The 120,252-nt window shown below is 34.5% G+C and overlaps 8 protein-coding genes, 3 long non-coding RNA genes and 4 other non-coding genes across 19 annotated transcripts; 12 read left to right on the top strand and 3 right to left on the bottom strand.

Moving 5' to 3' along the window:
- Positions 1-39,168: 39,168 nt before the first annotated feature.
- Positions 39,169-43,825, bottom strand: LOC146923111 (laccase-4-like). Its single transcript, XM_085715839.1, has 6 exons — positions 43,627-43,825; positions 42,438-42,589; positions 41,916-42,160; positions 41,653-41,781; positions 40,073-40,996; positions 39,169-39,597 (listed from the first exon to the last, which is right to left on the bottom strand). Exons 1-6 carry the CDS (start codon positions 43,720-43,722, stop codon positions 39,467-39,469), a joined length of 1,677 nt encoding a protein of 558 aa, XP_085571965.1. The 5' UTR covers positions 43,723-43,825; the 3' UTR covers positions 39,169-39,466.
- Positions 43,826-47,232: 3,407 nt separating this feature from the next.
- LOC146923110 (uncharacterized) lies at positions 47,233-51,397 on the bottom strand. 4 transcript variants are annotated; one of them, XR_015012718.1, is made up of 6 exons: positions 50,923-51,397; positions 50,669-50,841; positions 50,152-50,252; positions 49,553-49,752; positions 48,830-49,291; positions 47,233-48,333 (listed from the first exon to the last, which is right to left on the bottom strand). It is a non-coding gene; the product is annotated as an uncharacterized LOC146923110 (long non-coding RNA). The 4 variants fall into 4 exon arrangements; XR_015012717.1 differs by having other exon boundaries at positions 47,233-48,972; positions 49,186-49,291; XR_015012719.1 differs by having other exon boundaries at positions 49,186-49,291.
- A 6,190-nt stretch (positions 51,398-57,587) lies between these two features.
- Positions 57,588-58,529, top strand: LOC146923109 (uncharacterized). Its single transcript, XR_015012715.1, has 3 exons — positions 57,588-58,024; positions 58,116-58,220; positions 58,466-58,529. It is a non-coding gene; the product is annotated as an uncharacterized LOC146923109 (long non-coding RNA).
- A 3-nt stretch (positions 58,530-58,532) lies between these two features.
- LOC146923108 (uncharacterized) lies at positions 58,533-60,713 on the top strand. 2 transcript variants are annotated; one of them, XR_015012713.1, is made up of 3 exons: positions 58,533-58,914; positions 59,001-59,511; positions 60,676-60,713. It is a non-coding gene; the product is annotated as an uncharacterized LOC146923108 (long non-coding RNA). The 2 variants fall into 2 exon arrangements; XR_015012714.1 differs by lacking the exon at positions 60,676-60,713 and adding an exon at positions 60,008-60,076.
- Positions 60,714-64,646: 3,933 nt separating this feature from the next.
- On the top strand, positions 64,647-65,745 carry LOC146923107 (homeobox prospero protein). The gene is made up of 3 exons (XM_085715837.1): positions 64,647-64,775; positions 64,908-64,998; positions 65,109-65,745. The coding sequence occupies exons 2-3, from the start codon at positions 64,956-64,958 to the stop codon at positions 65,549-65,551; spliced, it is 486 nt and encodes a 161-aa protein (XP_085571963.1). The 5' UTR covers positions 64,647-64,775; positions 64,908-64,955; the 3' UTR covers positions 65,552-65,745.
- Positions 65,746-69,924: 4,179 nt separating this feature from the next.
- LOC146923106 (small nucleolar RNA SNORD25) lies at positions 69,925-70,010 on the top strand. Its single transcript, XR_015013120.1, has one exon. It is a non-coding gene; the product is annotated as a small nucleolar RNA SNORD25 (small nucleolar RNA).
- An 84-nt stretch (positions 70,011-70,094) lies between these two features.
- LOC146923105 (small nucleolar RNA snoR31) lies at positions 70,095-70,178 on the top strand. Its single transcript, XR_015013099.1, has one exon. It is a non-coding gene; the product is annotated as a small nucleolar RNA snoR31 (small nucleolar RNA).
- Positions 70,179-70,309: 131 nt separating this feature from the next.
- LOC146923104 (small nucleolar RNA snoR31/Z110/Z27) lies at positions 70,310-70,401 on the top strand. Its single transcript, XR_015013078.1, has one exon. It is a non-coding gene; the product is annotated as a small nucleolar RNA snoR31/Z110/Z27 (small nucleolar RNA).
- Positions 70,402-70,491: 90 nt separating this feature from the next.
- LOC146923103 (small nucleolar RNA snoR83) lies at positions 70,492-70,627 on the top strand. The gene has a single exon (XR_015012902.1). It is a non-coding gene; the product is annotated as a small nucleolar RNA snoR83 (small nucleolar RNA).
- Positions 70,628-73,125: 2,498 nt separating this feature from the next.
- LOC146923102 (Thioesterase superfamily protein) lies at positions 73,126-75,636 on the bottom strand. Its single transcript, XM_085715836.1, has 3 exons — positions 75,364-75,636; positions 74,910-75,050; positions 73,126-73,511 (listed from the first exon to the last, which is right to left on the bottom strand). Exons 1-3 carry the CDS (start codon positions 75,562-75,564, stop codon positions 73,368-73,370), a joined length of 486 nt encoding a protein of 161 aa, XP_085571962.1. The 5' UTR covers positions 75,565-75,636; the 3' UTR covers positions 73,126-73,367.
- Positions 75,637-77,678: 2,042 nt separating this feature from the next.
- On the top strand, positions 77,679-78,185 carry LOC146923101 (uncharacterized protein At4g02000-like). Its single transcript, XM_085711659.1, has 2 exons — positions 77,679-77,737; positions 77,837-78,185. Exons 1-2 carry the CDS (start codon positions 77,679-77,681, stop codon positions 78,183-78,185), a joined length of 408 nt encoding a protein of 135 aa, XP_085567785.1.
- Positions 78,186-78,321: 136 nt separating this feature from the next.
- On the top strand, positions 78,322-79,705 carry LOC146923100 (uncharacterized). The gene is made up of 3 exons (XM_085711658.1): positions 78,322-78,387; positions 79,046-79,372; positions 79,460-79,705. The coding sequence occupies exons 1-3, from the start codon at positions 78,322-78,324 to the stop codon at positions 79,703-79,705; spliced, it is 639 nt and encodes a 212-aa protein (XP_085567784.1).
- Positions 79,706-82,624: 2,919 nt separating this feature from the next.
- Positions 82,625-85,974, top strand: LOC146923099 (replication protein A 70 kDa DNA-binding subunit C-like). The gene is made up of 10 exons (XM_085715835.1): positions 82,625-83,011; positions 83,264-83,531; positions 83,631-83,727; positions 83,863-83,984; positions 84,082-84,166; positions 84,298-84,582; positions 84,730-84,847; positions 84,996-85,184; positions 85,280-85,414; positions 85,540-85,974. Exons 1-10 carry the CDS (start codon positions 82,862-82,864, stop codon positions 85,777-85,779), a joined length of 1,689 nt encoding a protein of 562 aa, XP_085571961.1. The 5' UTR covers positions 82,625-82,861; the 3' UTR covers positions 85,780-85,974.
- A 2,364-nt stretch (positions 85,975-88,338) lies between these two features.
- Positions 88,339-100,830, top strand: LOC146923098 (uncharacterized). Its single transcript, XM_085715834.1, has 9 exons — positions 88,339-88,520; positions 88,643-88,754; positions 88,845-89,025; positions 91,690-91,719; positions 95,618-96,047; positions 96,206-97,134; positions 97,265-98,467; positions 98,578-100,261; positions 100,363-100,830. The coding sequence occupies exons 1-8, from the start codon at positions 88,339-88,341 to the stop codon at positions 100,236-100,238; spliced, it is 4,728 nt and encodes a 1,575-aa protein (XP_085571960.1). The 3' UTR covers positions 100,239-100,261; positions 100,363-100,830.
- Positions 100,831-110,701: 9,871 nt separating this feature from the next.
- PHT4;3 (phosphate transporter 4;3) lies at positions 110,702-116,095 on the top strand. The gene is made up of 9 exons (XM_085715833.1): positions 110,702-111,195; positions 112,229-112,455; positions 113,161-113,521; positions 113,813-113,857; positions 113,957-114,103; positions 114,741-114,878; positions 114,970-115,003; positions 115,496-115,675; positions 115,832-116,095. The coding sequence occupies exons 1-9, from the start codon at positions 110,776-110,778 to the stop codon at positions 115,837-115,839; spliced, it is 1,560 nt and encodes a 519-aa protein (XP_085571959.1). The 5' UTR covers positions 110,702-110,775; the 3' UTR covers positions 115,840-116,095.
- The last annotated feature ends 4,157 nt before the right edge of the window (positions 116,096-120,252 follow it).

The raw sequence follows: 120,252 nt of genomic DNA, 5'->3' as shown, positions 1-120,252 counted from the left end.
ACAATTTCTGCGGTACACTCGAAAATTCAAAACAAGTGCATATGTACGTTCGTAAGTTTTAATTTAGGAGACTGTGGCTTATGTGTACATGATGTGTCACCTTGTAACATTTAAAGTTGGGATTTAAATCACTTTGAAACGGTTGTAAAATAACTAATTTTGTTTTCTTTGTGATGAGGATCATAGTGTCATTTTAATTAGTTATGATCAAGTGTCTTTATTCTACTTAAGATGGAATGGATTGAACCTCTTCTTGATGTTGATACCGGAGAGGCGTTAGGATTACTCGCAACTTTGGAATGGGTTTAGGAGCTGCAACTTAATAATGCCGACTTTGAGCTAGACTTCACACGTGTTGTGGATCAGTTTAACAGCAAGCATAGTATTGTCTCAAATTTCGGTTCTATTGTTAGTAAATTATAGATGTCCTTTCTCTAATTTGAGTAAAAAATCTCGTGTCAAGTACATGACAAGTCAATGAGATTGTTCATGTTCCAACAAGGATGACTCTATCTCTAGTCAGATCCATATTTTTTCTTGAAGTTCCAACATGTATCGGCAACATGTTACTTAATGAATCTAAAAAACAAATTGTTTCTTCTAAAAGGAAACATATGAAGCAATTATTATGTTATTATTTTCTCTTTATCAAGATTTGAACTCTGGATTTTTAATTCTTTGACTCTTTTAATTCCTTAATTTCACAATCATTTTAAATAGAATACTAAGTATTTCTCCACAAAATTCCAGTAACATTGATTTCCTCGTAAACAACTTGCCAGCTGACACTGTTAATCAAATTCTTGCGCTTCCGATCCCTAATGATGATGATGGTCCAGACACTATTGGGTGGGGTGGAACCAATACCCACCATTTCACAGTTCAAAGTGTTTATTCTTTGCAGCATCAGGATTGCCCGACTTTGGAGGGTGACTGGAAAAGTATTTGGAAGTGGCATGGCCCACATCGCATCCAAACCTTTATTTGGTTGGCTACGCATGGGCGCAATCTTACAAATTTCCGAAGGAGTAAATGGGGTGGTGGAATCTCTCCTACTTGCCCGTGTTGTGGAAATGAAGATGAAACTATTCTTCATGTGCTTCGCGATTGCATCTACGCTATTCAGGTATGGCTTTACATCGTTCCATCTGATTTTATAACTAATTTCTTTTCTTTCGATTGCAGGGATTGGTTCTTCAATAACCTCAACAAGAAAGACATTGGGACAAACACTTTAAGTTGGAAAACAACTTTCATGACGACATGTTGGTACTTGTGAAAGTGGAGGAATAAAACTATTTTTGAAGCTGATTTTATTAGGCCGAACAACCCAATTTCTTTAATTTGGAGATTTGTCCAAGATATTGAAGATTGTAACCTGGAGCTTGTTCGTAAAGGTCCAAAGTTGAATGAAATCATCTATATAGGTTGGAAGCGGCCTCAAGAAGGTTGGATCAAGCTTAATAGTGATGGTGCTTGCAAGGATATGGGGGTTATTGCTGGATGTGGCGGCCTTTTTCGTGATTCAGACGGTAGATGGATCAAAGGCTACATTAAGAAGGTTGGAGCTTGTGATGCCTTGCATGCTGAGATGTGGGGGCTATATTTGGGTTTGGACATGGCTTGGAGGGAACATTACTCTCATCTTATAGTGGAAAGTGATTCAAAGATTTTGATCGACATGATTTCTGATAATTTCAAGTTCAATGGGAATATTCCTGTTTTAGTTCACCGGATCCGGAAGCTGCTGAAGATGAGTTGGAATGTTCAACTCAACCATACTTGGCGTGAAGGAAATAGGAGTGCTGATTGGCTCGCTAATTTAAGCAATTCTACATATCACTTTAATTTTCTAGTGTTGGAGTCTCCTCCTTGTGAGGTCAAAAGAATCATTTTTGATGATTTATCCGGGGCTTGCATGCCTAGGAATGTTCGATTAGCTTCTTAGTTTTGTTTTTTTTCTTTTTTTGGGCTTTGCCCTCTCTTGTACCAAAAAAAAAAAAATACTACTAAGTAAATATGTTTAAGATATGGGATATAATATAAGGAAGATTTTTTTTTTTTTTTTTACTTCTTAGACTCTATGATGGCTTGTTAATCTTCAAATTTGCTGTTAATATCATATAAAATAATTTGAGTATTACATATAATTAATTTATACTCCTATTATTCCATATTATAAGTCATTTTAACAACAACAACAAAATCTGATTGTGTACGTTGTATAATGAATCGTTATTTTTATCATCTTGTTTTTTTTCTTTTTCAATGTAAAATTATTATAAAAGATAAAAAGATCATATTAGTAAAATTTATAATTTTTTTAAAAAATCAACAATATTAAATTACTGTCCTTCTAAACAAATATATCTATTTTAAACTGCTGCGAAGGTGGACATGTTGGTACGTTTGCCATGAACGACTTGCACAAATGACAAATTTTCTCAACAACTCTCAACTTCTGTTCCTTTCATTCTCCAGTTTATTTTATTTAAATTTTTTGTTTTTTCATTATATGGGTGAGGTTATTTAATTTCAATGCAAACAATGTTCAGAATAAGTTATTAAATTTTAAGATTTTAAAAAACATATTTTAATTGTCGTTTGAATACAAATACATTTAAAGTTGTCAAGAGAAAATTCAAATAATTTATTTATTTGAGAGAAAAATTCAAATAATTTTGTTGACTTTATGGAATCAAATAAAAAAAAGAACAAAATATTTGGGGCATGCATGAAATGGAAAGGCCGCAATAAAATTATCTATTTTATGTGAGTACTCATTAAGCTAAAGAAGGAAGGGAAAGAAGATGTTTATAGTTTATAAACCATATACATTATTTATTCAATAAATCTAAAATGTTGGTTATATTTGAGATTGAAGGATGTCACGTTTACCCATCTTTTATTTTCTTTAAGGGATTTACCCTTCCTTTTTTATATATAAGGGAGGGCCAAAGCCTAGAGAGATTACAACTTAACCAAACTAAGGAATGAGACCCCCGTTTAATCAACGATTAGAAAATGACTAATTTGAGTCAGACAAGCCTCATAAATCATCAAACCATACCCCATGTAACTTACACCCAATGTTTACCAAAGCATCAACACAACTTTTAGCCGCACAGTACGAATGTTGAATCTTCTCTTCCTACTCCATTTGTAAAAACCTTTTAATCCTTTGAACATAAAACTTCTACCGACTGGATTGGTCTCTTTTACTGTAGTTTTGCAACAATCATCGAACATTCGAACCCAAGGTAGCCGCCAAAGGAACGGTTGAAAATTGAAATGCAGCAGTTCCATATGGGTGGTAAATGGCACAGACCAGCAAGTTGATGCGGTGGGTCCCACTCACGGTTACAACATAACTATTGTCGTTTTCTGATTGGGTAGCTCCTTTATAAATGTAGTATTTTCAGAATCTCTAGGTACATGTCCCTACCCTATTTAGAATGTGCACGTGTCTTTCTTCTGCTGGCTTTAATCACTTGACCACCATACTCACAACCACCCAATAACCCTCTAGTCTTTATATGGCAAAGTTAACATGAAATTTGGTCTAAAATTTTGGGTACGATCATACAAATCATAAATAAAAGAAGCTTATATTTTTTGGTCTAAAAGATAACTAAAAGAAGCTTATATTTTTTTGTCTAAAATTCTCTGAAGGACCTTTGTAAATTAAATTTTGATTGTAAAATAAAAGTCAACATAAACCATAAATAAATTTTTAGAATCATGCTCCAAGTGAGTAGGGGTTAAAGAGCTTGTGAATTTATTATCAGTGGCGTTGCCAGAATCTTGGATCTAGGGGTTCGATTTTTTTTGTTTGTTGAGCAAGGACAATATTAATCATTTCATTTATAAGCAAAGAGTACAATATTAAATTTACGTATTGGATCCTTATAATAATATTATATTCAAAGAATTACATTTTATTCAATTTACATTGTACTAAAAAAATTCCAAACATACTCTACGAATGTCTCCTACGGGGTTTAATGTTCTAAAATTGTTGAATAATTAACTCATCATCAATGTTGCTGAACACATATCTCTCGGTATAAATTCATGAGACAATTGTTCGTTAATTCTTTTTAAAAAAAAATGGTCATTAATTCATCTAAATTTTATTATTCAATTTAGTTTTCACAATCTTCATAGCAAAAGTGATCCCTATCGAGTTTCATGTTAATTGAAGGAAATACCAAACTCCAGGTTTCCAACACATATCATACAAACAAAACTAATCTTTTATGAATCACTCCAAGAATCAAATAAAGATTGCAGTGCATAATTTCATATACTTGCTACAAACAAGGACTTCTTTTTTAAGTTCCCTACGATACATTCTTGATACTTAGTGGCATTTTCACACATAAACATCATAAGATCAGTCCATAGAATTCATTAGTGTAATCAGCAAAACAACCACTCAATTTTGACTATATAAAACAACCATTGCATATCCACAAAAATCAACATATTGATAATTTATTACAACTCTAATCAATTTCACAACACAAACATATCATTAGGACTCCAAATTGCATATAGGTGAGAGAGAAGTTAACATGTGTAAATGAATGAAGAGAAAGTTGTTTGGGTTTTTGGCTAGCTGGTGCAAAAAAAATAAAATGAGGAGGTTCAAAATGGAAAAACAATGGGGATACATGTGAAAAAAATTAATTTGAGGGTTGGCAAGTGCATCCCCTCACCACAATGTGGCTCCGCCACTGCTTATTATATATCTTTTACTCTAGTTGACAAAAGGAAACTATTTTTTCAATACACTAAAAAGTCTTACATTATTTGAGAAGCAAGGCCAAGAGAAATTTACAAACAACACTCACATTATTCTATCCACCAAGACGTTATTTATAAAAGATAAAATTGTAAGGATTTACGCAAAAACCAAAGGAGATCTTAGCTCATAAATGTAGCGTAGCGAGCTTGAACTTAGAAAATGGTGTGCTAGGTAGAAATCAAACCTACTTCCTGCGTTTCAAAGCTTACAAATACTTTAGTCCCTTAGACTCGACAAAAGGTTATTGTTCTGCTACATCGAAAATTTAAATCTCATATTGTTTGGAAATCAAAAATATAAAAAATAGTTTATAAACAACGTTCAAACTTCTCTAACATACTGAGCTCATTTTACAGAAGACAAAAAGTAAAGGCATACACAATGGAGCACATATATACTCGAGGTCCGAAGATCTCGAGTATCATTGCTAGTTGCTCATGAAATCTGACTTATGTGTGTCTATTGTACACAGGCTTGAGGATGTTTATAGTGAATAGTTCTGCATAAAAAAAAGGGAGAAATGATATTTGTACAACCATTTTATGACAATTTTTGTACAATTTTCTTTCTCATACTCTCATGACATACTTATCCTCTCTCTTCATTTTTCTCTCTCCATTGTTTTTGACTAATAAGAAGAGAGAAAAGCAGAGTTGTCAATAAAGTTGTCATCATTTGAATGTACAAATATCATATTACTCAAAAAAAAGGCTTGTTATTTTAGCATGTTAGTGTATTAAAGTTGTATAATGGAGTAAATTATTTGGTGTCAGTACATGTCCCTTTGGGGCATGAATAGTTGTTGTAACGCGGGAAAGAAAACGACCCATAGAAACAAAGAATAGACCAAAAAATACAGAAAGGGAAAAGAAAAGGAATCATAAATAAGTTAAAAAAATTCAGTAAATGCGATTTCTCATAACTCTCCACCAAAAGATTTCCAATAATGGAAAGATTCTCTGCATAATAAAGGGAAATAAATAAAAGTCAGAAAATGTGAACTGGGTTTTTGGTTGAAAACTTTTGCTTACGTGCCAGCGTGCAAATCCAGCCAAGATGGACCCATATGCTTGCTGAGCTACATGTCTTTGTCTACTACACTACTCTACCAATGCAATGTTTATCTTTTATGCAAATGCTATTTTTTATTTCTTATATCAAATGATTGAAAATAATGACAAAGAAAAATTCCCTTTTTTCATACTTTCTTTCTACTTTTTTTTTTAATAGGATTTCACTTTTTCTATTGTTTTTCGATTCTTTTGGAAGAAGTTATGTGTATACAGTTTATAGTGCAATTGTGAGGTAAATGAATGATATTATTCACACCTAATATTAAAGTACAATAAATTTTTAAATTTAGTTAATTATATTTTTTGAAAGATAGCTATCAGTTATTTGTTTGATTTTAGTGAGGTGTGGTATTGGTAGCTTTTTTTGAAAGATAGCTATCAGTTATTTGTTAGATTTTAATTAGTGAGGTGTGGTATTCATAGCATGAGAAAATGATCTGACAATTCAAAATAGATCTCATATATAGTGATGTGATTAATATGAATTTTATTTAATGGAAGAATGACTATTAAAGTGTTGACATAAAGTGTTCTTTGCATTTTTTTAAAACTTTTCCTCTTTACGATTTTCAACTCTTAAGGGTATGTTTGGTTGGAGAGTGAAATTGTAAGGAAAGAAAGATAAAGGAAAGATTGTATGAGAAAAGAAAGAGAGAGGAAAGTGAGAGGATTGTTTTGGTTGTTTGGTATAAAAGAAAGTGGAGTAGAAAGTTGAAGGAAAGAAAGATCTATATTTATTAATTGACATAAATATCCTTGAATAAAAATAGTGTATATTACAAACATTTTCAAGATGAATATACATATAAACATGTATACATTTTGAATGAAAGAAAAATTTGGCTAGGTGTAAGTATTAGTCCAATTGTATGAATTGTAAGCCGTGCACATAAAATGAAGCGGTGAAATAAAAAAAATAAGAAGCAAGATGCAATGCGTAAATAGTAGTAAAATAAATATTGACCAACAAAAACAAGGATATTTTGGGCTTTTCATTAAAAAAATAGTGCCTCTCAACCTTTCCTTCCATATTTGTGCAGAAAGGTTTTCTAGTTGGGTCCCACAGAAATCTTTCTTTCCTTTACCTTTTTAGACAGTTCCAAACAATGGAAAGTACTTCTGTCCCTCAACTTTCTATCCTCTTCACTTTCTTTCCTTTAAAACAATCAATTGTTTTGAACAGTTATGGCTAGGGATGAGGATGAGCGGCAGCGGGTTATTAGAGAGGATAGGATGCGCAAAGGTAAAGCGGCGAGTACCGCTAGCGCTCGGAAGGAGAAGGAGGATCAAAACCTGTATGTCCTTAAGACTCGGAGGCGTAAGGACGCGAGGCCAGGTGTAAAGAGCTCACATGCACATGTGGATTACTCCTCCCAGGTGCTTGATCCGACACCAGCACATGATAATGTTGTGTATGAGGAGGGTTTTGTTGGATATGATCGGATGGAGGAGGATATGATGTTTTATCAGCCGCAGGACGAAGCTGAGGATGAGGAGGTGGCAGATGATGAGGGGGTGCCAGAGGATGTTGTGGCGGATTATCTTGAGGCAGATAATCCAGTTCCTGAGGGTGAGCCTGAGCCTCAGACTCAACGACGACGTCGTCGTGTTCCGTTGATGCCGCCATATCCTGTTGGAGGGCCTCCCTTTCCTGGAAGACATGCGTGAGGCACGTGGCGAACCCTCTTTGGGTGAACCATCATAATGTAAGTGTTTAAATTGTTTAAAATTCTTTAAATGCTTTAAAGTGATTATTTAAAAGAATGTAGCGTAAATGTTTTAATTATTTAAAAGAATGTAGAGTAAATGTTTTAATTATTTAAAAGAATGTAGCGTAAGTGTTTTAATTATTTAATATTATGTAGCGTAAGTGTTTTAATTATTTAAAAGAATGTAGCGTAAGTGTTTTAATTATTTAATATTATGTAGCGTAAGTATTTTATTTATTTAAAAGAATGTAGCGTAAATGTTTTAATTATTTAAAAGAATGTAGCGTAAGTGTTTTAATTATTTAAAATAATGTAGCGTAAGTGTTTTAATTATTTAAAATAGTGGCAATGTCTTATGGTAACAGAACGATGGCTGGAAGTACGACTCTTCTTATGGTAATAATTTAATATTTATCTTCATTTCTTTATGAATTTATTTTATAATTTTTATTATCATGTTAGATTATTTTTTCCTAAGTTAGACTACATTTATTTAAGATTTAATTTAAATATTTCCGTGAAGCTTTTATAATGTATTTTATTTATTTGTTGCAGGGATGGATTTTGGAGCATTTGCCAGGTCCATACCCAAGGAAGAAAAACAGGAGTTGGACGTCGGATAGACCATGTGCTGCGAGATGGCTTACTGTTATACCCTAATTTTGGACCTAAAAATACTTATTCAATTCTTCTTTTCTTGCACTATAAGTCATTTGAACTGTCTCTGATCAATTGCATATTTCTTTGCATTTTATTTCAACATTATTTGCAAAATTTACATGAAAGGGTATTTTAGTCATTTCCTGCATTCAACTCATTTTAATCCTTGAAAATTGTTTGAGTCTTTTAAATTGGTTTGTATAAGTCCTTGTTTCAATCTCATATCAAAATTCATTTCAAAAAATATCAGTTGAGTCATTTTCTAGTCAGTTTAGCCCCTAGGGGCATTTTAGTCATTTCTCATGTTAAAATTTCTTTCAATCTTTGAAAAATTGTTTGAGTCCTTTCAAATAGTCTGGATAAGTTTCTATTTCAATTCCATGTCAAAATCCATTTTAAAAATTGCGTTTGAAGTCATTTTGAGTCAGTATTGCCCCTAGGGGCATTTTAGTCTTTTCATGTGTTAAAACCCTGTTTAAATTCTAAAAATTGTCTCTGAGTCTTTTAATTCGCTTGTATGAACTCTTGCTTTAATCCCTTGTTAAAAAATCATTTTAAAATTGCATTTGAGTCGTTTCGAGTCGTTTTAGTCCCTAGGGGCGTTTTGGTCATTTCACATAATATTTCTAATTCATTTTAATCTGCTTTGTTGTTTTTAATCGTCTCGCTTTATGTTAATTTTCAATTTGCTTTTTCAATTCAATTTTAGTTTTAATTTTCATTTTGGTCCTCGTACTTTTGTTATTTACATTTTAATCCTTTTTAAGTGGGTTAAGTCCAAGTGCCACGTGTCCAAATGCTATTAGTCCACAAAAGTTTGTTAGAGTCCAAGTGCCACATGTCTCTATCCTATTGGTCCAAAGCCAATGAGCTCACCTATAAATGAGTCAAAGTCAAGGTCAAAGTCCACATTCAATTTTTTTACACAAAAATCATAAAAAATCAATTTCTTCCTTTTCCCTCTTCTCCCTAACCGTACCAACCTTCTTCTTCCTCCACCATAACAAACTTTCTCATCATCCATAACCACCACTCTCACCACCCTAACAAACTTCCAACCACCACTCAAACCACCCTAACTAACCCCCCTAACCTCCATAACCACCATAAACCTCCCAATTTTTCACAAATTAACAACACTCATCACATACAAACTCGAATTCATCATCCTCAAGCCACAATCATCATTCATTCACGGTTCGTAATCATCATCCTCACAAACACAAACACGCTGCCAGCAAACTCATCACAATATCAGTCACGCTACACCTTTCACGGCGAACACTTCACCACCAATACCGAACCGAATTCGCAGTTATCGTCAACAATTATACACAATTGTCCTTGTTCGTCCAATCCTCAATTCACCTTCCAAATCCGAAGCCAAACCGGTCAGAATCGCAAGAAAAGCAAGGGGCAGAAGGTAGGAGCAGAGAGGAAGAAGATTCGTCCAGCAACAAAGAAGAGCAAGAAGTGAATCGAACCTCGTCACGACCAGATTTAAACTAGATCAGAAACGGATTCGAGTGATTTCGGGAGTTTTACCGTTGTTTCGCTTCCTCGTTCCACAAATCGAAGGTAATCGCACTAAATCCTTTTCTTGTTGTTGTGATTTTCGTTCATAAGTTTTTCCTCAAAAAGTGTCGAATCTGAATAGGTAGATCTAAGACTGTCATGGCTTATTCTTGAATTTGTGAGTTCGGATTTGGATAGAGAAGAGAAAGACGAGTTCGGGGATGTAAAATGTTTTTAAAAATTCAAAGAAAAGTACTCCGGTGCGGCGGCGCTCCGGCCAACCACTGTAACACCCCGTTTTCCCAACTTAAAAATTTCATTAAAATTATCAGAGTTCATCAACGTAACGGAGCATCACATACATCAATACATCATTTAACAACAATATAATGATGGGAAAATACTATTTATTTAAGCAACCTGTCTTTATAAAATTCAATAATCAAATGCAGCGGAAATTTAGTTCGCAACGTCACATAAAATCTTGGCATAAAAGGCCACAACTTAACATCTCAAATAGTCTTCAAAATATTCAACATTTATTAAATAAAATACGTAACAAGGAAAACAATCATCAGACAACCCCATCCCGTTACGTATCAGAGCATCCTAGGCGACACGAAGTGAGGAGTCTACTCACGAACACAGCTAGTCTTTAATACCTGCACATTACCCACGGTCGAGGCAACATATACGCAGAAGGGGTGAGATTTCACAGTCATTAAAAACAAATAACAATTCATAAAAATAACCAACAGCATATATCTAACATTAGTAGCATCATTTTATCATCATTCAACAAGGTTAAACAATCAACAACTTCATAGTTATTCAAAGGTAACATATTCATCATAATTCACTTCATTTACATCATTATAATTAATGGGACAGCAACAACATTTATCACTTAGCATCATATCCATTCATAATTAATTATTATCATCAATATCATCATTAGTTCATAAACAAATATCATTCTCAATTCATAAGCAACATCATCTTTAAATCCTAACCAAGTATCCTCATATATTTAACAACTCAAGATATCATAAACATCAGCTTTAATAATTATTTAGTTGCATATTATTATCCTCATCAATCATAAACAGGCATCATCATCAAAACATCATAAACAAACATCATCGTCAAAACATAACCAGAACATAAGCAACCATCATCATCGAATCATAATCAAAACATCATCATCAAACATCATTAAATATAGGTTATGACGACTCTGCGACGCAACAACAACTTCAACGACAACTTAGACAACATCAACATGCATGTGGTACCACCAGGGCATTAAGCCCCCATCGCTAAGGTCATAATTGGACCGTCGGGCATTAAGCCCCCATCGCTAAGGTCATAAGAACCTGTCAGGCATTAAGCCCCCATCGCTAAGGTCACAAGAACCTGTCAGGCATTAAGCCCCCATCGCTGAATATGCAACAACTCGACTCTATATGCAACGACAATAACTTAATGTTACAACACAACTTATTGCAACGTCAACAACTTAATACGGCGACAACAATCAACAACTTCACATCGTAATTATACAATTCTTCATCATGCATAATTTCACATAAACGTCATATTCAACAACATAAATTTCATCATACATCTTTGTAAATTTTCATTAATTCACCCACAAGGTATTTTACATCAAACCAAGACCACTGGAGGGACAACATAATTATCAACATATACATTCATATCAATATTAACTCACAGACAACGTCATATAGCATCATAATCAATAACATATATCCACAAGAAAACATCATATCCAAACAGCACTTACTGGAATAACAATTAAATCAACAACATCTTTTATTTATTCATCAGAACCTATCCTATTAGAGAAACAAGTCAACACTGCAACAATCTTCATTTTCAATGTTAAATTAATTAACAAATAATTCACAGACACTCATTACATCAAAACAGCACCACTGGAACATCATATTTAGCAGTATCATCATTATTATAAACATCAGCAACCAATACATCGAAGGAACAGGAGAAAAGACACAATTTCGCACAACATCAGGTCTGAACAGCTCAAGCTCGCAACGGCGAGACATTCTACTCGCAACGGCGAGCTGTACGGGGTAGCTCGCAACGGCGAGACATTCTACTCGCAACGGCGAGCTGTACGGGGTAGCTCGCAACGGCGAGCTGAATTACTCGCAATTGCGAGTTGGGGTTTTCTCGCAACGGCGAGCTGAATCGCTCGCAACGGCGAGCGATGACAGAACTGGGTTCTGTCGCAGCTCTTCTCTCATCTCAGTCACTCGAAATTTCATTCCCAGCCCTCTAATTCATCACTAATCAACATCTAAACGTGTTCTAAGGCTAATTAACATCTGTCTACATCAAACTACATCAAATTACATCAAAATTCACTTAATTCTTCCATTTTTAATGATTTTTGACCTAATCCCAATCCCTTAAACCTACAACAATTGATCACTTCTATGAATCAAAACTTGTTAATAATGAGAGTTAGTCCCACCCTTACCTTAGATTATGATTCTGAAATCCAACAGCCGCGTTCTTCGTTCCTTAGGGTTCTCTCTGACTTCTCCTCTTTCTTTCCTCTTTTCTCTGTTGTACGCGTTCTCCTTTTCTCTCCCAGCTACAGACTTTTATTCTTTCCCTAATTGCTCTTCTCACCACCACTTACTCTTTCCCCTAATAATTAATTATTTCTACTACATACAATATTTCTCCCCACTTAAGAAAATACTTATATTATTATTATTATATCCTCTGCATATATAAATAATAATCCACATAATATTCTAATAAAAGCCATAAATCACTTAAATATTAATTATGAAAAAGTGGGCGTTACAACTCTCCCCCACTTAGAATATTTACGTCCTCGTAAATGTACCTTGTCCCAACAACTCTGGGTAAGATTCTCGCATCTTACTCTCCAATTCCCACGTCAAACTTTCACCAGCTGCTCTTTCTTGAAACTCAAGATCCTTTCTGCGATTGTCATGATAACTTTTCTGCCTATCCTGTGACTCTTTAACTTTACCTTCTCGGTAGTCTGTTGGGCAATTTCTGGTCCCAATACCACACTCTCACTTGTTTCACACCAACTCAACGGAGCCCTACACCTCCGACCATACAAAGCCTCGAAGAGTGCCATATCGCGCTTCCGCTGCGCCACTCTGATACTATCCAGAAATTCATTGTTGATCTTCAACATTCCCAATTTCACACTCTGTGGCGACACCTCACAAACCAAACTCAAGTCTCTGAACTGTTCAAGCAATTCCATCTCTTTAACCATCATCGCCGGCAAGTGTAAAGCCTTCCTACTCAATGCATCTGCAACAACATTAGCTTTTCCTGGATGATAATTCAACCCAAAATCACAGTCTTTTAGTAACTCGAGCCATCTCCTCTGCCTCATGTTCAACTCCTTTTGATCAAATAAATATTTCAGACTTTTATGATCACTAAACACCTCAAATCTGGAACCGTACAAATAGTGTCTCCAAATCTTCAACACAAAACCACAGCAGCCAACTCTAAATCATGTGTAGGATAGTTCTTCTCATGTATCCTCAACTGTCTCGAAGCATAAGCCACTACCTTATCATCTTGCATAAGCACACCACCTAAGCCCAACTTGGACGCATCACAATACACCACAAAAGGTTCATCAGGTTTTGACAAAATTAAAACTGGAGCTGTCGTCAACGCTTCTTCAACTCATTAAAATTGTTCTCACACTGAACATCCAACACAAAGGTTTTGCCTTTACACGTCAACTGTGTTAACGGAAGTGCTAACTTAGAAATCCTTTTATAAATCTTCGGTAATAACCTGCTAGTCCCAAAAAGCTTCTAACTTCGGTAACTGACTTTGGAGTCTCCCATCTTGATACTGCATCAACTTGGATGGATCTATTGCAATACCACTACTAGAGATAATATGGCCAAGAAAACTTACTTCTTTCAACTAGAATTCACATTTAGACAACTTGGCATATAACTTCTTTTCTTTCAACACTTGCAGAACGATCTTCAAATGCTTAGCATGCTCTTCTTCAGACTTCTAATATATCAAAATATCATCTATGAATACAACCACGAAACGATCTAAATAGTCATGAAAATGCGAGTCATGTACTCCATAAACACGCCATGTGCATTACTAACACCAAAAGGCATCACCTTATACTCATAATGTCCATAACGCGTCCTAAAAGACGTCTTCTGCATATCTTCATCTTTTATTTTAATCTGGTGATAACCCAACCTCAAGCCAATCTTGCTGAACACTTGTGCACCCACTAACTGATTCCGTTAAATCATCAATTCTTGGAAGTGGACACCTATTCTTTATGGTTACTTATTCAACTGTCGGTAATCATTGCACAACCTCATACTACCATCTTCCTCCTTTACCAGCAACACTGGCGCTCCCCAAGGTGAAACACTTGGTCTTATAAACTTCTTATCCATTAAATCTTCCGACTGTTTCTTCAATTCATCCAACTCAGAAGCTAACATACGATAAGGTGTCATAGACACAGGCTTTGTCTCCGGAACCAGATCAATAGAAAATTCAACCTCTCTCTCCGGCGGCAGACACTTCCTGATGTGCCGGTAAGATCAATCAACAATCTCTTCGGGAAAACTTCGAAAAATCCTCACGCAATTTGCAACTTATCACTCACTGCTTGATTTTCAATAAACTGTGACGCCATCAACGAACCATCAAAACTCCATCACGTGCTAACTGCTTCAGCTGCTTAGTAGTCAAAACTCTGCTCCACTTTCTTCTTCGGCGGAAGAAAATACACTAACTTACTAAAACAATTAATGTGATCATGGTTGTACTCCAACCAGTTCATACTAGGGATTGCGCAACAAACAACAAACAACAATTAGGACAACATAATGACAGTACAAAACTGTCACCTGACACAACGCGACTCAACTACTTGGCCGGACGGACCGACCTGCTCTGATACCAATTGTAACACCCCGTTTTCCCAACTTAAAAATTTCATTAAAATTATCAGAGTTCATCAACGTAACGGAGCATCACATACATCAATACATCATTTAACAACAATATAATGATGGGAAAATACTATTTATTTAAGCAACCTGTCTTTATAAAATTCAATAATCAAATGCAGCGGAAATTTAGTTCGCAACGTCACATAAAATCTTGGCATAAAAGGCCACAACTTAACATCTCAAATAGTCTTCAAAATATTCAACATTTATTAAATAAAATACGTAACAAGGAAAACAATCATCAGACAACCCCATCCCGTTACGTATCAGAGCATCCTAGACGACACGAAGTGAGGAGTCTACTCACGAACACAGCTAGTCTTTAATACCTGCACATTACCCACGGTCGAGGCAACATATACGCAGAAGGGGTGAGATTTCACAGTCATTAAAAACAAATAACAATTCATAAAAATAACCAACAGCATATATCTAACATTAGTAGCATCATTTTATCATCATTCAACAAGGTTAAACAATCAACAACTTCATAGTTATTCAAAGGTAACATATTCATCATAATTCACTTCATTTACATCATTATAATTAATGGGACAGCAACAACATTTATCACTTAGCATCATATCCATTCATAATTAATTATTATCATCAATATCATCATTAGTTCATAAACAAATATCATTCTCAATTCATAAGCAACATCATCTTTAAATCCTAACCAAGTATCCTCATATATTTAACAACTCAAGATATCATAAACATCAGCTTTAATAATTATTTAGTTGCATATTATTATCCTCATCAATCATAAACAGGCATCATCATCAAAACATCATAAACAAACATCATCGTCAAAACATAACCAGAACATAAGCAACCATCATCATCGAATCATAATCAAAACATCATCATCAAACATCATTAAATATAGGTTATGACGACTCTGCGACGCAACAACAACTTCAACGACAACTTAGACAACATCAACATGCATGTGGTACCACCAGGGCATTAAGCCCCCATCGCTAAGGTCATAATTGGACCGTCGGGCATTAAGCCCCCATCGCTAAGGTCATAAGAACCTGTCAGGCATTAAGCCCCCATCGCTAAGGTCACAAGAACCTGTCAGGCATTAAGCCCCCATCGCTGAATATGCAACAACTCGACTCTATATGCAACGACAATAACTTAATGTTACAACACAACTTATTGCAACGTCAACAACTTAATACGGCGACAACAATCAACAACTTCACATCGTAATTATACAATTCTTCATCATGCATAATTTCACATAAACGTCATATTCAACAACATAAATTTCATCATACATCTTTGTAAATTTTCATTAATTCACCCACAAGGTATTTTACATCAAACCGAGACCACTGGAGGGACAACATAATTATCAACATATACATTCATATCAATATTAACTCACAGACAACGTCATATAGCATCATAATCAATAACATATATCCACAAGAAAACATCATATCCAACCAGCACTTACTGGAATAACAATTAAATCAACAACATCTTTTATTTATTCATCAGAACCTATCCTATTAGAGAAACAAGTCAACACTGCAACAATCTTCATTTTCAATGTTAAATTAATTAACAAATAATTCACAGACACTCATTACATCAAAACAGCACCACTGGAACATCATATTTAGCAGTATCATCATTATTATAAACATCAGCAACCAATACATCGAAGGAACAGGCGAAAAGACACAATTTCGCACAACATCAGGTCTGAACAGCTCAAGCTCGCAACGGCGAGACATTCTACTCGCAACGGTGAGCTGTACGGGGTAGCTCGCAACGGCGAGACATTCTACTCGCAACGGCGAGCTGTACGGGGTAGCTCGCAACGGCGAGCTGAATTACTCGCAATTGCGAGTTGGGGTTTTCTCGCAACGGCGAGCTGAATCGCTCGCAACGGCGAGCGATGACAGAACTGGGTTCTGTCGCAGCTCTTCTCTCATCTCAGTCACTCGAAATTTCATTCCCAGCCCTCTAATTCATCACTAATCAACATCTAAACGTGTTCTAAGGCTAATTAACATCTGTCTACATCAAACTACATCAAATTACATCAAAATTCACTTAATTCTTCCATTTTTAATGATTTTTGACCTAATCCCAATCCCTTAAACCTACAACAATTGATCACTTCTATGAATCAAAACTTGTTAATAATGAGAGTTAGTCCCACCCTTACCTTAGATTATGATTCTGAAATCCAACAGCCGCGTTCTTCGTTCCTTAGGGTTCTCTCTGACTTCTCCTCTTTCTTTCCTCTTTTCTCTGTTGTACGCGTTCTCCTTTTCTCTCCCAGCTACAGACTTTTATTCTTTCCCTAATTGCTCTTCTCACCACCACTTACTCTTTCCCCTAATAATTAATTATTTCTACTACATACAATATTTCTCCCCACTTAAGAAAATACTTATATTATTATTATTATATCCTCTGCATATATAAATAATAATCCACATAATATTCTAATAAAAGCCATAAATCACTTAAATATTAATTATGAAAAAGTGGGCGTTACAACCACCGCACCGGAGCTCCTCCGACCACCGTCATATCTTCTTCTCCGACGTGAATGTTTTAGAGAGAGGGAGAGAGCTCTGCAGATTTGTAGAGAGAGAAGTGATGAATGAAAGTGAGGAAAAACCAGCAACGTGGCTTTTATACTCCCTCTCTAAACCGACCCAGCCTAGTTGACCCGCTCCAGGTCCTTTAGGCCGATCCATACCCATAAACCTGCTCATCTTTTTGGGCTTGGGCCTATTTCCCCTGCAGATTTTGTTTTATTCTATTGTTTTGCTGTTCCTACACCATTTCTTGCTTTTTGCGCCTTTGTTCATCGAAAATCTTCAAAAAAATTCCTAGAAAATGTTCAAATCGTTTCCTTGACATTTTTTGATGAATCTTGATATATTTGTATGTTAAGTATTCATCAAAAAAATTGAGGAAATATTTTAACACTTGTGGTTTTAATTCTTTTTCCATTTCTTGTTAAGCCTTGCTAAAATTCCTAAAATTTTGTTAATTGTCTTGCAATTATATTTGATGCTTAACACTTGTTTCTTATGATATTTTGGCGTGTTAAAAAAAATTGATAAAAATATATGTGGAATTTTCTTGTGATTTTGTGTCACTTTTTGCTAATTTTTTTTTTGTGAGATTTTCGTATGGTCTTGATTCTAATTCTTGGCGTATGCTATTGATTTGCGATATGTGAATTTGTGATGAGTTTATATTGGTATTTGATGTGTTCCTACTGAATGTTAATGTGTTGTGAATAGTCACTTGTGTTACAAGCCATGTAAATAATTGTTTGTGGAAATAAAGTGTGAAATGTGCTTAAAATGTGTCATAATTCTTGGTTTGATATTGTCTTATAATTTTCATGTCATAGCTGAAATAAAACTCTTTGAAGATTGTCATGGCATGAAAATTATAGGCCTTATGCTCATGTGAATTTTATGACAAAGTTTAGGCACATTTTACCACTTTTGTGTGCTAAGATTTTGTCACTTTTTGTCAAGTTTCATTACTTTCCTATGCTATTTTACTTGCATCTATCTCAATCCTTATTATTCCTTATGCCACTAACCATTTTGTTTCATGTTTTCATGCATCTCCACAAGCATACTTCATTCTTCCATTATAGTTTCATTTCTTGCACTTTAATTCCTATATTAATACTTAGAATGTAACACTTAGGATTTTCCTTTGTACTTTACTTTCATGTCATTTACTTTTCTTGCAAGTCCATAGAATGTATCTAGGCCAATGTTGTAAAGGACAATGGACTCTAATGATGTACACCGACACAAGCACCGACACATGCACACACATCACTTTAGGTACATAGCTAGAATATGCATGTTTAGATGTATGTTTAGGATTGTATGTTTAGATGAATGCTTAGGATTTACACTTAGAAAAAATCAATTTTCCAAAAAAATATGAACAACATCACTCAAATATTTTTCTTAATAAACCTTGGGATTAAAATCCCATTGAATTTTCCTTTTCTTTTCTTAAATAAAAACTTAATGAATTTTAATCATACTTAGACCATATTTTGCAAATGACTAATTCGACCTCACAATTTCACAACCTTATGCCCTAGAGGCCTCTCTCTCTTATTCTTCAAAATCCAATTTTCAAACTTAAAATCAACCAACAAAAAACAAAAACATTTTTGGAAGCGAACTAAGACGGATTTGACCCCTTAAACGGGTACATAGGCAAGGAATCAAAATTCCTTCAATTCAAATAAAATAAAAATCCAAAAACATTCTTCTCCCTCCAATTCTTCATTTAGAAAACCTTTAGGCTTAATATCACTTTCAAAATAGCATTTAAAAATGAAGCGCGCGCGTAGAAAATAAAGACGGTTCCTATAGGATACTATAGTCGTTATGGGTGCCTAACACCTTCCCGTAGCGAAAACAACTCCTGGACCTCGATTCTCAAGTGTTTTGCTTACTTTTTCCCTTCCCAAGAAAAAATAAGATATCACCGGTTAAAAAGGTTCAAACGTAATCAATGTTTGACACCCGAAAACCAAGATAAAACAGCTGGCGACTTCACTAGGGAGATTCGAGAGTTACGCCTAGTCTTTATTTCCACGCTTGCGCTTTCGTTTTTACTTGCTTCTTTTTTGCTTTCTTATGTGAATAATTGTTTAATTTCTTGCAAACGTGTGGGGTGAGAATATCAAAAGTCCTGCACCCGGGCTGAGTGAACTTAGGATTTAGGAGGGATATAGTCGACAATTCATTCCGGGGGTTGCCTCGTGTTTTGGATTATGCGATCAATCCCACATAGTTGAGGCATTTTAGGGGTGATGTTGTCGGCGCGTGTTGTCGCGTTTAGGCACTTTACTTCTAATTGTTCTATGACGCTATGAACCGTAGATAACCAAACCCATCCATGGCCATTTTCTAGGACGTAGTGCGGAGGCTAAACCGAGTGTTGTCTCGAGTTTTAGTCGTCACGCGATACTACACTCAAGTTAGACCTTCCACGGATAATCATGGAGCGAGTGTTTGTCTCGTGACACCGTGATATACGTCGGAGAGGTTGCAACTTGGGAACCTTTTTAGAACCCGGTTACTATTATCCTAAAGCCCTAGATTCACCGGACACCGTGTCCACCCATGACTCCTCGACTCTGAACTTTAACCCACCATGTTTTCTCCGAACTTGAACATAATCATGCATTCATGCATATATGCATAAACTTTTTTCATGCATTTATCGGAGGACTTAGACAAGTCATCGTTTGAACATCACGGATGTGAACACCAAGTGATACCATCTCAACTAAACTTTTAGTCTTGCTCAAGATCTTCAAATAAAACCGTGTTTCTCCGTGATGTTCACAACCACTTTGACAAGTCTTCTGACAAAAAAAAAAGAGTCTTTTTGCATTTGCATATCATGCATCATATGCATCATTCATCGGTCACAAATGGCTTCCCGTGCTCATTGTCTCCTGGTTCTTCTGCCGTAGTCTGAAAAGTGGTTCGTGCTCGCAAGATTCACCAACCAGATAGAGTTCATCAGACAAGATTGTACAAGAGAAGAAACATGGCTAACCTTGAGGAAGAGAATGCCAGCCCCTCGGGCCAGCCCATTAAAGAGTCTAATCTGGACGAGATTTTGAGGCTCATCAGGAAGAGCGACTATAAAATTGTTGACCAGCTGCTGCAAACTCCATCAAAAATATCCATCTTGTCTCTGCTCTTGAGCTCAGAAGCTCACAGGAAAGTGTTGATGAAGGTACTGGAACATGCCTATGTTGATCATTAAGTCTCTGTGGATCAGTTCGATGGAATAGTGGGTAACATTACCGCTTGCAACAACTCGGGGTTTGGTGATGATGAGCTCCCCGAAGCAGGGAAACATCACAACTTGGCTCTACATATCTCGGTGCACTGCGAGTCTGACATGATATCCAATGTGTTGGTGGACACTGGATCATCCTTAAATGTAATGCCTGAATCCACACTGAGACAGTTGAGTCATCATGGAATTTCTCTAAGGGGAAGTAGCTATCTGGTTAAGGCTTTCGACGGATCTCGCAAGGATGTTCTTGGGGAAGTAGACTTGCCAATTACCATTGGTCCTGAGACATTCCAGATCACCTTCCAGGTCATGGACATCAATGCTTCTTACAGTTGTCTCCTCGGAAGACCGTGGATTCACGACGCTGGGGCAGTAACTTCTACTTTACATCAAAAGCTCAAGTTTGTGAGGAATGGTAAGATTGTCACTGTACATGGTGAAGAAGCATATCTGGTTAGCCAAGTGTCATCTTTCTCTTGTGTTGAAGCAGGGTCCGCTGAAGGGACGTCATTTCAAGGCTTGACTGTTGAGGGTGCAGAGCCCCGGAGGGCTGGTGCTAGCATGGCTTCATTGAAGGACGCCCGGAAGGCTGTTCAAGAAGGGCAAGCTGCTGGCTGGGGCAAAGTGATTCAGATTTTGGAAAACAAGCGTAAATAGGGCCTTGGATTCTCCCCAACCTCAGGCGTTTCAACAGGAACTTTCTACAGTGCTGGGTTCATCAATGCTATTACTGAAGATGCTGCTGAGAGTAGTTATGTGCCTACATTTGTAGTACCAGGAGGCACTGTGAGAAATTGGGAGGCCATTGATGTTCCTTTAGTCATGCATGCCTCCATGTAATGTGTCATGTTGCTCATGTTTTCTTTGTTTTCAAAATAACAATCCTTTCGCTCTGACCAAGGCGAAAGTGATATCATTGTAAGGGCATGTTTGTTTCGGCATTGCCGTTATCAATAAAAGTTGTCGTCTTTCTCACGACTCTTTGTTTTTTACTTTTTAGTGCCTTTTTCTTGGAAATAATGGTAATGCCAGAAAAAACCAAAACATCTGTATTTTCTTATTAATTTCAAAAATCTGCATGAAAAACTTTTTCTAAAATCATCCCAATCATATTATGCAGATTGAACCATAATAAACCCGTTGAACACAGTGACCCTATGGTTCCTCCAAATTTTGAATTCCCTGTATATGAAGCTGAAGATGAGGAAGATAATGAAGAGATACCGTATGAGATCACTCGACTGCTTGAGCAAGAAAGAAGAGCCATTCAGCCTCACCAGGAAGAAATTGAGCTTATCAACCTGGGTACTGAAGAGAACAAGCGAGAGATCAAGATTGGTGCTGCACTTGAGCCAGAAGTGAAAAAGAAGATTACTCAGCTTCTCCATGATTATCCAGATGTCTTTGCATGGTCCTATGAAGATATGCCGGGTCTAGATCCCAAGATTGTGGAACATCGGATACCGACAAGACCTGAATGTCCTCCTGTCAAACAAAAATTGAGAAGGTCTCGTCCAGACATGGCTCTTAAGATCAAGGCTGAAGTACAGAAGCAAATTGATGCGGATTTCCTCATGACAGCTGAATATCCTGAATGGATTGCCAACATTGTACCAGTACCAAAGAAAGATGGGAAAGTTTGAATGTGTGTTGATTACAGAGATCTGAATAAAGCCAGTCCAAAAGATAACTTCCCATTGCCTCACATTGATGTGCTTGTTGACAGTACTGCTCAATCCAAAGTGTTCTCCTTCATGGATGGTTTCTCTGGCTACAACCGGATACGGATGTCACCTGAGGATAGAGAAAAGACATCTTCCATTACTCCGTGGGGAACGTTCTATTATAAAGTGATGTCGTTTGGCTTGATAAATGCTGGTGCTACCTATCAAAGAGGTATGACAACTCTGTTTCACGATATGATTCACAAAGAGATTGAAGTATATGTTGATGATATGATTGTGAAGTCAAGTGATGAAGAGCAGCATGTTGTGTATTTGAAAAAGATGTTTGAAAGATTAAGAAAGTACAAACTGCGGTTGAATCCTAACAAGTGTACATTCGGTGTAAAATCTGGAAAGTTGCTAGGCTTCATTGTCAGTCAAAGAAGCATTGAAGTTGATCCTGACAAAGTCCGAGCCATCAGAGAGATACCAGCCCCTCAAACTGAAAAGCAAGTCAGAGGTTTCCTCGGACGGCTGAATTATATTTCAAGATTCATATCTCACATGACTACTACTTGTGGTCCAATTTTCAAATTGCTCAGAAAGAATCAGCCTGTCGTATGGAATGATGAATGCCAAGAAGCTTTTGATAGCATTAAAGAATACCTGTTGGAACCACCTATCCTTGTCCCACCAGTGGAAGGAAAGCCTTTGATTATGTATCTATCAGTGTTGGATGATTCTGTGGGTTGTGTTCTCGGTCAACAAGACGAGACTGGTAAGAAAGAACATGTTATCTACTATCTGAGCAAGAAGTTCACCGACTGTGAGACTCGGTATACAATGCTTGAAAAGACTTGTTGTGCTTTAGCCTGGGCTGCCAAACGCCTGCGTCATTATATGGTGAATCATACAACTTGGTTGATATCCCGAATGGATCCAATCAAGTACATCTTTGAGAAGCCTGCTGTCACTGGAAAGATTGCACGTTGGCAAATGTTGTTGTCTGAATATGATATTGTGTACAAAGCTCAGAAAGCAATCAAAGGAAGTATCCTTGCTGAGCATCTTGCTTGTCAGCCTCTTGATGATTACCAGCCAATTAAGTTTGATTTCCCTGATGAAGAGATTATGTATCTGAAAGCAAAAGACTGTGAAGAGCCACTGATCAATGAAGGGCCAGATCCTAATAGCAAATGGGGATTGGTGTTTGATGGTGCTGTTAATGCTTATGGTAAAGGAATTGGGGCCATCATTGTAACTCCGCAGGGGCACCACATTCCTTTCACCGCTCGAATAACTTTTGAATGCATAAACAACATAGCTGAATATGAAGCATGCATCTTGGGCATTGAAGAAGCCCTTGATCTGAGAATTAAGCACCTTGACATCTATGGAGATTCTGCACTTGTTATTAATCAGATAAAGGGTGAATGGGAGACTCATCATGAGAAGCTGATCCCATACCGTGACTATGCAAGACGTCTATTGACATACTTTACCAAGGTTGAGTTGCACCACATCCCTCGGGATGAAAACCAGATGGCTGATGCTCTTGCTACTTTGTCTTCCATGTTTCGTGTCAATCATTGGAATGATGTGCCTGTGATCAAGGTACAGCGTCTTGATAGACCTGCTCATGTGTTTACTATTGAAAATATGCCAGATCAGGCTGATGAAGTTGCAAATGATAAAAAGCCTTGGTATTACAACATCAAACAATTCTTGCAGAATCATGAATATCCACCTGGTGCTTCCAACAGGGATAAAAAGACTTTAAGAAGATGGGCTAGCAAATTCCTTCTGGACGGAGAAATCCTATACAAGAGGAACTATGACATGGTCTTGTTGAGATGTGTTGACAAACAGGAAGCTGAGAAATTGATGCACGATGTACATGACGGTACTTTCGGGACCCATGCTTCGGGCCACACCATGTCAAGAAAGCTGTTAAGAGCCGGCTATTACTGGATAACTATGGAGCGTGACTGCAACAAACATGCCAAGAGATGCCACAAATGTCAAATCTATGCTGACAAGATTCATGTGCCTCCACATGCCCTCAATGTTATCTCTTCCCCATGGCCTTTCTCTATGTGGGGCATTGACATGATTGGAAGAGTTGAACCAAAAGCTTCCAATGGACATCGTTTCATTCTAGTGGCAATTGACTATTTCACCAAGTGGGTTGAGGCTGCCTCCTATGCAAATGTGACCAAGCAAGTGGTTGTCAAGTTTATCAAGAATAACATCATCTGTCGATATGGTGTTCCCAACAAGATCATTACTGACAATGGTTCCAATCTGAACAATAGCATGATGCAAGCTTTATGTGAAGAATTCAAAATTGAACATCACAACTCTTCTCCTTATAGACCTCAGATGAATGGTGCAGTTGAGGCCGCTAACAAGAACATCAAGAAGATTGTTCAGAAGATGGTCACTACTTACAAAGACTGGCATGAGATGCTACCATTTGCCTTGCATGGTTACCGTACTACAATGCGCAGTTCAACCGGGGCAACTCCTTTCTCTCTTGTGTATGGCATGGAAGCAGTTTTCCCTCTGGAAGTGGAGATTCTGTAACACCCCGTTCTCCCAACAACGTAATATTAATTATTATAATCAGAGTAATCACACAACGGAGTGTCACACTACTTTTCAAAAATTCATAAATAGAAAATATCTATTTATTTAAGACCAACATAAAGAATCTTAATAAACCGCAGCGGAATAATTCTTTAAAAATATAATTTCAACCAAAATTCAACATCAATGAAAATCTTGGCACATAGGCCCCAACATAAATCAACTTCATTTTCAACAACGATAAACTCTAATAGCAAGTCTTTTCCAAAATATGTGATACATAAAAGAAATGAGAAGACATTCGCAACGATTTCCCCATCCTAGTATGTATCAGAGCCCTAGACACTTGAGCCGACCAAACCTACAAGTCATCAGTACCTGCACATTACCCACGGTCGAGGCAACATATACGCAGAAGGGGTGAGAAACTTATCCAATAATAATAATATATAATTCATCAAATTAATGAAAACAACAAAGCATATCACAACAGGCATCATTAATAATGTATTTAAATAAACACATAGGCAACGACATAATTATTTTCAGCAACAAGGTACAGCAACAACAACAACAACAACGTTATCCACAACGACACCGACAACTCGACAATGCGACAACGACAACAACTCGACAATGCTACAACGACAACAACAACCCAACAATGCTACGACAACAACGACTAATGCATCATGCAGGTGGTACCAATCTACGCGCGTTGAATGCTAAGCATTCCAGGGCATAAGCCCCCAACGATTTGGATGGTTAAAGCATCCCAGGGCATAAGCCCCCAACAGGTGAATGATAAACATTCCAGGGCATAAGCCCCCAACAATTTGAATGATAAACATTCCAGGGCATAAGCCCCCAACAGAACATGAGTATGCATATGGACTCGACTTGTGTATATCAACATACAACTTCAACAACGACTACAACAACAACATATGTGCCTACAACAATTATGACACACTCCCCAACTTCGACATCAGATGATACAACGACATCAACAACGGAAATCAAACAACATAGCATATATATAAATCAATTACATTCATCTCTAAGTCTAAAACATCCTTCAAAAGCAATTAAGTTTTGATCAATAGGACATAAGCCAAATACCCATAAAACACCTCAACTAAGTCCCTAACACTTAAGTTTGAAGTTGGGAAACCAACCATATGTTTTTGGACTAACTTGGGATTAGTTATGCTAAGTTTTCTTAAAGTTTTCTGAAGATCCACTTGGACTATTTTTATCATAACTCAAAATCTACAAATCTTTCCCACTCCAAACCAAGGCCATTTTAAAGCTAACTTAATTATCTACAACTTTCATGTTTACACCTAAGGCCAGTTCAAAACAGAAACGGGTGAAAAAGACGCAAGAACACGAAACAGGGGAATGCTGTCACTATTACATCGTACTACGATGGAATGCATCGTACTACGATGGGATACACTGAAAAAGTCTTGTTTGCTGCTGGAAAAATCGTAGTACGATTTCCCAGCATCGTACTACGATGGAACATGGACAGTTCTACGGAAACAGACCAGTTTTCACTCCAAAAACCCCAATTTCATCAACCCAAACCCCAAATTTGATCCCATAATCACCCAAATTGTTTTAGAAACATGTTTACAGGTTTATTAGACAACATAGGGGATAAAACAACATATAATCATGCAATTCAACAACAAGTTTCATCATAATTCATCATCTAACATAACTTCTCAAACCCTAAAAACCAAGAACAACAAATTCATCAATTCTCAAATTATATATCATGATTATTGAAAGGAATCCCACCCTTACCTTAGTTTAGATGAATCAAAAGCTTACAGAATTGTTCCTCCTCTTCTCTTTGCCTCTTCTAGGTTTTCTCTTCTTCTCCCAAAACTTATGTTTTTCTTTTGTACGTGAAAAATGTTTCTGACTCCTCTCTATTCTATTTCCCAATAAACATAACCTCTCCTTTATTTTTCTTAACTCCTTTAAACTCACATAATTACTAATTAACTCCCATTAACCAAAATATTAATATTTTACTCCTATTTTTATTTCTCCTAATGTTTCCACAAATAATAAAGCCATATTCATTTAAATAATACACAACTCTCTAAATCATATAATAAAATAGCATCACACCATATATGACATAAAATCACCGAAAACACATATTTCACATAAAATCATCTATTTAACAAATAAAATCATATAAAAATACTCACACATCTACTAAAATATTAGAATAAAAATGGGGCGTTACAGATTCCATCTCTTCGAGTAATCATGGAAGCAAAATTAACTGAGGCTGAATGGTGTCAAAGTCGGTACGATCAATTGAATCTGATTGAAGAGAAACGTATGAATGCTATGGCTCATGGACAGTTGTATCAAGTGCGAATGAAGAATGCTTTTGACAAGAAAGTCCGACCTCGAGAATTCAAGGAAGGCGAACTTGTATTGAAAAGAAGGATAAGTCAGCAACCCGACCCAAGGGGCAAGTGGACACCTAACTACGAAGGTCCTTATGTTGTCAAGAAGGCTTTCTCTGGTGGTGCTTTGATTCTTACACACATGGATGGTGTTGAACTCCCAAATCCTGTTAATGCCGATATAGTCAAGAAATACTTTGTCTAAAAAGAAAAGAACAGCGTGGTAGGTCGAAAACCCGAAAGGGCGGCCTAGGCAAAAATGCGCTTCCCGGTGGATCGAAAACCCGAAAGGGCGATCCAGGCAAAAGTTAGGGACAAAAAAAAATGAATATGAAAAAGCTCGCTGAGATTGTACGCAACTCAGGCAAGAATGAGCGCCTCGATGAGCCGAAAACCCGAAAGGGCGGTTCATGCAAAAATGAGGTTGATAAAAGACAAGTAACTATATCTGGCAAATCACCATCACCCCTTGGGGCATCTGCAACTGTCAATGATCATCTTCATCAGAGGCTTCTGTACTTGTGAATTCAAAATTTCTATGAAATGTAGCGGTCATCGTGTTCAATGTATCACCAACCAATAAAATTACCATTTTCCAAGCTTTGTAAATCCGTGAGTGATGTAGTATTTTTGCATCAAACAAGATAAGTATTTGTGTATCGTCTCCACAGGGAATAGTGCGTTATCAATGACAGTTTAACATCGATTATCATTCAAAGTATTAAGAGTACTTGTTTGTTTGAATTGAAATGTAACTAGCTAAACTAATTGCAATAAGTAAAAGTTGAGATAAATAAGGATTGAAACTTGTTAGGAGTAGCGTCCCTTAACCAAGCGTCGCACGTAACCTAATGATCCATACGAATTCTAGCTTTGTAAGCAATATTATCACAATCAATTCTAAACTACCCTTCGTGTCCAAAGTGATATAATTGTTTCTAAGTTATCGTTTAAACATTCGTGTCCAAATCCCTTAAATGATAACAAAGTCGATCGGATAACTTAATCGACCGTGTCCAGCCTGATTAAGCATCCGAAAGCATTAAACTCTTGATTAAGGTGATTATCACAAGATTAACAAAGATGTCAAAGAAGTTAACCTAAGATATATTGCTACTCTAGCTCTAGATTCAAGAGTTTGTGTCCAAATCATCTTGAATCTTATTGAAAGCATTAACACAAGAATAACAACAATATTGAATATAAATTGCTAGAATCATATATTGCAAGATCAAAAGGTTACATGTTTAGCAAAGATCAAGTACCTCTCATCCCAACAAAGGGTATTTAGCTACTCATCATCATGGAAGCCATGCAAGGATAGATTGAAAAGGAAGGATTCATTACACTTGTGATGTCTCAACAAAGTATTAAGATCCAACTTCCAAAACCAATCTCACTCAATGAAGAACTACCTTACTTCTCTCTATGAAAATATCTAAACTAAAACCTAAGAGAATCTAAGAAAATATCAAGCTAAGATATGATAAGATTTACAAAGAATAGCAAGTGGGCTATTTATAGAATTCCCACTATGCTTGAGCTCGCCTCGCGAGCAACCTTACTCGCCATGGCGAGTGCTGTTTCCTGCACCGTTAAGATTCTGCCACGTCACCCTGGGAGGGTCAAACCGCCCTTACTCGCAACGGCGAGTAGATATTCTCGCCTCGCGAGCAAGTGGGTGCTTTCGACTTTTTTGCTTTGAATTGATGCTCGCCACTGCGAGCTGCTGTGCTCGCCTCGCGAGCTGTGTAGTACCTGCGGCCCTTTTGCACTTTTCTTGGTTTTTTTCATGCTTGCTTAGTGTCTTGAGGTCAAATCCTGCACAATTAGGTAAAGTAAAACAATTAAAGCGTAATAAGGCAATTATCACTTTTATCTCGGCTTTTCCCTAAATTACTTGCAAAACAAGTAACAAAAGTGCTTAAAATATAACATGAAAATACCACTTCCTAGCACTTATCAGTGAGGCCATGCCTTTGGCTGACTTTCACTCTCCTACATCAATTTGAGCTTGTGCTATTGTTTGAAACTCCATTTTTTTTCTACTATCAATGCTATATACAAAATATTTTCTTCCTATTTGATAACGTCAGTGTCTGAAACAAACATTTTTGAAAATTGAAACGTCTTTTCCTGTCTATTTTGAAAACAAACCTGAGCAATAAGGTACATTTCAATGAAACATGCACGAATGAGTGAGTGTCAATGTCTATTTCAATACATGTTACAAGCAGGTTACTCCCCAGGATGATCTGTGGTCAATGGCAAGAATAAAAAAAAACAGAATGAAAATGAAAAATTGAAAAATGAAAATGAAAAAGCTCGCTAAGTTGAAAACCCGAAAGGGCGGCTTAGGCAAAAATGAGCACCCCGCTGATTGACAACCTATGAAGGCAATTCAGGCAAAAATGGGGCAATGAAAAGAATTTATTCCCCGGTGAATCGAAAACCCGAAAGGGCGGTTCAGGAAAAAATGGGGTTTGGAAAAAGAAAAAGAAAATATTGAAAAGTATTGACCACAGATGCGAACATCCAATGTTTACTCATCACTGACACGCCTAACAACGGCGACCTGTATCCAAGAATCTTCCAAAGGTTCCCTCCTTTACAAGACTTATTTCCCTCAGCCATGGTTTCGATACGTCTCTCAACGACGGTCTCTCTAAAGAGGTTTTCCCCTGCGAATATGTTGCAGCACGAGCCACTACGTGCCCAATCTTCCAATGTTTTGTCTGCCTTTGTGAAACTTCTCTGTCGAACTACAAGCCAATCATGCATTTCAAGCATTCATACATGCATAATCATGCATTTTACGTGCTCATACATTCAATAATCTTGTTATACCATACATACATATTACATTTCCAAAGTTTCAACTGTCAAGTTCCATTCAATTTCCAATTTCAATCCAACTTTAATCCCAATTCAATCCAAATTGCAACTGTCAAACTCAATCTCAATTTCAATTTCAACTGTCAAACTCAATCTCAATTTCAATTCCAATTGTCAAATTCAAATTCAACTGTCAAATTCGATGCAATCTCCAATCTCAATTTCAAATCATTTCAACTGTCAAATTCGATGCAATCTCAACTCTCAAATTCCAATTTCAATTCAATCTCAATTCGAAGCAACCTCAATTTCAGTATTCAACTCAATCCCAATTTCAATTGTCAAATTCAATCCAATTTCAACTTTCAATTTCAAATGTCAAATTCGAAGCAATCTCAATTTCAATTTCAACTTGATCTCCAATTTCAATCCAATCTCAATGTCAATGTCAATTTCAATTTTCAATTCAATTCCAATCCAATCTCAATGTCAATTGCAACTCTCCAATCCAATGTCTATGTCTATGTCTCTGCTCAATCTCAATTCTCAATCTCTCTTTCAATCTTAAAACTTTCAAATTCAATTCAAATCAATGTCAATTCACTCTCAATTTGCTCTTGGGCCAACAAAAATGGTCATGTCTATCTTCAAATCAAGTCAATGACAATTTACCCTCAATAGGTATTTTGTCAAGTCAGACTTCCAACATGTCTTGTTACTGGTCAAGTGCCAAGTTCGACCCAAAGAACAGCTTGTACCTGCTTATACGCCTATGTTTCCGGTCAAACGGCAAGTTCGATCCAAAGAACAGTTTGTACCCTTTGCTTATGTTTTGTTATCGGTCAAACGGCAAGTTCGATCCAAAGAACAGTTTGCACCTACTTACATATCGTGGTATTGATCAAGTGGCAGGTTCGATCCAAAGAACAGCTTGTGTCTACCCTTTGTCTATATCTCCGATCAAGTGGCAAGTTCGATCCAAAGAACAGCTTGTATCTGCCTATATGGCTATGTTTTCAATCAAGTGGCAAGTTCGATCCAAAGAACAACTTGTATCCATTTCTTGTTTGTATTTCTTGGTCAAGTGGCAAGTTCGATCCAAAGAACAGCTTGTATCTATCTTTTGTTTGTATCTCTTGGTCAAGTGGCAGGTTCGATCCAAAGAACAGCTTGTACCTATCTTTTGTCCCCCTGGTTTGTCTACCCTGTCAATGTCTACCTAAATCCCTAGTGATATGACATGCTCTGTTAGACTCCAGTTGCTTGTCTTGCACTCATAATCAAAATGTTGTATGGCATTCATGTTTTGAAAATCTAAGAGCGTATTTTTATGTCCAAAAACAGTGCAAATGTTAATATTTAAGTATCTTCGTCCCGTCAAATCAAAGACTTCGTCTCTTGACTCTCCGGACAAAGAAACTTAAATAGGGGCAGCTGTTATACCCTAATTTTGGACCTAAAAATACTTATTCAATTCTTCTTTTCTTGCACTATAAGTCATTTAAACTGTCTCTGATCAATTGCATATTTCTTTGCATTTTATTTCAACATTATTTGCAAAATTTACATGAAAGGGTATTTTAGTCATTTCCTGCATTCAACTCATTTTAATCCTTGAAAATTGTTTGAGTCTTTTAAATTGGTTTGTATAAGTCCTTGTTTCAATCTCATATCAAAATTCATTTCAAAAAATATCAGTTGAGTCATTTTCTAGTCAGTTTAGCCCCTAGGGGCATTTTAGTCATTTCTCATGTTAAAATTTCTTTCAATCTTTGAAAAATTGTTTGAGTCCTTTCAAATAGTCTGGATAAGTTTCTATTTCAATTCCATGTCAAAATCCATTTTAAAAATTGCGTTTGAAGTCATTTTGAGTCAGTATTGCCCCTAGGGGCATTTTAGTCTTTTCATGTGTTAAAACCCTGTTTAAATTCTAAAAATTGTCTCTGAGTCTTTTAATTCGCTTGTATGAACTCTTGCTTTAATCCCTTGTTAAAAAATCATTTTAAAATTGCATTTGAGTCGTTTCGAGTCGTTTTAGTCCCTAGGGGCGTTTTGGTCATTTCACATAATATTTCTAATTCATTTTAATCTGCTTTGTTGTTTTTAATCGTCTCGCTTTATGTTAATTTTCAATTTGCTTTTTCAATTCAATTTTAGTTTTAATTTTCATTTTGGTCCTCGTACTTTTGTTATTTACATTTTAATCCTTTTTAAGTGTGTTAAGTCCAAGTGCCACGTGTCCAAATGCTATTAGTCCACAAAAGTTTGTTAGAGTCCAAGTGCCACATGTCTCTATCCTATTGGTCCAAAGCCAATGAGCTCACCTATAAATGAGTCAAAGTCAAGGTCAAAGTCCACATTCAATTTTTTTACACAAAAATCATAAAAAATCAATTTCTTCCTTTTCCCTCTTCTCCCTAACCGTACCAACCTTCTTCTTCCTCCACCATAACAAACTTTCTCATCATCCATAACCACCACTCTCACCACCCTAACAAACTTCCAACCACCACTCAAACCACCCTAACTAACCCCCCTAACCTCCATAACCACCATAAACCTCCCAATTTTTCACAAATTAACAACACTCATCACATACAAACTCGAATTCATCATCCTCAAGCCACAATCATCATTCATTCACGGTTCGTAATCATCATCCTCACAAACACAAACACGCTGCCAGCAAACTCATCACAATATCAGTCACGCAACACCTTTCACGGCGAACACTTCACCACCAATACCGAACCGAATTCGCAGTTATCGTCAACAATTATACACAATTGTCCTTGTTCGTCCAATCCTCAATTCACCTTCCAAATCCGAAGCCAAACCGGTCAGAATCGCAAGAAAAGCAAGGGGCAGAAGGTAGGAGCAGAGAGGAAGAAGATTCGTCCAGCAACAAAGAAGAGCAAGAAGTGAATCGAACCTCGTCACGACCAGATTTAAACTAGATCAGAAACGGATTCGAGTGATTTCAGGAGTTTTACCGTTTTTTCGCTTCCTCGTTCCACAAACCGAAGGTAATCGCACTAAATCCTTTTCTTGTTGTTGTGATTTTCGTTCATAAGTTTTTCCTCAAAAAGTGTCGAATCTGAATAGGTAGATCCAAGACTGTCATGGCTTATTCTTGAATTTGTGAGTTCGGATTTGGATAGAGAAGAGAAAGACGAGTTCGGGGATGTAAAATGTTTTTAAAAATTCAAAGAAAAGTACTCTGGTGCGGCGGCGCTCCAGCCAACCACCGCACCGGAGCTCCTCCGACCACCGTCATATCTTCTTCTCCGACGTGAATGTTTTAGAGAGAGGGAGAGAGCTCTGCAGATTTGTAGAGAGAGAAGTGATGAATGAAAGTGAGGAAAAACCAGCAACGTGGCTTTTATACTCCCTCTCTAAACCGACCCAGCCTAGTTGACCCGCTCCAGGTCCTTTAGGCCGATCCATACCCATAACCCTGCTCATCTTTTTGGGCTTGGGCCTATTTCCCCTGCAGATTTTGTTTTATTCTATTGTTTTGCTGTTCCTACACCATTTCTTGCTTTTTGCGCCTTTGTTCATCGAAAATCTTCAAAAAAATTCCTAGAAAATGTTCAAATCGTTTCCTTGACATTTTTTGATGAATCTTGATATATTTGTATGTTAAGTATTCATCAAAAAAATTGAGGAAATATTTTAACACTTGTGGTTTTAATTCTTTTTCCATTTCTTGTTAAGCCTTGCTAAAATTCCTAAAATTTTGTTAATTGTCTTGCAATTATATTTGATGCTTAACACTTGTTTCTTATGATATTTTGGCGTGTTAAAAAAAATTGATAAAAATATATGTGGAATTTTCTTGTGATTTTGTGTCACTTTTTGCTAATTTTTTTTTTTTTTTGTGAGATTTTCGCATGGTCTTGATTCTAATTCTTGGCGTATGCTATTGATTTGCGATATGTGAATTTGTGATGAGTTTATATTGGTATTTGATGTGTTCCTACTGAATGTTAATGTGTTGTGAATAGTCACTTGTGTTACAAGCCATGTAAATAATTGTTTGTGGAAATAAAGTGTGAAATGTGCTTAAAATGTGTCATAATTCTTGGTTTGATATTGTCTTATAATTTTCATGTCATAGCTGAAATAAAACTCTTTGAAGATTGTCATGGCATGAAAATTATAGGCCTTATGCTCATGTGAATTTTATGACAAAGTTTAGGCACATTTTACCACTTTTGTGTGCTAAGATTTTGTCACTTTTTGTCAAGTTTCATTACTTTCCTATGCTATTTTACTTGCATCTATCTCAATCCTTATTATTCCTTATGCCACTAACCATTTTGTTTCATGTTTTCATGCATCTCCACAAGCATACTTCATTCTTCCATTATAGTTTCATTTCTTGCACTTTAATTCCTATATTAATACTTAGAATGTAACACTTAGGATTTTCCTTTGTACTTTACTTTCATGTCATTTACTTTTCTTGCAAGACCATAGAATGTATCTAGGCCAATGATGTAAAGGACAATGGACTCTAATGATGTACACCGACACAAGCACCGACACATGCACACACATCACTTTAGGTACATAGCTAGAATATGCATGTTTAGATGTATGTTTAGGATTGTATATTTAGATGAATGCTTAGGATTTACACTTAGAAAAAATCAATTTTCCAAAAAAATATGAACAACATCACTCAAATATTTTTCTTAATAAACCTTGGGATTAAAATCCCATTGAATTTTCCTTTTCTTTTCTTAAATAAAAACTTAATGAATTTTAATCATACTTAGACCATATTTTGCAAATGACTAATTCGACCTCACAATTTCACAACCTTATGCCCTAGAGGCCTCTCTCTCTTATTCTTCAAAATCCAATTTTCAAACTTAAAATCAACCAACAAAAAACAAAAACATTTTTGGAAGCGAACTACGACGGATTTGATCCCTTAAACGGGTACATAGGCAAGGAATCAAAATTCCTTCAATTCAAATAAAATAAAAATCCAAAAACATTCTTCTCCCTCCAATTCTTCATTTAGAAAACCTTTAGGCTTAATATCACTTTCAAAATAGCATTTAAAAAAGAAGCGCGCGCGTAGAAAATAAAGACGGTTCCTATAGGATACTATAGTCGTTATGGGTGCCTAACACCTTCCCGTAGCGAAAACAACTCCCGGACCTCGATTCTCAAGGGTTTTGCTTACTTTTTCCCTTCCCAAGAAAAAATAAGATATCACCGGTTAAAAAGGTTCAAACGTAATCAATGTTTGACACCCGAAAACCAAGATAAAACACTTACTAGCAAAGGGCATAAAGATGTGCACCATTACCGCTTATTGCTTGATCGCTTAGAGGTGGATGATGTCAGGTTTTGTACTTATGGTGATCACAGAGAAATGCGCCCATTTCAGCTTCTGTGCACTTACTCGGGATGACTGATGTGCGGGAAGGAGAGGGTGTACCGTCATTTACCTGAGTGGTTAAAGAGGCAGTTTTTCTTTGTACATGATGTTCCCAGACATCCGTCAGATGTCGCTCAGGTGCCTACGTAGTTGCTGACCACTGTGTTGCAAAACGCTCAGGCGTGATTCTACAATGATTAGGGAAATGGGTGTGAGAGACCATGGCATCATGACCCTGGCTACATGGCTTGGTATGCCAAAGTATCTCACCCTCGTATTCTCCCACCTGATGAAGGATCTCCTCCCAGGCCGGCGAACGTGGAGCAGATCATAGAGGAGGAGCATGCAGAGAGATGCCTGACACACTGACGATCATCCGGGATATGATGCATATAGCTGATGATATTGTGGCCAGGCACGCCGACATGACTAAAGAGGAGATTGTCCAGGAGGTGATGCGGATAGCCAGTACTGGTCGCCCTGCCCTTGCGTATCAGTTTGTCAGGCGGCGTAGGGGGCAGAGGCAGGGTAGGCAGCAGGGTTGATTATGATTAGGCTTTTTTTTATATACTTTTTGACTATGATCATGGTGATGTATAATTATGACATGTTCCGTACATTTTTGTATTTCTATGACATTTCTCGACATACCTTCTATATTATTTCGTACGTTTTATAACCATTAATTTGCAATTGGATGCAAAAACATGCCAAAGTTACAGGTAAAACCAGTGCAGAATGCACTGGTTCTGTTTACTGGTGTGAATGGCAGTTAACTCCCGCTGGTGCCAGCGGTTGTTAACAGTCGCCGCTTAGCCCAACGGTAGTTAACTACCGCTGGGGGCTTTTAAGTAATTTTCTTGTGTCATTGTGAAGTTCTCAATGTCAGAAAAAGCAATTTTCTTCAACTTTCTCTTCAAGCTCTTTGAACAAATATTTTTGGGCTCATTGGACCTATTAGGCCCATCCCCGTACATATTTGGAAATTATACCCCATACCCCAACAATTATACCTCTACCCCTACAAACCGCTGGAAATACTATTTTTACCCTTTCTAAAATCACATCCACTCACCCCCTACTCAACTTTTCCAGAATTCTCTCTCTCTCTCTCTCTCTCTCTCTCTCTCTCTCTCTCTCTCTCTCTCTCTCTCTCTCTCTCTCTCTCTCTCTCACCTTCTTGCTCTCTTTTCTCCTCAATCCAACCTCTCCTGATAAATATAATACCCAAAATTATAGATCACCAAAACACAAAAAATCCAAATCAATTTTTGAAGGTTTGTCATAAAGTATCAAATTTTAACACGGATCACCCGCCCTTCTCCTTTTATCATGAATCACCACCAAGATCCCATCCATATTAAGAAAAAGCAATCCCTAATTTTTTGTCTGAAAAAAATAAGATCAAGTGATGACGGTTCTTGAATTGTTGTCGATGGAAGAACAATCAATTGAATTGAATTCTTATTTGGTGAAAAATCCTAGTCTCTTAGCATCCTTAAGATTACCACTCCTGTTTTTATTTTATTATTTTGTTACAAATTTCTTCTCTTGTTTTTTGAACATTAAAATTGTGGCTGTTGTTTCATCTTAAAAAATTTTGATTTTGTTGGCCATCAATATCTCTACAATTGATTTAAAAAAAAAAAAAAAAAAAGCTCTACGGATTAGTTGCTAATATTAAGAAAATTTTATTCAAACATTATGGTGTATGAACTATTAAAAAGGGTTAAAATTGGTATTTTTTATGATTTGTAGGGGTAGAGGTATAATTGTTGGGATATAGGATAAAATGTTCTAAATATTTTGAGATAACCGACATATGTTGTTCAAACAAAAAAATAGGGCCAAATCAGGGGTGTAATGGTTCAGTTTAATTTTGTTTTCAGTTAAAAAATATTCAAACCGGCTAAGTCTTTGTTGATTCATTTTGCTCTGATTTTCACCGTTTTTCAAAAGTAGGACCAAATCAAACTAATCCAATGATATACGATTTGATTCAGTTTGGTAGATCAGTTCTCTTTAAAATACAATTAAAAAAAGTAATTTTATTTCAAGTTAACAATTGATATTTTCAAGTTAACCACCTTTTGGATCTTTTACAATCAATCTTATTTCACCACTTCGGGTTTATCCGCTTGGTTCAACTAACAAGCTTTTACAAAATTCTATCTCTATTTCAATGAGAGACTATTATAATGGTAGAATGCTTTTTGTAATGTTTCTAGCTAACTTAAAAACTAAGAAAAAAAATGAGCAGCTTGCTTGATCTTAGTATTTTGATTTGAAGATTATGATAAAAAAATAGCTTTTGAAAGTTCAAGATAGTATGTGTGCTTGGAAAACTCTTGGATAATTTCCTTGATGAGGTCTTGTATTTATAGGAGGAAAATGTCTCCATGGTTCCATTAAATAATAATATCTTCTTGAGCAAAGAAAAAATGTGTGCAGAAAATAATTCATTTCAGATTGTTCCGTTTGTAACAATGCTCCTTAAAGAATTAAATACCTTGTTCAAAGCATTGTTCCATAATTAAATACCTTTGTCATAGTAAAAATGTAGAGGGAGAGGCCTGGAGTTGAAAAGCATAAAGACATTTGACTTGACACACAATTCATTGACAATCCAATCCTGTAGGTTGGCATTTTCCAAAAGAGCAAAGGACATCATCTTGTAAATCATTTCAATTTCGTCAAACATGTCAGGCTTTGGTGGTTGATCAGCTTGGTTAGGAGTGAAGGGTTTACTAGTATTGATGTTGGCTTTAGTTTAATCACCAGTGGATACAAAAGTATCAAAGGTTCCTAAATTTGTAGTTGGTTAAAACCATACCATATGGGACATTAGATTTCTTCTTTTTGAGGTTGAAGCAGCAATCATATGTTGGATAATCACAAAAGGAAGATTAACCTTTCTTTTACCTTATGTCATAGAACTTGTGATACATGAGCATTATGACTTTCTTTTACCTTATGCTTACTTCCTCTTCGAGGGATAAGACAGAATTGACACAAGTTATGGAGAAGCTTGAAGTCACATTTCAGGTTTGAGGAGATTAGGTCTTTGTCACTTTCAAACTTGATAAACATTTCCTTGAGGATTATAGCTTAGCTGCAGCATACCAAGTACTACCCTAGAGAGTGACACCCTTGGTTGGTAGGTTGAGAGTGGAAGCGAGAGTTTCCGGGTTGATTTTGATATCAATCCCCTTCTAGTTTGAGACGATAAGAGTTTTGTCTTTAAAAGTCATAGCCATGAAATAAAAGCTTTGAGTTGCTTTTGCGTAATTGCTTTATTTCATTCAGAAAAAATTTGTCCAACCAAGGGGTTGAACATATTTGAGAAGATTGATTCCTCCTTGAATCAGTTTCTTAAAATCATAGATTTTATCAACCCCTACTTATTATCCATATAGGTCATCACGCTAGTAGCAGGAGTTGGATCCACAACCTTGTTAAACTCCTTACCATAGTTTTTTTTTTTTTTTGTACAAATATTAATATATAAAATCTATGTTTAATGTGCTGCTATTCTATTGTATAATCAGTGAGCAACCATAGGGTAGTAAGCCATTTTATAATCCTTTAAATTTTGATCAGCATTGTTTTCATAAATACATGAATCCAAAATTATTCATCAAGAAGGAGAAAAAAAAATTGATATGCCAACCATACAAAAATTAAAATATAAAATGAAAGGAAAAAAACAGAGAAATCGAGGACATGTTAATTTAATAGGTCTTATTCTCCAAGAAAATTTTGTTATTATCTTTGATAGTTTACTCCCTTTGGATTGGAATGTATATAGTTTTCCTTGCATGTTTCCACTCTTCCTTCTTAAGCAAAGGTTGTAAATTGGTTATTAATCTTCTCAACACTTGGGAAGGTCACTTGGAGGTGGTAGTAAAGATTCATTTGGTCCTTTACCATTGTCCACAACAAATGCCATCTTCAATCCCCAAGTTGTGTGAATTTCCAAATGGCAATGCATAAACCATACCCCTGAAAAAATTAACACCATACATCAATATATATATCATATAAGAAATAACTGTGACACCACAATTCAACTCTTTTTTAAAGAGTAAACATTAGTTGGTCCTTAAAATTTCAATAATGTATCAATTTAGTCCCCAAATTATTAATATTTCAAAACGATTCATGAAATTAAAAAATATTAATCAATTATGTCTCTTGTCTGAATATGTTATTAAATACATCTCTGATGCTATTTAGTTATTTTCAAATTCATTTTTTATATTACCAACTTTATGTTATTCTAGTCCCCGTAAATACCATCATAGCGGTGAATTTGATTAAAATTTTGCAATTTCAGTGGTCATTTTATAATATCAATAATGTTAGGCGTAGATTCATACAAAGCTACAATATACCAAACTTAAAGATTTACTCTTGTATAAAAAAGAGAAAAATTACCCTATAGGGTTTTCAAACAAAACTAAATTGATAACATTACCTGGATTATCAGCCCTGAATCTGATAGTAGTCCATCCACCAGATGGAACACCAACTGTATTTCTCTCCACAGGATCAACCAAATTAAACTTTTTAGTATCCTTTTTAGAATTAAAATTCCCTTGTCCCTTACCAACAACAAAGAAATTGAATCCATGTAGATGAATAGGATGATTCTCAGGAGCTATCATTCCAGTATCTTGCAAAACTAATTGAACCGTTGAATTATAAGCAAGTCTATAAACTCTAGTCCCTTTATTAGTCCTAAAATTTGTTGGCTGTTTATTCCCAGTAAAATCATAAACTATTTCAGGTTTTCTAGGAAAATCATCAGTAAAAATTCCACTCATGTTAAAAAAATGTGCTTGAAGAAGTGAAATTTTAGGCATGACAAATGTTACATTATTTATAGCTGCAACAACTCTACTACCATTGGCACATGTAGCACAAGGGTTAACACCAAGACTCACAGTAAAAAACAATGAATGGTCAATTTTTTTAGGGACTCTAGCAGGGTATTTTGGGGAATTTAGACTTTTTAATGAGTCAGTGAAACTGTTGGCTATTTTTGTTGAATTTATTGGAGGTAGTGAAGTGAGTGTTGTGATTGTTGAACCAAGGGTATTTGGGTAATTTAATGTGGCAGTGGCTGTTACATTGTCTATAGCAATTGGTGCATCCATGAATGTTGAAGCTGCTACCATGTATTTGCCACTTGCATGGTTGGTTTTGAGAAGGACATTTGTTGTTTGTCCAGGTGTTATTACTATTGTGTCTGTTTTGAATGGTTTTGTGTATGTAGCATCAACTTCAACAACAGTTAGTTTGTGTCCAGCAATTTTGAAGAATAGGTCTTCATTTAGTGCTGCATTGACAATTCTTAGCAAGTAGGTTTTTCCATGTTCAACTTGGAATTTGAATCCTTCTGCATAATTGAAAAATGAAAATGTTGTTAAACCTCATTTCATGTTACTTAGAAGTTAGAAGAATTAATAATCTTTCTTTTTAGAAATTATTCATTTACATATATATAGAAATAGGACACTGGTTAACATTTTCCATAGAAATATTATCTTATTTATAATTTATTTTTTGGTGGGAAATATTTTTAGAGTTTAAAACTTAAAGATTGGCACGGTATCAGTATATGTTTTATGTAAAATTTCACCATAATATCATAATATTATTTTATAATATATTTGTGCACATGAGATATAAATGAAATTTTGTGCAAAAAATAGTAAGAAATAAGTAAAAATGAAAATAACATATAATTTTTTTACTAGAAAGATAGTTGTATTTTTATTACTAAATTTTTTCATCTAATCCAGTTACATTTTTAAAAATTACACATTCATTCGCAAGTATATACTATTGAACAAGCAATTTTTTATATTTGTATCCGAAAGTTTTTGAAAATACTTAAGAAGTAATTTTAAGGTGGGAAAAGAAGTTTCCTTTTTCTCTCAATGTTGGGCTTTGTTGAATTATACATGAGAAATAAAAATGGAGTTTCTTTTCCCACCCCCAAAATTATATGTTTCAAAAAACTTAAGAAATGGATAATTTCGTAGATTTGACCTTGTGAAGCACAATGTTGAACAGGCCCTGGATGACCATTGATAGTGTGAGCATCAGAGACATTTGGGGCCAACCCAGATTTCAAAGCTTCATTTATTATAGCCTCAGTATCTGATTTCCACCATTCACCTAAACAAAATTGAAAATTGTAAGGTTTATGAACCATGATCCCTATACCATTTTTCAAAAAAATAAAATAAAAATCTCTATAAAGTGATGTATTTATTAGCAAAGAATATCAAGGAAAAGGTAGAAGAACTAACTCAATATGATAACTTGTTCCATGTGAGGTCTAGGAAAAGGGTAAGGAACTCCAAGCTTAGGCAAAATGACAATAGCACCATGTACAGTGGCTCTAAGCCAAAGTATATGTGCATGCCACCAAAGTGTTCCTCTTTGTCCTGTGAGGGTAAAATTGTACTTATAGACTTGGCCTGGTTGAATTGGGCATTGGGTTATGTATGCTGGCCCATCAGCCCAACCTGTTCTCAATTGTCTTATTCCATGCCTATTGATTGATCAATTTTAATTCATCAATAATTAAAATAAAAATTAGTTAATAATTATATATTGGAAGTATAATTTTTTTTAATTAATGAGACAATAAACTAATCATATTTCTCAAAAAATAATCAAATTGTTGTAATATTAATTTCTAGAATATCTACATAAATATAGTGAAATATGATTAGACGTTTGTATAAAACAAAATCATATTGTAAAAGAATAATTAAGGTTGAATAACATATTTAGATAATTTATAGGATGAATTGTAGCACACTCACCAATGGATGCTAACATTGTATTTGACATGGTTAACCACCTTAACAAGAACAGTGTCATCTTCTCTAGCATAGATGGTGGGGCCAGGGAAATTTCCATTTACGGTTACAATAGGCTTGGTTGAACACAATCTTGTGGCGTTCTTCATCACCACCTGAATTAACATTAATAATATTTATATTATCAAACTTAATGGTCATGAAGTAGGAATAGGGAGTCAACATGTATTCTTGACCAACAAAAATAAAGTCTAAGTGCATGACATGTAACATCTATCAAACTTGAGTGCCTTGCATTGCTCAACAATTAATACAATTTGAAGAGGACAATTGGTAAACAAACTTAACAGAACAATGGTTTGGTACATATTAAAATTAAATAAAATAAAATAATACATATAGTATAAAGGTATAAAAAGATATTAAGAATATGCATAGGAATTTACAAAAGATCAACATGGCTTGTAATATACATATGTAGTAGAATTAATTCATATTAATAAGGTGTCACTATGTGACTTAAACACATGTGATCATAGTTGTTTATGAAAAGTTATAAGGGGCAACATGGAAAAACAGAGAAAGAAAAGCATTAAATCCTTATGGAGGCTAAGGCTTTCTTACAAAGACTTGTTTCAAAATTGGATAAATTGCATCCAAATAAGAAATGTTGTAGCTACATAGTAACACTTTAGCTCTTCCTTTCAGTGAAAAAAGAAAAAATAAAATTGCATTGAAAAGTAGTACATTATTGCTATGTTTATTTTACCTTTGAAAAACTTAGAGACATGCATGATGAGCTTTATCAAAGGTAAATCAAACATCAAACGTTACATGTACTATTAGTATAACTTTTTTTGAAAAAAAGTTAGAGATATTTTTATATAAACAAGTAGATAAAAAATAGCAAAGAGAAACCAAAACCAATCATGCATGTTTTTCTAAGTATATATGCAGTTTGATGTAGTATTTCTTTTCTCCAACTTCATCAAGTTAATAAATTAAACTTGAATATATACTACAAAGTTTCTTTTCTAAATATACATGCAGTTTGAATATATCATTATCTAGTTTTTATTTATCATACCATGATAAATGATAATAACTATAAAGTTATAATTATTATTTTTGTGAAAAGGATAAAACTATGACTAATAATAACACTAGAATGGTAAATAATGCACGTACGTACGTTGAACTTGTAGTGGCGAACCATGGCATCCACAGATAGAGGAAGCAAGCAATAAGCAGCTAGTAGCAATATGATTCTAATACTCATCATCCCCATAATAATCACCTCTTTGAATTGTCTTTGCCTCCACAAAAACACAGAAGCTTTATACCTAGCTTTTCCTTTTCTAGCTAGCTATACTTTGTGTGGAGCTCACTATGCAAATTGCGGAGAATGGAACAACCTTATATATGGTACTCTTTGTTGTCAAGTCCTTTTAATAAGTTGGTTGAAAAAATATACATAACATATTATAAAAGTGTTTTGAATATAGGCCACGATATAGAATCGTTGCAATTGCATCGTAATTTTTAATATTGAGGAGAATTTTGGTGAAATGTGATTGATTTGGTCTCAATTGCAGTCGCAATATGGTCATTTAAGGGCACTTGTTAAAAAGTTTAAAATGGAAACTTAATTTTAGAAATTATGTATTCAATATATTGAAACAGCAAAAATAACTTTTTCTACATAAAATTTATCAATCATTTTTTTTTTGTTAAGAAGCTGAATTAGGAGCACACTTTCAGGTCCCAAGTAATATCACCGGACCAACCCAAGTGGGTTATCATTTTTAATTTTGAATCTTTAATTTATCAATCATTTCTAATTTTGAATCCTTAACAAGTGTCTTAAGGCACTTGTTAGCATAACCCTATTTATTTAAATATGTCGTGGTCAATCATATTTATTTAAAACTTGAACATATTTAGAAAAAAATCATAGAAATAATGGATTAGGTGCAACATAAAAACTTTAGCTACAGAAAAAAAAAATAAACATCTCTCTAATATTTTTTGAAGGGAGCTCTCTAATTTTATTTTATCATAAAATTACTCCCTCCGTTCCGTAATAGATGACCCATTTGAAAATGTGCAATTTTGACCTAACTTACTTTGATCGTATTTTTCTACTAATATACAAAGATAAATAATATCATATAAGATGCCGTTAGATTCGTTAGATTCGTCTCGATGAGTATTTTTAAATATCAAATTTTCATATTTTTTTCTAATATATTATTCAAGATATTTAAACTTAAAGTCATGCATTGACATGCGTAATAAGGTCAACTGTGTCAAGTATTATGGGACGGAGGGAGTAATTAAGTGACTGAATTAGAAAGGTATTTTACATGTTCTCTCTCTAAGATTTACTTGATGAGTTAATTTTTTTAGTAGTGTCATAAGTACAAACAAAAAGTAAAATAAACGGTCTACACAAAAATAAAAACAAAAAGAAGCTGGCCAGAAAGTTCTAATATTTTTCTTGTGGGTCACATAAAGTTGTTATCCATCAACCAAGACACTTTTTGAAGCTAAGATTATTGAACTTCACTTATTAACGTCACAATTTTATTTCCTTTTTCTCTCTTTTAGACTTGGTGACCACATCATATATTGGGTTTGGTCCAACTATTTTGTGTAAAGTACAACGATTCCATCTAACATATGTACCAATTAATCAAAGGATTGGATGCATAGTAATCTGAATCTACCTGTTTTAAGTCAAAGAGATGACATATACGCCACAACAAATTATGAAGAAACTGTAAACTTAAAGTTTGTCTTTGGAATTTTGGTAATTGGTCATTTGATTGGTTGTTAGCAAACTTCTCGATCACAAAATTGTTCTACATTTTAAAATGTTGATATAATTTGTAATTTGCTTTCCTTTCAAATAGGTGATTAAATATAGTTTATATAGAAGAAAAGAATTGACAGATAATACAGTTTATTTTTTGATAAAAATAATCAAAATGAAAATCAGATAAAAGGAATGTATCCAACAAAACGCTACCATGTATCTTTAGGATGTATGTTAAGGAACTACATATAATAACGTCACCGTCTATGAGGAGTGAGGGTGCTTAAAATATATAAAAATCCAGTGCTTGTTTGTGATAGAGAATTTTACATTGAAAATGGATCATGAGTAACCTTTGAAAATAAATTTAAACTTTTATCATATACTCAAATTATTTAAAATAATAATTTGGTTCATATGTATTGTGTAAATTTATACATGGATTCAATCATATTTTACTGTTGTACCAAAAAATATCATAATATTTTACTATATATAATGTCAATTAACTTGTTTTATTAATGGGAAATGCTTTGTCAAGCGAATTTTCCCTCACAAATGAACTGCAGAAACTATTTATTGGCTGATTTCCCATGTATTGTGGCCATGGTCCACTGATAATAAATGGAGCCTGTTTTTTTTTTTTGTTATAACTAAATTTGTTGTTCGTGAAAGCTCGGGATAAATTTTTCTCGGGAGAAATAGCACTCCCCTTTATTAATTCATAAGGTGTCTTCATAATTCTTGACCAACAAAAATGTGGTCACGATTATCAACGAGATATATGTATTAATTGTTTAGACTAAAAATAATTAAAAGGGTGCTTGCATTTTTTGTTAGATCGACGAAATAACAAATAGCCATTAAAATCCACAGATACAAGTGGAGAGATCAAAGTTCGAACGCCAATCATAACATCCATCCTAGCAATTTCAATATTTTCATCGATTGAACTATAATTTGTGGTCAATGCTTGCATGTTTTAAATGAGCTAAAATAATAGACAGCTTTTAATTATCAACGAAGGCACTCATGATACGAGGAAAACAGTGGAGATGGTATGTTAGCCCAACAAAAGTTTACTGTTGAAGAATGGTTTTCAGTAATTGCTGATGGTGAGAGATTATTTGATCAACAGAAGCTTCCCCTACGTAGCCAAAAATTTGAGGAGTTGGTAGCAGTTCATCTCATTAAACTACTTTGGTTTTTATTTTCTTTTTTTTTAATAAAAACTACTTAGGTTTATGCACTCCTGTTTCCATAGTTTATTATTCTTTTTTTGGTAAGAAGTCCCATAGTTCATCTTCTTGTTGAAAAAGACTCGTAGCATTATTAATTAACTTCAATAAACGCACATTTTTCTAACCCCTGCCGACATTTTATTACAACCTATTCCATTTTCTCCTAATCCCCCAAAGAAACTAAATAGACATCAGACATTTTCATACATGACTAAAAATATGACATTTTTAACTAATTAGGTTTACAAAATTTCTTAGTTTTGTCTATATTTTAAGAAGAAAAAAAATCTAACCCTACTTAAGTCGGTCATGAGTTGGTAATAAATCTGAAAATTTTATCTTGCACTCATAGATTTTGTCATTTCAACCTTTACAAATTATAAAAAATGTCAAGTTTGTCATTTTACCATTTAACTTTTTACACTTTATTTTTCACCTCACTTTCAACCGTTTTGGATCAACGTTGAATTCACTCTTACATGAGATTTCTGATATGCACTCTGATTTCCGGTTTCATAACATTCCCAAAAAACGTTTAAACACACTAGATTACCGACCCGTGCGATGCACGGGTCCTATAGATTTTAATACAAATCATAAGTTATTTGTATATTTTCATGATGTTCAATAATTCGTAGAAAAAATTATATTATACTATATTAAAATTACGTTCAGAATTGTATTTCCTATCTATAAATATTCATATTTTTTGGGAATGAGTTGCAGACAATTTTAGTTATCATAAATTACGAAATAATTATTTATAGACCACATTTGAATTTACAATGGTAACTTCACCATCTTAATCGGTTATCAATATCTTCAACCGTAATATATAAGAATAAAGTATATCATGAAAAAAAAAATTGATGTGAAATAAATTGTATGTCTCCTCTGTACTGTCAAATGATAAAATACCTAAAGAAAAGATTGATATCAAGAGTGAAAAGTTAAAATTATGTTTAAGGAACATATATTTTTTTTGTTGCTAAAATGGTCTAATTAAAAGAAAAGTCGAAAACTGCCAAGCAGCCAATTGTGCAAGATGCTGAAAAGAAGGAAAAATAAAATAATAAAAGGAAATACGAAATACATCATAATCACAGGGAATTGAAAAATTCATTTGGAGTTATACTCTGATATACACTAACCTATAATAAAAGCCCATTTGAAATTAATCTAAATTGAAGTAATTGAAAAAAAAAAAAAACTACATCAGAATCACAATACTAAATATTTTTCAATTAACTTGCACATCCCTGCATAATCAACAGCAAGACATACGTATAAAGCATGTATTCATTACGTTGGAAAACAAATTATGGAAGCTAACCAACATTTGTATAAAGTATCTATTCACTTAAAAATATTACTTCTCTTACATTCTTACATAATATTGACACTAAAACACCAAAGAACCTTTTCTTGATTCACACATGACTATAACCATCCACTACGGTAATTTTCCTTCTGAAAGTTACCATTGAGATCATTATTACTTCTTGGAAGTCATTAGTTATCAGAAGATATAGCTATTAGCCAAATTATAAAATGTGAAAAAAAAAATCAATGATCACTTCCAATACTAATTCTAGATCCTAAATAATCTCACTAAAAGCTTTTTACCTACCGCTATGACTTACACGATTATAACAATCTTCCATCGAAACCAACCTTTTATGAATAAAAAAAATCAGCTATCCGAAGCAATAATCAACATAGTTACAAAAATCAGTCATCCTAAGCTGTCCTTTGACATGATGCATTGTGCTAGATTCGACATTAATTGGACCAGAAAGGTATGTCAATAATTAACTTCATGCTATTAAAACCATGAAACCTGAAATGGATGAAGCAGGGTATATCTTCAAATACATTTCAAGTAACACAAATTATCTCAACTCAACTCACCTCACATCAAACCCAATCAAAAACTGAAAAAATTGTGTTAAATAAAAAAAAAAAAAACTTTAATTTGTGAATACCAACTAAAACAACCATGTATGCAGAGAATAAATAATAACATGATTTTCTTGCCTTTTCCCTATCACAACTTTAACAATTGACTTTATCACAATAAAGAGAATAAGTAGTGCATTGAGAAGTTATGTGCTTACCATGAATTCAGTTTAATTTGATTCTCATAATCTAGAAAGTAGCAACCAATTTACTTACAACATTCACAAATACAAAACAGATCAAACAACACAGAACCACTTAAGTAAGAATACAATGTTTCTTATCTTGTTTAGATTCATAACATATAAAATATACATATATAGAAACAATCAAATTTGTAGACCATGAAAAATAATACAACCCTAACAGGCACCAACCTCAAGAGATATGAGAGAAGGGCCAAAAACAGAGGCAAATTACAGCACTTAATTAGGGACGCTGCAGCTACAAAAGCCAAGCCCCCTCACAGTGCACAAAACGCAAAAAAAACTACAGGCACCCAACCAAAAAATAGCCGAACCTGATTCCAAAAACGACACAGAAACCAGCAGCAACAGTCAATTAAATCATCGATGGAAAAACAAAAATGAGACCCCAAAAGATATGAACATGTGAGTGAAAATATAAAAAACCCAAAATATAATAGAGAAAACAAATAAATTGTGAAGGTATATGACAACTATTCAAACCAAAGCAAAAAAAATCATAAACATATATTTTGAAAGAAACATACCACCAATTTGTATAAATAATGAATTACAATTGAAGACACATGCGAGCGACAAAGGCTGAAAGCAGCACACCATGCCTCAAAACATCCCCTCGTCGAGCATCCCAACCTTGTATTGTAAATTGAAGTAGAAATTTAAAAACCATACAAATCAAACACCATGACAACAACAAAAATCTACCTAAATTTGATAATAAAAAAAAAAACAAATCTTTCCATTGGCTATTAAATACCAAAACAAAACCAGAAAATTAGTGAGTTATACAAAATGCCAAAGGGGCTGACAAATAAAAAGAGCATAAAGGAAATAGAGTCAATTCCCAGAAGTAGAAAAGACAAACAAACTTAAAATCTGAACTTATATAAATACCTTGAACGTAGCCATAACTTGAAAGACAATCTTTGAGTTCTAGTAGATCAGCTAGACTCTTCTTGTACAATTTGTTGCAGAGACCTAAAAGCTCTTCAAAAGAAATGGTGACGAACAGCATTGAATCGAGCATTTCAAGATCGGAGCTTATGGTTGATGTCTTGCGATTAAGGCATTGTACAAAGGTGAAGCTGCAGAATCTGTTGCAATAACGAAACAAAGGGAAATTAGAGAGAGAAACAAATGCATTCTGAGAGGAATATGATTGTGATGGATGTGTTGTGTGAGAGGGTTGGAAGAGGACTGAAGATGAGTGCAGAATGACTCCATTGCGTTGCATTTGTCAATCAAACAATGAACAGCCTAATCCATAACTCAAGAATGATACATTAAGTAGTTAAATACACATTTCACAAACATAAAAAATGTCATATTCAGTAACAATTATTAACACTCACACCCTTGAATATTTGGTTTTAGAGTTAAACCCAAACATGTGGTTTCTGTCATAAACTACAGAGGATAATTAATTTAAGATACTTGTGCACATACATGAGTTTCATATTGAAATCACAGCAAGTCTCAAACATGTATATTACCTAAGGTATACTCATTAATGCAAGGATATCTTCAAATTCGGGCTAAATAGGGACCTCTTTAGCAGATGGGGCTGAAAGATGTCGTCATTGACTTATGAAGCCTGGAACAAAGCAAAATGAGACTATTGGTTTTCTACTTCCCCTCAAATAGAAAAAGCAAAAATGAATAAACACTAAAAGAATAAGAGAACCTCCAATAAAGAAAAACAAAATCTTAATAAAAACTTGTTAGAAAGTTGCCAAATATTAGTAGAGTAATACAATTCAAAGAACACCATAAAAAATGACACACATCTAAAGTAATGATCATAGAATTGCAAGCAAATGAAAAGAATCAAAATAGATTGAAAAAATTAGGAACTTTATAAGAGAACCCTTCTTGGATTGGTAAAAAGGAGCAGAAACATGTTGCAATTGCATAGTTTGTCACCTTTTATTCCATGAAAAAACAATTACTATACAAAATAGAATCAGACTAAAAATTAACAGAAAAAATAGGAGAATAAGTGAAGAAAACCTCTGGAAAGTAGAATCTGGCACAATCTGGAATCAGACATAACCTTTGCTCTGAACACTTCAAAAACTATGTTAAAACTACTTGAAACATAAAAATATAACACCAGGTTCAGTGGAAACGATAGCTTCCCCAAACAACTTGGCCAATTGCTTCCTCTCATGAGCATTTAATCCCTATATATACATAAACAAAAATCACTATTATTTAATCACACAAACATTTAATAAGAATTGAAACCTAGAAATAAAAATTACCATTGAGGAACGTCAATGAACATGGTTTGCGAGAGAGAGGAGACAACAGACAACGGGCGAGGGAGAAGGTGGGAGAGGTAGCGTCGCTGATGGGACCCATGTCCATGTGAAGGCAGAACGGTGGTGTACAGAGAGTAAGCTTCTGGAAGATAGAAAGTAGTGCTGGAGAGCGATATGAACTAAAAGGTATGAAAGGAGGCCGATGAGAAGAGGCAAATTTTTATTTTTATTTTTAAAAACAGATAAGAAGAAGAAGGCTTAATCCGACTAAAGTCATTGGAAATCAAAATCTGACTGAAGTTATTGGAACGTGCAACAGCCTAGAAAATGATGGGAGAGAAAATAGCAAATTCAAATTTGAAATGGTTGGAGGGAAATATTTTAGGGTTAAAGGGATTAGCATTAAATTACATGGAATTAGAGGGAAATAATTAGGTTTAGATATAGCTAGACCTAATAAGCTTTAAGAGTAAGTGATATCCGGTTTGTAATTATATTTTTAGAGAACATAAATATAGTTTTTCGGTTTATTTTTATGTGATAAATGATGAACAATAATATTTTGATATCCAAAAAAAATTCAATTAATTTTGTTGGATTTTGACTTTTGAATTTTTGGGTTTATGTGATGAAGGTGAAGATTATGACGATGATTGAAGAAAGAGGATGAAGATTGTTGAGTTTGCGAATAAAATATTTTTTTTTCCTGATGTGAACCTGTCATATCAGCACTTAACTACTTAACTGCTACCTCAGCTTATTTTATTGGAAAGGGTAACGGTGCAAACAATTGATGAGTTAAAGGAATTATTATATATGAACAAAATAACTTAAATGACTTATCTCTTACAAATCTTAAACATAAAGGACCCATAGTGTATTTTAGCCTAACCCTATTTATATTTGGTGTAGTATTTTGTAATTCTCATTTCTTAGATCCGAGAAGGGTGTGGAATGATAGATGGTGACATGCATCACATGTTAGTAAACACGAATGTGACAAATTTGATGTGTGTCGAACATTAGGAGCATAATGCATAATTACTTCGTCAGCATTATAATACCTATACTGCTTCAAATATTATGCAAGTATCAATTTTTAAATTAGTAACACAAGACAAACGGTCTTTGGAAGGCGGTGAAATATAGGACGTATACGCACGTAATGCTTATAGTTTGTGTATCAATGGGATTACATTGATGTTATTGTTGATCACTTGAAAGTTGAAGGTGATTGGGAGCATTTGATGCTTAAAGTTCTGTCTAAAGTGAAGAATTTGTCGTGTGTGCATAAATGTGTTAACTCATAGATTATTGTACTTGCAAAAAGTACAATAATCGTATTAGGGTTTGTATTATATTGATCATGTCTTGATAAAACTCTCAAGGGTTGTATTTATAGCCCTTTATGAGCCTGATTTATGGTTAATTAAGCTATAAGTAACGAGGGTAATTAGGTATGTATGCAGCATTCTAGAGGCTTCTAGAAGCGGGATGAGGCGGCGCCTTGGGGAGGGCGCGCCTTAGGCCTTAGAGCCCTTCTAGAGGGTGTTAAGTCCTCTGAGAGGGTCTAAAAGCCCTTTTGGAGGTCTTTTAAGTCCTTAGAAATATTGACGGTCCAATTACATTTAAAAGAACATAGCGTTGAATGCTCGCCTTTGTGTGTGTTATGTGGAAAGAAATAGGAGAAGATTCTTTTCACCTTTTTTCAATGTGATAGGAGAGCAAGTTTCTAGCAAGAAGGGGATTTATGGGGTGAATTTTCAAATTTTTCGCAGGTCCAGGAACAAACATACTTTGGAAGAGTCGCAATATTCTACATGATTGAGAGGATCACTTTGAGACTTACCAGCAACTTTTTTGAGCGTTAGCTACTCATTTAATGAACAATTGGAGCTTGACACAAGAGCAAAAAAGTAGAGGCGTGACAGTTAAATTTCATAATTAATTTGTCTCTCGTTTAAAAACTCCATAAGTTTTTTTTTGTGTCCTTATGATGTTCTAAACATACCTACATAATTGAGGAACAAAATTTGATTGTGAATGTGAGCTTACTTGAAACAAAATTGTGATTTTATCACTTTGATTCAAAAATTAAAATAAGTTGAGGCGCCTTCGAGAATGCAATGAAACTTTGCATCCTTTATGTATTTTCCCAAAAGTTACAACTAGGAATGGTTGTCCTGGTTGGTTATCTAATAATTAAACTATGGTAGACTTGATTAAATTGGGTTATGATTAAATTGAATTGCTGTATGGTGTAATTTATGGTAAAAAAAAAATTACCTAATATTTCACTTTTTTATACTCTATATTATTAAATGTCAATTCGTTTTATAATCTATAACAAACATACCCTAACTATCAAGGAACTACTTTTTTATCGGATTTTTCCTAGACATAAAGAGACGCTAACTCTACTTTTTTATCGGATTTTTTCTAGACATATTAACCATCAACAATTTGTTTATTTGTTAAACTAAAATTAAAATCCACATCATAATTATAGAGAATTGAAAAAATAACCTTATTTTAGTTGAACTTTTTTTTTAATTTAAGTTTAAAAATATAAACAATAATTTTTTTTGATAGAATGTGTTCTTCTTTCCGTTAATTTCAGTTGTTATAATTAAAATGTCATTGAGCCTCTTTGAACCCCATGTGCGATTCTCGTGGTAATCTTCATATTATTATGACCCATTTTCTCCGGAAACTAGATAACACACAAGAAACATGTGCAATCATATGATGGTTTTGATTTTTATTATAAGCGCGAAAAAATGATGGTTTATTATTATTATTATTACTATTATTATTATTATTATTATTATTATTATTATTATTAGAGTTTGTCGAACATATGCAATATTACATATGTTAAAGCAACTAAAAGAGAGTGAATAAGCGATTGAACTCCCATGAAACAAATCATTCGAAAGAACCTGCGTTTAATTTCAGGTGGAGCTAGTTTTATTTACTTTTTTTTAATGGCAAAATATATTTTATATATATATATATCTTAATCTTATCTTAATCTTAATCTTAATAATATACAAAGGAGGAACAATTTTTAGGCCTCCAATCCTATGTGTCACATTCTTAAGCCATCCTTGCCAAATCATCATTTTCAAAAGTTCAAATTTTAACCACTTTTAGCATTCATGATATAGAAACATCATTTTCATAATTTTTTCAAATTTTTAAAATCATTCTCATTCATTTTTACACAAGGAATTTGAAAATTATAATTTCCCTCCAAGAAGCAAGAAAAAGGGGTCTGTTTTTAAGTAAAAAACAAAAGTCATTTTCAAAAAAAGCCCAAAAGCTATATGGCCCAGTTCTCTCACTCAACGAAAATGGCAAGGTGAAAAGGACTTCACTTCTTCCCTCCCTTCTGCAGAAAATCACAATTGCAGCACCTTACATGGCTTTACAAAGCCAAATCCCTTTCCTTCTTCCTTTCTCCTTCACACACTGTTTCAAATTTCAATTTCCCCCTCTTCTTCCCAAAGAAGAGTCTCTACCACAAAATTCAAATTTCAAATTTCAAAATCCCATAGAAATTCATCCCCCTCCCCTCTCTTCTCTGCTTTTTCCCTTATTCTTCTTGCGCTCTCTCTCTCCCTCTTCTTTCATTTTCTCTCTACTGCCCCTCAAAACCCTAAACACTCAAGTCTACCAAATCTCAGAACACAACTAAATTCTTTGTAATCAATCAATACCACGGTGGAAACCAAAATCGCCGACCTCTGGTGGATTCGTCGGTCAAGCTATCATCATCCAATCAATCAATCGAAACAAAGGTAAGTGACTCAGAATACCCAATTTTATAACACCGCAGTCACTTCAAATCGTTTTTTGATTGGTGAAAACTTGATTTTGTGATTTATGCAGTGAAAGGCGCGCGTTGAAGCAGATGAGGGAAATGGTTCACGTAACCTCCAATATCAAGTATGACTCTCGATCAGATTCGATGATTGTTTATGTTAGGATTTTTAGGTATTCTGACATCATTCTCTCAAATGTATTCAATCTGTTTTATGTTTTTAATTTGATTTTTCGTGTTGATTTTAATTTCATATTCCTGTTTAGTGATTTTAGACTGTTGATTTCAGATTTTAGAGAAAATTATGTTTTTCCAATTTTGTTTTAAGTGTTTGTAATTATGTCTTAATAAGGAAACTGATGATTTTGTTAGTTTTGATATTGATTTAGAAAGATTTTTGTTTTAATATTATGTGTAGTAAAAGGAGGAACAATTTTTAGGCCTCCAATCCTATGTGTCACATTCTTAAGCCATCCTTGCCAAATCATCATTTTCAAAAGTTCAAATTTTAACCACTTTTAGCATTCATGATATAGAAACATCATTTTCATAATTTTTTCAAATTTTTAAAATCATTCTCATTCATTTTTACACAAGGAATTTGAAAATTATAATTTCCCTCCAAGAAGCAAGAAAAAGGGGTCTGTTTTTAAGTAAAAAACAAAAGTCATTTTCAAAAAAAGCCCAAAAGCTATATGGCCCAGTTCTCTCACTCAACGAAAATGGCAAGGTGAAAAGGACTTCACCTTTTAGAGAAAATTATGTTTTTCCAATTTTGTTTTAAGTGTTTGTAATTATGTCTTAATAAGGAAACTGATGATTTTGTTAGTTTTGATATTGATTTAGAAAGATTTTTGTTTTAATATTATGTGTAGTAAAAGGAGGAACAATTTTTAGGCCTCCAATCCTATGTGTCACATTCTTAAGCCATCCTTGCCAAATCATCATTTTCAAAAGTTCAAATTTTAACCACTTTTAGCATTCATGATATAGAAACATCATTTTCATAATTTTTTCAAATTTTTAAAATCATTCTCATTCATTTTTACACAAGGAATTTGAAAATTATAATTTCCCTCCAAGAAGCAAGAAAAAGGGGTCTGTTTTTAAGTAAAAAACAAAAGTCATTTTCAAAAAAAGCCCAAAAGCTATATGGCCCAGTTCTCTCACTCAACGAAAATGGCAAGGTGAAAAGGACTTCACTTCTTCCCTCCCTTCTGCAGAAAATCACAATTGCAGCACCTTACATGGCTTTACAAAGCCAAATCCCTTTCCTTCTTCCTTTCTCCTTCACACACTGTTTCAAATTTCAATTTCCCCCTCTTCTTCCCAAAGAAGAGTCTCTACCACAAAATTCAAATTTCAAATTTCAAAATCCCATAGAAATTCATCCCCCTCCCCTCTCTTCTCTGCTTTTTCCCTTATTCTTCTTGCGCTCTCTCTCTCCCTCTTCTTTCATTTTCTCTCTACTTCCCCTCAAAACCCTAAACACTCAAGTCTACCAAATCTCAGAACACAACTAAATTCTTTGTAATCAATCAATACCACGGTGGAAACCAAAATCGCCGACCTCCGGTGGATTCGTCGGTCAAGCTATCATCATCCAATCAATCAATCGAAACAAAGGTAAGTGACTCAGAATACCCAATTTTATAACACCGCAGTCACTTCAAATCGTTTTTTGATTGGTGAAAACTTGATTTTGTGATTTATGCAGTGAAAGGCGCGCGTTGAAGCAGATGAGGGAAATGGTTCACGTAACCTCCAATATCAAGTATGACTCTCGATCAGATTCGATGATTGTTTATGTTAGGATTTTTAGGTATTCTGACATCATTCTCTCAAATGTATTCAATCTGTTTTATGTTTTTAATTTGATTTTTCGTGTTGATTTTAATTTCATATTCCTGTTTAGTGATTTTAGACTGTTGATTTCAGATTTTAGAGAAAATTATGTTTTTCCAATTTTGTTTTAAGTGTTTGTAATTATGTCTTAATAAGGAAACTGATGATTTTGTTAGTTTTGATATTGATTTAGAAAGATTTTTGTTTTAATATTATGTGTAGTAAAAGGAGGAACAATTTTTAGGCCTCCAATCCTATGTGTCACATTCTTAAGCCATCCTTGCCAAATCATCATTTTCAAAAGTTCAAATTTTAACCACTTTTAGCATTCATGATATAGAAACATCATTTTCATAATTTTTTCAAATTTTTAAAATCATTCTCATTCATTTTTACACAAGGAATTTGAAAATTATAATTTCCCTCCAAGAAGCAAGAAAAAGGGGTCTGTTTTTAAGTAAAAAACAAAAGTCATTTTCAAAAAAAGCCCAAAAGCTATATGGCCCAGTTCTCTCACTCAACGAAAATGGCAAGGTGAAAAGGACTTCACCTTTTAGAGAAAATTATGTTTTTCCAATTTTGTTTTAAGTGTTTGTAATTATGTCTTAATAAGGAAACTGATGATTTTGTTAGTTTTGATATTGATTTAGAAAGATTTTTGTTTTAATATTATGTGTAGTAAAAGGAGGAACAATTTTTAGGCCTCCAATCCTATGTGTCACATTCTTAAGCCATCCTTGCCAAATCATCAATTTTCAAAAGTTCAAATTTTAACCACTTTTAGCATTCATGATATAGAAACATCATTTTCATAATTTTTTCAAATTTTTAAAATCATTCTCATTCATTTTTACACAAGGAATTTGAAAATTATAATTTCCCTCCAAGAAGCAAGAAAAAGGGGTCTGTTTTTAAGTAAAAAACAAAAGTCATTTTCAAAAAAAGCCCAAAAGCTATATGGCCCAGTTCTCTCACTCAACGAAAATGGCAAGGTGAAAAGGACTTCACTTCTTCCCTCCCTTCTGCAGAAAATCACAATTGCAGCACCTTACATGGCTTTACAAAGCCAAATCCCTTTCCTTCTTCCTTTCTCCTTCACACACTGTTTCAAATTTCAATTTCCCCCTCTTCTTCCCAAAGAAGAGTCTCTACCACAAAATTCAAATTTCAAATTTCAAAATCCCATAGAAATTCATCCCCCTCCCCTCTCTTCTCTGCTTTTTCCCTTATTCTTCTTGCGCTCTCTCTCTCCCTCTTCTTTCATTTTCTCTCTACTTCCCCTCAAAACCCTAAACACTCAAGTCTACCAAATCTCAGAACACAACTAAATTCTTTGTAATCAATCAATACCACGGTGGAAACCAAAATCGCCGACCTCCGGTGGATTCGTCGGTCAAGCTATCATCATCCAATCAATCAATCGAAACAAAGGTAAGTGACTCAGAATACCCAATTTTATAACACCGCAGTCACTTCAAATCGTTTTTTGATTGGTGAAAACTTGATTTTGTGATTTATGCAGTGAAAGGCGCGCGTTGAAGCAGATGAGGGAAATGGTTCACGTAACCTCCAATATCAAGTATGACTCTCGATCAGATTCGATGATTGTTTATGTTAGGATTTTTAGGTATTCTGACATCATTCTCTCAAATGTATTCAATCTGTTTTATGTTTTTAATTTGATTTTTCGTGTTGATTTTAATTTCATATTCCTGTTTAGTGATTTTAGACTGTTGATTTCAGATTTTAGAGAAAATTATGTTTTTCCAATTTTGTTTTAAGTGTTTGTAATTATGTCTTAATAAGGAAACTGATGATTTTGTTAGTTTTGATATTGATTTAGAAAGATTTTTGTTTTAATATTATGTGTAGTAAAAGGTGGACAACTTTTGAAAATCTGAGGGCTTGGAGCAATTGCAAGAGTTTAACAAAATAAGCATGGGAAAAGGTTTAAAAAAATAAGTTAAATTTTTGGAGGTAATCTCTATGAAACTTTGTTTGTTAATTCAAAGTATGCAATGAATTTTAGAAATTTTGCTTTACTTTGTGATATGAAACATATTACTGGACCTTTAAAATCTTTAGAAGGGCTATTGTATTGTATTGTTCAAAGCATTTGAATATGTATTGTTCAAAGCATTGCTCTAATCTTATCCTTAGCTTAATCTCTATGAATTGTAACTTCTTACTTCTTATTATTTAGTGTTCATTTTTAAAAAACCAGTTTTTATTTGTGATGCGGGATATGTATTGTTCAAAGCATTGCTCTAGGCAAAGATAAGCATGGAAAAGGTTTAAAAAAATAAGTTTAATTTTTTTAGGTAATCTCTATGAAACTTTGTTTATTAATTCAATGTCATGCAATGCTTTGAATTAATAGTAGGTTTGTGATGATTGATCAATGTAGGTTTGTGATGATTATGTTTCCATGCCTTGAGGTATTGACTCATTGTGGCAAGTCTTTCTCTTTCTCACTATCAAACAAACTTATCTCCCACCTTCTGCAAAATTCAGCACCTTACAAAACTTTTTCACCTCAAGTTTCGTTCTGCCAAGGTAATTGTTTTCCGGTTTTCCTCTTTCTTTCTGCTTCAATCGTCTTTCTCTTCCTTCAATTTCATTATTCCATTTGATTAATTCATTATCCAATGAGAGAGTTCGCATAATTGTATTTCTCTTTCTTCAATTTCCCTTGCAAGCATCGGTTGAAGCTTAGCGCTGCAGTAAATGTCAGAAACTTTGATGTGGCAGTAGCATCACAGTGAAGCAGATGCAATTGAGGGGTGATGGTTGATTTGATTTCTTGGACTCGAAATCTGATGGATCGAAGACGGTGGCGAAAGGGTGACTGTTCGTTGTAGAAGATCAATATGTGGGTTGCGAATGTTGTGTTCATTGTTTTCTCAAAGGATTTACATGTAAGGAGTTGCTTTTAACCCTTTTTTTAAGTATGTGGCAAAATTCATTTTTGACTTTGAATCTGACTATAGGTGAGTTGGTGACTATCTGTGTTGTTAATACAAGTCACATGATTTATTTGTCTCATAACTGGGTTGTCTCATTTTCAAATCCTGAGTCTACTAAAAAAATGATAAATTTGATCATAGATCATTTTGAGATAATGAAATCTTTAAAGTAGCAGCTGCTATAAGAACTCATGTGTTTTTTTACTTCTTGCATCTTTTGGAGATATGGAATGATAAATTTTGATTTATTAATGTCATAAGATTGATAAATCAAAATTAGAGCCCTGATTTCTGGGCTTTCATGTTATGGTAAATATTTTACAATCATGCATGATAAGGTCATAGCCATAACCATGGAGAAGAATGTAAAAAAATGCCCTACACAATTATAAGTTGTAAAGATTTAGTGGAACTTTTTATGTATTGAACGTCTTGCTTTGCTTTGTAGGGTGAAACCTGTTTTGTATAAATTAATAGTTTTTCTTTTTTAAAAATCCGCCTTGACCATTTTGTTGAGGTAAATTCATAAACTTAATGAATTTTATGCTTGAATACTTCATCGTATGCTTCAGTTAGATATTGTTTTAGACTTTACATTTGTTGGTTGCCCTATGAATATTTAATTATTTTGAACTTTTGATTGACTCATGAAATGCAAATATCTTTCTTTGTTACATTTAATTTCACTAGAGTGATGTGTATTTGTTTGAAGCACATATATGAAGGTAAGCAAGATCAAGTTCTTTATTGTGATATCTGAAGCCGAATTTGGTGAAAGGAAGCATGGCTAATAGGTTCTGTTATGTTATGATGTGCTGATAGTATTATTATGAATATAATTGCAATAACGAATACTTAGAATATGAGTCAGCTTATCATTGAGATTGCCTTTAAGAATTAATTTTGCGGACTTGGTACTGTTTGTTAGATTTGAAGTCTTTAACAAAGATTGACATGAGTTTGTTGTCTTAACTATAGTGTTTTATCTATTTGCTTTGATAAAATGCATGCTTTTATAGTGCTTACCCTTGATTCTATGTTAAAGTTTATGTTCACTTTATTTGCCGCTTCAAGAAAGGAATGAATTCATAAACTGTGTTTTTAACCCATATACAGAAAGAAAGAAGAAGAAAAAAAGGACACTCGAGACTCCACTATGCAAAATCTGAAGCAAGGAGGTATTGCAACTAGGCAGAAAAGGATATCTAGATTTGATTTGGAAAACTTTGTGGAACTATTCTAATGTGTACCGTCACTAAAGTTTTATTGTTATAAACAAGCAACCCATTGTAATTGAGTTTTTGAGTAGCTACTTGAATCAAATTCTCTCTATTTGAATCAGTTTTTGATTAGGTCATAGTTTTATGTTTTTGACAACTTTATCACATAGTGTAGTCCTTTTACAAAAGTTAAGTTTTGAATAAGTAATAACTTTCTTTGTTGCTATAGTCACCCTTTAGTGCTACCAACAACATGAATATTTGCCTGCAAACTGAAAACATTACTTAGACATTTGAGTAACAGCAGACTTTGCAAAAGAATTTTACAAGGCATCATGTTAGTTCAAAGAGTTTTACTTCTTGGGGGGTATTTGAAACTTTCAACAGTCTTTGCGGCAACATGTTTATCCAACACCAGAGCTAATGTAACAATTTTGTAGCTGAACAAACATTGTTGTCATATGAATTATCTTTTGATTATTTACTATATTTTTTTGGTAGAATTATTTATTAACTATTTCATTATTTATATTGTAACAAAACTGAATTTTTCTCAGAATTATTTATACTTACTTACTTTTTGGCGTCAAAGCAAGCAAATAAGTTCAATAAATTCAATTTTTAGTAAAGTACATTTTATCATCCCTTTTAGTAAAGTAATTTGGATCAAAAAACCATAAGCTACCTCATTTTATCATTTTTTCACAATATACAGTTTCTTCTTAAAAAAATTAGTATCACTATTATTTTGTATGCACAATTTACTTAATTTTTTTTTAATAATATCTTCTAATAAGTTGGTAATAATAGAGAAACAACTATTATGGAAACAAAATTAGCTCAATTTGAGTAAACATTTACTTCATTTGTTTTAATTTATCTTTGTAAACTTAGACAAAATTATTTTATTATAATTTAATTTATCTTTATAAACGTAGACAAAATCTTAAGACTCAATTTTTTGTTTACCCATTTGTTTGGATAGTTTCAAAAATATGTCCCAAAGAACACGGGAGGCTTAATGAATCATCTTCCTTAGAATTGTATAATTGATTGTGTTTCATATTCCTATAAATCTATAAGTCTCTTCTTCAGTTATATGATTGAGTTAACTAAGAAAATATGCAAAACCTTCCTCTGGATAAATTCATGGCCCTATATAAAAAAAATAATAGGATGTAAAACACTACACGGGAGACTTACAAAATCTTCCTCTGGATAGTGTATATGCAATCTTCCACTCTCTCAATAATGTACAAACACTCCCTGTTTTGTTAGTCCATTAAACTATTAATCCAACAAGATAGTAGTTGTAAACATGTCTTTTGTTCATAAGAACAACAACAATTACATGACAAATTTCACCCACAATTCAAACTCAAAATTCAAATATCCACACTTTCAATCTCTCACTCTCTTCTTCTCTCTCTACATATGACATAAATCATATATATTTCAATGCTAACCTCAAACAAATCAATATTTCTTATACATGGGGGCTATAAGTATTTGATGGTAGTTAAAAATTTTATATTCCCTAAAACATGGGGGGCTATAAGTATTTAATTTAAGTCGAAATTTTCATATTCTTCAAACAAGGGGATATAGGTATTTAGTTTATGTTTTTTTATTTTAATCATTTTCTCTCTCATTTGACCATCGGGGATATAGGTATTTAGTTTATGCCTTTAATTAGTTATTATGTTTTTTATTATAATCATTTTCTCTATCATCTTACCATGTTCATTGTCTACAAGGGCATCTTTCGATTGTTATCTTTGCTAATAAGCTATTTAATTGTTTTGAGACTTTTTTGTGGTCATTTCATGATTAAAATACAACATTGTAGGACACAGGCTAAAAGTTAAGATGATTATGGCAGTTGTTTTATTTATTAGTTGTTATAGAGTAACTATATAATTTAATTTATATGAACGACAATTTAGCTTATTTACTTTGTTATTTTCTTAAGAACTCATAATTCAATTTACTACATTAACCGCTTTTTGCCCGTGCGTTGCACGGGGCAAATACTAGTATATATATATCTATCAAATGAGAGGAGTGTTTAAAATGAGAGATGAGAGGAACAAATATCAACCCTTAGATTAAAATGAATGGCTCACATTAAAAGCTGCACTTTAAGTTGCAAGTGTTTTATTTCTTCTTTCCATGCGCTTCCTTCCCAATTCCTTCTCTTTCCTTGCTCTCTTTCTCTCAATCGTACTCTCTGATTCCTTCTCTTTACTTCCGCCCAACAAAACACTAATTAATATTCATTCCAATGCCTTTGTCTATCTCAATCGATGTCTTTTAACTCCGAATAAACATAAGTTAACACATAAATTTGAAGGCCATGAGTTTTTTAATCAATTTCGAACAAACAATGGATTTTCATCTCTGTAAAAGGAAATGGGTTTTCCTAAAGCTTTTTTTTTTTTTTTTTTACAATAAAGCTTAAGCTAATTTTCATCTTCCCGTTGTCGTAGGTTAATACTTTTGGATTTATTTATTTTGGTGGCTCACAAGAAGAAAAAGGAATGGGAACAAACAAAAACAAAAGAAAAGAGTAGATACAAAATTGACAAAATTGGAGTTGTATGTGCAAAGAGTAATCTCATACGATTAATTTCTATCAATTTGATGTCTTCTTTGAGTGTCAATGCTTTGGGGAAGACGATTCATCTGAGGGTATTTTATCCTTTACTTCTCTGTGTTAGTACACGCGCGTGGGAATAATTAAGCATGATAAGTGCCATTTAAAGTGCAGCTTTTAATGTGAGCCATTTATTTTAATCTAAGGGTTGATATTTGTTCCTCTCATCACTCATTTTAAAACACTCCTCTCAGATCCCAAGTAGTACACCAAACGGAAAACCAAAGAAAAACAAAGCACAAGAGGTACTGAGGCAAAATACATGCCAAACTCAATGCATCATAGGTACTGCACTAAGAACAAGAAAAAGAAAACAACAAAAGGGCACCCAGACAGCAAACTCCCTACTAGGAAACCAGACTGAGAAGATGAGAAAACACCACCCTGAAGAGCTGGTCAGAAGCAGCCAAATACCCCACCACCCAACGCAAGAGACAAGGCCCACAACCCAAATACATTATACCGAAACCAACAGAGGGTAGATTGGACCTCCCACTCATATAAGGAGCAAATGTTGGCAGAGCTCTTACCAATGAACTAATTCCAGAAGGTTAGTTTTATTTACTCTTGACTGAACTCTGAATTAGTAAGATCATTTATGTGAGGGACATGAAGGTTAAAAGAAAAGGGAGTAACAAATGGATCAAATTATATATTTATTTTTTGACTAAAGTGATCCTTTTTTTTTTTTTTTTTTTCTGACGTGGTCAAATTAATTAGCTTGCGTTTGAAAACTTTGGGACTATAATTACTCGAAGGGTTAATAGGTCTTTACCCCCTGTAATATATGTCATTTCCGGTTTTTTCCCTTGTAAATTTTTTTTATTTACTCCCTGTAAAAAAAAATTTGTTTTGATTTACCCCCTAATAGGCCAAACAAAAACGAAAATTTCATGAAAAAAATAAAATTGGTTTTTGTTTTGGCCTACTAGAGGGGTAAATCAAAACAATTTTTTTTTACAAAGGGTAAATAAAAAAAAAATTACAGGGGAAAAACTAGAAATAACCTTATTACAGGAGGGTAAAGACCTATTAACCCTTACTCGAAATAGTATTTTAGTAGGGAAGGGGTGAAAATAGATCTCAAAAATGGGAGTGAATTGTCTCCGGTTAAAATTCCTCCTGTTTTCTCCTGTAGAGCAATTTCAGCCCTCCATTCCTTTTAATGGCAGATCAACGGTTTACAATAAAACCAATTAGTAGGGAAGGGGGTGAGAATAGATCTCAAAGACAGAAAGAGGTTTGCTAAAATTTCCTTTGCCAGTAGTTCGTATTCCCCGCGAAGCAGCTTTTATGCAATTCCTTTGCAGAAGCACTTGCCGAGTATCACTCATTCCCAGGCACGCTTAACACATATCTTCATTTAATTTCAATGATTTCACTTTATAGTTTGATTCTAATAGTAATTAGAATAATCTTTCAAGTCTTCTTTTCTAATCCTTAACTTCAAATTTAATCTCATTTCCCTGCAGTAAAACACCATCATCGTTCCATATTCATTACTTCACTTCACATTCTCAATGCCTCGTAAACGCTTCTTCGAAACACCAGAACCCAAAACAGGTACGTACCTTTCTAACTACCGTAAATCACTTACTATTACACAATCCAACATTGCACACAAGGTGTTCGATGAAATGTCTCACCCAATAATTTTTTACATTTTATGCCAGGTTTAGAACATGCCCAATATTTTCTCAAGAAAATAGGGCTGGGGCCGAATAATTACTACTTCTGGAAACAAATGGGGAAGGCTTTGGCGTGCACTTATGCAGTGATGGGTGCAGCGTGGTTGTTCAACGAGACATCGCCATTGGGTTGGTGGACGTTGAAGCCAATGCCCAAGGAAGAGAAGGAGCTGGAACATTTGTATCAGCGGCGTGAGTTTCCATATCCGGGAGACGAGGAAGCTATGGAGGAGTTTATTAAAAAGGGGGGAATGATTGGAACAACTATTGGACCTAAAGGGATGGTGGAGAATGATATGGATGAGAGTGATTATAAGAAGGAGCTTAAGGATAAGAAGTTTGAGCAAGAGGCTCAGAAGCTTTGGTTTAGGATGAGGAACGAAGTTATTGGTGAGCTTCAGGAGAAGGGTTTTGATGTAGATCAATGAGTGCGTTGAATTGAATCCTTAATGTTGGGGATTAAAATACTACATTTGTGTTGGTAAATAATAAATATTGAATGTTATGTTTTTAATAAATCACAGTAGACGGAAAAGACTAATATATTTGTTGTTCTCGGATAATGAGGTATTATTTGCATTTGTATGCGACTTGTGAATGTTATGTCACGTTTTTTTCCTTATCGGATTTGGCTTCTTTGTGCTTTCTTGTGTATCAGGGTGGATTCTTGCATGAGCAATGATTTTAAGATATAGTAGTAGTGGACTATATGACAAGGGAAGTTTACCTGCAGTAGAAAATTCTCATGTTTAGATTTTTTGTTGTTAATGCTCGACCCTTTTGAGTAGGATATATATGATCTCAAATTTCTGTTTATTATCTTGCTTTACAACTATTTTCTGTAGATCTACCGACGTTTCCATCCAAACGTGCAGTCCCCGCAGTCAATTCTACTTGTATGATTTGCATCTGTTTGTATGGAAGGTAGTGATGAAACTAAGTACATATACTGGCTTTTGTTTGGTTTCCCCATCAACTTCATTGTTTTTTTTTGACCAACTTCATTGTTATGATCCGTTTTACTGGGTAGCTGATATTTGCTAGTATTGCGTACATTGATTTTAATTCTTTTATGTATTCTCTCAAATGTTGTCTAGTCTGGATAGATTATTTTATTCTTTTTGCTATATAATTCTTGAAGAACATGAAAACCTTCAATGGAAATCTATCTATAGGGAAATTGAAGTATATATTTTTGGCTGTACTATAATTTTTAGTATTTTGTCTGGTTTTAAGGCATTATAATTTAAAACTTTTATTACTGAGTTTGGTTACAACATGAAATTGGAGATGAAAATTCAGGATGGGTTTCTATCTATTTTAAGAAAGTCTTTTTCTAATGACACGTGACGGAATTTATTTTTCACCATATTTTGTTCTTCTCATTTTTGTAATCTTGCATCAGAACTTGCTTAGCATATAAATGGTCATTAGGTTCTGATTTAACACTTCCTCAACTCAAATATGCAGCCGCGAAAGATTTGGGAAGGTGCATACTCTGTAGCCATTGGATATGGATGTCATTCTTATACGTCATATGCATAGATTTTTGTCATAATTTTCCTGTTTTTCTTTTCATTATAAGGGATACATTTTTATCATCATAGTTAATGTCAGATTTATTTATTAATATGGTATTAAATTAAGGTTTCTGTATGTCAGATTCATATCTCGAATTACTCTTTAGTCTTTATGAATATGGCTCTTTGTGTGAAGAAACTGGACACTAGAATTTCCATTCATCAAAAGGGTGGTGAGTTTCTTTAATCGCTAGCTGATATTGACAGGATCCGACATTGAAATATTGTTGAGAGCTCATTGGGTAGAGCATGATTAGAGAACTGATTTCAGCTCATAGGAACACAAACATCAGTCAAACCTCTCGTGTGATGTCATTTTCTCCGGAGAAATCGACCTTCAAAATTACAATAATAATGAACTGTATCCTTCTCTCCTCAAATTAAAACTTAACATAAACTTGAAATCTCAGCCAGCAATAGAGAATCATATGATAAGCAATTATATGCAAGTTTAATTTTGTAAAATTAGTTTTGATTAATATCGACTTGATTGTTAAGTGATTTATGATTGAATAAGTTCATGTAAAAGTGAGTTGAACAAAATATTTGAGGCTTAAAATCAAGTTTAGAGACAAAAACTACGACTTCATACTATATCAATTTTAAAGTTACTAAAATTTTCTTGAGAACAACAGATGTCGAAATTAATTTTTTAATTTTCAGAATAACCCTTATCTTTCACAAAAATGAAGCCAAATATACACTAAACCCACCACCATCATCCAAATCCAATTATGCTACCAAATTTGATGGCATGGATGTGGATGCTCTAAAGTCTTAGTTTTAGGCCTACAAATAAAAAGTTATTTTTCATTAGATTTTATAAGAAAAAAGACTTGACATTGAGAGAAAAGGCTTTGTATTCTAAAAAATTGCCACATATATTAAAACTTACTTTAAGTCAGGCTTATTATTGCATAGATTTAACACACGACAGTTAAAATATGCAAAACATGTATCAAGGTTCATATGATTGCAAGAATTCACGTTGATACACACAGTAGAAGGAAAGAGAGTTACCAAGGACAAAGAACCCAGTTGATGCACATTGTTAACTGCCTAACTGGGTTGTACTTGTGGTACAAAGAACCCAGTTGAACATTAAGTACGAAGCCAAGAGATTAGAACAAGTTGTGTCAAGTGTTTGCACTCAATACACATCAAAGAACAAAGTGCAAAGTTTGAAGTAACCGTAATAAATGGGTAGGGTATATCTTCACATAACAGACAAGGTTACAATGTAGCACGCTATACAAGAGAGTAATCTTAATAATACTTTTAGGATCATCATACAAACTTTCTCATTGCTATTGGTATATAAACTAGTGGGGTAAGTGTCGACATGGTAGATAAGAATGCATGGTTTAAAAATAAATAAGAATAAATATTAAAAATGTGGTTAATTAACATTTTTATTGAATCATTTGCTATGTGGTTGATCCATTATCATACATGGACGAATGAAAAGAACTTGCGATGAAAGACACTTACGCTTATTGTAAGATGCAATACCTCTTTCTATGTGTCTAACTCCGCGCTTGGATTTTCATGAAAAGAAAATTTGAATTTCACTTTCTTTTTTTACCTTTTCATCATCACTTGTTAAACATAAATATTGATTACATATTGAAATGGTGATTAAGTGGCATTTCTATTGAATCATTTGATATGTGGTGGACCCAATACAATACATGAACATACTTTTTGAAAATAAATTTGTGTTGTTTGAAAAAAAATTACTGATGAAAGGAACTTACGAAAAAAGACACTTGTGATTATTGAAGAGGTAGTGAGGGGCTAACTCTTTATATTAAATTGCTTGCTATGTGGTGGATCCCTTACATTACATGGACAAACTTTTTGCAAGTTTGTGTTTTTTGAAACTTCTTCACCGATGAAAGGAACTTGCGATGAAAGACATTTGTGACTATTGTAAGAGACACTAGCTCTCTATATTGAATCACTTGCTATGTGGTGGACCAATTACAATACATGGACACACTTTTTGCAAGTTTGTGTTGTTTGAAACATTTTCACCAATGAAAAGAGCTTGCAACGAAAGACACTTGTAATTATTGAAAGAAACACTAACTCTTTCTATGTGTCTAATTCCATGCACCGTGTGTTGAATTTACATGTACGAACTTTTTAAAAGTTTGTGTTATTTAAAACTTTTTCACCATAATGAAAGGAACTTACGATGAAAGACACTTGCGATTATTATAAGACACGCCAACTCTTTCTTTATGCCACGTGCCAAGTGAAATTCAAAATTTCTTCCTATGAAAGTCCGGCCCGTGGAATTAGACATGCTAGTTCCTGACAAAAAAATAATATCTTATCATTCATTATATTTGTAAGTTACGGATAAATTAGTCTCTCCGTCATAATAAGTGTGAGATTGAAAATCTCTCCCACTGTTAAGTAAAATCATGTGCACTTTTGAATGAATTTTTGTTGGAATATTTTGAAATATTATAAGAATCTATCTAAAAAAAATTATAATTTTTTAAAATAAGATAAATTAAATATGAATTTTTAAGCGTAAAAAACATAAAAATTCATATTTAATTCATGTTTTTTTTAAAAATTCTTATAATATTTTTTTTATCAATTGTTAATAAAAATTTAAAATTTCGAATGATACAAAAATGTTGATAAAAACTTTTGGGCCTTAATATTTTTTTGGTGGTGGCCGGGGTTTGAACCCCTGACCTTGCATATTTTATTTATGCATTGTCCATACCAACTGAGCTAAGCTCACAAGGACGGGCCTTAATATTGAAGATTTTATTAGAAATAAAAAAGTATTAATAAAAAAAAGTAAAACTAAAAACATCAATTCATTCATTATATAAGCAACCACACAAGAGCTAGTTTGTCATGCGCCGTTTCCATCCACTTCCTCCTTCCCCCATTTCAAATCTAGGGTTTTCCAATTTTCTCACAATCTCGTTCCTTTCTCTGTTTAATTTTTCAATTCATAATGTAGTAGTAGTATGCTTCACTATCTAGTCATTGTGGATCAATTCAATTCCCATTAGACTCGTTCCCTTGAAGCAATATTAATATGTGTTGTTCTTTCAATTCACTTCCAAAACCCCCTTTTTTTGGTTTTGGGAGAACGCAAGAACAACTAAATTCTTAATTTCTCTTAAAAAATCGTTTTTTTATTAATGGGTTTTCGTTTTTGAGTGATTTGAGCAAATGGGGTTTCACTAGTTAACTGTGATGAGTCTTTAACAGACCTGTAATGATTTGCGGGTATGATCGCATTTTTATTGAACATCTAAGGGACTGAGTTAACTAGTTATTCTCCCAGTTTTCTTAATTTGATGCTTATATAGTTATTTTGTTGTTTATAATTTGATTTGAAGTGTTTTTACTTTGGTAGATGATGATGAAGCAAAATATATAATCCAACACTTGATCTGATATAGTGATGCTAAATATATACATACGCTTCTGAATCTACATTTTGTGCACTTTTGTTATAATATGATATACCATTGTTATAGTATTATTCTAATGTTGTTGTTATGTTGTGAAACAGAACATTTGATACCTGTTTATTGTATGTTCTTTAATTTATTTGTTGTCTGTCCTTACATCATGTGATGATATTGGAATAAATCTTAGGACACCTTCCTACACAACAAATGTTGTGGATGAGATGAACTTTCCTTTCTGATGATGTTCATAATTCATACTTGTTTTTCATTTTTTATTTTCTAACCTCATGTTAAATTTTGATTAGCCTTATGTAACTTCTTTATTTGGCCTTCATAATCCCAGTTAAGATTGAATATTGAAGTTCTTAATCTGATTCATGGGAGGCCAAAATTAAGTGTTGGAAGTTTCGCTGATAAATGCCATATTTGATTATTACATCAAGGTGTTTACTAGTAACTATGCCGCATATTCATTTTTCACTCAGATCTCTTAGGTCCCTTTAGGGTTGGTTTTCACCGCAAAATTGATTTCTGTTTGTTTGATTTCATGCTTTCCTCAAACATTGTTTGAATATCTCAAATGTTGTTCCATTACATTGATAAATGAAGTGGATGGTGCGATGAAATTGATATAGCAACTAAAATATATATGTCCACAAAGATTGTAACCATAGGGACTTTGCATAAAGTTGGAAGTACTTGAAGCTGGCTCCCATTTAACATTCTTAAACACTTTAAATCTCTTATTGTTTAATAAAGTGCATTTGAGGTTTAAGTTGTTTGAGAAAGTTAAATATGGAACCGTCTTGCTAGTATGTTAGCGGGGTCTTTGATAATGAACGACATGGACATATTCATTAACATCGAATTCTCTCGGGGTGGAATTCCATTAGCCAAAGAACCTATCAGAACCAATTAATCATGTTATCAGAGAATTAAAATATAACATCGAATTCTCTCGGGGTGGAATTCCATTAGCCAAAGAACCTATCAGAGAATTAAAATATGGTTTTGAGAATAACAATTACACTCATCACTAAACCATTGTGTACATTGACCCAGAAGCTAACTTTTCTTGTACTTCATCTTCCCATAATAAAGGTGACAAATGTTATTGAAACACGAATATCTAAACCTGGTAACAGTCACTATATCGGTGTGAATTCAACATACGACATGTTAGAAGCACCTTCCCTCATTACTCCATTTCTCATAATAAATTCAACTTTAAATTTTCTATAAAAGGGATACTATTACCACTAAGTTGTTTTTTTTCTTTCTTTTTTCTTAAGATCACTAAGTTGGTTTTGATGGTATATTGTAATGCATACTCTTGATTAAAACTGTCAATTACTTTTAAATTCAATTTATGTGTATGTGAAAGTAATTTCCATTGAAAACTAAATTGTTCCCCAACTTTGCCCTCGTTATCAAACTTTCAATGCCACGATTTTTTGACGATGTGTTATCAACTCTCACGCTCAACATTGTTCAACCTTAATTGGTCAAGCATTCTGCGAACGTATTAGTCATTACCTCCTCTGAGATTAATAGTTTTCTTGCGCAAGGTCCTGTATTGTTAACAAAAATGTGTTGTTGCGCACATATCAAATTTTGAACATGAGGTCCAACATTCAATGGTGACAAACACTTCCATTTGCACGCTTGTGCTAGCAAGGTATGCGAAAGAATTTCAACCAATGCTTGGCATTGCCGTGCAACCCGAGTAGCTTGCATGTGCTTGTGGAACTCTACATTTGTATAATGCATCACATGTGCGACATACTCATGTGATGGCGTTCATAATTGCACAATATTAATCGGTTTTAAACAGATCGAAGGCTTTCCATAAACCCTTTTTCTTAAATTTTGGAGTGCCAAGCAAGCCTCCTACAACTCTCCCTCAATCATCTCTATTTCTCTTCAATTCTTTATCAACCTTTTGCAACCTCGAGTTAAAAAGTGATTTTAACCGTAGAAAATTCTCTTTGGCCAATTTCCAACGATTGAATAAGTCTCTTTTCACTCCCAATGTTCTTGATTCTTGCTCTAAATTCTATTTTGGACTTTCACCAATTGATTTGTGAGGACTCAATTCAAAACCCATTTTTGTGAGGATAGTTTGATTGATTCATGTATATAGTGATGTGTAGGACGAACATGGATGTCTCAATATAGTGCATTGAATCCCCCATGTAGAAAACACTACATTTGCGGTGGTAAATATTGATGGTAGATGAAAAAGACTAATCGGTTTGTTGTTCTTTGATAATGGAGTATTATTTATGTTACTTGTGTATGTTATATTGCACTTTCCCTTATTGGATCTGGCTTCTTTTTGTTTTCTTATGTGTATCTATCTCTATGTAATGGAGTGCAACATATATCATTGTTAATAGGGTGACTGTTGCTTTGTATGTATAGATCAAGAGCACTTTAAGGAAGCTTGCTTATGTATTTGGAGTGGGTTCTTTTATGATTAAATTAACTGCTTGTTGATTGAAAAGCTGTTTTTGCTGAATAAGCTCAAGTCAATATGTACTGTCTCGAAATCTTATGTCCAGTAAAGAAAAACTGCAAAAAATTCCACTTAGGGCACAGGAAAGATATAGAAGGCTGGATTCTTGCTTGAACTATCTGAAGATATAGCAGTAGTGCACTATGTGGCAGTAGAAAATTTCCCATGTTTAGTATATGGAGTATTTTTTAGTTCTTGACCCTTTTGAGTAGGACAGGATCTCAAATTTTGGTCTACTATATTATTGTTCTGCATTGGGAAAGCTTGTCTTCAACAGGGTAGAAGAGCTCTCCATGTGAAAACCATGCATTTCTTGTGAATATGCCTCTTAATTAGATTTAACTCCTTTTTCATGTGAGAAAGTCCTTTTAAAGGCCAAAAGTGGAGGACTGTTTTTTCCCTACTACATATCTAGTCTCCACCTCCCCATTGTAAAAAAGAAAAGCAAATTCTAGACAAAAAATCAAATATCTTGAGAACAACAGATGTACAAATCTATTTTTACTTCTAAAATCATCTTTCACAAAAATGAATCCAAACATACACTAAACCCACCACACCATCATCACATGGAAATTTTGTTTCATTTTTTTATATACAAAATACCAATTATGTGCTCATCCATTCCAAATCTGTTTCCAAAAGAAAACTCTGATATTATTGCATATATTTATGTACATCTAGAATATAAAATTTACATTTTGCTGTTATGTCTACCAAATAGCGAATGCCGGCCTTCTGCTATCAATTCTCCAGTAGCTTTATTTTTTAGGAGAACAATTGTTCCAGAATAACCTCCTTTCCTTCCTAACAGTCTAGAAGTGATTTCTAATTCATCCTGCAATAAAATAATGACACGGGACATTTAAAGTATGGAAAAGTATTTATCAAGGTTCATATTATTGCAAGATTACACATTGATACATACAGTAGAAGGAAAGAGAGTGCAGAAGAGCATAGAAATTGGTAACTGGGTTCAAGGTTGTAGTTGTGGGGCAAAGAACCCAGTCGAACATCAAGTCTGAAGCCAAAAAAAAACAAAGAACAGGTTCTGTGGCAAGTGACTACAAACAGTACACATTAAAGAACAAGGTACAAAGTCTGAAGTAACCTTAAGAGACAGCTAACAATAATTTGGAAGTAAATAAAATACTACACCGCTGGATAGTATATCTATAAAAGCATTACATTGCAGGCTATACAAGTGATTAATCTTAATGATATTTCAGGATCATCAAGTCACAAACTTTATCAATGCTATTTGTATAGAAATTAGAAACTAGTGTACTATGTGGTGGCTTACTCAGGGATGAGAATGGGAGGTGGATTAGGGGTTATACTTATAAGCGCAAGTTGGGACATTGTGAGGCATTAAATGTTAACTGGGTTGGAAATCACTTCGGAGTGTGCCAGTGTGGCTTCAAGCAAGTTTTGGCGGAAAGTGATTCTCAAACTTTGGTGAGTATGGTGACTAACGGGGACTGTGATTTATGAGACTACTCTTCCGAAGTTGGTTGTGAAGATTAGGAAGCTAATAGCTCACAATTTGAGGATTCAAGTGAAACATATCTGGCATGAAGCTAAACGGAGAGCAGGTAAGCTGTCATCTCTCAGCTAGTCCAACATTTCTTTTGTTACTCTAGTGCTTAATGAGCTTGAGCATGCTTTAAGTAGTTTTCTACTTTCATGATTTGTCAGGGTCATCTTGTCTATGAACATTGTTTTAAGTAGTTTGTTTGTTTGTTTGTCTGTCTTGTTTGGGTCTTTGACCCTTTTTTATAACCAAACAGACAAACAAACTAGTGTACCAACCCAAGTAGGGACTTTGTGCATGGTTTGACACAGTCATTTTTATATTTTCAACCTATAAAGTACTAACATGTCTACCCCAACAAACATTTTGAGAAAATGAAAGTGATTGAATGTAACCACACATGTCGGTGTTGAACACCAACAAATGTCCAACACTGAACACACCTTCAATCTGAAGTGTTTGTGCTACACAGTTTCCAACTTATACAATGTGTAAAAATTATATATGTATCCTGATCCTGATAGAAAGCAGAGTTTAATACACATCTGACATCACTTGTTGATTTCCACCCTTTAAGTTCAGTTTCACTATTTTAAGTATAACTAAGCTCAAACTGGCAAAATAGTATATAACCAACCAAGACTACAGAGCATGACATAAAATTAGAAAGAAACCTAAAAAAAGATGTTTTGATGGACTTACATTAACATGAGCAGTTGAAAGAAAAGATATGGACATGTCAACTGAAACATTCATGGGGAGACCCTCTTGATGGACTAAAGCACCTCCAACCTCATCCACAAGAGTTGCAATTGCACCATTAGCCATCTTCCCAGTGCTGTCCTGTAAAAGAACCAAATCCAACATGTTCACACAAAATCATATCACAGCAGAAATTGAAATCAAGAAAATTAACTATGAAGCACAGATACTGACACAGACACTGGACACAAAAATCACGCCGGCACAACTAGTAATTTGAAAAAAAATCACATAATTCAGTATAATTACAAGTGTTAGTATCGTGTCGGTGTGAGACACTGAGACACACCTAATCTCAGGAGTGTCCGTGCTTTCATTAAAGATGATAAAAGCGAAGTTGTTTGAATAAAATTAAAAGAGATAATGATAATGATGATGATGATGAGTGAGTTACGGTGAGACGAGGAGGGACTATGAAAGAGCATGAGATGAAACCAGGTTGGACTTGTTCAACTTTGATTCCGGTGAGAATGAAATGTTCATAGAAGCTTGAGTTATCGCCGGGTCTTATGGCAGGAACCGATTGGAGTCGTGACAAGGATTCCGTTTCTTGTTGGCTTAGCTTCCGTTGCAGGATTTCCTTCGTCTTCTCCATCTTTGCTTGCGTTTCTTTCTCTCTTCAGATTCAGGTTATTACTTTCATTTCATTACCCATTTTTTGTGGATTTACCATTTTCATTTTTTTTACCATTTTGAATTGAATTTGTATTATTCAACACATTTTAGTAAATAAAGGTTAGTTTAAATTTAATGTCTCCTATTTGAATATGAGTTCAATCTGGTCAAGGATCTACACAAGCAAAAATAGGTTAAATTACACAGGACGTTTTTTAAGTTATTCAAGCTCTGTTTAGTAAGAAAATAGCTTATGGGTCTGTTTGGTAAGCCACATAAATGAGCTTCTAGCTTATAAGCTCGTTTGACAAAAGTAGTTCTGTTTGGTAACACTTTTTCATCATGAGCTTATAGCTTATTTCACGAGCTTATAAGCTATTTTTCAGAAGCTATTCCAAGTAGCGTTTGAGCTTATAGCTTTTAGCTTATCATATTTTATTCCATTTATACCCTTACCACTTTAACTAAAACCCATGTTTACCCTTAATAATTAATTTATTATAAAAACAAAACAAAAACGATCCATTTATACGTATGTTTTTTTTTTGTTTTATCCTTCGTTCTTTTTTTTATTTTATTCTTAAAATAAATTTGTAAACTTTAGTTTTTTTTTATTAATGTATAATAACTGGAAACTGAATCGAAATAAATTTATAGCTTCTCATTTTTTGTCTCATTTTTACCCTTATCAATTTAACAAAATCCATATTTACCCTTTGTAATAAATAACTACGTTGAAGAAAAACATGACACTTTTAATCCCAGATTTCACTTTAACTAAATATATATGCTCACGCTTTTATTTTTTTTACAAAATATATGTACATGTTTACAAAAATAAAAACTACATTTTTCCTTAAAAAAAATATATGTTACGTTTACCTAAATAAATCATATTACCTAAATAAATCAATTTTAAATAAAACATTAGCCAATTTATGAATTTAAAAATAACATATGAAAGACATATTAGATTAATATGTTTAAACTATGAAATTTTAAAAATTTTAAATATCAATTGATACAAATTTTATAATGCATTAAAAATACCCTTTTATGTCATTTTACGTTTATAAGCTAGTTGAACCGCTAATTTTACCAAACACTTCAACTAGCTTATCAGCTAAAAGCTATCAGCTAAAAGCTATCAGCTAGCTTATCAGCTAAAAGTTATCATCTAGCTTATCAGCTAAAAGCTATCAGCTAACTTATCAGCTAAAAGTTATTTTTACCAAACAGAGCCTATGTTTATAGTCGATAACTGATGACGTATAGCTGATAAGCTAATTGGAGTGTTTGATAAATGATAAATGTAAAATAACATAAAATGATTTTTTTTTGACAAAATAAAATGATATTTTTTTTAAAGAATAAAAGGACATTTTTTTTTTATCATTCTAACTTCATTTGATGAAGACAAGAACAATTACATTTTTACGCCATAAAATTTACGCTACTATTAAGCTATAAAATTTTATTTTTACTCTACTAAATTTACGCTACTATTAAGCCATAAACTTTTGTTAAAAAAATTTATGCTACCTACCATTTGAAATTTTATTTTTACTCTACTGTTTTCAATTATCATTTTGGAATATTATACATATGTTTTTATCAAACCAATTATGTGAAGAAAAAAAAAATATTGTTCGAGTGTTTATCTTAACACCAATTATATTAATCCAAAATTAAGATAATCTTAACAACAATCATGTTTTTTTTAACAAGCTCAACAACAATCGTTGGTATCCTGGTTTAACAAATACATCATTATTTAATTTTATAATAAATTATAAAGGGTAAAAAAGAATTTTAGAAAAAAATATTAAGGGTAAAATTGGAAGAAAAAACAATAAGTTATAAGCTCAACACTACTTAAAATAACATCTGAAAAATAAGTTATAAGCTCGTGAAATAAACTATAAGCTCGTGGTAAAAAGAGCGTTACCAAACATGGTTTTTAGCTATATGCTATAAGCTAGCTATTTGCCTTGCCAAACAGAGTCTCAATTGCACAAATTGGTCCTTTAAGTTTTTTCATATCACTTAGGTGTGGCGACAGGTGAAGGGGATGGCAGTGAAGGAAGCGCAACCATGGCTATTCTTGTTCCAATTCTTTCACAATCTGGATATGGAAGAGGTACTGAAGGGCGGTCCGTAGACATATGACAATCATTCTTTGGTTCTGGAAAGCTGCGACTAGGGGTGCCGTTGAAGGATATACAATTGAACTATATGAACCTTTGGGTTAGGGTTTACAATTTGCCAACTAGTATGATGAAGGAGAAAGTCAGAATGGGGTTAGGGAACTATATTGGAGAGTTTTTAGAGTATGATGAAAATAACAATTCTAGCTTCTGGCGTGAGTATATGAGGTTGAAGGTGAGGTTTGATATCGGACAGCTATTGAAGATAGGGAAGAAGATCAAGGCGAATGGGGGAGAATGGTGTCTGGTGAATTTCAAGTATGAGAAGTTAGGAACTTTCTGTTTTGTGTGTGGGGTGTTAGGGCATAGCGAGAACAAGTGTGAGGTTAGGTTCTCTCAGCCAGATGTTGAGATTCCAAAACCGTGGTCAAACGCTATTAGGGAAGATCCATGAAAGCCGTGAGGGAGGGAGTCGTCACAGTGGTTGTGGAAGGTTGGGGGTTCTAAGGCTGATGTGGAGAAGGAGGGAGGGAGGAGAGCAGAAACCGATGGACAATTTAAGTCCAGTATACAACAGACATTTACGAACTATGGGGAGAGGGGGACCACGTGCCAGGTACTGGTGGTCAAGTCGTCTGGTTCCACGCTTGTGTCAGGTGGGGCCAGCAATGGTGTGAAGGACTTAAGGCATGCAAATGCTTCTTTACTGACTTTTACTAAAGATATAAGATCGGGTACATCATGTTCAACCATTTCCTCGACTATTGATAACCAAAACCAGGTGCACAGTACTAGTGAGAAGGAAAATAATGCAGACATGGAATATCAGTTTCAAAGGAAATGTATGCGAGAGGACGAACAACCTGTCGAGGATTTCACAAATCAGACTAACCATCATTTTTTATCGGCATGTCCTGGCAGCCAGGACTGTCGGGACCAATGATTATTTTTAGTTGGAATTGTCGGAGATTGGATAGTCCGAGTGCATGTCCAAATCTTCGAAACCTGACCTGGGGATACAAACCAGACATTCTTTTCCTATCTGAAACATTGTCTAATACACGAAGCACGTAAAATATTCGTGTCATGTTGGGATATGATTCATGCCTAGCAGTTGATGTGGAAGGCAGGAGCAGTGGGCTGACAATGTTTTGGAAAGGTGTTTCTAATTGTCGTGTGTTAAATTACTCTCAAAATTTCATTAATCTATTTGTGGAGGATAAAGAAGCTAGTGATTAGAGATTAACTTGTTATTATGGATTTTTTGAACGTGCCCGTCGTCATGATGCTTGTGATTTACTTTGGGAACTGCAGGATATGTCGTCTCTTCTGTGGTATATTATTGGGGACTTTAATGATTTGTTGTTTCAACAAGACAAAACTGGTATTCATCCTCATCCTAATTGGTTATATATAGGATTCCGTGAAGCGGTTGATGATTGTGCCTTATCCGATATTAAATTGCATGGTCACCCATTTACGTGGATTAAAAGTCCGGGTACCAATCGTGTGCTGGAAGAAAGATTGGATATGGCCATGGGAAACTCTGAATGGCTGCAACGCTTTCTAGAAGTCAAACTTTCAAACTTGCTTACTTCTCACTCAAATCACACTCAAATACTGCTAGATATTATCCCTACGGTTCGTCAGAGGTATAATTATTCTTTTAGATTTGAAAACAGTTGGCTCTTAGAGGACCATATTGATGAGGTGGTGGTGGATGGCTAGGGTGGTACTATGGGGTTGGAGCTCGGTCGTAGAGTTGTGAATTGTTCTAGGAAGTTGCAAAGTTGGGGTAGGATGAAGGGAGTTCCTTTTAAGGAAGAAATTAACCAACATGTTCGTATTTTAGAGGAACTTCTTGCCCAGCCGAATGGTATGATGCGTACACAATATGTCACAACCCGTGAGAAGCATGCTCGACTACTTGTACAGGAGAAAGCCTTTTTGAAGCAAAGAGAGAAAACACACTAGTTGGAGGAAGGGGACATGAATACCAAGTTCTTTCATACATCAGCGATGGCCCGCAACAAAGTGAAGAAGATTAGTAAGCTCCGCACGGATGATGGGAGGACTGCTACGTCGCAAGAAGATATGTGTAACGTGGCACAAGGTTATTTTGAGCAACTATTTTCTGCAAATGTGGGAGTCCATGAACTGGTGCTGGATTTGACGAGCCAGTGTGTTTCGATGGATGACAATATAATGCTTACTTCACCTATTACTAGGGGTGGGCAAAAATAACCGAAAACCAATTCGAACCGGTTAACCGAACCGAACCGTATCAAATTTAACTGAACCATTTAACCAATTCTCGAACCGAACCATTATTTTGATAACAATTCACTAACCGAACTGAACCGTTAGTAACCACAATTATCCGAACCGAACCATTAACCATTTCTATTTTAAAAACAGCTTATTTTAAAAAACAGCTTATTCAAAACAACTTATTTTAAAACAGCTTATTTTATGCAAAACAATTTATTTTAAAAAAACAAATTATTCAAAACAACTTATTTTAAAAAAATAGCTTATTCGAAAAAGCTTATTATAAAAACAGCTTATTCAAAACAGCTTATTTTATGAAAAACAACTTATTATAAAAACAACTTATTTTATGGAAAACAACTTATTATAAAAACAACTTATTTTATGAAAAACAACTTATTATAAAAACAGCTTATTTTATGAAAAACAACTTATTATAAAAACAACTTATTTTATGCAATAAGCTGGTTCATGTCACATTTAGTAGAATCCGAATGATAAAAAGCAATGTAAATTTACATTATTTAACACACTTCACTTACTCACTTAGTACTAGTGCAACATTTTTTTACTTATATTTTAAAGGGTTAATTATGTTTCTAGTCCCTATAAAATAGCGGTCTTGTAAGTTTAGTCCCTACTTAATTTTAATAGCATTTTTAGTCCCTAATTTTGTTTTTCTGCACTGAGTATTAGTCCCTACTCAATTCAAATTTGTTTAATTTATGCTTAAACTCTTACATTTTTGAACAACTTTTTGCAGACATGTTTAGAACATTACTAAAAGTTCGTCCGCAAAAAATTATCGCAAAATTTGATTTCTACATCCATATTTTATTACTTTTTATCTTTAACTTTTGTCGTTTTAAAAAATTCATATTTAATTCATTTCATGTCAGAAAATTCTAAATTTTAGTAAACGAACCTTTCATAGTGTTCTAATCTTGTCTCAAAAAAATCGTTCAAAAATTTAAGAGTTTAAGGATAATTAATCAAACTTTGTTTTAGCAGGGGCTAAAATTATAAGTAAATTTTTTTTTATAGGGACTAAAAATGCTATTAAAATTAAATAGGGACTAAACTTACAAGGTCGCTATTTTATAGGGACTAGAAACATAATTAACCATATTTTAAATAAAAGTGAATTGATGGGCATCATATTGTGGATCATCTACTATGAAGCCAGCTAACTTCCAAGTAGGATCTTTGGTGTGTACCCTATTATACAGAGTCCTCATCCATTTATGGGCATCCAAACATGAAAACTTTGATGTTATTATCCAAGCCACAGGAATGGCCTTCTTGTCTGAGTTAAACACTAGAAGACTATAAACCGGGTACTGCATGATATTAGCAATGTGTTTGATGTTAGTTTCTTTGAAAGTAATATATGTCTGCTTATCAAAATTAAGTGAGAAAGTCACAAACAAACCATTAATTTATTTGTTCCAAATCTTGAATCAGATGCAAGCAGACCACGGTTCCCAAACTTAATCATTTGTTGCAATTGCCACTCAGTTTGAATGCCCAAAATGAATGGATCAGAATCAGAGAAATCTTGGTAGAAGAAAACATTACTCTGGCGGTTATAAAAAAATTCAAAAAGAAAAAGTGAATCGCACAAACAATGATGATAATTGATAAGATATCCTGTAGTAGTGAAATAATTCAAGGAACATATTTTTTTATTTTATAAAATAAGTTGTTTTGAATAAACAGTTGATAAGTTGTTTTGCATAAATAAGCTATTTTTTAAAATAAGAAGTTTTGCATTAAATAAGTTGTTTTGAATAAACTTTTTTTTTTAATAAAGAGATCGTAATTAGTTGTTTTGCATAAGATAAGTTATTTTGAAGAAATAAGTTATTCTAGTTTTATTCATTGGATAAAAAATATTTGTTTTGGTTCGGTTCGGTATGGTTAATAGGTAAGCAAATGGTTAACCGAACCATAAGTTTGGTTCAGTTTGGTTACTTCCAAACTTTAAACGGTTCGGTTCAGTTATTCCAAACCATTTGAGCAATTTGGTTCAGTTCGGTTTTGATGGTTAACCGAACCATGCCCACCCTTACCTATTACGAAGGAAGAGTTGCGTCAAGCCCTTTTTTAGATGCAACCGGACAACTCCCCAGGTCCAGATGGTTTTAACCCGCCATTTTATCATAGATTATGGCATGTGTGTGGTGATGATACTTTTCAGACAGTGATTTCTTGATTAGATCTCGGTTACTTTAATTTCCTTCAAACCTTACAGAGACAAATATTTATTTGATCCCAAAGTGCGAAGACCCGAATAATATGAATGATCTTAGGCCTATATCGCATCAAGCTCAATGTCAGATTCTACAATCATTAAGGCTTGCAAAGTGAACATCCATCATCCAAAAGCTCCCATTATCAAAGGAATTTTTGGCAGCCTCCTATCACTAATCTATAAATCTTACAATGGAGAAGTCTCCGATTTTACTGTGCGATACGTTTCCAGTGAGATCCGTTCTTCTCCGGCTTTGGCGCCGATTTCCTGTCAGGCTTCCGCTTTCTGCAGGTGTGTAGGCTTTTGCTGCTGCTGGTGCTATTTTTTTGTTGTTTAGTGCTTTTGCAGGGTTCTGGGTTGTGGGCTGTAAACCCTTGTCTGATGTTCTGGTTAAAGGTGTACCTTTTATTCAATTGGTTTCAAATTTCTTCCAATTGATCAGGTTTTCCAGGTTTCTGCCCCTTTTCCTCTGATTTACACTGACACTGGTTGATTAAAAAAATTAATTTATTAGTTTCAATTTGGCTATAAATTCGTGATTAAAATCATTTTCATCTTCACATTCACATCGCTCAACTCACTCAAACATTTGAGATTGATTCATAATGGAGAGTGTTTTTCATTCCGTTTCTGAGATTGCTGCCGGTAAGGATGGTTGGAGGATCAAGGTTCGCGTCTTGAGGATGTGGGAGGTTCCAACTTTCATGAAACCAGATATAACCAACTCTCTGGAGATGGTCCTCATTGATGAGAAGGTAATTTATCTTGCTGCTTTAATTTCTGTGCTGTACTCTGTCACTCCTTTGTGTGATTTCTGATCGGTCTTACGTCGTTTTTTTCGTTGTTTTTGTTGATTCGGCTATTGATTTCCTTTGCTCGTGATGTAGTATTAACTATGGCCTAATTTTAAAATTAAGATTCTATAATTGTGATATTAAAATTAAGATTATATGGATCCCTTTTCTTCTTTATTCTAATTTTCATACTGTTGTGTTGTATATGTAAAGGGATCCAAGATTCATGCCAGTGTAAGGAAGCAGCTGCTTTATGTTTTCCAGTCCAGAATGAGTGAGGGAAAGGTTTACAATTTATCATGTTTTTCTGTTGCTCCAAGTGTTGGCTCTTACCGTACAACACAACACCCATATAAGATTATCTTCCAGATGACAACCAAGGTTCAGGTCTCCGAAAGCTCCATCATTCCTAAATATGGAGTCTCTCTGACCAAGCTTGCTGATGTTTGTGCTCATACCTACGATTATGACTATTTAGTTGGTAAGAAAGGGGATTTCCAGAATTTCACTCTTGGTTTCACTGTGTCTGTGTTTTGATTTTTGAAATGAAATGGTTGATGGCTGTTATTCTGTTGACTAGATGTTGTTGGTTTGATGACTGGTATATCAAATGAGAGGGAATATGTTAGAGATGGGAAGGTGACCAAGATGGTTGTTTTTCAACTGACCGATGATAGGTAAGTGTTGTTTTTATATTTGGTGAAGGTTATTTGTATGTTATTGTGTTTGGTTGTTCATTTCATGCGTGGTTTATAGTGTTCTTATCTTCTGCTGTTCTTATTTGTTTAATTTGTGTCAATCTCAACTTTCAGTGGCAAGTGTGAGTGTGCACTCTTTGGCAAGTATGTTGATGTTTTGAACAAGCTCATGGGAAAGGCTGCTGATGGGATGCCTGTTGTTTTGGTGCAGTTTGCCAAAGTGAAAATCTTCAAGGGTATTTGTTTTTCCAATTATGTTTTCATTGTTTTGCTTGGTGGGTGGTATTCTGAATGATGTTTATCACTTCTGACTATTTGTTTCTGCTTTGATAGATAAGGCATCCCTTCAGAATGTGTTGAACACCACTCAGATTTTGATAAATCCTCCGATAGAGGAGGCGGCTCGAGTTAGGAGGAGGTTGTCGCTTTGATCTATTATTTTTCCTTCTATGTGCATTTGTATTCGTTCATTTAACATACTCTTTGTATTTTATTTTTATTTATTGATTATATTTATTTATTCATTATTTATTTATTTGTTTATTATAGTGTGTCTGCTGTTGGTATGGATCTCTCTGCTGTTCCGAAGCTTGGTCCACGTGTAAGAGTGTCGGCTCAGGAGGATTTCCTACGCATGCATCCTAAGAAGACCCTGGCTCAGCTGCACGATACTCCTGAGGATGGAACATTTGTTGTTTATGCAACTGTTAATGGCTTTGTGGACGGAGAGGATTGGTGGTATCCGGCTTGCAAATGCCATCGGAGCGTTGCTCCTGATTCTGGAGCGTATTACTGTAAGGGATGTGTCAAGCACGTTTTTCAGATGGTGCCTAGGTATTACGATGTGCATTATATTGTCTCCATGATTTTTAACCTATCTGGTTATGTTAGTTTGATCTGCTGTCTATATAGGCACCATATGTTTATGAACTGAATGATATCCAAGTTTAACCCCTGTCATGTTATTCGCGTTGTCCTTAGGTATAGGATTAAAGTTAATGTTAGTGATGCAACCAGTGTGGCAGTGTTTGTAATGTTTGATGGTGATGTCCAGAATATATTGAACATGCCCTGCAGTTCCCTTGTGACTGCCTCAAAGGTATGTTCATGTGTTGCCGGGATTCCTTTTATTTATCCTTCCACCTTGGTTTTTACAGTTGCCTGTGTGTTATTTGTTCTGTACTTCGGACACTTTTTGGTTAACTAATTAGGTACCTTGGATGCCTAATTTTGTATGTTGTTTAAAGGCTGAGAATGCTGGGTTCTACCCAACTGAGTTTGCCAAGCTGAAGGACAAGAAAATGTTGTTTAAGGTTGAGAAATATTGTGGTCCAAGTATTTTCTTTGATGGGTCATTCAGGGTTAAGAGGGTCTGTGATGAACCTTCTGTCATTCAATCCTTTGATTCCGTCGGTGTTGGGTCTACTCCTTCCAAGGTTCTTATCTTTTTATGTTAATGGTTTTGAATCTGTTAAGTTCATGATTGCTTTGATTTTAATTATTAAGTTCCGTTGGCATTTTCTTTGTTTAGCCGTTGTCAAAGAATCCCGTGGCTGAAACCTCGCCCTTGCCTGTTGATCCTGAGGTGGAAGAAGGCCCCCAGCCCGACGACTTTGTTTCTAATGTTGTTGCTACTCCAACGCGTGTGGTTGAAATAGCTGATGAGGTTGGACCCTTTTATTTTGTTTTGATTTTCATGTGGTTTTGAAATCGATGTCAATATTCTTCCAATTTACGGTTTACACGGTTACTTTGCTATTTGATGGCTCATTTAATTTTTTCAATTCATAGGAATTCTCCAATGATCTCCCAACTGATGTGAATGGCCTTGCAAGTGTGAGTGAGGTTGTGGCTGCCTTTGATGTTGCTGGTTCTGCTGAGAGTACTTCCTTGGCTGCTGGTGATGAACATGAATCTGCTTTCAAGTCCAGTGGATCTGGTGCCAAAAGAAATCTTTCCTCTGCCTTTGTTGAAGTTGATTCTGATGATGAGACTCTGGCTCAGAAATATGGAAGGATTAGAAAGGGTTGAATGCAAGGCTTGGTTGCTGAATTGTCTAGGTTATCTGTTGTAATAACTGATGCATTAGCGCATCAACAAACCATTGAGTCTATGCCTGTTGTTGCTTTCTTGATTTCAGTTGGAGATGTTGGCTCCCTCTTATGTTGTGCCTTATCATCTTAGTTGTTGTGTGTCTCCTTTACGTGATGTTGCCTCTATGTACCTGTTATTTGGAACTATTCCATCTTATTATGCACCTTATGCTTAATATAACTGTTTTTATTTGCATCTTTTTTGTGTATTTGTCTCCTTTATCATCTTCGCCAAAGTTTTCTTCAGCTGAGTTAAATTTCGCAATGCCATTTGTTTCTTATAGGTCCATAAATAAATCACTGCCCTCTTTTTAGTTTGACCGTTTGGATATTAATCACATTGTTGGGTGCTTTGTAATCAAATTAGGTTGATGGAATTTTAAATCGCATCATTACATTGTACGCGGGATTGTTATTTTTCCTGGATTGAATAATAGCCTATTGTTTAATTCATGATGCGTGAACACAATTTTTTTTTTCAAGGTGCTTTAGCGTAATCAAGGTTAATGGATTGAATCGCACTTATTTGAAACTTGGTGCGAAGGCACGAAATAGTTTGTTTGAAACTGAGTGGTTGACGATTGGAGATTATTGTTATTTTTTTAGGAGAGAATAAAGAGAAAGTTTAGTCGCTACTTTGTTTCCCCGTAATTTTCCACATACTTCTGAATTGTTTTTAGTTATCTACTTATCCCTTTTTTATTTGTACATTTTTTATTTTGTTAATATTATCTTCTTCTGGACGATATTTAAATTTAAATTTTCGGTAACGTTTGTTCGCCATATCCACACGAAATGCAATTTTAATTGATTGTCTCAGCGTTTTTCACCCTTTTTTTTATTGCTCCTTCACAAACAATTACATTATTGGTATTTTCATAAGAAGTATTTCATGTTGTTTTATTGGGCTCATTTTCATATTGGGCCTTATCCTTTGTTCCTGATCCATTTATTTGCTGTTGGGTCGGTTCACTATGTTTATTTCCATATTTAAATAAGTTGAAAATTATTTAATTTTGCCGATGGTTTTCTTCAGAGAGATTTACGGCGAGGCTTCCATCTTCCTTCGATCTATGCGGGTATGTTCTTGATTTCTTCCATTTTGTGAGTTGTGTTATGTTTGTTCCCTCTACTAAAATCTGTTACTTGGGTGTATTTTCTTGCCTTTGTTTATTTCATTCTGGGTTATTATTTTGGTTGCTGATGGCTTTTTGTGTTTTGGTTTGCATGCAGCTGGTATTACGGCCGTCCGTGTTTTCGTTATACATCCTTGGTTTGCAATTTGTTTTTCCTTTCCTCTGTGACCTAATGTCTTGATTTTCTCCAATGGGTTTCGCTTTCTTTCATGAATTGATGTGTTTTTTCAATCTTGAGGGCTTTGTTGCATGCTTTGATCCATGAGAGTATGTCGTGTTTGGTTGTCGATCTCCCAGGTTCATGCAGATTCTTTGTTGTTTTTATGTTGGGTCCCTGATGTTTGTTGTTGTTTTTATGAGAGTGTGTCGTGTTGTTATGATATGTTTTATTTTTTTATCTTTTTAATCTGCATCTGATGATGATCTTTTTCTTATTTCTTCCTCTGTGTGTGTGTTGTATCTGATTAAACTTGGAATATAAATTGGTGTGTTTTTTGTCTACTAATTTATGCTTATTATTATGGTGTTTTTGTTATTGGATCATGTTTGGTCTGAAACCTTTCCACCGTGCCTAAATTTAATCTTGATTTTGGAATTTTATTGTTTGTTTGAAGGATAACCTTCACATGATTGACTTCCATGTCGTGATGGAGTTGTGGGTTGTCATTCATCAGGTATGAATCTATATTTTATTGATTTACTTGATTTGGGTTTATTTAAATGCACTTGCTATTTTTTCCTTGTGATTTGCATCATGGCATTTATGTGAATATGTTGTCTGAAAGGGTCTTACTTATTATCCCATGCGTTACATTTTTCTGTTGCACGGTCCTGTACACTGCAGATTTGAAACAGACCAAATCCTTCCATTAAATGCTTCTTATTTTGTGCGTACTTTTTGTTTCCTATTGGCCACATTTTACCTGCAGCAGTATGGTAGCTTAGTCTATTCTCCCATCTATGTGCAGTTTTTTGCTTTTGTCATAGTCCTTTATGTAGTATAAAGCTGTGAATAACCTGCATATCCTTTTTTGTTAGTACCTCCTAGGTTATTTTTGACCTGTTCCTAAGATCTACAAGTGGGACAAAATGTACTTTATTTAATACTTTAGATGTCTTACTTCCTGACCTCATGTAACTCTTTATTTGTGTGCCTGCAACTCTGTTTTTCTTTTCATTTTTTTTTTTAAGAAATTGTTAACTTTTTTAAAAAAATGTTCATGTATGTTTTCTTCTTTTGGGCCATTTATTTTCCTATTTATAGCCATTCATGGGTGTTCATTTCATCACATCCTAATCACCCCCCATGCATATATTTGCATTTTTGTCTGTCAAATTTGTTCAGTATTGAATATTGAATAATGTCTAGGATGTCTGAGATTCTTGGTTTGCATGAGTTTGTTTGTCATAGACCTATTATCAGTTTTGCTGATTTGGTCAAATGCAAGGATGATGGTGTGTTTGTTGTAGTTGCATGTTATCTTGGTATTGATGAGGGTGTTGATAAATGGATTGATAACCAATTTTCTACCTTTGTACCTAGGTGGGTAATACTAACATCATTTTCAGTTATCTGCATGTCCTTGCATTGTCTTCACTTTAACAATGATGTTTTATATTATTGTTGATTGTTATATGTTATTAACATTTTCAATTGTTTTTTAGATTTAGGCTGCGTGTTAGTGTGGGGGATTTCGACTCTGAGGCTCCATTCCTATTACGCGATATCATTGTTGAGCGCTTTGCACCGCAGACCTGCAAGATATTGCTTGATATGGTGATTTCATCTTATTTGGTTGTTCGTTTTGATTTAAATTAATGTTACCCTTGATTTGTAGGATCATTGTGTGTCCTTTTTTTTTTATAGCCTGAGGCATCGTCTCTGTATCCCACAGAGATGGATTCGTTGTTTGCCGATCCTATGATTTTCGAGGTTGCGAAAAAATGTGGTGATTCACCTGGTGGTGCAGCCCTTTATGAGGTTCTGGACGTTTTCACCCATGACTGTTTGTTTGATGTCTTCCTTAATCCCATTCCTTACAATGCAGGTGGCGAACTTGAGGTAAGTCATGCTTATTTAACTCTTGATGTTTGTCTATTAGTTACATTGTTTTGATTATTGTTGGTATTTTGGTTTTGCAGGATTTCATTTTGGATTCCTTTGTGGCCAGTCTATATGATGATTCTGCTGTTGATTATGAAAAGATTTTTGCAGCAGATGAACCTTACTATGATGGTGGTCCAGAAGATCCGTTTGATAATTCTTGCTTTGAAATTGGTTCCACCTCTCGGGTTGATGTTGGTGACAAAAGGAAGATATCTAATCTGTTGGATGAAGTTGATGAAGAGGATTTGGCTCTTGGTGAGAGGGTGTCAAGGTCTAGGATTATGTAGTGTTGCTAGATTGTTAGATTTGTGTTTGAAACTGCTGGTTTCATCTATATGTATGCTGCTGTGTCGTGAGAAGCGTTTACCCCCCGCTTTGTTTATTTTTCTATCATCCTTTAGTTGTTTCGTTCAATTTGTTATGTGTAAGTGTGCATAGATGTGTCCCAGATCTTATTATTTGGGGTTCATTCTATTTTGTTGTTTCAATTGGAAGAATTTCCATAAACATTGTGGTTCCCTCCTTTTATTTCTAATAATGGATAATGGATTGTTTTTATTTCAGTTTGGTAAGCATTTTTCAACTATTCATTTCTTTCCCTTTTTAGTTATTTATTGTCATGCTTATTGGTGGATTCTCTCTGCCTTTGTGGGGATGCTCATTTGTTTATTTCTGCAACTTTTTATAAAGGTCATCCAATTTATACTGATTATCTTATATTATGGGTTGAATCTCTCTTCATCTTTAAACAAGAATTATAGTTGTGAAATTTAAATTAAGGTTCTCCTGTATCCTAATTTAATATTATTTCTCAGGTTTTGGATCGGTTTGTTGCTTATTCGTTGGGTTTTAAAAAATGATAGGTGCCGCACCGATTGATTTTGCATGTATCGGTGCCATTTGTTGTTGTGAAATTTTTCTAATCCAAGCAGGTGATAATGATTCTTACTAGACTTTGGAATCAACTTTGTTTTAATTTTTTTTAGTTTTATACCATATGTTTATGAATCCTGTTTCCTCTTTAAATAAGATCTATACTTGTGATTTTAAGATTAATATTCTATGATTGTGATCCGAAAATTTAGATTCGCTTATATTTTAATTTAATATTTTGTCGTAGATGTTGCGTCGGTTTATTGCTTATTAGATGATTTTTATTAAATGAGAGCCGCTGCACCAGCTGGTTTCCCATGTATCGCTGTGAATTGTTGGTGTGGGAATTTTTCAAATCCAACCAGGTTATAATGAATTTTTATAAATGTTGAATTTTTTTTAATTGTATAGTATATATTTATGAATCCCTTTTTTTCTTTAAACAAGATCTACAATTTTTCTTTTAAAATTAAGATTCTGTTATATTCTAATTTAAATGAAAAGGAAGCTACAAATATTGGTTTATCGTTATTCGATGAGTCATTTTAAGTAAAAGGAAGCTACGACTATTGGTTTCCCATTTATAGATCCTATACGTTTTTGTGAGATTTTTCTTAACCAGGCAAGCGATTAATCTTTTTTTATTCAGCATTGGGTTATATATTTTTTTTTAAATTCTTATACGATATATTTATGCTTAGTTTAGATAATGGTGATTTGTTTTATAGGATCGATAATTTATTTTAATTTGCATAGGCTGTACATTCAGATGTATTTGTCTCAAATATGAGTTATTCAAACGATGATCTTCTAAAGTGTTTAACGTATATATATATCGATTGTATTTTATTACAGAATATTTGAGACTGATTATATGGCTGTCATCCAAATTTAACATAAGATTACTTTATGTGATAAGAATTGTGTGATTGGTGTTTAATCTCACTGATAAATAATATAACTACAACCATGTTAGGTAGATAAATTTATAACTATGATACTTAAGGTGGGTTATTATTTAATATATTTGTTCAGGATGCATATCCACAAAATCTAATCAATCTACATGTCACTTCCTATCTACACTTTCCATGCTACAGTGTCGAAATATTTAAAATATACCATTTTAATGCCTTTTCCAATTTATATTTTGTTTGAAGAGTGTTTCACGTCCGTTGAGTGATAGTTTCTACATCTTTTGCTATATATATGAGATGCCACTCATCTCTTCCAAGATAACACTTCCTTTCAAACTACACCATTTCTGTTCTTTTTCCATGGCTGTATAGGCAGTTTACCCATTCTCATCTTTCATGTTGACTGTTTAGGCTTGAAGCTTGGTTATTTTTTTCCCCAAAAAACTTCACTCAAACCTCTCAATCTTTTACGAGATCACTAAAATGATGACACCTTTCCATGGTTTGATGTCTCTCAGGACTGGTAGGGTTGACTGGAGGATCAAGGTTCGAGTCATAAGGAAATGGACTGTTGAGAGTAGTTTCTTTCGTGGAAAAGTCAGCAGCATTGAGCTGATCCTGCTTGATATTGATGTGGGTTTGCACACCATGCATGAGTATTTTGTCATTTATTTATTTTTTTCCCCTGTTATTATGCTTTTTGCTAGGGTTTATCCTTTTTTGACTTTATTGTGTTTTTTGGTTTTTAGGGCAACAAGATACAAGCAACCATTCCACACCAGTGTGTTCCTCTCTTAGGTCATTTGTTCTTTGAGCATTCAGTTTACGTCATCAGCACTTTCCAAGTTGTTGAGAGTTTGAGCTGTTCGATTGCAACTGGAAACAGGAAGAAGATAACCTTTCGCTTAAGTACAAGGGTTGTCCTAGATGATAGCTTTCTCATTCATCAATATGGGTTGACTTTGTCCAAGAGTGATGAGATCAACAGGCCAAGGCTTGACCCTGCTCGCCTGGTTGGTGAGTGTTTTGTTACTCAATGATTCCTTTGTTTTTCCTTATTTATGTAATATGTCATTTACTATGTCTTTTCATGTTTCATTACTTCAAAAGATTTCATTGGTTTGTTGACTGCGCTGCATTACGAGTGTGTTTCTGATGATGCTGAGGGGTTGATAACTGTTGCTAAGATTGAACTCACTGATGAGAGGTGCCCTTTGTTTCACATATATTTTCTTTCCCTTTGGCTTTTCTGTTTTGTTTAATTTTGCTTCTTGCTGTTGTATGTTTTCCATGGTGTAGAGGAAGGTTGGAATGTGAGCTGAAGGGTGTGTTTGTAGCTGAGTTCAAAGAGCTTTTGAGAGGATGTTATCAAGGACTACCTGTTGTGGTCGTGCAGTTTGGAAAGGTTAACAGGAAGGGAGGTTCGTATGGTTCATTGTTTTTAGTTGTGTTTGAAAGTTTCAAATTTGTTGGATGATGGGTTTGGACCTTTTGTGTTTTCTACGATCAGTTACATGTTTGTTTATTTCATTGTAGATTATTCTGTTCTGGAGGGTGTTAAGGACATGACTAGGCTTTTGTTTAATCCTTCCATAGCTGAGTATGTCCAGTTCAAGAACAGGTCTGTGTGATGCTTTGAATCATTTTGCATCTTTGTAGGGTTCCTATTGTCTGGCCTAGATTTCTTATTTGTTGGTTGTTTACTATGTGGTATTCATTTTTCGTTAAATTTGTTAGGTTGGTCCTCTCGAGTGGTCGACTCCGTAGGGGTGTTAATCAAGATCCAATGAGGGTCGCTATTGCTGATCAGCTCGAATTCAACCGTCTCTATCCGTCGAAGACCCTTGCTGAGCTTGTGAAGTCACCTGAAACTGGACTTTCGGTCGTCTGTGGTAACATTGTTGGGTGTTTTCAGGTGGACCAGTGGTGGTACCCAATGTGTGATTGTGGGAGCTGCATGAAGGTTCATAATGGACTTTATGTTTGCATTCTGTGTGGTCTTACTACCTTTGGTATCAAATCAAAGTATGATTTTGTATTTTTAAAGTTTATGCTTTGTCTTTGTCTGGTTTGTGTTCTAACGTCCGCGATGTTGTTAGGTCCATGCTGAGGGTCGTTGTCGACGATGGTGAGGCCACAGCCACCTTTGAGCTTCCTGACTATCTGTTGCAGGGAATCACTTCTCTCAGTTACAATCACTTGGTGAGGCGTGTTGATTTTCTTGTTTTTGTATGTTGATCCATGGATATTTCATTTCATCTCATTAGTCTTATATGGGTGTTTTTGGGTTTGTTAGGGTGTCAAATATGCCTTGAGCAAGCCTGGTCTAGAGGCAATGAAGAGGAAGAGAGTTCTCTTCATTGTTAAGAAATTGCAGAATTATATTCATCTATCTGGCCATCCATTCGAGGTCATTCGCTTGACAAACGATGAGGATATTATTGCCTGCTACTACTCCCTTGGGAAAAACTACACCCCAACCAAGGTTATTACATGCCCTATATGTTTTCTGTTTCGTAACAATACATTTCATGTGATTACTTCATGAGGGTAAATCGCACACTAATGTTGGGTAAATTTTGAAATTCCAGTGTATCTTCAAACCGTGTGTCGATGATATCTCACCTGCCTCTGCTCTGATTGTTGGTGCAAACTATGGTTTTGCCAGGTTTCCTTCCTTTGGCTGTTCTCCAAGTGGATTTGCTGCGGATGCTTTGGCAGGACCAAGCGCAAGTGCTCCTCCATCAGTTCCTACGAGGGATCTTCTACCTGCTTTTCATGAGCTTCTCTCCGTCGACGAAGCTGCTGGGCCTTCTGTATAATATTTAGTATGTTACGTTAGTGGATCCTATATGTGTCGTTACCTTATTTGTATTTTAGTTAATTGTTGCAAACTCTGGTCAGCTATGATCATCCCCTTGCATGGGGTTCTATTTTGTGGCTGTTTGCTATCGTGTAGTTTATTTCGGCCTCTATCTTGGTGTTTGTACTTGAATATTTCGATATCCAACAAGCCATGTCTGTTACGTCCATCATGGTTGTGTTGACATGAGATGGCGTGTTGGATGTTTGTGTTGTATCTAGAAGCATATGATTAATATATTTGGCCACGTTGCTGTGTTTGTGTTACGTCCATATATTTTTTTCTCCGTTTTGTTTGATCTATCGCTGATATCGCTAATTTTGTCCTATCAGAATGATTTCTTATTGTGGTTGGTCCTCCCATTTACTAAAGGAGATGCTTGATCTAAAAATGTAGAATTTGAAACCAAAATGCCCAATTTATAGCTTATTTTCTTCCCTCTAAACAAAATTATGAATGCTAAGACTGCTACTGTCTTATGTGTTTGATGGTTGCTGATCCGCCTCTGTTGTTTTTTTTTACCAAATTAATTGGTTTCTATCTTACATTGTATCTTATCCTTCAGAGTATTTATATGTCATTGATCTATCTTTCATTTTCTTCTCAGTTACCAATATTCAATCCAATATTGTCATTGCTGATACTTCTAAAGTTGTATTATTTAATTTTTTAAATGGTTCTGCAAAGTTAGTGTTTCCTTCTTTTTTTTTTGGCAGCAAAAAGTGATAAATTTTCTTATTCTTACGTACTCCTTCTGCACTCCAGACAATAGTTTTTTACTTTGCCTGGCCTTCATTTGGATTGTAGTGGTGTGGTGGAGAGGTAAGTCACCTCTGACAATATTTCCTTTTCATTTCCTTTTTATAAGTTGTTCCAGACCTCTGTTGTGTTGGCAGATGTGTGTTAAGGTCATGTACATTAGACTAAGCCTTCATCTACTCCATTTGGCCACTACCTTTTTCTCATCTGCGCATCTCAGACTTTTACTATAAATTGCTTTTCTGCTCAGTGATTCCCATACCTTGCACGTAGGTTGTAATTGACATAATATATTTCATTGTTTTACACCCTTTTTTGTCATAAAACCAGTTTCTTCCTTTTATTTGTGGTCTGATACTCATGGAAGGGATGAATACTTTTGAGTTATCTTCAATTGCTTCTGAGGCAAAAAGAAGACGGTTGGAGAGATACAATAAGTTGAAAGCAAAGAGGGCCAGAATTAATAGTGTGGATCCTATGCCAGGTACTCCAATATAACTATGATTTATATGCATTCATCATTTATCTCCTTTGGTTTTGCATTTTTGTTTGTTCCAGTTGTCAACTACTTTATCAGTTCATTGATTTTGATTTGTATTTTTTGATTTGCGGGCGGAGTTGAAAGTCTTTTTTCTTTGTTGTTGAGGTTTGTGTGATCCTTGACGGTATTCCTCTTCTCTCCATTGATGTTTTACTCTTGACCCTGTTGTTTCTTCCCTTGGACAGGGTCCTCCATAATGACTCCGATTGATTCTTTGTTTGTTGATCTCTTCGATGGTCTTCAAGACAATGGTTAGATTATATCAGCCTCTTATTATTCTTCATTTTGTTGGTTTGGAATTATGAAAACTCATGTGTCTGTGTTTTATTTTTATCACCATGGATTGTGTTTGTAGACCATGTTCCCACTGTTGGCAATGGATCAAGCAGTGTCCCTCCTGATCCAGTTCCTTTGCTTTTAATGGAGTGTTTTGACAGGGGTGAATTGCAAGGTTATAGCATTTTTCTCATCTACAATTATTGTTATGGTTCTTATTATTTTGTTCTTTCTCCTCATGTTTTTTTCCATTTATGATTTATAAATATTATGTTGCCTGAACATTACTTTGCAGATTATATAGATGTTGGGGATATGGATGTTGTATGTCGGCGATGTAATGCTCTGTTCTGGTATGGGGAGCGTGCGCAGAGGCGCGGTTGCGCCACTACTCCTGATGCTTCCATATGTTGTATGAAGGGGAAGATCACTTTGCCCTCCATGATTGAACCGCCTCCTTTGCTTCGCAGTCTTTTTAATGGTGGTCATCCAAAGAGTTCTCATTTTATTGCCAATATTCGATCGTACAATAATCTGTTCTCTTTTACCTCTATGGGGGGTAAAATTGAGTCCGGGTTGAATCAAGGTCCAGGTCCTCCTCACTTTGTTATCTCCGGTCAGAATTATCATCGCATTGGTAGTCTTCTTCCTGCTGAAGGACAGCGTCCCAAATTTTGTCAGCTCTATATCTACGATACAGAGAACGAGTTGGCCAACCGTCTATCTCATTTCAGGTAAATTTATAGAGTCATTTACTGCTGTTAGCTCTATGTCTAAAGAGTTTGTTCTGTTAGTTTTTTATCTTGATTATTTGTTAATTTTTTTTTTGTGTTGAATATGTTATGATGTCATTTTAAATTTACTTTTTTGTTATTTGTTTGTTTTGATGCAGTGGTCGTTCGCGGGAGAGTGATCTTGATCCTTTGTTGATTCAAGAATTGTTGGCTTTAATGGACGAGCACAATAAATTGGTCAAGATTTTTAGAATGGTTCGTGACTTTCGTGCATTGAATGAGAATGTGCCTGTTCGTTTGAGGTTATTTCGGAATAGGAATTTTGATTCAAGGACATATAATGTACCTGATGTTGACGAGGTTGCGGCGTTGATTGTTGGAGACTTTGAAGATTCTGAAGATGGTAGGGACATTGTTGTGAGGGAGAAAGATGGCATGTTGCAGCGTATTCATGAGACTCACTCAAAGTACATTCCTCTACAATATCCTCTCTTATTCCCCTTTGGTGAAGATCAATATCAGGAGCATATTGAAAGAAATGAGTTGACCTCCGCTGGAACTGACAACAAACGTGTTCGTGTGAGTGTGCGCGAGTTTGTGGCATTTCGCTTGCAAGAGAGAACTCTTGAGGATTCTGTTCTTTTTTTGGGCAAACGCCTCTTCCAGCAATTTGTTGTTGATATGTACTCTATGATTGAGTCACAAAGACTTTCTTGGGTTAGACAAAATCAAGCAAAGATAAGGTCTGGTTTCTTGGCGGGTTTGGAGGAGGCTGTTAGTCGCGGTGACTCTGATGCATCATCTATTGGTTCTAGGGTTGTTTTGCCAGCATCTTTTACTGGGGGTAGACGGTATATGTTTAATAATTGCCAGGATGCTCAGGCGTTGTGCAAGAGATATGGTTATCCAGATTTGTTTCTCACAATTACTTGCAATCCGAAATGGGTTGAGATCCAACGACATCTATCTAACTCCGGTAACTATGCATCATTTCGGCCAGATATATGTTGCAGGGTTTTTCATCTTAAATTGCAAGAGATTATGTCTGACTTTCGTAAAGGAGAATTCTTTGGGAAAGTCATAGCAAGTGAGTTGCTATATTTTCTATTCTATTTGTCTTTGCTAATTAATAATTAATTTGTTCTGCCGTAGATGTGCATTTATATAGGTATAGATTGTTAAATGCCTGTTAAATATATTTTCTTTTTTTTTTGCAGGTATTTATACTATAGAGTTCCAAAAACGAGGGTTGCCTCACGCTCACATATTGTTGTGGCTTGACAAAAAGGACAAACTTGATTCAATTTCATCAATTGACTCTGTCATATCTGCCGAGTTGCCCGACCCTAGGCTTTATCCAAAGTTATACTCTGCTGTCACCGGTTTCATGGTTCATGGTCCTTGTGGGTTTGCAAGGCCAAACTCACCGTGTATGAAGGATCGTCGGTGTTCCAAGTTTTATCCTAAAAAGTTTGTCTCTAGAACTTCCTTTGATGAGAGTGGTTATCCAATTTACCGAAGGCGTGATCTCGGTATTGTTGCAATGAAGAACGATATTCAGTTGGATAATCGCAACGTTGTTCCTTACAATCCGACCTTGATTATGAAGTACCAAGCCCATGTAAACATTGAATTTTGCAATAGATCTAATTGCATTAAATATCTTTTTAAGTACATTACCAAAGGGGTTGACCGTGTCACTGCTACTGTTGAGGCTGGTGATCAAGGGGATGTTGACGAAATCCAGCAATACTACGACTGTAGGTATTTATCTCCGTGTGAGTCTATATGGCGGATACTTGCATTTGATATTCATAGTAGATATCCGGCTGTTCAGAGGTTGACTTTTCACCTCGATGGGAGGCAGAGGGTTATTTTTGATGATGATGCTGATCTTGAAGACGTCGTGGCCTTTAATCAAGAAAGGAACACAATGTTTCTTGCTTGGATGGATTCTAACAAGGAATCTGAAATTGGTCGATCTCTCACGTACCCACAGTACCCAAGCATGTTTGTTTTCAATGATCGTAATCGAACTTGGCAGCCAAGACAAAGGGGAATATCTGTGGGACGGTTGACTTTTGTGCCACCGAGTAATCGTGAATTATACTATTTACGGTTGCTTTTGAATGTTCAAGTAGGCTGCACATGCTTTGAGGATATTCGCACGGTTGAGGGTGTTGTTTTTGAAACGTACCGGGAGGCCTGTGGTGCGTTGGGTTTGTTGGCTGATGACCGCCAATTCATTGATGCTATTAATGAGGTGGCGGCTGATTCTTCGGGTAGCATTGCTCGGAAGATATTTGCAAATTTGCTTCTGTGTTCTTCGTTGGCTGATCCATTGAGAGCTTGGGAAATGACTTGGATGGCTTTGGCTGATGGCATTGTTTATCAGAGACGACGTGTTCTGAATTTACCAGGTTGGTGTATGGGTGAAATGCTCATGTCTTAACTGACGTTTTCCTGCATTTACATTTTTTATATTTTTCATTGGCTTTTACTGATCTTGCAATTTTACTTTTTTTGGTAGATCTTATCATATCAGATGAAGATCTAAAGCAACTTTGCCTGGTTGAGGTTGATAAGTTGCTTAGGCTTAATGGAAAAACCTTGGATGATTTTGAGTCCATGCCGAAGCTATCGTCTGTTGTTGTCGAGGTATTTGACAATGTTTTATTGGCCAATGAGTTAGGTTATGATCAAGATGAGATGTTGACAAAGCATGGTCATTATTTCTCAAATCTAAACAAAGGTCAGTTGTCAGCTTATAATCAGATTGTACATTCTGTTGAGAATAGTTGTGGTGGAATGTTTTTTGTGTATGGTTACGGTGGCACGGGAAAAACTTATCTTTGGAATGCTCTCTCTTTTCGTTTTCGATCTGAGGGTAAGATTGTTATTAATGTCGCATCGAGTGGAATTGCGTCCCTTCTTTTGCCGGGTGGAAAGACTGCACATTCACAATTTGCTATTCCTTTGGTTTTGGTTGAGGATTCTTGCTGTTTGATTGAAAAGGATGGTAAAAAGGCCCAACTGCTAACCATGGCCAGCCTCATAATATGGGACGAAGCTCCTATGATTAATCGGCTGGCTTTTGAGGCTTTTGATAGGACCATGCGTGATGTTATGAATAATTTTATTGACGGAGCTTTGGATTTACCGTTTGGTGGGAAAACAATTGTGTTTGGTGGAGATTTTCGTCAAATTCTCCCCGTTGTTCCAAAGGGATCCCGCGCTGATGTTGTTCATTCCACTATTAATTCATCCCCCTTGTGGTCAGGTTGTAAGGTGCTGAGATTGACACAGAACATGAGGCTTCAAGGTCTTGGAGATGCGCATGAAGCTGAGATGCTTCGGGAGTTTGCGGCTTGGATATTGGACATTGGTGATGGGAAGGCTGGTGACATTGCTGATGGGGAGGCTGTTCTTCAGATTCCAAATGATTTGTTGGTTTCAAACTCTGGTGATCCAATTGGTGACATAGTAAGTGCAACCTATCCTGGTCTGATTGACAGCATGTTTGATGACCAATTTTTCCAAGATTGTGCTATTCTTGCACCGACGCTAGACTTGGTTGAGAAGGTAAATGATTACGTCATGAGTTTGATCCCTGGTGATGAGAAGGAGTACTTGAGTGCTGATTCGGTTTGTAAATGTGATGAAGATATTGGTCTTGATCATCGTTGGATTACAACTGAGTTTTTAAATGACATCAAATGTTCAGGTATGCCTAATCATAAGCTCATTTTGAAGGTTGGTGTTCCTATTATGTTACTTCGAAATGTTGATCAAGCTTCCGGTCTTTGTAATGGCACGCGTTTGACTGTTGTTTCTCTTGGGAAAAATGTAATATGTGCACGTGTCATTGGCGGTACACATGGCGGTGAGGTTGTTTACATACCTCGGATGAATCTTATTCCATCTGGTGCAAATGTCTCTGTTTCCTTTGAGAGGCGTCAGTTTCCATTGGTTGTCTCCTTTGCGATGACCATAAATAAAAGTCAAGGGCAGACTTTGTCTCGAGTCGGTCTTTATCTCCCAAGACCGGTCTTTACTCATGGTCAATTGTATGTGGCGGTGTCAAGGGTTACCAGCAGAAGTGGATTGAAAATCTTGATTACTGATGAAAATGGAGAACCCTCGACATCGACGGTTAATGTTGTTTATGAAGAGGTTTTCCAGAAGATATGAATCATCCTTCATTTTTCTATGAGGTGAGTTAATTTTGGTTTTATTCTGCTGTTCCTGCTTGGCTATGTACTGTTATTTACTGAGTTTTTTCATCTCATAATTTTATTGTTGCCTCTGTCTGCAGATTCTGCAGTTCTATTGCAAGCAAAGCTGTTGCACCTATTGTTGTTTAGTATATCTCTTTATCATGTTTCTAAGGCCTGCTATTTTATGAATCAGCTTGGAGGTGTGCCACGCTTAGAAATTATTGTTGTTTCCTGTCAGTTGTTTCCTTTGGTTTAGAATATGTTTGAATTGTTCCCTTAAGTTTGTGTTGTTCCCTTTTGCAATTTGGATTGCTTAATAATTCCCCTATGTTGCTGTTGTGTTATCGGATCAAATTCTTCCAGTGCAATGTTCTGAAGATGTTTTGTAGCAGTGGAATTAATTATATGCATGTTATTTATTTTGGTTGGAATGTGTTATTAGCTTATGAATTGAACGAATTTATTCTGTTACCGATATCTCTCAAGCCTTTGTATCCACCTATGGATTATGGATAATGTGCAGATGTTATTTAATAGATTGTCGAACGATGTTGGTGATTCATGGAGAATTCTTAGATTGTTGTATTTCTCGATAACATTTGTTTTTGAATTGTATGTTGTTTAACGATTTTATTCTCTTCAGGTAAATCGATAAATTTTTTTTATCGCGTCAAGAGTAATATTTACTGCGACTTCCAGTTAATTGTTTTTGTTCAATTGAAATAATTATTCATATTGTAACGCAATGTTAATATTGATTTCTCGCTGTTTGAAAAACATCTTAATTAATCGTAACCCCGTGCAAGGGCACGGGTAAAACACTAGTTAGACACAATGCAACACTGACAGAGCGTCGTGATGGAAACCCTGGTACTACATCATGTGGAGTGGAGGAATAATTAGGAACCATGAAGCTGAGTTTGTTGGATGATTTGCTGGATCTTTAGGCATCACTTCTTCATATCAAGCCGAATTGTGTTGTGCTATGAGAGCAATATAGATTGCTTATGAGAAGCATTGGAGGAACATTTGGTTAGAGACATACTCTACTCTAGTGGTTAAGTCTTTTAAATTTCCATCTCAGAATCCACGGTGTCTAAGAAAATCCCTTTGGAGATTAGAAAATATTTAGTGAAATACAAACTAGGATAACCTATTTTTAGATTCAGTAACTTTTTAATGAGTTTTGGTTTGATCCCCTCCATGTCTTGTATATTTTCTCTACTTTCAATATATTATGTGGTTGGTGAGCAGCTTAGCTTCCGCTGTTTTGATCGGGGAAAAAAGGTACGTATTAAATTTGTTTTAAATATTAAAATAATTTTTGAAATACATTATCTTAACATTCTATAAATTTATAAAGATTTTAATGTAGATATAGAAAATAAGTTATAAAATGTATTTAACATTGTTAGGAAAATGAGAAATATATGAAGTTAAAATTGTATATTATTTATCTTAAATTATGCCATCATACAATAATATAAACTTGAAATATTTTAATATAAACTTAAATTTTCTAATTATTTCGGTCAAAAGTTTTTTTTTTCCTTCTAATTACCATTTAATATTTAAAATTTTCTAATTATTTTGGTCAAAAGTTTTTTCCCCTTCTAATTATCACAACTCAAAGGATTATTCCTTTGTCTATAAATAAGTGCACATTTCTTTAACATATTATCACTCACTATAAGATATCCATCCACTTTGTTTTTCATTGCATACCAAGCTTTGTTATAATGGAAAATATATTGAAGATGTTTTTGAAGTTTATGTTATTACTGATCACTGTTGTAGGCACTGTAGCTGGCACTATAGTTGTTCCACCTTGCGTACCAGGTGGAATATGTGGCGTACCGGTGTGTCATCGTGCCCCATGTTCCCACCCTCCATCTGGTGATGTGAAACCCTAAAACTTCACAATCTTTTTATTACTTTTACACCAATCATTTTATATTAAAGATGGTATCATCTCAAATGTAATAAAAATTGCATAAATAAGATTGGTTCTTATTCTCTATTATTGTTTGCCTTTTATTGGAATTTTTCTGTGAATATATATATATGGGGCTGCTAACTTACATCCACCTAAAAACACTAAGGTGCAAGTTAGCAATCTACACCCACTTGATTATTTACACTCATTTTTATAAGTAGAGTAAATTACACTCCCCTCCCCTCAAAGATGCTTGAATTACACTCTCATCCCCTCTTGTGTTAAAATATACACTCCACTCCCCTCTTATTCAAAACATATTAGAAAAAATTTCACTTCCCTCCCCTAAGAGAAATTTGAATTACATTTCCCTCCCTCCTTATGTTAAAACCTACACTTTACTCCCTCAATATTTATTTTTTATTTCTAATAATCTGGAAAAATAATAATAACCAAACACTCTTCAAAAAAAAAATAGTATTGCGGGTCTATTTTAATATAATAAAAAACTGAATACATATTTTTCGCTATTTTTTATTCACAATTTCATTAACATGAAGTTTTAAACCCTATTATAAAATATGAAACAACCCAAAATAAAATTAAAATATGTAAAAAATTACTAAAGACAATAAAACATGGTTATTTAAAAGTTAATTTTATACTCTAAATTATCAAATCAATAGTAAAATATTTAAATTTAATTATCATTGACATTTAAATTATAAAGAAATGAATTAATTTTTTTTAAATGATGGTTCAAAATTAATATATATCATATAAATATTTATTTATGTTAAAATATATTAAAGTGTAGTGCATGTTTAATTATTAAGGGAGAAGGTTGTAATTCAAGCATCTTATAAGGGAGTGAAGTATAAATTTTATTTTTCAAGGGAGGGGAGTTTATATTTTAACATAAGAGGGGAGGGAAGTGTAATTCAAGCATCTTTGAGGGGATGGGAGTGTAATTTACTCTTATAAGTATTATTAAGGTGCAAGTTAGCAACTTTCACTAATTTACACCCACTTTCATCATTCCAAATATTGTTTCCTTAAAAGTTTGTCTTTATTACATGTTTTGTACCTTAAGCATGTCATTGTCTTTTTTGTTTCTTTTTTTAAGGATCTTTTTTAAGCTAGTTACAAAATTGCCCTTCTATTTAAAATTAATTAGAATATAAACAAAAGAGTGTTTTAGTAAATTATAAGTGTGTGCAGCTTACTAACTTGCACCTTAATATTTTTAGGTGGGTGTAAGTTAGCAGTCATATATATATATATATATATATATATATATATATATATATATATATATATATATGAGTCATGATCCGTTGACACCGTGTGTAAGTCTCAAGACTTACACTCTCACATACATCGAATGGCTCAAAGTATCACATCTACGAAATAAAAAAATGAAGCACATGGGATCGCAACCCAATTGATGCCAAATGATATTTTATCATTATATAATAAAATATATTAGTCTATATTTTATACCAATTGATGTCAAATTATATTTTATCATCAATACAAAATTTATAAAATATTATTTACATTGATTCAGTTATAACCAACTGACTTATTAATATAGAAAGGGAATAATAATTGTAACTTAAACGCGTAGGTGTAAGCTGGTAGGACCTGTGCGGAGCACGGGTCAATGGTCTAGTTTCAAAGAAACTTGATTAGTTGCAGTAGAACAAACCATATTGGAGGCTAGTTGCAACCATGATATTCGATCTCTTGAGGTTATTTATGAATTCACATGAAAAACTTCATCCAAAATTTTGAAATTAAAATCAATTAATTGAGACTCAATTTCCATCGTGATTTTCTTTGTGCCAATTACTAGTGATTGTCTAATGCCATATCAACCAAAAATTAATATGAATTATCTCTTAATCTATGCTGCCAAAAAATGGAGTTCACGTGGAAAACAAAAATTGTGCACCCTGCTTCAGATTTTTCCAATCGAATTCAACTAGGATGAAATCTAAACAACTTATTCGAAATTCAACACCGAAATCAAAATTCACCTTATATGAAAATTCTCATTTTGGGGATTTTTTTTGTCATGTTGACAGACGTTGGATACAAGGGAAATAGGATGCTTCGAATGATTTATTGCGTTTTAGGTTTTTAAAGATGGCGTGATTTTCATCAAATTGATAGGTTTGTTGATCTCGAGATTTGTTCTTGTTGTGTTGTGTGTGATAAAGCATGAAACAAAAAAGAAGGCTCACGTGCATCTCTTAAGTATTGTGTATGGTTAGATTAATTAGATTTAATGGTTGAGATTATAGTGAACATAACTCAGTAACATAGAATTTTAAAAGAGAAATGATATTTTGACAACCATTTTTTAACAACTTTTGGACAACTTTCTCTCTCATATTCACATGATGTTGTTATCCTCTCTCTTCCTTTTTCTCCCTCCATTGTTTTTGACCAATAAGAAGTGAGAAAAACAAGGTTGTCAACAAAGTTGTCATCAAATGGATGTCAAAATATCATTACTCATTTTAAAATTAATGATGCTTTCTAGCCTTGCCGGTGTGTTGATTAAAAAATTATCTATATGAAAAAATTAACTAACTCATGACTGATCCTAAAAAAATATCTGAGTTCTTTAGGTTTTAGGACTAAACCATATACATAATTTTAAGTTCATAATCTAATTACAAGATTAATTTCGTTCGTTAATTTGTTACGTCCTCAACTTCCATCGAGTGTGGGTGTATCTATTTAGAGTAATGATATTTTGACATCCATCTGATGACAACTTTGTTGACAACCTTGTTTTTCTCACTTCTTATTGGTCAAAAACAATGGAGAGAGAAAAAGGAAGAGAGAGAATAACAACATCATGTGAATATGAGAGAGAAAGTTGTCCAAAAGTTGTCAAAAAGTGGTTGTCAAAATATCATTTCTCATCTATTTATTAGTAATGTACGCTTAAAAGTGGTATATGGTGCCCCACCAACCAAACTACTTTACCGAGACCATTCCATAAGGCACCATTGTTTTATGAGATTACCTTTTCTACCCCACTGTTGTGGTGGGATTTAGTATGGGAAAGGATAGTTGTTCCCCACCATGGGAAAGTTGATTTTGACCATTGGATTAAATCTGACACACACTATTATCATACATTCTCATCAGTATATTTTTTTCCATACAATCTTTCTCCACAACCATTCTTCTCTCCCCCACTCGCGGTCAACTCTTTCTTAATCTTCTTCTCTCCGACGAACTTCACCTTCAACCAGATCCCTCAACTCCTTCCATCTCTCATCCGTTACAATCTCCTCCTATAACTCCATGATCTCTGATCCTCATATTTAGCTTCCTCATCCTTCCTCCGGCGTATCGACGGCGGTGGCAGTTTCGGATTGAAAATGTTGCAGATGTGCTTTCGATGAATATAGATTCTGTTAGGACAATGTCTTTCTCTATGTTCCATATGCCTCCTTGATTTCAAAACTTGAATAGCTTTATAATTATCCAAACATGGTATGTAATCAGCCGTCACAGGGTTCTTAAAAAGCTTCCAATCAATACTGAGAGCTTCTTCCTTTTAATATGTCATGCCTTTAATATGGAACAAGTTAGCTGTTTTTGCAAACTATGAAGTATGAACTGACAGTGGCCAAAGTGAAAGAGTTTAATAGACTTAAAATTTGGAAGAAAATCAACGTTTTTTTTTTCTTCTCAAAATTAAAAAAACTACCACATTCATCATCAATACTCTTCATTTTATTGTATTCTAAAAAAAGACCAACAAATTTGTCCTTTCATGAAATTCCAGATTTGAGTTTGTTATGTTCTTCGTGTGGTTGAGCTATCAATGTGTTGATTACCATGTCTCTATTTATTAAGTCTGTTTGAAGATTAGATCTGGACAAGTGATTATGATTTATGGCAGCTGAAGCTCCTAAGCAATGGGTGCCTATTAGAGTTTTTTTGAGCACGATGAGCCTTGGCTTGAGTTTGGTGGTGGTGGTGAAAAGGAGGGTGATGGTAGTGATGTTGAAGACAAAGTGAGAAGATATACAGTGTGGGCAGACTATAATATGATCAGTGTACCTCTTTAATCCAGTGGTAATAAATCAACTTTCCCATGGTGGGAAAAAACTCCACTGACCCATGCTAAATTCCACCCACTGTTGTCTGTTTTAAAGTTCATTCTTTTCATATACTACCTAGATGCCTAATTGCGTAAATTCTTTATTATAAAAGTTAGATTTGGTTGGCTACCATGTTTGCCCTAATTCATCATACTTTGCCCTAATCCCTAGCATTTTTCCCTCTTAAACATGTACTAATTGCTAATCTAATCTCACCCGTTCAAACTCTATTTTCACACTTGATCACACCCGTTGATTCAAACTCTAAAAATGTTCTCTCATATAACTTAGTTAATGCAATTGAAGACGTATTAAATGCTAATCAAGTCGGTCAACAACCCCCTACACTAATTGCTAATCTAATCTCACCCATTCAAACTCTATTTTCACACTTGATCACACCCTTTGATTCAAACTCTGAAAATGTTCTCTCATATAACTTAGTTAATGCAATTGAATACGTATTAAATGCTAATCAAGTCGGTCAACAACCCCATGCACTAATTGCTAATCTAATCTCACCCGTTCAAACTCTATTTTCACACTTGATCACACCCGTTGATTCAAACTCTGAAAATGTTCTCTCATATAACTTAGTTAATGCAATTGAAGACGTAATAAATGCTAATCAAATCGGTCAACAACCCCCTGCACTAATTGCTAATCTAATCTCACCCGCTGAAACTCTATTTTCACACTTGATCACACCCGTTGATTCAAACTCTCAGCCATAGATATCATATAGAAGCGAACATGTTTGCCCTAATTCACCCTAATTTACCCTAATCCCTAGCATTTTTCCCTCCTAAACATATATTTATTGCTAATATAATCTCGCCCGTTGATTCAAACTCTATTTTCACACTTGATCACACCCGTTGATTCAAACTCTATTTTCAAACTCCTCATTTTCTCTCATATAACTTAGTTAATGCCAATGAAAACGAATAACACACTTTTAATGCAATTGAAGACGTAGTTAATGCTAATCAAGTTAGTCAACAACCCCCTACGTCTTAGCCGTAGATCCCATAACAATCCCCTATGGGTCAAGCTAGCATTTAGCCCTAAACACTCCAAGTTTTCCCTCCCTTGCTATCATTTAATGCGATCATGAATGAGAATGAATACAAATAATGACAAACATGAATGATAATAAATACAAATAACTACAACAATAATTACAAGAATGTTGACTTCTATCACTCCCACCTAACCATTAAACACCCAAGCATTTATCATGACCTTTGATATACATTTATGCAATGAATATGAGATTAAAACTACCCAATCATCATCCTCTATGTACACATATAACTATGATTCAAACTCTCCATTCCACTCTATATATACAGGTGCGTTGGCACCCTTCTTTGTTTGCAGTTTACATACAACTATAACGAATTTTATCAAACCTCTAATGACTGAACATGATGTTGAAACCATGTTGGTGTTGCATTCCTTGAAATGTTAGTAATCTATTTATGTTCGATGCTTATTCTGCGTGTTCATTCAGACTTTAAAATAACATTTTTTTTCTTCATGTTTTTACAGCTCCATTGGATCCAATTACGATCAAAATTGTCCGTGTGAAGGTTGAGTCCGTCAAACAAAATTGAGATTGGTTGCGTGTAATTTGCATTTGTGCAATTTTGGTCCTGTTGGCATTTTGCATCTGTTCAAATTGCAACTTTATTCAATGTTGCTGGATTGTTTTTATTTTGGTTGCAAGTACTTTTAGTTATCATCTAATGTCTTTATGTTGATGGTTTTGTAATCCGAACTAAGTATTTTATCAATCCTCATGATTTCGTTTGTGTTATAATCGCTTTACAATTGTTGCTACAGATCCAGTTTTCATTGTTATAAGCTGCAAATTAATAGCAAATACCGTATTATAAGTTAGTTTGGTAAGGGATGATGTTAAAAAGAAAAGGCATTCCTTTAGATTTCACCAAATACACTAATGAATTTTGACTTAGTGTGATATAAAGCCAATCAATCTCACTTTTCATCTGTATCGTATAATTATAAGAGTTGGAACTTGATACTATACTTTTAAGGATTAGAACTTTATACAGTTACAGATGCATAATGTGGAAACAAGCATATATAAACAAATGGATATTCGATTGATCTATTAATCACCAACTAATATGAGAAGCATATAAGATACATAATTAGAACAAAGTTCTTCCGACACTTATCATTGGATAAAAAGCCATTTGCGTGATAATTTCTAACGTGTTCGGTACAACTATGCGAGTAGCAAATGTTGTCACACTAATGAAAGAGTGCAAAATGAGTATTATGACATTAATAAACGAGTGCAAAATGAGTATTTTGACAGTTTATTATGACATTAATTCTTATTGACCAAATTCTTATTGCCTAAGGTGACTCTTACGTTTACTTTTGAGATGCAGAATGAGTATTAATGTAATTAATAAATGTGATGGAATTGACAGCGTCACAATTAATAGGAGACAATCAGAATTATTAGCATTAAGATCAAAATGTTAGACTTCTAAGTGGTGCATCTGATATGGATATAGAAGAAAGAAGAGTGTTCTCCCTATCAAATGTCGTTTACCATGAAATATTTCGTAACGTATGATGATGAATGTAAAACGTTAACAATAACTAGACTATGACCTTATCGATTTGCTATCATTATTTTAAATTAAGGATAACTTAAACTTTTTCATGCTACTTTTATTGGTTACTATACATTCATTATGCTATAACTTATTCGTTTATAGTTCATTTGTCGCACGGGTCAAAAGTCTAGTAGTAATTATCATTGCCTTTGTTCTTATATTACCAAATGTACAATTACATATCTAATAATCTTAGATATATTTAACTTCACACTCCTATCAATAACAATAAATAACCGATACATCATAACTAGTATAAACTTTCTATATTTTAAGATGCTAAACTAGACCATTGAAATTAACAGTAGAGAGAATCGAACATACTCTTAAAAGAAGTACACTACAATGTCTCAAGTCAAGACCACTACAACTAAAAGAAATACACTACAAGTCTACAACTACAAGTCATTTATACATTTATTAATTATTATTAGAATAAGCAATAAATGATCATTATTTTATTTTATTTTATATACAAACAAACCAAAATACATCGAGTTAATAAATAATTTCGTTATATGTTTTGACAATAATTTGTAGATAAATCAATGTATAAATAATTTCCATTAATATTTAGAACTTTAAAAATTGTAATCAAAATTATACAAACAAATGTAATGAAATATATTGTCTTTTCGCAATAGCAGCAGTAATAATAAATAATAATTTCTATAGTTTTGTCAAATTTTTTTTTTCTATAGTATCATCTTAATGTTGATGGTAATTGCCTAGGCTTTCCGGTTAGAAGTGGTTATGGTGGAGTTTTACGTAATGATGCATGTTTCTACTGATCAAATTTTTTCGGCTATATTCATGGTTCGTCAGATATATTGTATGCTGAATTATATTATGTTTATCAGGGCATTCTTCTTGCCAAAGATTTGAATTTTATTGACCTAGTTTGTTACTCAGATTCTTTGCAATGTGTCAATCTCATTCAAGGTCCTTCAATGAAGTTCCATATCTATGCAGTTTTTGTAACATCCCACTCAGATTCTTTGCAATGTGTCAATCTCATTCAAGGTCCTTCAATGAAGTTCCATGTCTATGCAGTTTTTGTAACATCCCAGACTGCTTTCAGGATTGCCGACTGACCCCCACAAACCAACACGAGTCTTTTCAGCGTGTTTTGTCCTCACTCGCACGCTTACCGGGAAACTTCCCGGTAGGTCACCCATCCCAAAAATGCTCCAAGTCAAGCACGCTTAATTGTGGAGTTCTTATGGAATGAGCTATCGAAAAGAAGATGCATCTTGTTGATATAGGTAGTACCAAACAATTCTTATAAGCCTTCATTCAACCATGTAGTCCTATACCTACACGGCCTCAAGATCCCTCTCATTCCGATGTGATTCGGTTCCTCTAGAAGCTGTCGGGAGCCGTTCATTGTCGTGCCTTGTACACCGGCGATCACTCCCTTACTCTCGTCAGCCGTGGGTGTTACAATTTTGATTCAGGATATAAAAGAGTTAATAACGCAACAAATATCACTGTTTTTGTCACACTCTTCGCGAATAAAATCAATGTGCGGATCTTACGGCAAAGTTAAGAGTTTCTCCTCAAGATTGACGCGGCTAGAAATTTCTTATTAGAGAGTAGTTGTTGTTCCTTTCTTGTCCTTTTCTTTTGCTGTTTTTGTTTTTGATTAGCCTTGTAACACCAATAAAAAATTCTGCTTAAGACAAGGTCATTTCGGTAATTCAGAACCAGCACACCATCCTAACAACCCGTTACCACCACAGTCACAGAAAAATACGTCAACCACCATAACGAACTCCGTCGATGTCCTCCGCCATCATTTTCGGCGGAGCAACCGCCGCTAAACCACCAACATTACCCAAAAGCCACCGCACCATACTCTCCAACTTCCACTCACCAAAACTCAACCTCACGCGTTCACCATTTCCGAATAAAATCCAATTTTCCAATGGCGCCTCTGCCTCTCTCCGCTCCCTTCTCCGCCTCCGTGTTTCTTCCAACGACGCTCAGTTCAACTCACTTCCCGAAAACAACCACCAACACAAACAACAACAACTTCAACCGAGTTTCACTGAGTTCATCACTTCTGAACGAGTCAAAGTGGTGGCGATGCTCGCTTTGGCTCTTTCTCTCTGCAACGCTGATCGTGTAGTTATGTCTGTTGCCATTGTTCCTTTATCTGTCGCTAATGGTTGGACTCGCGCTTTCTCTGGAATTGTTCAGGTGTGTTTTTCAAACACGCACACCAACTGTTTGCAGAATTGCCTGTGTTATTGTTATTGGCTTTAAATATGATTTTAGATCTTGCAAATTGCAATTATAGCATTTTGTAGTTTTAGGCTTTTAGCGTGGTTTGTTTGTATTGACATAATGCTTGGGAGAGTTTGTGAAAATAGCTTATGATAATTTTCTTAAGTTATGTTTGGCTTATGTAAGCTTATTCATTAGTTTTTATCATGATAAGCGCTTGTGCTATAAGCCGCAAATAAGACGTTTATCCAAACAGACCCTTAGTCCTTGACGTCAGCTTATTGAGCCATGTGGTTTGATTTTATTGGGCTATGTATGACGTCACGGATTAAAAGCAACATTTTTTAATTTGCAATTACGGAATCTAAACAAAAAATGCTTAAACACCTTTTTGGTCCCTTATCTTTATTTTGGTGTTTATATTGGTCCCTTATTTAGAAAAAAGTGCAAATAGGTCCTTTAATTTGTTTCATTGGTACCGCATTAGTCATTTCCATCCATCAAAAACTAACGACGTTAACTTCAGTATACTTGGCATATAAGTCAACATCTCCTTCCCAATTTACCAATTCCCCTATAAATCAAAATTAGGGTTCATTGAAACCCATTTTTTTTCCAAATTAGAGTTCATTGGAACCCATTTTTTCCCCAAATTAAAGATTGCAACAAATTTTCTTCCCCATTTGAGCTAACATGTAAAATTCACGAGGTTCCTCGTCAGCTTTCTTTTTGAAATCGTTGAACAATGGTGCAAAGGGTGCATCCAACACAAATTCGCATGGATCTCGTACTTCAAAACCACAAATTCGCATGGAAAGGACCAACGTGGTACCAATTAAACAAATTAAAGGACCAAAAAGGCGTTTAAGCCAACAAAAAACTTACAAGGACTAAATCCAAAAAACACTGTAATTGCAGGGACTGAAATCATATTTAAACCTTGATGAATAGACTGTGTTATTGTTATTGTTGCATGATGGTTTTGTGGTTTTTGATTTGGATGCAGTCTTCTTTTCTGTGGGGGTATTTGCTTTCACCTATAGGTGGAGGAATGTTGGTGGATAACTATGGTGGCAAAGTGGTAATGGCTTGGGGTGTGGCATTGTGGTCACTTGCTACTTTTCTTACTCCCTTTGCTGCAGAGACTTCCCTTTTGGCTTTACTTGCTGTCCGTGCTTTGCTTGGTCTGGCTGAAGGTGTTGCTCTTCCTTGCATGAATAACATGGTGGCCAGGTAGTCAAATTATGGCTGTGTTCTAGCAAAGTTTGACCAATGACATGAGTAGGGTTTAGAGATCAAGTCTAGCCACTAGCTAGTGTGTAGTTTGTCTTTCCATGCATTATTATAGGTGCTGCTTTTAAACTGTGAAATATGCGAGTCTCACTAATGTCGGGTTAGGGTTATGGAATATGTTGGCTTGATTTCATTTGATATTATTGATTAGGGATATTAAGGTACAAGTATGTAGTAGCTAGTGATTCTCCATATAATGTAGTAGCTAGTGATTCTCCATATATGCACCAGAAATGTCTGCGTGTGATTTATTCCCTTGACTTAGTTCCAGTTGGTTGCGTGTTCGGCATATCATATTTCCAACAGTCCATAATCACTCTAGCTCTAAGCCATTAGGCGAAAGAGCTCAAAGCCTCAAATTAAGGCTAGGGTTTAGACGGATATATCTTGGACAGTATGGTATTGTTTGTACAGATTTGAAGTTTCAAATGGTAACTAGAAGTTTCAATATGGTTTTTGTTTTGGACATATGGCTTATATGTTTTTTTTATTTTATATATATATATATATATATATATATATATATATATATATATATATATCATACGACATGCCCTTTGGTTACCGTTATTGTATTAAGTTGCTGGAGCAAGAACGGATTGATAGTTGAAATTGATATGACTAATATTTGGTTGTTCTGTATAGATGGTTTCCTCAAACTGAACGGGCAAGGGCTGTTGGAATTTCGATGGCTGGATTTCAGCTTGGATGTGCGATAGGGCTCACACTTTCTCCCATTCTCATGTCGCAAGGCGGTATATTTGGCCCGTTTGTGATTTTTGGTTTGTCTGGGTTTCTTTGGGTGTTGGTCTGGTTGTCAGCGACATCAAGCACTCCCGACCGAAGTCCTCAGATATCAAAATATGAGCTGGAGTATATATTGAATAAAAGACAAACATCTTTTCCGGTGGAGGCAAAGAAAGTTAATGTTGTCCCTCCTTTCAGACGCTTACTTTCAAAGATGCCAACATGGTCTCTAATCGCTGCAAACGCCATGCATAGCTGGGTAATGCTTCACATTCATAACATCTGTTTAATTAATTGTCGCTGATGTTGTAATTGGAGCTGACAATAGTAATAATTGATAACAAATTGCCATTTGTTATGCCCCAACTGGATTCACTTATCTTATTGCATGAGGTAATTCTCACCTTCTATTCCCATTTCTCGAATAGAAAAATATAATGCAAGTTTCTTAAATGCGACGCAGGGATCTGTATCATGCAGTGTTGCCATTATTATTCATGCAAATTCATGTTTGTTTCCATTTTTAACTTCATTTTTCATTATTTCACAGGGGTTTTTTGTTGTTCTTTCTTGGATGCCCATATACTTCAACTCAGTAAGGCTTATTATTTATAACTTTGTGATTGTCAAGTTTCAAGCTCTAAAAATATTTAGAATCAACACATAAACCGTGTATAAATGAAATCCCATATAGGTATATCATGTGGATCTCAGGCAAGCAGCTTGGTTTAGTGCCGTTCCATGGGTTGTGATGGCTATCATGAACTACCTTGCTGGCTTTTGGTCAGATATGATGATACAAAGTGGTACAAGTGTTACATTGACTCGTAAGATTATGCAGGTATGTTACACACATTGGAACAAAAAATGAGAGGCTGTAATTCAAATTTATCCCTTGATTTGAGGAATTGTGAAATTGTTTGTTACAAATTATGTCAGATTTTGTGAAAAATAAAATCTTTACTGTTGTAATGTTATGAGTTGTGACGAAATGTACGAAGAGTATCTTTGGGAGAATTTGAGATAGAGGCCAACCTTGAGTGGCTATGTATCTTTGTCGTTATCTCAATGGTCAATTTTAACTTCTTCCAAGTTCCGACGTCATTCTTCTTTCTTAATCTGTAAAACTTTTAAGATTGTCTTTGCTTAAATTTCATCTATTAAGTGTAAGAGCATCGAGAAATAATCTGTTAAAGCATCAGTTTTCTCTGCTATTGGTTGCTTAAAGCAATGGGAATTAGGTACTTCCGAAACACGAGAGCACTTGGTTGTATATGTAATATGTTAAAAATTTTAAGTCTTTGGTTTTGGACAAAGTACAGTGATGTCTTTAATAATGTAACTGAATCCACTTATTAGAGTAAAGCTTTTGGTTGTTATTGTTCTAGTTTTCGTGACTCATTTTACAGTCTCGCTTTGATTCTTCTCACTGTGTATTAGTTGTAGTGGATAATGCTAATTCTGCTCATTCAATGCAGTCCATTGGTTTTGTTGGTCCTGGGGTTAGCCTCATTGGTTTAGCTACTGCAAGAAACCCCTCAGTTGCTTCTGCTTGGCTAACATTAGCCTTTGGCTTGAAATCCTTTGGTCACTCTGGATTTCTCGTGAACTTTCAGGTTTCTGATTTCAGTCATGTAAAATTTATCTATATATAAAATTTTCTTTAGAAGTCTTGTCGCTCTAATTTATATTAATTTTTCATCGCAGGAGATCGCACCACAGTATTCTGGTGTTATACACGGTACGATTTCCACTTTATCTTGTAAACCTCCTGATACTGTATCTAATGTGGCGTTAAATACACATTTAATAACTTTTGCAGAACATTTTTCATCGGTAAACACTTAAAATTGTTTTGAACCTGTATTATGTTATCTCTGTGTGGCAAGTGGTAAAAGATAAATCTGGTAGCTATGTGTTTGGTCTAGATTTGGTAGTTCCATTTGCTAGTGTGAGAACTAAAATTGAGAGCTTCTACATTGGACTTCTGAACCTATTTGAATTTAATTGGCCAAGCTGTGCTATGGTGGTATAAACACCTGGCGAAAACGTTCATGGAATTTTATGAAACTGGGGCTAATACAACACTTTGGATTTGACTATTAAATTAAATGGAATTTTTTACTTCTTGGTAGTGGGATGTATAACTATGGGTATAATAGGGTGAAATACCTGTCTTTGTACCTAGATTAAGATTTCTTATGATGAGTCCTTTCTTGATTTCTTGTTGTAGGAATGGCAAATACTGCTGGAACACTTGCTGCTATAATTGGAACAGTTGGAGCTGGTTTTTTTGTTGAGCTAGTTGGTTCATTCCGAGGATTTTTGTTGCTTACATCAGTCCTATATTTTCTTGCTGCCCTTTTCTACTGCCTATACTCTACAGGAGAAAGAGTAAATTTTGATGATCCTGGTGAGTATAAATGTGCACACACATACATGTTTTACATAATGCTCTTGTTATGTTTAAAAAATGCTTTACACCGGTTTCTATTTCACGTTGTAATATTTGTTTGCTCCTGTTCATTTATATATTGCTAATGAAATGTATCTCTAATTCTATGTACAGTTGGTTGACTGGTACCGGAAGCTAAATGGATTACAATTGTACAGCTCGATTACTTGTATATGAGAGGAGGTTAAAGTGACAAATGACAGAGATAGTTTACATTTTCTAACTGTCATGTTCTGTTGTATAAGAGACACCAGCCATCTATATTGAGTGTAAAATTGATGTATTTTTTTTTTTTGTCATGATGTACATTGAAGGTCTCTTCTACTTCCGTTTGGACTTTTTGGTATTCTAACCCGTAGAGAACGTATTAAAAGAATAGTTCTTATTGTTACGACTTACAAAAGAAATTTCACAAGAACCGCAAGAATCTTATGTGACAACATGTAACACTTGCAAATAGTAACTACTTTCTCTTCCATGTATGGTGAGCCAGAATTTGATTGGAAGATTGGGCAAAAACCTCATTTTTATGCATGTCTTGTGTTAATCATTCGTAACAAATAGCGTTACTTATATTGAATATAGAAAGAACAAGGACAAAATATGGGGTGGTTTAAGGTGCACCACATTTAAGTGGTGCGACGGTGTACCTTTAATATTTACTTTTAGGAAAATGATAAAGAGTGTCCTTAAGACACTAGTTAAAAAAACAAATATATAACTATTGTGTTTGAAAATGGTGTATTCAACTTTATAGAAGTTTATTGTTTAATAGTGTTCCTTGGGTACTTGTTAGCATAATGCTTACTTTTATATCCCCGGTCTCCCTATTCTCCCACCTCCTCTCATATTTTCTCCACTTTTTCTAGAACCTTCCACTTAAGAAGAACCAATTGCAGTTACAAATAGGAGGGAAGATGCGGCACTTAGCGATTTTTGTGGTTTGATGCGGCTTTTATGAAAAAGGAAGCAACAATCGATTGACTGCGGTGGTGTGGTTGGAGATGTGTTGGTCTTAGTCATTGTTGCTTTCTTGCAAATCAAAGTGAGCTTGGCCCTCACTTTGTAAAGGTGTGTGAAGAGTCGACCTCAAGTGTGATGATCTTAGTTGCTAGAGTTTTCGTGATTTGAAAGTCTCACAATTGATGTGAAGATCTTGGTGTCTTTGTTACAACCTCCAAAAAATGGGACTAAAGTGCAGGTAGTAACATGAATTGCAAAATAGCTCCTGATCGTGTGATCATGTGTTTTTTTTTTTTTTTGAAGAAGATCGTGTGTTCGTGTGTTGTTTGTATCCAACCATTCAAGAGAAGAGACCTGGTTTGAATTGTTTTCTAACATAGGCTAATTTACATATTTGTTAACTCCAACTAGGATCCATCGCAATATAGTTCAAGGCAGAGCAAGACTTTCAACAAAAAATTCAAGTGAATGTGTAAAAAAATGAAAACAAGTTTCCAATGAATAGACACGTTGGTTCTTAAAATTGTAAAGATTTTAAAAAAAATGCATAATTAATATAAAATCATTAAATTTTAAGTTTGACACAATGCATGTTAAGAAGGCTTTTTAACTTTTTGAATCATGAAATTTTAAGTAGTCAATCTAATTCAAATTGATCAAATCATCAATAATACGTGTTCATTAGTTTTCTATACTTTTATCTTATTTATGAATTCCGTTAAGAATTCTAAAGTATTATGTGAATTTCCGAATGCTGGTCTTCTAGCAATTTATGATATTTAATTAAACACTAAAATTAAGGATGATGTGGTAATTTTAAATATGATGTGGATGGTCGATATGGACGCCACATCAACATTTTGCTTAAATATGTGAATGATTTATTCTATACTATGGGTCAATCTCACTGTTAAAACGATTTTCACTTCATGGGGGTTGTTCTAGGTCTGGTGGCTCATTGTGGGTCGTGTTTGTGTTTGCGTTTGAGGCTGGTGGTTCAATCAGGATGGTTTTTTCGTTATAACAGCGATGTTACGGATCTCTGTGGCAACGATGAATGTCTGTTATGTGCAACTTTCTACCGGTGGTACAACCCTCAACTACTTTCCAACCTTCTTCGGTTGTCCTCTTGGATGTCGTCAACTTGAAGGTTTGTCAAGGGTTGGAATGTGGTACTGTATCCAAAAACAAGATGGTTGATGGTGATTTGTTTTTCAGATCTACCGTCTTCGCACCGGTGGGTCCGTGTTGTTGATATCCGTCGCGGTTGTTCTAGTGTCGACTGACTGTGATGAAGCATGGTCTGATTATTTCAGTTGTTTGCCCTATTAAAATCTGTATCAATTCACATGATTGATTCTGACTAATTTGATGTCCTAGTTATTCACTATGTTTGACTTGGATTGTGGTGCTCGGAAGAGTCGTTTGGCTTGCTATCGTTTCCAGAGAGTTGATGCTACATGAACCCGCTTCAATGTTGACGGATGGTTCATTCACGGCAATGTAGACCTCTTGTTAGTTTTAGGATTAATCAGAGGAAGATCCTTATCCACATGTTATAATTTTTTTATTACTATATTGAGTCAACCTATACTTTCGTGTGGATTTACTCGGTTAGATTTATATCCCCTCAATTTGTTATGCACATAACATATAAATTGTCATTACAATCACCCATAGTTTGTTATGCACATGTATATATAATATCAACTATTAATTTGTTTATCAATGAATGATACTATTCACTTCACTCTCTAAAGTGGATTTCACACTTTAGAGGATCCAAATCCTTTTAGAGGACTCTGATCCTTATTTGAGTGCAAGTTCCTTCCTAGTGTTGTTCGCATAATTTGCATATCTCAAAATACATTGATTGTTATTTTAAGTGTGTTTGAATTTTTAACATATTGGCTTCAACATTATTTACAGATGATGCCGAGGGAACACAAATTAAAAGAAAGCGAAAACCTTCGAAAAAGTTGTTGGAGTTGCAAGCAGAAAGTGTCAAGAAAGCCTCAAAGTCTTGCATTTCATTAAAACCAAAAGGTAAATATGTAGATGAGAATAATAATAGTAACGGAAATGGTTTCTATTGTGATGAGTTTTCTGATGAATAATGGCATATTGCAATTCTTTTATTTAAAAACACATTTTACTATTTCACCTATTTCGAGTTTTTTTTTTTTTTTTTTTTAATCCTTTCCCCCTGCCCTAGTTTTTTCAAGTTATTGATTTGACATGAAGTTTTAGCAGATAGGTTGAAGCCCTATACAAACATGAATAAATTTCCAAAAAAGGACATACTATGGATTTTTTTAATCAACCCTTTATTGAAAAAAATACTCTCATAGATACCTCCTCTTCAATTACCTATCGAAGATGAGATAATAGAACAATAGATCAAATATATTAGAAACCAATATTCATGCACAAGAAATTAAAAATGCATAAGAACAATAATTTCACAACACAAGTATATTATTAATAATCTCAATTATATTATAAATCAACTAATTTATAATCATAATTAAAGTTATATAAAAATCCCAAATCCAAAAACCTTAAACAATGGATATTTTTTTTTTATTTTAGTGTTTTTTTTAATGTTGTGGGAGGTTGTAAAAGAGATCTTGGTGGCTTGACTTCTCCTTCATGGGAGGGCAGGGCTGACCTTGGGTCTAGATTTGAGGTGTAACCATCTAGGGCCTATGTTTGTACGAGGTAAAACAAATATAATCGTGGTTTATATAGGAAAAAAAAAGAGAAATGATATTTTGACAACCACTTTTTGACAACTTTATCTCTCATACTCACATTATATTATTATCCTCTCTCTTCCTTTTTCTCTCTCCATTGTTTTTGACCAATAAGAAGTGAGAAAAACAAGGTTGTCAACAAAGTTGTCATCAAATGGATGTCAAAATATCATTACTCAAAAAAAATTATTTATATAGTAGAAGATTTATACGGAAAAACAATTTTACAACGTTCACCTTCAAAGGAAACGCACGAAGGGGCCCACAAATATAAAAAAAATAAACCAAAGTTATGTAATTAGTATTTTTCTCATTATTTGTTTAAAACCAATAAAATATCACGAACAAAGTTGTGGGACGATATAGGAGTGCGAAACAATGGTGTTTGTAGGGGAAAAACGTACGTACATACATACATACATACATACATATAGAGAGAGAGACATGTATGTTTTAACTTTAATTGTGACCAATCTACAGTAGTCCTTTGTTTCTCTCTGTCTCAACTCTCTCTAACATAACAATGAGAGCCATCATCTCTCTTGTTTTTCCACTATTTCATACCTACTGCAACAAATCTGAATGAAACAAAGTGTTACCCTAGCCTCTACCAGAACTCTAAGAATATTTCATGATCATAAAAGTATTTTTTTTCTCTATCTTGAGTTTAGAGTTTCTCAAAATTGTTTCCAGAATTTTTAAAAATGGCTACAAATTATTATAGCCAAAATTGTTTTCAATTTTTTTTAAAAAAGGGCTGCATATTGAATTTCGAACAAAATAATAAATACAATTCTAATTCACTTTGAAATCAAC

The sequence above is a fragment of the Medicago sativa genome, chromosome 5, assembly GCF_051527215.1.
Source record: "Medicago sativa cultivar Bolivia chromosome 5, Bolivia_mono, whole genome shotgun sequence".
Lineage (NCBI taxonomy): Eukaryota > Viridiplantae > Streptophyta > Magnoliopsida > Fabales > Fabaceae > Medicago > Medicago sativa.
Note: the sequence above shows the minus strand (reverse complement) of the source record. Positions and strands in the feature narration are given on the sequence as shown.

What these genes read in the sequence shown, in the direction of transcription:
- LOC146923111 (XM_085715839.1), bottom strand. Translation starts at nt 43,722, where the DNA reads ATGGGGATGATGAGTATTAGAATCATATTGCTACTAGCTGCTTATTGC. An exon ending in TACAATGTTAGCATCCATTG is followed by an intron (nt 42,161 to 42,437) that starts GTGAGTGTGCTA and finishes ATCAATCAATAG; the next exon opens with GCATGGAATAAGACAATTGA. An exon ending in GGAACAAGTTATCATATTGA is followed by an intron (nt 41,782 to 41,915) that starts GTTAGTTCTTCT and finishes AATTTTGTTTAG; the next exon opens with GTGAATGGTGGAAATCAGAT.
- LOC146923107 (XM_085715837.1), top strand. Translation starts at nt 64,956, where the DNA reads ATGCCTCGTAAACGCTTCTTCGAAACACCAGAACCCAAAACAG. An exon ending in AACACCAGAACCCAAAACAG is followed by an intron (nt 64,999 to 65,108) that starts GTACGTACCTTT and finishes ATTTTATGCCAG; the next exon opens with GTTTAGAACATGCCCAATAT.
- LOC146923102 (XM_085715836.1), bottom strand. Translation starts at nt 75,564, where the DNA reads ATGGAGAAGACGAAGGAAATCCTGCAACGGAAGCTAAGCCAACAAGAA. An exon ending in TAGTCCCTCCTCGTCTCACC is followed by an intron (nt 75,051 to 75,363) that starts GTAACTCACTCA and finishes GTTCTTTTACAG; the next exon opens with GACAGCACTGGGAAGATGGC. An exon ending in TTTCAACTGCTCATGTTAAT is followed by an intron (nt 73,512 to 74,909) that starts GTAAGTCCATCA and finishes ATTTTATTGCAG; the next exon opens with GATGAATTAGAAATCACTTC.
- LOC146923101 (XM_085711659.1), top strand. Translation starts at nt 77,679, where the DNA reads ATGGCTATTCTTGTTCCAATTCTTTCACAATCTGGATATGGAAGAGGT. An exon ending in GGAAGAGGTACTGAAGGGCG is followed by an intron (nt 77,738 to 77,836) that starts GTCCGTAGACAT and finishes CCTTTGGGTTAG; the next exon opens with GGTTTACAATTTGCCAACTA.
- LOC146923100 (XM_085711658.1), top strand. Translation starts at nt 78,322, where the DNA reads ATGGGGAGAGGGGGACCACGTGCCAGGTACTGGTGGTCAAGTCGTCTG. An exon ending in TGGTTCCACGCTTGTGTCAG is followed by an intron (nt 78,388 to 79,045) that starts GTGGGGCCAGCA and finishes TGGGAACTGCAG; the next exon opens with GATATGTCGTCTCTTCTGTG. An exon ending in TGCTAGATATTATCCCTACG is followed by an intron (nt 79,373 to 79,459) that starts GTTCGTCAGAGG and finishes GTGGATGGCTAG; the next exon opens with GGTGGTACTATGGGGTTGGA.
- LOC146923099 (XM_085715835.1), top strand. Translation starts at nt 82,862, where the DNA reads ATGGAGAGTGTTTTTCATTCCGTTTCTGAGATTGCTGCCGGTAAGGAT. An exon ending in GCGGCTCGAGTTAGGAGGAG is followed by an intron (nt 84,167 to 84,297) that starts GTTGTCGCTTTG and finishes TGTTTATTATAG; the next exon opens with TGTGTCTGCTGTTGGTATGG. An exon ending in TGGTTGAAATAGCTGATGAG is followed by an intron (nt 85,415 to 85,539) that starts GTTGGACCCTTT and finishes TTCAATTCATAG; the next exon opens with GAATTCTCCAATGATCTCCC.
- LOC146923098 (XM_085715834.1), top strand. Translation starts at nt 88,339, where the DNA reads ATGTCTAGGATGTCTGAGATTCTTGGTTTGCATGAGTTTGTTTGTCAT. An exon ending in TTTTCTACCTTTGTACCTAG is followed by an intron (nt 88,521 to 88,642) that starts GTGGGTAATACT and finishes ATTGTTTTTTAG; the next exon opens with ATTTAGGCTGCGTGTTAGTG. An exon ending in CTTTGGGAAAGTCATAGCAA is followed by an intron (nt 97,135 to 97,264) that starts GTGAGTTGCTAT and finishes TTTTTTTTGCAG; the next exon opens with GTATTTATACTATAGAGTTC.